Source organism: Gopherus flavomarginatus, chromosome 3 (assembly GCF_025201925.1).
Source record: "Gopherus flavomarginatus isolate rGopFla2 chromosome 3, rGopFla2.mat.asm, whole genome shotgun sequence".
NCBI lineage: Eukaryota > Metazoa > Chordata > Testudines > Testudinidae > Gopherus > Gopherus flavomarginatus.
Window position 1 is genome coordinate 259,190,785 of NC_066619.1, and position 121,896 is coordinate 259,312,680.

General features: G+C 44.7%; 3 protein-coding genes across 5 annotated transcripts in view; 1 reads left to right on the forward strand and 2 right to left on the reverse strand.

The window, feature by feature from the left end:
* TMEM128 (transmembrane protein 128) overlaps positions 1-577 on the reverse strand; it is a 16,658-nt gene extending 16,081 nt beyond the window's left edge. Inside the window, exon 1 of the mRNA XM_050948107.1 lies at positions 438-577. Within this exon, the coding sequence (XP_050804064.1) occupies positions 438-549 (112 nt within the window). The 5' untranslated portion in view covers positions 550-577. The remainder of the gene's footprint in view (positions 1-437) is intronic.
* Positions 578-59,696: 59,119 nt separating this feature from the next.
* Positions 59,697-82,821, reverse strand: LYAR (Ly1 antibody reactive). Its single transcript, XM_050947865.1, has 9 exons — positions 82,720-82,821; positions 80,569-80,758; positions 77,764-77,878; positions 73,241-73,348; positions 71,974-72,057; positions 64,997-65,414; positions 64,563-64,679; positions 60,770-60,855; positions 59,697-60,150 (listed from the first exon to the last, which is right to left on the reverse strand). Exons 2-9 carry the CDS (start codon positions 80,688-80,690, stop codon positions 60,016-60,018), a joined length of 1,185 nt encoding a protein of 394 aa, XP_050803822.1. The 5' UTR covers positions 80,691-80,758; positions 82,720-82,821; the 3' UTR covers positions 59,697-60,015.
* Positions 82,822-82,928: 107 nt separating this feature from the next.
* Positions 82,929-121,534, forward strand: ZBTB49 (zinc finger and BTB domain containing 49). 3 transcript variants are annotated; one of them, XM_050947585.1, is made up of 9 exons: positions 82,929-83,067; positions 85,745-85,917; positions 88,413-89,518; positions 97,675-97,721; positions 110,137-110,210; positions 111,240-111,322; positions 111,413-111,574; positions 119,886-120,729; positions 121,187-121,534. In XM_050947585.1, exons 2-8 carry the CDS (start codon positions 85,766-85,768, stop codon positions 120,557-120,559), a joined length of 2,298 nt encoding a protein of 765 aa, XP_050803542.1. In that variant the 5' UTR covers positions 82,929-83,067; positions 85,745-85,765; the 3' UTR covers positions 120,560-120,729; positions 121,187-121,534. The 3 variants fall into 3 exon arrangements, with proteins under 3 accessions (XP_050803542.1, XP_050803543.1, XP_050803541.1); XM_050947584.1 differs by lacking the exons at positions 82,929-83,067; positions 121,187-121,534 and adding an exon at positions 83,271-83,282 and having other exon boundaries at positions 119,886-121,088; XM_050947586.1 differs by lacking the exons at positions 111,413-111,574; positions 121,187-121,534 and having other exon boundaries at positions 119,886-121,088.
* The last annotated feature ends 362 nt before the right edge of the window (positions 121,535-121,896 follow it).

The window sequence follows — 121,896 nt, forward strand, 5'->3', positions numbered from 1 at the left end:
GCAGGCTTAGAAAGTGCTGCCTCCAATGTAATACTCCTAGAACTAGTTCAATGTCTCCCCTAGACCATACCTCTACCTCAGCCACCGCCAGCCCGGGCGTGACCGTCTCCCCTCCCCACATCGGCCCTGAGGCTCCTTCTCCCTGCCTGTCTCCTTTGGCTCTGCCTGCGCCGCAGGCACAACACGCTCGAAGAAAATCACTGGCCGCCTCCCCGCACGCACCGGATTCCAGGGAGGGGCCTCCCTCCGCCCCCCGCCTGCCCGCAGCAGACACCGCTGTTCCCGCGCGAAGCTACTCGGCACAGGGGGGTGCGGGGCCTGACCCGCCCTCCTCTCCCAAGGTCGTGGGAAGAGGGGGAGGCGCCGTCCTGCACCCGGGCAGCGGTCACGCCCCGCGCTAAAGGCGGAGTCCCCCACAGGCTCCAGGAATCACCTACCAGCCGCTCCCCCGGGAGGAGGCTGTAGCAGCAGAGCCTGGGGCTCTACCTCCTCCCTCAGGTGGCGTCTCAGCCGTAGCAGCGGGTCCCTGTCACCCAGCCCAGCCGCCATCTTGGGCTGCTCCGGAAGTGACGCAGGAAGGAAGTACAGGTAGGACGGGCTGAGAGGGAGCTATAAATAGAAGCGTGGTAGTTGTAAGCAGTTGTAGCCGTTGTCCTGGGCGACGCGCGCTTTACCGTGTGTTACGTTGCTGTCCATTTTTGTGACTTATTTTCTTGTTTTTTCTAATTAAAAATAACGGTGACCTTGTGTAGTAGTTCTAGAAACATGAACCCCACAGGTGGCGTCTTTCACTTTTGGGGACCAAACGTGGTGCTGGCTTGGGTAGAGTTGACAGGTGGCTGGTTAAAAAGGGACGCTGCCAGCTCTGGTCAGCACCCTGACTGGGCTGCTAAAAGTCCAGTTGGTGGCACAGCAGGGCTAAGGCAGGCTGCTTGGCTAGGTGCAGCTTCTGCAAGGCATTTCCCTCTGGCCCCTAGGCGCAGGGACTGGGACAATCAGGGAGGCTCTCTGTACTGCCCCCAGTGCCGGCTCCACAGCTCTCATTGGCTAGGAACCATGCAGAGCTGCCTGGCCCCACTGCCAGGGACCGGACGTGCTGGTCACTTCCAAGCGTAGTGGAGCCAGGGCAGGCAGGGAACCTGCCTTAGCCCTGCTGTACTGGTGACTGGGAGGCACCTGGGGTAAGCGCAGCCCAGCTGGAGTCTGCACCCCCAACTCCCTGCCCCAGGTTGGAACCCCAACCTGCACCTCAACACCCTGCCCCAGCCCTGAGCATCCCCATCTGCACCCCTACCCCATGTCAGAACCCTCATCTGCACCCAAACTCCCTCCCAGACCCTGCACCGCAACCACCTGCCCCAGCCCTGAGCCCCCTCCCAGAGCCCACACCCCTGCCCCCAGGTCAGAACCTCCACCTGCACCCAAACTCCCTTCCTGAGCCTGCGCCCCAATCCCCTACCCCAGCCCTGAGCCTCTTCCCAGAGCCTCCACATCCTCCTGCACCCCAACTCCCTACCCCAGCCCTGAGCCCCCTTCTGCACCCAAACTCCCTCCTTGAACCTGCATCCCAATGTCCTTCCCTAGCTCTGAGCCCCCTCCCACACCAAAACTCTATCCTGGAGCCTGCACCCCAAACCACCTCCCCAAGCCTGGAGCCCCCTCCTGCACGCCTAAGGCCCAGCCCAACCCCACAGCCCACACCCCAACCTCTTTCCCCAGCCTGGAGTCCCCTTTTGCACTCTGAATCCCTCATTTCTGCCACCACCCTGGAGCCCTCACCCCTCCCTCACTCCAACCCCCTGCCTCAGCCTAGTGAAAATGAATGAAGGTGGGGAAGAGCGAGTGACTGAGGCAGGGGCTGGAGTGAGTGAGGGGGGGCTTAGAGAAGGGGTGGGGCAAGGGTGTTTGGTTTTGTGTAATTATAAAGTTGGCATCCTAGGCTTGGGGATGACCAAGCCTGTAGCTCTGGTGTCCACAATGTCTTTGCCCCAATCACTGGGGCAGAATGGTGCCTGCGCCCTGCCTGATGTGACAACCGGTACACCTATTTCAACCTCAGAAGGGTCCCTTGGCTGGGTTTGTGGCGTTGACCTGTGGCATAGGTGCAGGACACAGGGAGACCAGTAATTTGGTGGCAATGTATCTTGTCTTACTTTGAGCCCATGGGAAGGATAGATGGTGTGCACTGGTACATTCAAATCCAATGCAAATTTCTTGGGAAGTATTTTTGAGTGTCACCAAGGAGTCATCTCCAGTACCCAGAGAGTGGGTAATCTGCTTCTGAGGTATGCTAGTCATCTCTCTTCGGTTTGGTGGTGGAATTGAGAGCTTCCTCCAACCCTTCACTGTGTCAAGACTTGCTCAAAGCATGTGTGTGTGGGATAAGTCAGTCACTTCTTATATCTACACATAAATGGAGGACATCTTTTATCAGTTTAGCCGTAAATATGTTTAATTACATGAAAAGATAAGGTGAATGTGTTAACCAGCTAAGCTGGTCACTATTACAACACAAACCCTCTAGCAGGTCAATAACATAGGGAGCTAGTGTTTGCCCTTAAACTCCCTTCCAGTACACCCTCCCGCCCCCCGCCCACCACCCCCACCATCTCTCACCAAAAGTAATAGCTCAAAAATAATAATGACTCTTTTTAAAGTACCAGGAGACAAATATAAAGGTACAAACAGAACAAGGTTTATTAAACAAAGGACCCCACAACCAATAACAGCGAACAAGCAATAAAGCACTCAGATGTTAACAGACAGATAGGATTGAAGCCAAGGACTCCAAACAATACAGGTGGTTAGTAGGTATACAATAAATCAAGAAAATTAATACATCACCATGTCACTGACGAACAAGGGACGAGACAGGATCACACAAGGACTCAGGAACACAATGCAGGAGACAGAAACTCGGGAATGCACAGGAACAGCTCAGAAAATCAGGATCGATCAGGAACACAGGTAAGTAGGTCTTCTAGTCTTCTCTTCTGGTCAATGTTCTCTCCAATTTTTTCCATCTATGTGCAGACTAAATTTTGTTATGTGCACCAATATTGAGGTAATGTGTGGATGTGCACCACCAGTAGAAACAAAAATGCTAGATATAACATATATTTTTAAAAAGTTACCATAGGTATGGAGGAAGAAGAGAGAATATTAAAACAAGGGATAATTAACAAGATGCACTGCTTAAGATGTTTATTTAATATGAAATCAAATAAAAATAAAATTAACATTGCAAAAATTTCAGTAGCCTTTTAGAATCTTACATGTATCTATTCCTTTTGAAGCATAAAACAAAATTATCAATTTTCTTGATATAGGAAACAAATATTTTATCATTAGTATTGATGCATGAAATAAAATAAAGTTTACACTTTATGCTTGAAATTAAAGATATCTCTTGGCTTGACATGAAAACAGCTTTTTATCTAGTGTCTTTATGTATGATATATATTCCCTTTTTTTGTGACACCTGAACGAAATTATTTTGTTTATTTTCTTGATTTAGGAGATCACTAATCACTGTCACTGGAATGAGACCCCAGGCCAGTAGCTGGCAGATTAAATGATGGGGCAGACACTTGCCACTGGCTATGAACATTTTCTCTTCCAGTGTTTATACACAGTGTCAAGGTTTACTTCTTCACTACTTGAAGTATGAAATTTGATCCTCATTGGCATATCCAGGTGATTTTATTTCAAGCTGTTTCATGATTTAGTTCTGATATTATTCATATGGCTAAAGCCACGCTCACAGTCAGCACTGAAAACTTGAAAAAATCCACCAGTTGTGAAAGTACACTGTATTGTTCTGCATTTTGTAGACTGAAAGTCACTATTTCCTGGAAATTTATCATCAGCTTTGCTTCATGTTTCTCTGCAATTATGTATTTGTAAACATTGTACTCGTTCACAATTGACTCCTTTTTTTCCATGGTGTTTTGGGCAGATGACTTCACTCAACTAAGGTCCAAAATTTTTCTGTATTTGTCAACTAGCTTACTAATGTTTTCAATGCCAAATTCATAACTGATTTGCTGTGATGAAAGTGAGGCAAAATCAAAAGCTGCTATTCATTTTAATTCCTTTTCTAGAAACCTTTTATTCAGATGATCACACAGTAGAGAGATGAAACTTAGAATAGATTAACTGCTGAATTGTTCATCTCTTGTGCTTGATGCAATTAGATTTTTCACACTGTTGCTCCAAGAGACTGTTTCTCCTAGATAGTGTCCTCTCATCTTGCGGATCTGGGCCCTTGCTAACTGTACAGCTTCAAGTGTTGTTAAAGAGCTCTTCTGAAAGCATTTGGTCAGTTCTGCAAATTCATATAAAACATCATTTAATGCAGTTAGAGTGATACGGTAATTAGTGTCAAAAAGCTTCTTTAGGCAGTACTTTGCATTGGGTCATTATTTGAGATTTCATGTTCAAAGTATCTAAGAAGGGTCTCTTAATTGCTCATCAAAGCACTTACAGCAAAATGTCTAGATAGCCACCTCACTTAATTTCGGGCTTTAAATGATACAGTCTCATTTTCTGTGACATTTGCCATTTCCTCAAATTGTCCTCTTTGGACTGAGGATGTGCAGAAGACTGTATAGATGGTCTTCAAAAGTGTCTCTATTTTCTTCATCATTGGTACTTTTTTCCACGCATCAACTAACCCCAGATTTTCTCAATGTGCCATACATTGTTGTTCTATTAAATGTGGAATGCACTCCTTGAGTTGTGTGGCAACACCATAGTTTTTTCCTAGCATGACAGAGGCACCATCAGAAGTGAACATCACCTTTTTCATTATGTCCAGCTTATTGAGAGTGTAGAAATCCACCAAACACTGTCTTAAGCACTGGAGATGCTGCATCTCTGAACTTAACAGAAATATCTGTGCTTTCTTCAGTAATAAGTGTGTGATAGGAAGACAGGCAAATCTCTGACATGATTTCTGTGTGGACAACACTACTGATTGATTCCAAAAACTCTAAAGCATAGTTTTTGCTATGCCATCTCATTGGTTCATGCAGATACTTTGCCATGTGATCATTTATATTTTGCACAGAGTGCCTGGAGCTGTTTATTTGTATTGCAAGCAGAACATTGTCTATGAGAAATTTTATTTCTTCTGGCTTTGAACACTGTCTTTCCATCAGTGCCAGTCTCTTTTATCTGTAACTAGTGGTTTCTAATACAGTACTTCACAAGTCAAATCCCAGTGGGTGAGAATTTATGCTTCTAAGAATATGTGCAGCAGATTCATGACCTTTGCTTGATAAATGCATCTTCACCTCTTTATGTAGTCCAACTTCCATCCATCTTCACATTTCTTGCCTGTAGAGAAATCACTGGATATTCTAGCTCCAGCACAGATTTTTCAAATCAAGCCCACATCAGCACTGTATTGGAATTTTTCCCTCAGTTGTACACGAATCTTGCCTCTAGGTTGTTGAGATTCTGTTTCTACTATTTCATCCAGCCACTCTCCTTTGAAAATGAGGCAGCATTTCTTCTTAGGATTTGCCCCTTTGTTGGGTAATGCTGTTTGCCTTCTTTTAAACATGTCTGTTAAAAGGATATGCTTTTGTTAATAAACAGAATCTCCACAAAAATAATTAAAATCAGTAATACTTTTTAAAATTCTACATTAAACTCTGACATTTTACTCAATTACGGTAGGCAAGACTTTACCAATATTATTTGTTTATATGTTTGATGTGAGAGAAACAACTTGGAACAGTTAATCATTAAACTGAACCGCAACATCGTTAAATTGAACCAAAAACTTTATAAGGTTATTGCATATATGTATTTTTATCAGCAAAACACACATATATTATAAGTATAAATTCTATCAATCATACCGAAAAGTGGGTGAAAATCAAGAGAGTAGCGACTGCCTGCCACATTGCAATTTTCCCATGACTATGTCTCCTTCTCTGTCCCAGTTTCTCAGCATGAAGAGGGGTGTTAGCAGCAGTCCAGTGTACATGGAGCAAAATTCAAATTATTTTTGTATTTATTCCTATCAAAAACATAATGAGGCCCTGACATTCTGACAAAAGTTTATTTGACTGAATCTACCAAGATAAACACTTAGAGGGAACACTGCTTCTGGTCTTGACTTGACGTTTCAGCTTGGTTCACTTACTAGGTACTGGGCCGCCATGGGGGTGGACAGTCTGGAGTGCTGTGCGCGTAGTCCTTATATAACTTCCTGTCTCTGGGCAGATTACACTTATTACATGATCAGTTCCCTCCTTAGTTTGAAAAAGGGCACCATCTTCACAAACAAGAAGGGGTACCAACATGGAGGCCAAACAACAACTCTGGTAAAACAAAATGGTGATTTAGGAATTGGCTCGACAAATATATACACCTCTACCCTGATATAACACAACCTGATATAACATGTATTCAGATATAACACGGTAAAGCAGTGCTTGGGGCGGGCTGCACACTCCGGCGGATCAAAGCAAGTTCGATATAACATAGTTTCACCTATAACACGGTAAGATTTTTTTGGCTCCTGAGGACAGTGTTATATCGGGGTAGAGGTGTATTTATTTTAATGAGTTATGATAATAGGTGAATTTAAGCCATGTTATTGGACTCTAATTCTTAAGGTTTATTATATTTTCAAAGAAACTTAAAGGATTTAGGGGATGGAATTCCATTGATTTTTTTTTCAATGGGATTTGGGCCCCTAATTCCCATAGACTCCTTTGAAAATCCCACTTTGAGATTTAGAGAGAGAGAGTGTGTGTTGTGAAATCCCAACTCTGTTGAAGTCGGTGAGAGTTTTGCCATTGACATCAGTGGGCTCAGGACTTCACCAATTGCATGCTTAGATTGTTATGTCTTCACGGCAGGGGCTGTGCACTTTGTTTGCATAATGAAGTTGGGCCCATATTTATTTGTAATATAAATAAATAAGAAGAATTGTGCTATTTTTATACATTATGGTTCTTTGGCAAGACTTCAAAGGAATACTTTGCAAACTGTACTTTCCCAGGATCATTTTACAAAGCAGATATTGCCCCTCAGAAGGATGACTAGACAAATGTTATAGAGATACAAAAAGGAGAAAAGAAACCATTATCGCAGAATGTGGTGATTCACTGTGGGCTGGATCCTGTAGATTTTAGGGCCTGATGCTTTAGGATCTAAAGCCCTAGCTACATATTTTTTCCCAATTATACTGTAGTCCCAACTTCAAAAGTATAGAAGTTTAATACATGCATTTATGATGAAATTATTTATGTAAAACAGTCTAAATTCAGCCCTGTTCTTGACACAGACAAAGGCTTTTGCAAACCTTGTTGTGAAGTTGCATCCACTTAGAACAAAGATAGAACAAAGGTATAGACAAGACAGAAGTCAAATATAAGGGCTTGGGAGTTATGAGAACTCTGGGTATCCTGTAATATTGTGGGAGAAGCCTATAATTGAATTTAACAACCAGGTTCTTAGTACTAAAACAGAAGATAAAAAGAAAAGTTAAAAAAAAAACTAATAAAACAGTACAATAGATTGGCTTTGTTTCAACTCTCAGTAGATGAACTATCTGTCATATAACTACTTCTGATAAATTCACATAAGCATGTTTCAATAAGCACAGCCCACAGGGTTCCTAATAGGCTTACTGTATAGTTGCTTTCCTTGTTACTCAAGCATGTGGACAAGGTAAATATTAGGGCTCAAAATTTATGTATCTAGTCCATCTATCTTTGGTATTTATAAGATGTCTCTGTTACATTTTTATCTAATAGTATCTTTAATGATATGTTAATTGAATACATACAATTAATGAAGTAATCATATTTTTGTAGGTTTTTATATGGCAACAAACATACATCTTACTAATGGTAATTATTAATTGATAATTAATTAGAAAGGATAATTCTGTTTCATGATATCTTTGATTACTGATGTGATACTGACATTTGAATCAGTAAAGTCAATGGAAGTTTTGCTGAAGTAAAGGCTGCAGGAAAGCCCAATATCTGTAACTGTCAAGTGTGGCATCTATTAAGGTTAAATGTTCATAAAACTTTAGTGGTGAATGATCACCCAGGAGAAAATGAAGAATTAATCTTTAGTAGCTGGTCAGCTATTGATAGCCTCTCATTGGAAAAAGAAAAATAGCTCAGCCATAGTGGAATGGTTAAAAAAAAATGGGAAGTTGTGGTTATGGAAAAAAATTAACATACAATGATGTATCCAGCAAAATAAACATAGGACAAATAGATATTTGGTTACCTTTTATTCAATACTCAGAAAAAGTACATTCACCTTCAAAAAAATCAGTACACCTATCCAGTTGTTTTGAATATTAATATTTGATAGACATGCCTAGTCTGTTAAATATGTATATATGGAGATTTCACTCAATTTAATAAAATCTCTAGTAATGATATACTATAGGTGTTGTAATGATGCTCATTCTGTAATAACACCCTATGAAACAGAAAGATCTGCTTATTATATTCCTGTCTCTTTAAACAAAAGCTAACATGTAATAAGTGTTATGTTTCTGATATTTACATGACAAAATTTTGTAACTTGTTAAAACTTCCTAAATAAATAAATAAATAAACATTAACGGTGATTGAATTTGTGCAGAAATACTTTAATTAAACTGTATGAGTTAGGATCTCAGCAAGAAACTGTTGTTGGATTGAAGAAAATAAGTAATTTCTGTATTGCGTTGCTTTACTATACCTATGGACTATGGACCATAATCTGAAATCCAGGCACAATAAGATGGATAGTAAATGTTTGTTTAAATGTATTATATTTTAAATTATTGCATAGAGGGTAGAGAGTACTCTATTTACATGGGCAATAAGACAAATGTGATGAGAGAAAATTCTTAATCAAAGAGATCTAGTTTCATAGAATATCAGGGTTGGAAGGGACCTCAAGAAAATAAAGAAAGAAGAAGTGGGACCGCTAAACACTAAGGATGGAAAGGAGGTTAATGATAACCTAAGCATGGCCCAATATCTAAATAAGTACTTTGCCTCAGTCTTTAATAAGGCCAATGAGGAGCTTAGGGATAATGGAAGGATGACAAATGGGAATGAGGATATGGAGGTGGATATTACCACATCTGAGGTAGAAGCCAAACTTGAACAGCTTAATGGGACAAAATCGGAGGGCCCAGACAATCTTCATCCAAGAATATTAAAGGAACTGGCGCATGAAATTGCAAGCCCATTAGCAAGTATTTTTAATGAATCGGTAAACTCAGGGGTTGTACCGTACTTCTGGAGAATTGCTAACATAGTTCCTATCTTTAAGAAAGGGAAAAAAAGTGATCCGAGTAACTATAGGTCTGTTAGTTTGACATCTGTAATATGTAAGGTCTTGGAAAAATTTTTAAAGGAGAAAGTATTTAAGGACATTGAGGTCAATGGTAATTGGGACAAATTACAACATGGTTTTACTAAAGGTAGATCGTGCCAAACCAACCTGATCTCCTTTGAGAAGGTGACAGATTATTTAGACAAAGAAAATGCAGTAGACCTAATTTACCTCGATTTCAGTAAGGCATTTGACACAGTTCCACATGGGGTATTATTAGTTAAATTGGAAAAGATGGGGATCAATATGAAAATTGAAAGGTGGATAAGGAACTGGTTAAAGGGGAGACTACAACGGGTCGTAGTGAAGGGTGAACTGTCAGGCTGGAAGGAGGTTACTAGTGGAGTTCCTCAAGGATCAGTTTTGGGACCAATCTTATTTAATCTTTTTATTACTGACCTTGGCACAAAAAGCGGGAATGTGCTAATAAAGTTTGCGGATGACACAAAGCTGGGGGGTATTGCTAACACAGAGAAGGACCGGGATATCATACAGGAAGATCTGGATGACCTTGTAAACTGGAGTAATAGTAATAGGATGAAATTGAATAGTGATAAGTGCAAGGTCATGCACTTAGGGATTAATAATAAGAATTTTAGATATAGATTGGGGACACATCAGTTGGAAGCAACAGAGGAGGAGAAGGATCTTGGAGTATTGGTCGATCACAGAATGACTATGAGCCGCCAATGTGATATGGCCGTTAAAAAAGCTAATGTGGTTTTAGGAAGCATCAGGCGAGGTATTTCCAGCAAAGATAAGGAGGTGTTAGTATCGTTATATAAGGCACTGGTGAGACCTCACCTGGAATACTGTGTGCAGTTCTGGTCTCCCATGTTTAAGAAGGATGAATTCAAACTGGAACAGGTTCAGAGACGGGCTACTAGGATGATCTGAGGAATGGAAAACCTGTCATATGAAAGGAGACTCAAAGAGCTTGGCTTGTTTAGTCTAGCCAAAAGAAGGCTGAGGGGGGATATGCTTGCTCTTTATAAATATATCAGAGGGATTAATATTAGGGAGGGAGAGGAATTATTTATGCTTCGTACCAATGTAGACACAAGAACAAATGGGTATAAACTGGACACTAGGAAGTTTAGACTTGAAATTAGATGAAGGTTTCTAACCATTAGAGGAGTGAAGTTCTGGAACAGCCTTCCAAGGGGAGTAGTGGGGGCAAAAGACATATCTGGCTTTAAGACTAAGCTTGATAAGTTTATGGAAGGGATGGTATGATGGGATAGCTTAATTTTGGCAATTGATCTTTGATTATCAGCAGATAAGTATGCCCAGTGGTCGGTGATGGGATGTTGGATGGGATGGGATCTGAGTTACTGCAGAGAATTCTTTCCTGAGTGCTGGCTGGTGAGTCTTGCCCACATGCTCAGGGTTTAGCTGATCGCCATATTTGAGGTCGGGAAGGAATTTTCCTCCGGGGCAGATTGGCAGAGGTCCTGGAGGTTTTTCGCCTTCCTCTGCAGCGTGGGGTATGGGTCACTTGCTGATGGATTCTCTGCAGCTTGAGGTCTTCAAACCACAATTTGAAGACTTCACTAACTCGGACATAGGTTAGGGGTTTGTTATAGAAGTGGATGGGTAGGGTTCTGTGGCCTGCTTTGTGTAGGAGGTCAGACTAGATGATCACATTGGTCCCTTCTGACCCTAAAGTCTATGAGTCTATGAGTCATCCAGTCCAACCCCCTGCTCGAAGTAGGACTAATCCCCAGACAGATTTTTGCCCCAGATCCCTAAATGCCCCCCTCAAGGACTGAAATCACAACCCTGGGTTTAGCAGGCCAATGCTCAAACCACTACAAAACTACAGTGGTATAAATGTATGTAGAATATTGCATATGTGGACAATGAAGAACCACTCCTGCAGACTTTATGTATGTAAAACTCCCACTGACTTCTCCATAAAGGTTGTGAGAATGGGTCTACTTTGCTGTCCCAGCACCCCTCAGATGTGGAATGAGACATTCTGCCAGCTAGTTGTCACCTGATGACTCAGGTAAAGAGAGGAGCCAATCAGCCACAGCTGAAGTTGAGAGAAGAGAGGGGTTGAGAAGGCTCCTGGCCCAGCCTTCTTAACTAAAAGACAGCTAAAGGTAAGGCAGAACTGAAGTTAGGCATCTCATCTTGACTAACTTCTCTTTTCCTACTCTCTCAGAGGATCAAGGGTCCCAGCTCTGGCAGGGATCTTCATTTCCTCCCAGATACCTAGTGATGTGAAATCTGTAGGGCTACTGCTCTTCCCTTCCCCTAGAGGCCAGGAGGAGGGCAGTGCCTGGCAAGTAAATGTGTTTTACAAAGAAAATAAACACACTGAATGTGTAGGTGAAGATACTTTCCCTCCCTCACTCGAGGAAAATATTTGTTAGGAAACCATGCTCTTAAACTTACAGCACTGTCTATGCAAGTGGTTCTCAAACTTTTGTATTAGTGACCCCTTTCACACAGTAAGCCTATGAGTGTGACCCCCCCCCTTGTATATGAAAAACACTTTTTAAATATTTAACACTATTATAAATGCTGGAGGTGATGCGGGATTTGGGGGTGGAGGCTGACAGCTCATGACTTCCCATGTAATAACCTTGTGACCTCCAGTTTGAGAACCCTGGTCTATACCTAACTAACAAGTCATAATAGTAAAAATGTAGACAATAAAACAAAACATTTGTCAACAGCTCCCAAATTTAAGAGCTGAACTATATAAGGAATGAAAATTGAATAGTTTACTTAATGCTGCTTTGAAGATTTATGATTCAACACACTATGTTTGTTATGGAAGCTGATCATACTAGTCTCTGTCAGCTCAATAAAATCGTTTGTTTTTAATTAAATCATTATATAATCCCCTGTTTTCTGAACTGCTTACAGCACTGTGCAATTATTCTAACACTAAATTCCTAGTCATTCTTCAGAATATCATAACTGCTGATTTTCTTCAACATCTTTAAGACATTCTATGATAATTAAAAGGCCTGTTTTAATTAAATAAGTGTATACATTCTTTCATCAAGGTAGCTGATTCACCAAAAATTTAATAAAAATGAAATTTCATATCCAGGAATATTTCTAAATTCTGAATGGCATTACTGTATATATGTGTTGCTTTTCATAATTACAAGTTTATTAATTTTAGATATTGGCACACTTCTGTCATGTTTTGCAACTTTTTAGTTTTGGTAAGTATCGGATTTCATCATAAATTCATTTTATTGTTGACTGTGGACAGATTTCTGTAAAATGATGCAAAAATACCGTCTTCAAATATTACTACTTGTTCCCAAGTTTTTCATGATTTTGATTAACTTGAAACAGGCCTAAACCTCTTATAACACTGTAGTTTTGCAGCACAACCAATTAGTCTGGTAATAGGAAATCTAGGTGCTGGAAAAAATGTGGGATCAGGCCTAAAATATGCATTGTACAAACAGGAGATAACTATTGCTTGATGTATTGAAAAAGCAGAATATGTGAAACCTCCAATAATGTGGCTTTGAACATAGTCAATTGGATAGGATATTTTCAACTTAAGGGACAAAAATAATTTCCATGATGAGCCCAAGCCTATATTCTCTATACACCTAAAGCTCCCATTGACTGTAATGGGAATTTTGAGTGCACAAGAAATGCAGCATGGACCCTGTAAAAGGAAAACTCCAGTTACTGTGTGGTAAATTTTCAGAAAAAATGGGTTAATAGAATCACAAATGTTCATTATTAATATGTGTAACTCAGGTTTATTATTATTATTATTATAGTCAGGACAGGTAGCCATGTCTATAGAAAAGGTTAGAGAGACAAGGTGGGTGAGGTAATATCTTTTATTGGAGAACCTTCCATTGGTGAGAGAGACAAGCTTTCAAGCCACACAGAGCTCTTCTTCAGGACTGGGAAAGGTACTCCCAGAGTAACTGTAAAATGCAAGATGGAACAGATTGTTTAGCATCAGGGATGGTTTTATGCCGATTTCCCCAATTCCCTGGAATCGGGTCTCGCGCCAAAGAGGGCCCCACTCTGGGGGTCTTCAGCAGCATTTTGGTGGGGGGGGGTCTTCTCCAGGGGTCTTTGGTGGCATTTCGGTGGCAGGGGGCTCCGCTCCAGCGGTCTTTGACAGCGGGGGGTCCTTTGGTGCCACAGAAGACCTGGAGCAGACCCCTGCCGCCAAAAGTGCCACCGAAGACCCGGAGTGCCACCGACTATTCCAATCAGGCCCCGCGAATCATAAAGCCAGCCCTGTTTAACATAAGTAGTTAGCACATATTGTTAGGGACTATTCAATGTAGAGAAGCCTGTTAACACCTCTGCAGTCACAGGACAAAAGGGAGGTTGTGGGTTACAAATTTTTGTAATAAGGCATAAATCCAGTGTCTCTGTCCAGTTAATAATTTTTGGTGTCTATCTGAGTAATGAATTTAAACATTCAGGTTCATCTTTTGAAAGTGTTCCTTTGAGGATGAGGACTGATAGATCAGATGTAGAGTGATCGCTTTGTGAAAAGTGTTTACCTACAGGTGATAGGGTGGTTTATTTTATTTTATTTTATTTTATTTTCCTATGTGAGCTCATTTGAGAGCATAGTGATTGTCTGGTTTCACTCACATAGTTGTTATAGGGCCATTTGGTGCCCTGGATGAGGTATACCACTTATTGTGATAGGCATGTGTAGGATCAATGGATCTTGAAACGTGTGTTGTGAGGAGAGTTGATCATTGCTGAAGTAGAAACATGTCTGCTGGCTTTGCATCTGTTGTTCTTGCAAGACCTGGTGCCAGTTTGAGTTGGTATGCTCTGGTCTGTGGGGAGCTTTCTTCTGATGATGAGCTTGGAGAGGTTGGGGGATTGTTTGAAGGCCAGAAGTAGGGGTTCAGGAAAGATTTCTTTCAGAATGGGGTCCCCATTGAGTATGAGTTGTAGTTCGATGATATCCCATATGGGTTCCAATATGGGGTGATAGGTAACAAGTAGGGATTGTCCAATAGTTTTGTTTAAAAATGTCTGGTTTTTTTTTCAATTAAATACCAAAAGCTGAACATTTTTCAGTTTTCAAAATCCAGGAGTCAAAATCTTAGGTTTTCAAAAAACAAAAACATTTTGTTTTATTAAAAACCAAGGGGTTTTTTTTTGTTTTTGTTTTTGTTTTGTTTTTTTTTTTTTGTTGTTGAAGAACTGGAAAATTTCCACCAAATGTATTTTTTTTATCAAATTTAGAAAAATGAAAAATTTGTTTACATTTTGCCATTTTCTGACCAGTTCTAGTGTCTAGATTGTTTGCTTATTGGGCAAATTTAGCACAAATTCTTGAGTGGACACACAGTCTGCATGGTATGATTCAGTTCCCTGATTGAAGAAGTGTAATATCAGGTTTTTGTATCAAAATCAGATTTCATTTTCCACAAGTATTCTCCATGGTTCCATGAAATATATCATTATGGCAAATATTCCTGCCAGTATACTTGTTCACTAGAATATCTGCAGAAAGAAAACACAAGGACTGTAAACTGTCTCAGCAAGTTTGTTTAAAAATTTCAACTCATATTCATGCAAAAAATCTTGTAGTATTCATCCAGCTCTTGATTTGAGGACCATTTGAGATAAGAACTCAATGTGTAGACTTGTATCAGAAGAATATCTAACCCTCTTGAGGTTTTCAGTATATACTGTAGATATTGGAATATCTAACTATCCAGTCTGATATTCTGTCTCCATCAATGGTCAAAACTCAGTTCTTCAGAGCGAGACTTAGGGAAAAAAAAATACATTCTCCACCTCATAATGCACCTAGCCAATTATACAGTTCTTTACATTGAGTTGGGAGAATGATCTATTTCAGAGTGTGAAGTGGGATTTCCCTGCATCAAAAAGTACTTCCAAATTTATTGCATGGCAGGTAAAATCAGCCTGCGGAAGACATGCACCCTTCTGGCTGGGCATGCATAGCAGCTCTTTCCTCATCTACAGCCCCCTGCTGACAGCTGCTCTAGCCCTCTGGTGGTCTCTCTTCTTGTGACTCGTCCCTCTGGCCAGGTCAGTTTAAAGTCTCTCCCCATCTGGGGTAACAAAAGCCAAAAAAAGTCCCAACACAAAAAAATCCTTCTGTCCCCTTTTGGGCTATTCTTTGCTCCCTCTTGGAGGATGAGCTTCAGGTCCATCCTAGACTCAGTAGTCCTTATATTGAGCTTGTATGCCCCTTCCTTGGGGCTGATGGAAGAACCCAATCCCACTCTCTGGTCTGGATTCTAATCCTGGGATCCTGTATTATGCAGGCAGGTCTGCTCCTTCAGATGCACTGCTCTTTCCTTGGACCACTTCCTACCTCTGAGCCCCTCATGTTGCTTCCCTGCAACCTGTGGTTATCTCAGCCTTTCCAGTCCCCAGGCCTCTGGCTTCTCCCTCAGTCCTCCCAGCTCCTTTCTCTGCTGGAAGGCCAACCCTCCATGACTGCCTCTCTGTGTCTTCTCCTCCCCTTACAAAACTCACCACAGGGATTCATTCTGTCCCTGTGGCCTTCTTTAGCTTGCCTTCTTCAGAGTCTTTCCAGAGAGCAGGAACTCCCTTTTGCCTCTCCCCGGGCTTCTCTGTCCTGGGCCCCTCTCCTGGATCTCCTCTTCCGCTTTTACTTCCTTATTTATGAAGAAACTCTTCCCAAGCTGGGTGTAATAATAAATCAAGCCTGATGCCTTCTCCAGGTACAGCAGGGTAGGCTAAATGGGGTCTCAAACTCCTGTTAACCTTTTGTTCACCTATCACACAGACAAACCTGCTGAGGCTCCACAGCAGCAACTGTAGGTTACCAAAAGTGGAAAGATCTGTTCAGAAACAGAGACTTTTGGCCAGAGAGGGAAGGCACATATCCAAAACTATAGAAATGTTTGTAGTCAGTTTTATGTTTGTATTATTGGTGATCAGATGTTTAGTTTAAATAATAATATGAGCAATCACTCATCCTTAAGACCTAACACTGGCACGGTGATATCCCTACTGTCCTTCCCTTAGTGTCAGAAAGTGGTATTCAATACACTGTTGTTCTCCTGTAAGGACATAGAGGGTAGGACATCAGAGGTGGGAGAGAAGGTAAGGGAAGAGATATGAAACATTGGGGAGTGAAAGGAACAACAGGGGAGAGTTGTAGAGATGTAGAACATCAAAGGGGAAGATCAGAAATAACACATGGGAGGAGGGTTGAGGGGACAGGGTGCATTTCACAGTCAGGGCATGGGAGACTCACACTACCACTCTCCAACTACAATCACAGCCAATGGGCATAGCCTGTGGGGCAGAGGCTTCCCATGCCAGTAGTGGGTTCCAGAATTCCACCCTTTGCCTTGGGGTGGAGACCTCTCCTACAGCCTCTGACGAGCCAAGAATTCATCCTCAAGTGATGGCAGCACCATTATCAGGCCTGGTCTACGCTACGATTTTAGGTCAAATTTAGCAGTATTACCTCGATTTAACGCTGCACCCGCGATGCGACGAAGCCCTATTTTTCGACTTAAAGGGCTCTTAAAATTGATTTCTTTACTCCACCCCCGACAAGGGGATTAGTGCTGAAATCGGCCTTGCCAGGTTGAATTTGGGGTAGTGTGGACGCAATTTGATGGTATTGGCCTCTGGGAGCTATCCCAGAGTGCTCCATTGTGACCGCTCTGGACAGCGCTCTCAACTCAGATGCACTGGCCAGGTAGACAGGAAAAGGCCTGCAAACTTTTGAATCTCATTTCCTGTTTGGCCAGCATGGCAAGGTGCAGGTGAGTGCAGATCTCATCAGCAGAGGTGACCATGATGGAGTCCCAGAATTGTAAAAGAGCTCCAGCATGGACCAAATGGGAGGTATGGGATCTGATTGCTGTATGGGGAGATGAATCCATGCTATTAGAACTCCATTCCAGTAAACGGAATGCCAAAACATTTGAAAAAATCTCCAAGGGCATGAAGGACAGGGGCTATAACAGGGACTTGCAGCAGTGCCTCATGAAACTTAAGGAGCTCAGGCAAGCCTATTAAAAAACAAGAGAGGCAAATGGCTGCTCTGGGTCACAGATGATGAGCTGCTTCTATGATGAGCTGCATGCCATTCTAGGGGGTGCAGCCACCAGTACCCTACCCCTGTGCTTTGACTCCGTCAGTGGAATAGGATGCAACATAGAAGCAAGTTTTGGGGACGAGGAAGATAATAGCTCACAGCAAGGAAGTGGAGAAACCGGTTTCCCCAACAGCCAGGATTTGTTTCTCATCCTGGACCTGGAGCCAGTAACTCCTGAACCCACCCAAGGCAGGCTCCCAGACCCTGAAGATGGAGAAGGGACCTCTGGTGAGTGTACCTTTGTAAATATTAGACATGGTTTAAAAGCAAGCATGTTTAATGATTAATTTGCCCTGGCATTTGCAGCCAGTACAGCTATTGGAAAAGTCTATTAATGTGTCTGGGGATGGAGCAGAAATCCTCCAGGGATGTCTCCATAAAGGTCTCTTGGATGTACTCCCAAAGCTTTTGCAAAAGGTTTCTGGGGAGGGCAGCCTTATTCTGGCCTCCATAGTAGAGTTAGTTAGGTTTGTACTGCACGTTAACCCGGAGACCGCAGCCCCTCCTTTTAAATTGCCAACCCATTTTAAATGGCCAAACCAATGGGTGCTTGGTATGGGACATGAAGGTGCTGCTGTTTGAAACCATTCCAACTTGTTATGAAAGTTAAAGAAGCCAAAAGACTGGCTTACCATGGCTGCCTGCAAGCCTAATTCTGTTGCCCGGCTCTGTGTGAGTGATTTCTCACACCAAACCGGCAGGCCCTCAATAAGAGGCAAAATGTGACCTTGTAACGAAAGCACATGTTCTATGTAATGTTAACAGCAAGGTTTATCATAAACGAGTGTACCCATTTTTCTATAAAATGTATCTTTTTAACTGCCACTCTCCCTTTTTTTTCTTCCACCTGCTCCATATGTTTCTCCTTCCCAGAGGCTAGCGCAGATTAGAAGGCAAAAAAAAAAAACACACTTGGGATGAAATATTCTCTGAGCTCATGCTGTCCTCCCACACTGACAGAGCACAGCAGAATGTGTGGAGGCAGACAATGTCAGAGTGCAGGAAAGCACAATATGAATGCGAAGAGAGATGGTGGGCTGAAGAGAGTAAGTGGCGGGCTGAAGATGATAGGTGGCATCAGCTTGCTGACAGAAGGCAGGAGTCAATGCTCAGGCTGCTGGAAGATCAAACTCATGTGCCCCAGCATATGGTTGAGCTGCAGGAAAGGCAGCAGGAGCACAGACCGCCACTACAGCTCCTGTGTAAGCAACTGACCTCCTCCCCAAGTTCCATAGCCTCCTCACCCAGACGCCAAGAACACGGTGGGGGGGCCTCTGGCCACCCTACCCCAGAGGATTGCCCAAGCAACAGAAGGCTGGCATTCAATAAGTTTTAAAGTTTTTAAGTTTTAAAATTTTTAAGTGCAGTGTGGCCTTGTCCTTCCCTCCTCCCCCACCCCACCCGGTGCTTCCCTCCTCCCCTACTGCTCCCAGGCTATCTTGGCAGTTATCCCTCTATTTGTGTAATGAATTAATAAAGAATGCATGAATGTGAAGCAACAATGACTTTATTGCCTCCGCAAGTGGTGATCGAAGGGGGGAGGGGTGAGTGGTTAGCTTACAGGGAAGTAGAGTGAACCAAGGCGGGGGTTCATCAAGGAGAAACAAACAGAACTTTCACACTGTAGCCTGGCCAGTCATGAAACTGGTTTTCAAAGCTTCTCTTATGCGCGCTGCACCCTCCTGTACTCTTCAAACCGCCCTGGCGTCTGGCTGCACGTAATCAGCGGCCAGGTAATTTGCCTCAACCTCCCACCCCATCATAAACATCTTCCCCCTTACTCTCACAGATACTGTGGAGTGCACAGCAAGCAGTAATAACAATGGGAATATTGGTTTCGCTGAGGTCTGTCCGAGTCAGCAAACTGTGCCAGTGCACTTTTAAACATCCAAATGCACATTCTACCACCAGTCTGCACTCGCTCAGCCTATAGTTGAACAGCTCCTGACTATTGTCCAGGCTGCCTGTGTGTGGCTTCATGAGCCATGGCATTAAGGGGTAGGCTGGGTCCCCAAGGATAACTATAGGCATTTCAACATGCCCAATGGTTATTTTCTGCTCTGAGAAGAAAGTCCCTTCCTGCAGCTTTTGAAACAAACCAGAGTTCCTGAAGATGCGAGCATCGTGTACCTTTCCCGGCCATTCCACGTTGATGTTGGTGAAATGTCCCTTTTGATCTACCAGTGCTTGCAGCACCATTGAAAAATACCCCTTTCAGTTTATGTACTCGCTGGCTTGGTGCTCCGGTGCCAAGATAGGGATATGGGTTCCATCTGTCGCTCCACCACAGTCAGGGAATCCCATGCAGCAAAGCCATCCACTATGGCCTGCACATTTCCCAGAGTCACTACCCTTGATATCAGCAGCTCTTTGATTGTGTTGGCTACTTGGATCACAGCAGCCGCCACAGGAGATTTGCCCACTCCAAATTGATCCCCGACTGACCAGTAGCTGTCTGGTGTGGCAAGCTTCCACAGGGCTATGGCCATTCGCTTCTCAACTGTGAGGGCTGCTCTCATCTTGGTATTCTGGCGCTTCAGGTCAGGGGAAAGCAAGTCACAAAATTCCATGAAAGTGCCCTTATGCATGCAAAAGTTTTGCAGCCACTGGGAATCATCCCAGACCTGCAACACTATGCAGTCCCACCAGTCTGTGCTTGTTTCCTGGGCCCAGAATTGGCATTCCATGGCATGAACCTGCCCAATTAACACACTGATGTACACATTGCTGGGGCCTGTACTTTGTGATAAGTCTATGTTCATGTCCTCATCACTCTTGTCACCAAGCCGCTGTTGCCTCCTTGCCTGGTTTTGCTTTTGCAGGTTCTGGTTCTGCATATACTGCAGGATAATGCACGTGTTGTTTACAGCGCTCATAATTGCCACGGTGATCTGAGCGGGCTCCATGTTCCCAGTGTTATGGCGTCTGCGCTGAAAAAAGGCGGGAAACGATTGTCATTGCTCTGACAGAGGGAGGGGCAGTGGTTTCCCCAGGAATTAAAATTAGGGGGGATGTCAGGACCAATGAGATATATAAAAGAGATATGAATAAAGTAAATGTTTTGTTAGGATTATGCAAATTTAACATAAGGAAAATGCAAGTTACACCAAAACACATAACAGATCTAGATTTCTAAAAAAAAAAAATTGACTTTTGAAAAGTAATCCATCATGGGATAAGAGGGCAGTCCTCTCATGGATCAGTAACTGGTTAAAAGATGGGAAACAAAGGGTAGGAATAAATTATCAGTTTTCAGAATGGAGAAAGAGAAATAGTGGTATCCTTGAGGGCTCAGTACTGGGACCAGTACTGTTCAACATGTTCATCTGGAAAAATGGGTAAACAGTGAGGTGGCAAAATTTGCAGATGATACAAAACTATTCAAGATAGTTAAGTCCCAGGCAAACTGCTAAAAGCTACAAAGGGATCTCACAAAACTGGGTGACTGGGCAACAAAATTGCAAATTAAATTCAATGTTGATAAATGCAAAGTGATGCACATTGGAAAGCAATCTCAACTATACATACAAAATGATGGCATCTGAATTAGTTGTTAAAACTCATAGACTCATAGACTCATAGACTCTAGGACTGGAAGGGACCTCGAGAGGTCATCGAGTCCAGTCCCCTGCCCTCATGGCTGGACCAAATACTGTCTAGACCATCCCTGATAGACATTTATCTAACCTACTCTTAAATATCTCCAGAGATGGAGATTCCACAACTTCCCTAGGCAATCTATTCCAGTGTTTAACTACCCTGACAGTTAGGATCTTTTTCCTAATGTCCAACCTAAAACTCATGAAAGAGATCTTGGAGTCATTGTGGATAGTTCTCTGAAAACATCCACTCAATGTGCAACAGCAGTCACAAAAGCAAACAATGTTGGGAATCACTAAGAAAGGGATAGATAATAAGACAGAAAATATCATATTGCCTCTATATAAATCCATGGTACGTGCACACCTTGAATAGTGTGTGCAGATCTGGTCACCCATCCTAAAAATATATATATTGGAATTGGAAAAGGTACAGAGATGGGCAACTAAAATGATCAGGGGTATGAAACAGGAGGAGAAATTAAAATGACTGGGAATTTTCATCTTAGAAAAGAGATGACTAATGGGGATATGATAGAGGTCTACAAAATCTTGACTGGTGCGAAGAAAGTGAATAAGGAAATTTTATTTAATCCTTCACATAACACAAGAACTAGCAGTCACTCAATGAAATTAATAGGCAGCAGGTTTTAAAAAAAGAAAAGGAAGTACTTCTTCACACAATATAAAGTCAACCCAGGGAACTCTTTGCAAGGGGATGCTATGAAGACCAAAACTATAACAGGATTATAAAAAGCACTAGATAAATTCCTGGAGAGCAGGTCCATCTGTGGCTATTAGCCAGGATGGGGAGGGATGCAACACCATACTCTGAGTGTCCCTAGCTTGTTTGCCAGAAGCTGGGAATGGGCAACAGGGGGTGGTCACTTGATGATTACCTGTTCTGTTCATTCCCTCTGAAGCACCTGGCCTTGACCACTGTTGTAAAACAGGGTACTGGGCTATATGGATCATTGGTCTGACCCAGTATGACCATTCTTATGTAAAAATTAATTATAATAATAAAAATGTTTAGTACAGAAACTCCCCAACATAATGACCTCCCAAGATCGCAACAATGCGAGATAACAACCTTGGCAAATAATGCATTTTAAAAATATTGGCCTGCTAGGAAACGTATTTATATACGTTTCCATTCCCAGTCACAAATCTAGCATTGTGGAGCAAAGTGACTAAAATATAGTCCAACAAACAAATGTTTACTTAACATGCCCCTCACTTTTCCCTCCACTGCACGCCACTCACTGGTGTTATCCTTTGTCAGTGGAGACTCAGAGTTCAGAGGTGCTTTCACTTGAGTACACCTTCCAGGTGGGGGACAAGAAGGCACTTGCTTGTTCCTCCAGCTGCTCATTGTTCGCTGTGGCCACGTCTGTTCGTTGTGCCACCGTTCACTCCACCACTCTGTTGCCAATGGCCCTGCACAGTCACCTTCTGCTGCCACCTGCCACTGTGACCTCTGCGAGTTGGTCTCTTGAGGTTCCACCAGCTCTCAGTGATTTCAGCTGAGCTTTCAGTGCGGGAACCTCGCTCGCTGCTAGTGCAGTCTGGGCTGTCTCTTACACAAAAACACTGTCCCCACAAGAGGACTAAGCACTTAGACCTGATTGTCAGTGATTTCAGCTGCAGTGGTCACTTAACAGAACAAAAGACTATCTATGGTGCCTAATCACCTCTGTCTTTAAACAGTGGAAAGGGACAGGTCCCCACCCTCTCTCTTGATGCCTTCAAATCATCACAGGCTACAGTTCTACTGCCCTTTACTCATACAAGAACAACAACATTTCATTCTCCATTCCCCCCACATTCAAGTGGTTTGTAACCCAACCCCAGCCAAAATCTATCACTTAGACAACACAGCTCTGTTTGCTGGATACCTAGGTAGATTAGGTGTGAATGTAAATATAATCTGGCCCTGAAGCCTTTCCGCGCAGCCCCAGCTCATCACTAGCTGTCAGGGAGAGCTCATTTAGACTTTGCTTACAAATCATCATTTGAAATTATTAGGTTGGCCAACTTCACCGAAATGAATGCACTAACATCATAAAAAACAGCTGTATAAGGAAGCAAGGAAGCTAATCTATGGCCATGGCTACACTTACAGTTCTGCAGCGCTGGTAGTTACAGCTGTGTTCGTACAGCTGTGTAGGGCCAGCGCTGCAGTGTGGCCACACTGACAGCTACCAGCACTGCACTGTGGCCACATTTGCAGCATTTGCAGCGCTGTTGGGAGTGGTGCATTGTGGGCAGCTATCCCAGCATTCAACTGGTTGCAACGTGCTTTTCAAAAGAGGGGGGTGGGGTGCAATGTGACAGGGAGCGTTGGGGAGACAGAGAGAGTGGATTTTTGGAGCTGACACTGTTCTCAGCTCCCTGCCTTGCAAGTTCTAAGGACTGGAAGACACACAGTGCCTACCTTCAATCATTTTAAAAGTTCTGACCCCTTCCCCCACCCCTCTCTCATTCACTAAATGCAAATTATGCACTCCTAAATAGCTGTCAGACCAGATAAGCATCTGCTCAACATGGACTTCCCCCTCCCCCTCTGCCGTGTGAGCGTGCTGTTTCTCTCTTCAAGCAAACAGCTGTGAACATTCCAAAGTAATTCCCCTGCCTGCCTCCACTCGCTCAGCAAACAGGAGCTGTGTTTGTTTTTTAAATAAGCAGTTTGGCTGAACTCCGAGCTCCCCCTTTCTTCCGGTTTGTTGTGGACAGGAATTCTGGGATACCTCCTTATACCCCGGAGGTCAATAAAAGCGCTGGTGGAGTTGCAGCGCTGGCCATGCTTTGCAAGTGTGGCCACATCCTAAGTTGCAGCTCTGTAACTCTCTCATCAGCGCTGCAACTCTCTAGTGTAGCCATGGCCTCAGTTCCTACTTTTCAAATCTATTATACTTTTTCAGATACACATATTTTATCATACACTGTATAAGCTTTTAAAGTGTGTATTAATGTTTCAGTTTAAATTCAGATTTCCAAAGTCACTGAATTGGTATGTAACTAGCTCACAAAACTGGAGGGGCGGGGGTGTTGGGGAAATTCAAGGGGGGTGCACAACCCCCCTGGGGAGGGTGTAGGGAAATCACTGGGGAGGGGCGACTGACGACATGGCTTACAGGAAATTAAAATCAACAAAGCAAGTGGCTTTGCATCAAGGAGAAACACAAACAACTGTCACACAGAATGGCCCCCTCGAGGATTGAACTCAAACCCCTGGGTTTAGCAGGCCTTTGATTTCACGGAAGGAGGAAGGGAGGGGGAGGAAATGAATGCAAATGAATACAAAACAAATCTGGTCTATTTCTTGTTTTGATCCACTCCATCTATCGTATACATCTTAGGCTGGCAGCAGATGGTGCAGTACAATGGCTAACCATCGTCATCTCCTGGCTGCTCACCAGAAGACGGTGCGGTATGACTGCCGGCAGGACTGAGTCTCCAGGAGATGAAACTTAAAAAGGGAATGACCTGGCTGAGTCACTCCCATGTCTGCCCAAGTGCCCCCTACCAACCTCACCGAGGTCAGCTAGAAGAGCACCCAGGAGTATGATGACGATGGCTACCAGTCGTAATGCATCATCTGTTGCTGTGTAGTAATGCAATCCCACGTCTGCCAGCACCCAGGAGACGTACGGTGATGGTGAGCTCAGCAAGCTCCATGCTTGCCCGAGTATGGCATCTGCACAGGTAACCCAGGAAAAAAGGTGTGAAATGATTGTCTGCCGTTGCTTTCATGGAGGGGGGGGGGCCTGACGACATGTACCCAGAACCACCCGCGACACTGTTTTTGCCCCATCAAGCATTGGGATCTCAACCTAGAATTCCAGTGGGCAGCGGAGACTGCGGGAACTGTGGGATAGCTACCCACAGTGCAATGCTCCAAAAGTCGATGCTAGCCTCAGTACTGTGGACGCAGTCCGCTGAGTTAATGCACTTTGAGCATTTTGTGTGGGGACACACACAATTGGCTATAACGACTATTTTTTAAAAAATGACATATAAATTTGACCTAATTTCGTAGTGTAGACATACCCTGAGTCACACTCAGCTTTAGCAGCAAACAAACAGCCTCAATGTCCCTCAGCATCCGCTCCTCAGTCACCAATCAGAGGCATCCTTCCCTCCGGGCTCTTGGTCAGTCTTCACATGCAGCATAGTGCTGGCTCACCAAGGCCACCTGCTGAGGCTGCTCCCTGAGGTTGTGCCCTGGAGTTGGGCTTAGACAGTCTGCAGTGTCTCAGCAGCCGCCATTGCTGCCACAACCACACAGCCTCTCTGGTTGCCTGTGAATTCTTCACCCAAGTCCCAGAGAGCTTTTAACAGGAAGTTAGGGACAGGATTTCCTGCCATCTCTCTATCCAATTAGAGCTCTTGCCAATCAGGGCTACAGATTTCTGCTCTGGTGTTACATTCCTCCCTTCCAGTGAAAGGAAGGAAGACCAGCAGCAGGAACTCAGGGGTGGGATTTTCTCCCAGTCTCTTACCCAACTGGGGGTTTGGGGCTGGCTCCCCTCTCTGCCTACCTCCTAATTAATCAGAGAGTATGGAGGCTGGGCTTTCCCTTTCATGCTGGTGCTATTCTGGGGAGTGACTGTTCCACACTTGCTATGCCCTCCTACACAGGGAGTGTGGTCAACGGATCTGCGCACCGACTACACTATAGGGTAGGGTCCTGTAGTAGATTATAACCCCCCAGAAGCAAGGGGGTAGCATGCAAAAAAGAGATGCAGAATTGCTTCCCTGGGCTGCTGCTGGGGTGGTACAGCTATGTGCCATGCCTTACAGAAGGCAAATTAAAAACACAACTTAACTCTCAGAGATTAGGAAGAAGCCGTTTAATAGTACTAAATCTTCATTGGCTTTGTCTAGCCTGTTTTGTTTTTAAATTATTTTAGATGCATTATTCAATATAAAACATCACCAAAGAGTTGAAAACACTTGGAGTCAGCAGCTTAATGCAAATCTGCTGAAGTATAACCAGATTTGCAAGTAAAACCTGATCTAACTTGAACATTATACATATACAAACTGTTGAATTCAAGTGAGAATTCTCATGCGTGTATTAAATTACAGTGCAACCCTGCGCTGACCCTTTAGGAGGAAGATAATACATATAATAGTGTACTTGATACAAAGAATGTGCTATAAGCATGCACGCATTTGAACTGCATGAGGAGAGAGATGGGAAGAGAGGTAGTGTAAAGGCAGTTAAAAGGTGAACAGGGCACCTTTGGAAGTCTAAGACAGAAAATTTAAAAGAGAGGCATTGTATAAAAATGTCATCTGATCTACATAGCTACCACATCCTCTGCTCCAAAAGTTGTCAGTGCAAATTATGGAGCATGTAGTTTATGCAGCAACATTGCTTTAGTCTGAAATTCCTGACTCTCTCCTTGATGAAAGATAGTTTCAACACTTTACATTGCTCTGCAGAAGAATCCCTGGCTACCTTAAAGGGATGATTTTTGCCGTCATTTTTGCCATCACCAACAGTAAGAATATAATGTGAGGAGACATTATGATCTCTCTCTAAATCCACATGCTATTTCTCTCCTAAATACTTTCTGCAATATTTCTCTTTGCAGTTTCAACAAACTATTCTTGCTTTCAGAGGGATTATAACTACACTGCGAATGTTTTCCTCTGTGGGACTATTATGCTTGAATTTCTCCCCCCCCCACCTCCATATACATTGTAATACATCTAGGGGCAACTTTCAGGGTAATGTTAAGACTGTTTTTGACTATGTTTGTTTATTTTATGTATGAAAGAGGGAGGAATCTGGTGGTTGTGCATCTACTCTTGAAAATGAGCATGTGGGTAGTTTTTAGTAAATTAGTAATCTGTTACATTTATATGTGCCCTTTGTCCTGAAGCACTTTAAAAACTTTAATATAAAGTATATTCTCACTACATCCACCACTGAAATATAAAGGGACACTTTATCCCTTAATGAGATGCATTGTCCTCTACAGCAGAATACAGCAACTCCTTAACACTGCACAGCAATACAACACAATGGCTGAAGGGAACATATTTTTAGAAAGCTGAATTGTACTTCTCTGAAGTAGCTAAACCTCTTGAGACTCTTGGGCACTCAACTTCAGTAGAGGGCAAGGCATCCATGATTTCCACAGTGTGGGGCGGTTTAATGTCCACTGAGGATCCACTTCAGTTCAGGGATTCTCCATTTTTTTAGTAGTGTGAGCCACATCTGAACAGACATTGTCTCACTGACCAATTCCCATTCCACCACCCAAACACAGTCCCATTCACTATCAGCATGCCTGTGACAACTGCAGCAATTGCCTACAAGGAAAAATCAGATTAGGACATTAGTCAAGAATTTTAAGATGACTAATAGGATAAATGCTTTGTTCATTTGAAAGAAATTGTTTATGCTCTTCTTTTAAATCTCATTCCCATCTGTTCTGTTTTTCTCCCCACATTTCCATGCACATGCTCCCCTATTGGCTGGTCCTCATCCCTCCACTCTTCTGCATATTCTTTTCCCACAGATAGCACCTAGTGTTTACTGATAGTCCCTCTAGGGGCTGGAGTATCTAAAGTCCCACTCCAAAAAATACTTACACACTTGCTTAACTTTACAGACTGTGAGTAGTCCTACTGAAGTCAATGTGCACAGTGTGTAAAATTAAGCAGGTGCATTAATCTTTGAAGGATTGGGATTTAATGGTGGTTCCTGTTTCCTATCCTTCTCCTCCGCTTATGGAGGCAGTTGGGCTGGCTCCTCTCCCTTGTTTTCGTATAACTCTGCCCCTGTGAAGAGGCAGCCATGAGCCCTCAAAGATTTTGCACATAAACACTTTTGAACAGTTATGGTTCCATTGGTTCCAGTCTACTTCTCTGTTCTTGGTGCTCTGCAATCAGGGCTGGACCCTCCAGGGGTTGACCTCCCACCCCAGACTGCCACTGCACTATGGGCTTGTCTTTACTGCAAAGTTAATTTGAATTATAACTAGAGTGTTGCTCCTTCCTTGAATCCTGTCCACACACAAGAACTCTAACTTCCGTGTGATAGTGCTTTAAACTTGAGTTGGCTGGCCTGTCAGAAAGCGTAGGCTAAAGTTTGAGTTACCACAACTTATCAGCTCCATTCTCTAGTGTGGACATACGCTGGCTCCATTCAAGTGTTTCTAGTCCTCCAGTGCCTTCCCACAATTCTCCTGTATGCCCAGAAAGGACAAACAAGCTTTTCCACAATTCACTGGGAAAGAAATCAAGTGGTTCAGCTTACTTCAGCACAATAAACCATGGAATATGTCCCTGGAAACTTTAGTGATTGCAGCACTAGTCTGGATACAGAAGTTGAGTGTTATTTCACAGTGTGGCCGCCCCTTCCTTGAAAGAGGCTAACTGGAGAGAAGTAACTTGAATGTAGTCAACTCCAGTTAACTCTGCAGTGAAGACACCCCAAGTCTGCAAGGGCTAGTGGGATGTGCAGGGAAAGATCTGTCCACCCAATAGGGCAGGAATAAATGGGCTAGGGATACATTTGTTTTGTGTTGCATCTGACCTGGATTGCCTGGTTTTCTGTTGCTCCAAAGGGTCCTTAAGAGTGCAAATGAAGGATGACAGTAGAATTTAGAGGGCATTTTTTAGGTCCAGTTTGTCATCTCTGTATGAGATCTTCTCTCCTCTGCAGATCACTGCACATCCTCTGCCTCATTATTCCTTATAACATTCATTTCCTTAATGTTTGAAAGGCAGAACTACTTACATAGACTTTTTGAAGAATACTGTATATTGTAATTGGTTTTGCAAGTGGGATGTGCTGGCGGGGAGAGGGCTGAGGGGGAGTCCCCTCTGGCCCCTAAACTCCTCAGTCCTGGTCCAGCCCCATGCCCAGCACCTTCTCCTGCACCCCAAGCCTCTGTCCAAGCCCAGAGCCTGCACCCCTACTGCACCCAAACTCACTCCCAGAGCCTGCACCCCAACCCCCTGCCCCAGCCCAGAGCCTACATCCAGCACCCAAACTCCGTCCCAGAGTCTGCACCCCTCCTGCACCCAAACTTCCTCCCAGAGGCTGTGCACCAAACTGCCTCCTGTACTCAAACTCCCTCCCAGAGCCTTAGGCAAGTGTGGGGGGCGGGTGGGACTTGGACCTGTTCTGGGCACCACCAAAAATTATACAAACCTGCCGCCCCTGGCAACTGGCAAGACTTATTAACACTTAACTGTCACAGTTACTAATTGGAGAGACAAGGTGGGACCAACTTCTGTTAGTGAGAGAGACAAGCTTTTGAGCTTACACAGAGCTCTTCTTCAGGTTTCAGAAATATACTCAGAGTGGCCAATAAAACATACCACCTTACCCACCTTGTCTCTCTGATATCCTGGGACCAACATAGCTACAACACTGCATGTAGTTTCTAATTGTGAGTTAATCCTGTTGTGTGGATGTAAGCCATTTTGTTAACTGGTTACAAATTTGGTTAAACAATACAATGTAGACAGAACAGAAATGGAATTTTTCTTCTGAGGTGAATGAGGTTGAGGAAGGACTAAAATTCACACTTTTGCTGCTTCTGTTTGGCTGGAGACATTTTTCTGTGGACCAGGATAACAAGAAAGCAAGCTCGGGTGCAATAACCTCAACATTGCAAATAACTCTTTTCCTATCATCCCACAGTTCATCAGTCACTGCTTTGACATCCTGTTTGGTCATGCTTTTATAGGCTATTGACATGATGGACAAAAGCAGTCAAGGGTGCAAGAAGGAGAAAGGAACTGAATGTTTTTTGTGCTAAACATAAAAAAGACAGAGATCAAAAGAGAGAAGAGGAGCTGTTCCTTGGCAACAGAGCTGAATTCACTGGTATTTTAGCTGAGGTTCCTACAAGTGAATTAGGAACAAAGGATGCAGGGCTGCCAAGGTCTTTCTGGGCCATCAAGTCCAGTCCCCTGCTGTTGCAGGTGATCCCATCATATAGTTCTGTTAATAAATTTATCTATATCTACACACAGTTATTGAGACACTCTTTTTTTGTCCATTGTATTGTTTTCTTATTTGCACAGTACTATTACCAGCCCTATACGTTCAAAAATCACACAGACTCAAATATCTCTACTTTAGCTTAATCATGAGATTTGATTTCAAACATTTCTTCTTGGTCTGTTTTCTGATTTTTGAATGCTCAGGGGTAATTGACCCTGTTTGTGTGTGCCCATTTCAGGAAACAACCTGATATGTACAAAAAAAAATGTACAAAAGAAAGACACACAGGGTTAGGTGTGGGCTGGTTAGACACCATGATTACAGTGTGACTGAAAAGTATACTGTCAAGGCACTTTTTATCTGTGTGCAGTTTCTGCAGTTGTTACCTTCTGTTCATAGTAAGTAGAACTTGGGTTTATTTTGTAAATAAACAATGAACACTAGAAAATACCCAGACTCTGTCACTCATTTCTCTTCCTAGAGGAAATTTACCCCACTGCAAACTCCCAAAATCTGTTGTCTCTCAAATGGTCAATGTTGATTACAGATTGCTCTCACCCCTCGCTCCACCGATATGGCCACCAGGTGCCCGTTATCTACCGGGTAATGAGCGTTGGGGTAGGGAGGAGGTTCGATCACTGGATGCCCTGGGGGGGGGGTGACAAGTGCCCAAGGGTAGTGACGGGGATAACGCAAACAATCAGTCGTAGTGTTAAAGATTGAGGATTTATTAAATGAGTCACAGATAAGGATAAGGGACCACACGATTAGTTACAACTTGGGCTTACAATATAATACTAGAACAAATAACACAAACACTACAATTACAAATAGAAGCTGGCCCTGGTATTTTTCTAAGTCCCAGTAATTATTCAGGTCGTCCCAGGGGTTAGTAAAAGTGATATTGGTGCTATTAGTAATCATAAATGCAGCAACTAATCTTATTAAACACAAATTGCGAGGCTCAACTGGTCCCCCTTGCGTTCAAGGTTTCCTGGTCAACGGGTTTCCCCTAGCAGGAGCCTTGGGGCGGCTGGAACCAGTCTTTGCCTCTTATCTAGCAGCACAGATATACAGATATCCTTAACAGCTAATTCTACTTACACATACAAACCACAAAAGTTTCATTACGGCCGGCAAGCTGTCAGGCTTCAGGAAACGCGTGAGCCTGGGAGAGACTGCAGGGTGATCAGGCCTGGATACGGTTCGACGGGGATTCGTGTTCTCTCCACCCGTCCCCGGGAGGGGGCCGACAATATATAACGAATTTTTCGTCATAATTTATGATAAGCCAATTGCGGGGTCGCGAGTGGCTCATGCCCATACAAGGGAGGCAATCGGGCCCCAGCATCTCTACCCAGGAAGCGACTGTCGTGGGGGAACTTCCCCTCCTCAGGTCGGCCGACCGCAAGGTGCTGTTTCCTGTTACAAGTTCTGCTTTCTGAGCAGCTATGTGATCAGTGGCAGTTCTGGGGGCTGGGGGAAAATTCCGTTGGGGGGTGGAGGCTGGAGCACCTGTTGTCTGGCCCTGGGGCCCAACTTGGGGGTCTAACATGCCCCCATGCTCCGGCCGACAACGCCCAACGTACCTAAACCTCAGTGTCCGAGTCAGCATCCGCTCCTACGAGCGGACGCGTCTCAGTGGCCGAGGCGATAAGGGCACTTCCCACCATCCGCCGAACACAGGCCTTAACAAAAGCACACCCGAGGCAGAGGAGGCAGAGGCCCACCACGAGCGACACAAAAAGGGACTGAAAATAAGACTTATAGGCTCCAAGGCCCAGCCACTCCAGCCATGACCAGAAGCGGAAGGTCTCCCTGGACTCACGCACAGCGGTTCCCAAGGCCTGAAGGTCATTAATCACTTCAGTTAAGTTTCCAGAAATAGAAGACAGAGAGATACAGCACTTATCTTTAAACTGTGGATACATAGATACGAGGGTTTCACAAAAATCCCGTGATTGCAACAAAAATTGTATCATTAAGCGATTCTGAAAAGAATAATCTGCTAATTCACCTAACCGCTGATTAACTAAGCTAAAGCCCTTTGCAGTGGTGTTGGCTAGCGTTTCTATAGCCAACGATTGAAATAATACTTGCTCACGCAATAACATATATCCCACGGGGTTAAATGAGACCACTGAAGATACTACAGAGGACAAGGCACCCCTTGCCCTCTCCCACCATCCCCAAGAACGTCGAACCCGCCCGGCCGAACTGGGCTGCTGGGTCTTGACATAAAGACCACCCCCTTTTATTAGGACAGACCCAATGGTACATATACCTTTGGGATTGGGGGGGAGTGCCGCAAAGGCTGTCTCGCCACATAGCCAAAAGTGACCGGGTCTTAATTTGTTTAAAACCCAACTAAAATAAAAATAGGTGTGCCTAAGAGGGTTAAAGAAGTCGCTAAAGGGTGGGACCATGACATCCATTTCCACGACAGTTTTATTGATTATTGGCAGGGGGGTGTCCCGATCCATAACAACGTTGCCGTGGGACACGCTGTCATAGACAAGGGTTTGGGAACAGTTTGGATACGTGCCTACCCAGTAGGGTGAGTTTGACCGGCCTCGTCATCCCTTATTGCCATAAAACACCCAACAGTGGGACGCCATGGGTCTTTGTCCGGGTGACAAGGGGAGTGGGCCTAGATAACGTGCCGTAGTTTTATTAAAAATAGGAAAGACACGGGGGGAGATGGGGTTAAAATAATCATTTGTACAACCTGTCCACTGCACGATAGGGAGCCACTGAGCAAAGGAAGAAGAACAATTAAGGGGACTATTAATACTACTAAAGTTAAACACTAACGGCAATAAATCAAACAAAGGCCTATTTACAGACAGCCTATTGGAACATGCAAGGCAGTTGTCAGATGTCAGTGAGGATAAGTCGATGTTTCCTCCCAGGACTTCTTGGATCCAATAGGCCGCGAACATAAGCTTATGGGCGTTCTCATCTACAGGATACGGCTGTCCTAAGTTCCGCGGATCGGGGCCCTTCTGGTTGTCGTCCCGTTTTCCTGCTGCCATTGCGAGCTGCAAGACAAACAGAAGGCGGCCTTATTGGCCCCCGTTAGTTCGTTCCTGACTCGGAACGCTTGCTTATCCAGTTATGATGGACCAAGGTGTGGGTGCCCCGGGCATCCACAATCGTGTAGGTATTAGGATATTTACCTGCACTTACAATTTGGGCAGCGTAGGGTTCTCGGTGACCTGAGGCCTGTGGCTCAGCCACCCAGACTAGTTGGTCAGGCTGATATACGGGAGTCCAGGGGCCTCTAGGTCTGGGGCTGATTTCAGGCCAACGAGAATAGTTTGCATTGAGAGAGATTAGAACCTGCGGTAATAGTGCACTCCAACCCTTATAGTCAGCGTTGGGATTAACTGAACGTATCATGGTTTTCAGAACCCCGATTTTCCGCTCTACAACACCATTACTTTCGGGGTGATACTTCAAGTGAATATGGAGGGAAGCCCCCCATCCCAGCACTAATGCTTCAAAACGTTTGCTGGTAAATGGGGGTCCTCCATCTGCTTGAACTTCGGAGGGCACACCCCATGCTGCGGCTACCTGTTGCAGTGCCCCAGCCACAGCCGCAGCCGTGGTGGTATTTAGAGGGATACAGTGAGTTTGACGGGAGCCCAAATCTACCACTACCAGAGCCTTGGTTCGTTCAGGGTGTTTAGGCTGACCCTTGTTAACAGGGCTCTCAGCTGGAAGGCCTGAAATGGGGTTCTTCGGGGCTGGTGGCATTCGGAGCCGGGACACGGCCTCATATAAGGTAATAAGGGGTTGCCCAACCCAACCATGCAACAGCAGGAGTCCCCCTGTGTCAATCGGTGGGGCGCCATCTACGGCCAAGTCCACCGCGTCCCGTTGGACCGGAATTTGAGTGGGGTCTGTGACATAAATAAAGGGGACACCTGACTGAACCTGTTGCTGGTCTAAATTTAACGGTACTGCTTGTGGGTTCCACACTACGATGGACGCTCCGGCAATAGCCCAGATGATCTCATGGGGTGTATTTACGCTGCCGGGAGGTACATACAGTCCCTTAAAACTGCCTTTCATGGCCAAGACGGCCGCGGCCGGGGTGGTGAGCGGCCATACCTCATTTCCCAAGAGATGATGACCCGGGAACCCCGACGCCCAATTGGACGTTTTGGCCAGAACAGCGGCTTCCTCCCTATCTACCATCTCTGCCCCGTGATCCAGGGCCAGACGACCCAGCCACACTAGGGGTGCCTCGCCCTCCCTGCGCCTTGTGTCTGCTAAGAATTCCTTCATCTCCGCCTTGGTGCGAGTTCGGTACTCGGTAGTCGTAACTGTCTGACCTGTATAATAATCTACCTTACTTTTGGTGATAGCAACGGGCATTGCCTCTATCTGCCTCTTCTTCTCAGGCGCAGGTGGGGCTGAGGGGAGTGCGGGATAAATTAAAGGGCAAGGGAGGGCTTCATAAGGGGGTGGTCTCCCATCCTCCTGCTCTTTGCCACTCATCTCACACTCTGCGCTGTCGGTGTCGTTAGCAGCGGCTTGTTTAGCAGCAAACATAGTGCTTCCATGAAGGACCGCACAGAGGTCCAGCGCTTTGTTTAATGCACTGAACAAGACTGTGGACACGTCTTCCAACTTATACTCGTCTGGTCTAAGTTTCCTTGTCCGCCTGGTCTGTTCCAATTCCTTCACTAAGTGGACTAACAACCCGTGGGCTGGATCACCCGGCTGTACCCGGGGCGGGGGTATGAGTTTGGGAACGGTGGCCCCGGATCTTTTTATGATACGGCTACACTCCTTCCAAATGCCAGACGGTGTCTCGGTCCGACTAGTCTCCGCAACCCCCGTGCACTGGGGTTGCAGGGAACCATCGGCCGGCTGACATTTAAAGGTGGGATGGCAATGGAGGAGACATCCTACGGCAGGCAGGGTTAATGAGGTCGTATAGCTTTTTGACCCTGACCCTGATTCTATAATACAAATCCAATTTAGGGTGGGCTTCGCAGACTGTCTGCTGGCCACTTGGTGAAATTGTAGGTGTAGAAATTGCTCGAGCTCAGATTGTTCACGGTCCCCACTACACCACGGGCACTGACCCTCCCGAAGGCATCCTGTTCGTGACGCCATGTTGATTACAGATTGCTCTCACCCCTCGCTCCACCGATATGGCCACCAGGTGCCCGTTATCTACCGGGTAATGAGCGTTGGGGTAGGGAGGAGGTTCGATCACTGGATGCCCTGGGGGGGGGGGTGACAAGTGCCAAAGGGTAGTGACGGGGATAACGCAAACAATCAGTCGTAGTGTTAAAGATTGAGGATTTATTAAATGAGTCACAGATAAGGATAAGGGACCACACGATTAGTTACAACTTGGGCTTACAATATAATACTAGAACAAATAACACAAACACTACAATTACAAATAGAAGCTGGCCCTGGTATTTTTCTAAGTCCCAGTAATTATTCAGGTCGTCCCAGGGGTTAGTAAAAGTGATATTGGTGCTATTAGTAATCATAAATGCAGCAACTAATCTTATTAAACACAAATTGCGAGGCTCAACTGGTCCCCCTTGCATTCAAGGTTTCCTGGTCAACGGGTTTCCCCTAGCAGGAGCCTTGGGGCGGCTGGAACCAGTCTTTGCCTCTTATCTAGCAGCACAGATATACAGATATCCTTAACAGCTAATTCTACTTACACATACAAACCACAAAAGTTTCATTACGGCCGGCAAGCTGTCAGGCTTCAGGAAACGCGTGAGCCTGGGAGAGACTGCAGGGTGATCAGGCCTGGATACGGTTCGACGGGGATTCGTGTTCTCTCCACCCGTCCCCGGGAGGGGGCCGACAATATATAACGAATTTTTCGTCATAATTTATGATAAGCCAATTGCGGGGTCGCGAGTGGCTCATGCCCATACAAGGGAGGCAATCGGGCCCCGGCATCTCTACCCAGGAAGCGACTGTCGTGGGGGAACTTCCCCTCCTCAGGTCGGCCGACCGCAAGGTGCTGTTTCCTGTTACAAGTTCTGCTTTCTGAGCAGCTATGTGATCAGTGGCAGTTCTGGGGGCTGGGGGAAAATTCCGTTGGGGGGTGGAGGCCGGAGCACCTGTTGTCTGGCCCTGGGGCCCAACTTGGGGGTCTAACAGTCAATAATGTAAACAAAGCAAGGCTAGAAACTATGAGCTTGGAACTGCAATAGCAAGAAAAAAGCAGGTGTGTACTTTATGGTGTAAGAGAAGGAAACTGAAAGAAGCAACAGTTTTTTTAATGAAATAAAGTGACAAGATGGAGTGTTTCTGTAAATCAGTAAAAGCCTGAAGTTCAATGGACTGCCTATGAAAATTTAGTAGTAGTTTAGTAGTAGTTTAGGAATCTGAGGCAGGATAATTTTGAAGTAGATATTGGCTGCAGAGCACTTACTTCGCCTGCTAAGAAAGAGGAGTCAGGAGAATTTTCTCCCATCAAAAACCAAACCATTAATCCCCTTACATAGAATGATAGGACTGGAAAGGACCTCAAGAGGTCATCTAGTTCAGTCCCTCGCACTCATGACAGAACTAAGTATTATCTGATCATCCCTGACAGGTGTTTGTCTAACCTGCTCTTTAAATGTGTGAGTATGGTGCACACCCATGAGCCTTATGCTCCCTCCCTGAAAGACTGTGTCTTTTATTCATCACCAAGAATCAAAGGGTAACAGAGGGGCAGAAATCAAACCTATAAGTACCCTTCATTCTTCATCAATAATATATTAATTTTCTTCTTTTTGACCTGAGGGGTTAGCCAGTTTTTGGAGTCCTGAGGATGGTTTCTGTTATGAGGATAAATGGATGTAGAGTCAGCTATTTCTTTGATACAATCCTGTTTATTTACAAAGAATATACAATGTCCTGCCTCCCAGAACACAGCTGGAATCAAACAACAGGAAACAGTTTGTTCGCTCATAGTTCCAAGCCCCTTTCCAGCCAGCACTTAGCCCAAAAATTCTCTCAACTTTTTCTCAATTCTGTCGTTGTGTCTGGTGCTACCTTCTTTCTCCTGTAGTGGTGTTTATGCATGTGTCTACACTCTCACCCTCTCTCCCATGCCCAGCTCCAACAAACAATAACCAGTAAACCCTCTCCCCACATAGCTCGGTGTATGACCAGCTCTGCATGGCCTTCGTGTTTTGGGGGCTCCTATTGTTTCAGCTATCTTTTCCATAATGGAGCTTAATTGTTTCTTATGTTGATCCCGAATGAAGGGCATTTTAATGCAGCCCTTAGCATAACATTAATATCCACATTTTAAGAGCTAGCATTAGAATATGTCACTGGGAAGAATAGAAAGAAAATCTACTGTGAAGCTCTGAATACCATGTGCAGTAAATTGGAATTGCAGCACTATTTTTCACTCATGTTGTTACTCATTTCACAGTGATTTAAATGTTTTAAAACAGATTTCTCCTGCATGCTGTCAGGATCAGAAGAAAAGGCTTTAGAGGAAAGATGAGAGTTTAATTTATTGACATGCATAGGCCATGTGTATACTGCAAAGCCTATACTGTACTGGCTTAGCTACAAAACGATAGCTATGCCAGCATAGCCCCACAGTGTAGACAGACTACATCAAGAGATGCATTCTTCCAGCAGCCTACTTGCACCTACATCAGGAGTTAGGTCAGTTTAGATACGTCACTCAGAGATATGGATTTTTCACACCTCTGAGTAACATAGTTATGTTGACCTAAATTTTAATTGTAAACCAGGCCTTAGCTTCATAAAATGAGGGGACACCCTGATGTCAAAGAGAAAGGGAAAGTTAGAAATGTAAAACTGCAAGTAGGGGTAGATACTGGAGTATAGATTCGGCTTGTTCTTTGGATATTTTCTTTTCCAAAAATATTGAAGGCCAAAAGAGGAAGAGCTGATAGTGAAAGATTGTCCAATGAATTGTTTTTCCAACAGGACAGTTTATGAACCTCTGTTCCCTTCTCACTCTCAATTATGATAGCTTTCCATTACCTTTTTAAAAACATGTAGAGAGGAATAAGGCTTTCTACCATCTCAGCTTGGCTAGGAAACTCTATCCCATCTTGGCTTATTCAGATGACCTGGCCTCAGTTATTCATGCATTCATCACTTCTTGGTTGGATGACAGTGATACAATATAGCTGGACATGAAGCCTTCTGCACTCAGGGAAGTGGGTATTCACCCACGAAAGCTCATGCTGCAATACGTCTGTTAGTCTATAAGGTGCCACAGGACTCTTTGTCACTTTTGACACATCCAGACTAACACGGCTACCCCTCTGATACTAGTACAGTATGTTGAAGTGTGTCTCCTTAGCAACACAGACTACCATGAACATACCAACACCTGTCCTTTCCTCTTTACACTAGCTTGCCATAGAATCTCAAATCAAGTTCAGGGTCTCAGTACTTATCTTCAAAGTGCTCCATTGCATGGGGCCCAGACCATCTAACAGATTGTCTAAAATTTAAGGACAAAGACTGGGGTCAACAAACTGTGCTTCTCTGGCACAGTGGAACTCTCAACAATAAGAGTAAATTTTGTCTGTGCAGGACAAAAAACTTTCTCTGCGGACAGTCCAAGACTGTGGAATAAACTCCCATGGAAACGAATGACCTTCACAAATCTCATCACTTTATGCACCAAGTGCAGGTCACATTTTTTTGACCTTGCCTGCTCTCATATAAATAGGTACATATTTGTATAAAAATAACATACTGCCAAGACAAGACACTCCACTGTATATGCTTCTCCTTCTAGGGAGAGGATGAGAGAACAAACAACATGTGGCAGATGTGTAGTCACATCACTTAATGCGCTACTGGAAGGCACTCAGATACCACAATGATAAGTGCGGTATAAAAACCTATATAGAATAGAGATATCACTTTCCCTTTTCTTCTTGCCAATAGTGCTATTCTTTACATCCTAAGAAAGTGGGAAAAGAACAATCCCAAGTGTATTTCTGCCTATCTCTTCACTATCCAGGAAGAAGATGAAGACCCCAAGGTACTTTTCAAAAACATTAGGGTTCAGGAGAAAACGATGGTATCCTGGCCAACCTTCCCTTATCTCAATAAAACAGGCTATGTGTGAGAGCTGAGGCAAGTGCCTATTGATTGCTCCATTGCCCACCAAGTCACACTACTATCAGTAAGTATTTTACTAAGATCCTGAGTATAAAATGTGCTATATGAAACCAAGGCCTTGTCTACCAAATTTTGTTGCCAAAGCTGCCGTTTGTCGACCCAAACAGTGAGTGCGTACATACTATGAGGCAAATTTTGTCAGGGAGAATGCTGAATAGCAACAAAATACATCTCACAAGAGATTTATGTCTTTTTCCTCTACATTTTTTATCAAAAGTGCAAATGTAGATACCACGCTTCATTTCTTTGCTTCAATTGGCCTCCAGGAGGTGTCCCACAATGCCCATCCTGACCGCTCTTGACAGCAATTTGAACTCCACTGCCCTGCAACCAGGTAAACAACCATCCTCCCCTCCCCCTTAGAAGCTTCAGGAATATTTGAAATTCCATTTCCTGCTGGCTTGGCATGGAGAGGTCTCATTGTATCTTCCCAGGTGACCACGGCGGGTTATAGCAGCAAATGCTCTCCTGCTTGGACCACTGCAGAGCTGTTGGATCTGCTCAGTCTATGGGGAGAGGAGGCTGTGCAGTCCCAGCTGTGCTTGAGCTGCAGGAATTGGGATACCTATGGGCAGATTTCTCAAGTCTTGGCGAAAAGGGCTATGATCGGCACATGCTGCAGTGCAGAATGAAGATAAATGAGCTGAGGCAGGCGTACCGTAAGGTGAGGGAGGCAAACTGTCGCTCCGGTGCTTTGCCTAAGATCTGCTGGTTCTCTAAGGAGCTGGATGTTATCCTCGGTGGCGACCCCATCTCCATCGCCAAGAGCCCTGTGGATACTTTGGAGGACACAGAGACTGCGGAAAGAAGACCTAACTCATAGGACAAAGTTTTTGATGAAGAGGTGGAGTTGGATGAGGATGTGCAGCTCCTCGTGGGGTCACCCGGTAGCAGCCTGGCAGCCAGGAACTGTTCTCTACTCCAGAGGTGTCTAGCCAGTCTCAGCAGTTGCTGTCCGGCAAGCAAGGAGTAGGAGATGAGACTCCTGGTAAATGGCTATGGCTTGTGTAGTGCGGTGGTGGGTTCTGGGCATAGAAATGTTGGAGGCTAGCTGTGTTTCTGTCAGCTGGACATTTCCCTCTGTAGGTAATCAGTATGGTGGAACAGGGTGTTGATGCATGCCGAGATCTCATGGGAATCCTCCAGAGACACCGCCAGGAAAGTTTCCTGGAGGTACTTGGTAATTCTCTACAATAGGATCCGTGAAAGTTTTGTTCCTTCTCCCATTGCAGGAAACTTTCCCATGCCATTTAGCAATCACTTATGCAGGGACCAAAGTGGCACATAGGTGAGCAGCATAGGGAGCAGGGTGGAAGCCACAATAATGTAGTAGAGGTGCCCTAATTTCCCTACTTATCCTTAGCAGTGAGATGTCTGCTAAAATTACCCCCATCTATGGAAAAGTGTGGGAGAGTTTTAGAATTTGTTCCCTAGAATGCTGCACCATGAAGAGTGTGTGCTCTTTTCCCCATGTAGTGTGCCTCCCCTCCCAACACTCACCGTGCTTTGGGTGTTTGCAGAGACTTGTGCCTGGCTAGGGTGAGTGAGAAAGTGATGGCAATGTTGCAAAAGGTGTGTTTAAAATAAATGTTTTAATGCTGTGTGTGAATTTAACAATCCTGCTTCTGTGCATTGTTTCCTGTGCTTCACCAGATGTGGCCTTCAGGAACACCCCACGCACTCCGGCCAAGCGTCTCCACCAGATAAGAAAGCACCCAAGACGCAGCAAAGAAGACATGTTCAGTGAGGTATTGCAGTGCTCCAATGCAGAGAAAAGGGAATGAAAGGAGTGTTGGGAAGTCAAACGACAGGACAGAAAAGAGAATCACGCATTTATTAAGGATGCTACTGAGCGGATGACTGAAGTAATGGAGGAGCAAACACAAATGCTGAAGTCCTTAATAATTCTGCAGACCTAGCAGATCAGTGCCTGACCTTCACTACAGCACATTCAGAACTCTTCCGTGCTCTCCCCCCAAACTCCGCCCGCACATTTCTTTCCACCTTCTTGGACTTCTCAGTTTCCCCTTCACTCCATCCCCTTGGACAACTTTCTCAATGATAGCTGGACCTACACACAGCTGTGAAAGTCTGCCCTTCCCTGGTTCTTCCTTTCCCACCACGTACATACGTGTGTGTGTGTGTGTGTGTGTGTGTGTGTGTGTGTGTGTGTTAAAAAAAAGGCAAATTTTTATAATGGTAAATATCTTTTTTTTTTTCTTCTACAGGCTAGATTGCAGGCACTGCAAATGCATGCACAGGCATTTTAATCACTTTATTACAGGAATATAAGGCCCCAAATGTCACCATTGCCCCGTAGGAAAACTACATGTAATGTAACATTGAAACAATTCAGACAGAGATATATTACTAGTGGTCATTGTCGAAGTGCTGCCTCAAAGCCTCCTTGATTCAAATAGCCCCCCTCTGGGCTCCTTTGACCGCCCTGGTATCTGGCTGCTCAAAATCAGCAGCCAACTGGTCTGCCTCAGCACTCCACCCCTGAGCACACCTTTCACCCTCAGCTTCACAGAGATTATGCAACGTACAGCATGCAGCTATGACCAGGAGAATATTATCCTCAGTAAAGTCCAACCTGCCATAAAGGCATTGCAAGCATGCCTTTAAACTGCCAAAGGCACATTCAACCGTCATCCGGCACCTACTGAGCCTGTTGTTGAACCACTCCTTACAGCTGTCCAGGTGTCCTGTGTAAGTTTTCATGAGCCACGGCTACAAGTGGTATGCAGGGCCCTCCGGGATCACTATGGGCATTTCAACACCCCTCACTCTAATCTTCTGGTTAGGAAAGAAAGTCCCCGCTTTCAGCTTTCTGTACAGGTCAGTGTTCTTGAAGATGCATGTGTTATGCATCTTCCCAGACCACCCCACGTTGATGTGAGTGAAATGCCCATGGTGATCCACAAGCACTTGCAACACCATGGAGAAGTACTCCTTCCTATTGATGTACTCCGTCAGAAGATGGTCTGTGCCAAAATTGGAATATTTGTGCCATCTATCGCTCCTCCAGTTAGGGGAACCCATTTCTGCAAAGCTCTCCACTATTTCACACACGTCCCAGAATGACGGTCCTTCATAGCAGGATATGATTTATTGCCCTGCACACTTGCATTAACGCAGCCCCAACGGTCGACTTCCCCACTCCAAATTGATTTGCGACCAAATGGTAGCAGTCTGGAGTTGCCAGCTTCCACACAGCAATTGCCACATTCTTCTCTACCAAGAGAGTAGCTCTCATTCTGGTGTCCTTGTGCCACAGTGCTGGGGCAAGCTTCACACACAGTGCCAGGAAGATGGCCTTCTGCATCCGAAAGTTCTGTAGCCACTGCTCATCATCCCACACCTGCACGACGATACGATCTCACCATTCAGTACTTGTTTCACGAGCCCAAAAGCGACGGTCTACCCTATGCACCTGCTTTGTGAATGCCAAAAGCAATCTAAAGTTGCTCCTATCCATATCACACAGAACATTGGGTGCCTACAAGTCTTCAGTTAGGAACTTCACAATTAACTGCGATGTCTTCATGACAGTTAACAGAGCATAGGAAAGCAGTGTAGGATCCATCCTTTCTCACAAAGATGCCGGGGTGCACAACAAAGAAGAGCCATTGAAAAAATGCCATGAAAGAAAGCCGGAAACCAATGGAGTGCTGGGACACAAAGTAATGCATCATGGGACATTTAGCACTGTCCCAAGATATGCCACTATCTGCTCCATTGTCCCACAACACCTAGTGACAGGACTGCTGGATAGATACCCACAGTGCACTGCTCACACTACTTGATGATGGTGCCACGCTGTGGATAAGATCTGCCAACAGAGGGAGCAAGTGCGAACATGAAATAGAGATTTTTATTATGTCAACTTTTGGGTGTCGACATCACTTTTGTTGACACAAATTGGTAGTGTAGACATGGCCCAAATGTGATTCTGTTTTTAGCAGAAATAAGGCAGGCATTTTTGAAGCCATCAATAAATTTGTCTGCTTAGTTCACAGTTCATCTCTGACATAGTATATAATCACAACCTAGACTTTTTTTCCCCCCCAGCATCCTAAATAGATTGTCTGCACTCACGGACACAGCATTAAATCACCAGTGAGGATGAAGGTGATAGTAAATAAATGGCTAGGAACCTGCCACCTTACATTTGCAATATATATGATGGATTATGCTAGCATAGCTGTATACCATAGCAACTCTTCTATATCAAATGACACATGATATTTTATATTCCCAGTTTCACAAAAGACTAAGTTAAAGCTACTTCCTCCCTAACCAGTGTTTCCATCCATCTCACATTCTTATATGACCCTTATTATAGTATCTTTTAATGAATTTATCCTCACAGCATCCCTCTGTGGTAGGAAGTTCTATTTCTCCCCTATTTTTTACAGATGGGGAACTGAGGCACAGAGAGACTAAGGGCTAGATTCACAACGGGTTTTAGGTGGTGTGAAGCTGAGCGTTGCAATACTTAACTTTTAGGCTTCTAGAAAATCACAGGAACAATCCTAGTTCATGAATTGCTCTGAGTCTTAGGTTGAAAATAGGAATCTGGACACCAGAGTGATGTATGTGCAGAGGAAGAAAAACAGGTGCCTAGGGAACTTTTACCCTAAAATTAGGTGCACAGTGAGTGTAGGCGCCTAAGAGTTTGGGAGAAGTTTTGTGGCTTGCACTGGAGCCCAAAACTGGGATTAGGTGCCTACATCCCAGATTTAACTACCTTTGTGAATCTAGCTCTAAGTGACTTTCCCATCACAGAATGAGTCTATGGTAGAGCAGGGAACTGAACTTGTGTCTCTTGAGTCCCAGGCTGGCATGTTAACCACTGGACAAAGATTTCAGTTGTTTTTGCCTCTAGTCAAAGGTAAGAAAAATTGGTTGCTATGGAAATGAAGCCGGAAGTATGCTTAGGAGTGTGTGTAATGAAAGTATTGGTTTACCAAATATAAAAGCATACTAATCTCTGAAGTAGTAGGATTTCTGTTTTTAAACTCACATCAATTCTTTCCAGGAAACGTGTGAGAAAATGGATCAAGGGAAGTGTTCTACCTCAACATGATATATTTGAGATGAAAGAGAGACAAAGCACATAAAATCAAGTCAGATAGTTTTATAAACCTCAGAAAATTCAAGATAGGAGTGAGCCGTGTTTAGAAAGTTCAGGCAGACTGTTCATCAAGTTTGTAGAGTGCTAGGAGCACCCTCAGGACTACTGCAAGGTGCCAGAAGCAACTATCAGGACTAGACCCTTAATAGCACTATGGAGAGGATGTTCTCTATTTTTAAGGGTTATGGTCCCATGTTCATTTATCTCCAGCACTTTGAAGAGGCCTGTAGTAGAATTATCTTATAGACTAGTTGACAAATCTACTTGCCAATGGCAAGGAGCAAACTTTCCCTAGCAAATAGGAGAGTGTCTCTCTCTTTTTCTGCTGAAGAAACTTGCAAGGCCTGATTCTCCAGTGCTTTGGTTTACATCTCTGCAAAGGAAACACAAAGTGAGTGTTAAATGCAGCTTTCAAATTAAAATAGTTTGCACAGGTATAAATGATAAGGTGCAAAATAGCTGACCCTGCAAATTCAAATTTGGCAGAAACACAGATCCTTTTAAAAAAAGGTTACATTACTTGTCCTCCAGGTTGCATTAAAAAACCCCTCCAAACGTAAAATAAATGTCTTCTTCCCCTTAGGTACGCTAGAGAAAATTCATGTTCTGGTTCCCATAGCACTCTTGCAGGGCTGTCCCTGTGGGGGATGGGGGCCTGGTACATAGGCACCGAGTTTCTAATCTGTCAGGGGGTGCTCTTCCTGGCTCCGCCCAGGCCTCACCCTCACTCTCACTACACCCCTGCCCCGCCTCTTCCCATCTCTGCCCCACCTCTTCCCCCAAGGCCCCACCCCCACTCTGCTTCTTCACACCCCTGCTCCGCCTCTGCCCTGCCTCTTCCTGCCCCCACCTCACCCCTTCCACACAAAATTGCTTCCACTGGTTCATGAGTATTCAAATCTCTGTTTGGAATAGACTTGCTGTAAACAAAGCTCACCACCACTGGTCTTTCACCATACTCAATTCCAGTGATGCAGTATCTATGCAAAGAGAGATTGCTGGTGTAATAACCCTAGTGATGCAAGTAGTTTTGCCACTACCATCCCACAGTGCATCAGTCACTGCTTAGGTTGACAGTCTAGTCTAATTTCGGCAGTCTCCAGTTCACTCAGCTGCAAAATGGGTACCTGATCCTTTGTTAGGGCAGTCAAAGGCAGTTGGATCTAAAGCTGGCCGCACCATTCTCTTTTATATTTTTGGCTATGAAACTGATATACCTTAACTGTGTCAGTTCAATGGGCCACTGGCTATGGGGAACTTTGGCTACATAGATTTAAATTTACTAGAACCCACTTAAGTTTACCAGAAACGAATGGGCTGCATAGCCTGTGCTGAGGCTTCCTTCTAAGCATCTCCTGAATGCCTAGCCTAGCTATTTAGGTCCAGCACTGGGAGCTAGATACATGTATCAGTTACAACCAAGGTCTTGTCTACCTACGAAAAATGAGTGGTACAGTATTTTTAAAAACATGGTAAAAATGTGTTTGCTATAAAAGGCTTAGAACTTATTAGCTGGTCACAGTTGGCCATAGCATGACAGTCCTTATCTACACTATGTACTAAGTAATGTTTTTAAAAGTGCATTAATTACAATATGTACATTAACATGTTTTAACACACCATTCATTTTTCCAGTGTAGGCAAACCACATCAGAGATGAATTTCTATGATTTTAGCAATTTAGTAACTCTTGAGAAAACATGCACATTTCATAGTCTCTTCATAGTTAAGGCAGTATGTATTTTAAAGTATTATTTTTATCCCTTTTGTCTTTGTCAGATTTAAATCAATTCATCTACTTGAATTCCTTTCATTTTATTTGCTTTGCAGGAAGATTCAGCTTTTTTTTTTTTTAAACATTTGAAGTTATCAGAGGCATTTAACAGATATGAAAGTTTAAGACTTCACTTTTTCAAGTTGCCTAACTTTTTCTTGCCACCTGATATTTCAAAATTGAGTTGGGTTTAAATTGAAATTTCTAATTTATTTAGGTCTCACATGGGACTTGTGGTGGTGTACTTTCAATGATAATATATTTTCCCAAATGTATGAGAAGACTAATGTATTTGAAATGGTTGGTATATAGGTATGTGATTTTTCATGATGATAGTCTATATTTTCTGAAGTCTACATTGAAGCAGGACTGGCATATGGGCTTAAATATATCCATATCTAAAGCCTCCAAGATAGTTTAAGAACTACCACAAGGACTCCTACAGGAAATCAGTGATGTTTCATATGCTCAAATGAGCAGAATTTAACTCATAGTGATTCAATGGTATGGCTATATACCAGCTCTAATTTAGGGGGAGAACCTTCTGCCTTTAGAAATCAGCTGATCAGCAATAGAGGGGTTTAGTACCAAGACATTCAATAAGACAAAGAGGGATGAAAGCACAAATATATATTTGAGGACAAAACAGTTAAAAGTCTACTTAAATAAAGGAAGAAACCACAAGATAAATAATTTTGTTCATAATCTAACAGCAGGTTTATAGCACAAATGCAGCAGGGTTTTTTGTTTTAATTTATAATATCGTTACACAAAAAGTAAAATAAAGCAAGAGAATGTATGTTTGCTGGAAATGCTATTAAGCTCTATGATCTACAGTCTTGAAAAAAATGTTTTAAAATGACCTAATTTAAGTAAACACTTGAGATGTTTCAATTCAACTCTATCACCATATCAAAGCAGTAAGATACTTTCTCAACTGCACAGAAAGAAGCTACTACTAAGACTTCTTCTAGCCCAAGTGAAATTTAGAATTCAATATAAAGTAACGCTTCCAGTAAAAGTACTAATGAGAAACATAATACGCTTTCCTTGGCTGACAGAGCAGAAAAGAAAGAGGACTTATTCTTGTTTTTCTTGAAAGCTTAATTGGGAGAAGAAAGGGATAAATGAGATCTGGTAACCTGTGAGTAAAACTCAATATATAGAACAATATGCCTTTTTTTGCTTATCTTACACTAAGTTTAATATTTGCTCTCTGATTTCCTTCATAAGGGAGAGTGTTGCAGTTTAACAAGTATCTGAATGAAATGATGCATTGAGACTCTGTATTCAGTGGTCATCAGGTATAATCACTAGTCATGTTAGAATCTGAATATATTATACTGAAGCAATCAGATTATAGCACCGAGTGGGAGGATCATTTTTCAGTGGAGGAAGTAAAAAATGAACTACACTAATATTGCAGTATAGCTCAGTGCTGAGAAGAAATATATGTGCATCCTTTGAAGCTTTTTCCTTTCAGTAATTAAACTGCCTGCCTACATGCCTGTATATTTTATTTACAAACTCCCTCCCCCTGCTAGATTTAAAGGGGAAAAAACCACAACAATTTGCAAAGAAATACCTGCTAGGGTTTGAGATTAGAATTTCAATAGTATTCTTTTCCTTTCCAGAAATTGTAACAGTAATAATTAAAATATCTTTAATAATGAAGAGATTGTGCTGTTCAATACATGATATATAAGGCTGCAAGTTTATAATGGAAGTCAGATTCCGTGACTTTCCGGGATCTCCGTGACTTCTGCAGTGGCCAGTGTGGCTGGTCTGGGGGCCACCTGAGCAGCTCAGGCAGCCCCTGAGCAAGCTGCACCGGCCACTGCTGGGGCAGTCTCAGGCACTGTGGCCCCCTCTCTCAGCAGCAGCAGGAGATTGGGTGTGGGAGAGGGCTCAGGGCTGGGGGTGAAGGAGGGGGTGAGGGCTTGGGGTGGCGCTTACCTCCGGGTGAGGGGGGGCCTCTCAGGAAGCAGCAACACCACCCTTCTCTTCAGCTCCTAGGCAGAGGTGTGGCCAGGAAGCTCTGCACTCTGCCTCTGCCTGCAGGCGCCGCCCCTGCATCTCCCATTGGCTGTGGTTCCCAGCCAATGGGACCTCGGGCAGAGATAGAGTGCAGAACTGCCTGACTGCGCCTCCTCCTAGGAGCTGTGGGGGGGGGCGGGGGATGTTGCCGTTTCTGGGGACACATGGAACCAGGAAGGGAGCCTGCCAGCCCTGCCATCTCCCCCTACGCCCAGCACCAGCAGGGATTCCAGGCCACGCATCACTGCCCATATCTCCCAGCATCACTGGGGGTCCCAGGCTGCACATCTGTCATAAACAGATAGCTAAGGGTTAATGTTCTTTTACCTGTAAAGGGTTAACAAAGGGAACCAAACACCTGACCAGAGGACCAATCAGAAAACAAGATTTTTCAAATGTCAAGGGAGGGAAGTTTTTGGGTGGGTGTTTTTTGTCTTGGTTTGGTGGCCCTTTTGGCTCTGAGAGTGATCTCTCTATCTCCAGGCTTTCTAATCTTCTGTTTCCAAGTTGTAAGTACAAGGATAGTAAGACAATAGGTTTATATTATTTTTTTGTATTTACATGTGTGTAGTTGCTGGAATGTTTTAAATTGTATTCTTTTTGGATAAGGCTGTTTATTCATTTTTTCTTTTAAGCAATTGACCCTGTATATTGTCACCTCAATACAGAGACCATTTTTATGTCTTTTTCTTTCTTTTTATATAAAGCTTTCTTTTTAAGACCTGTTTGAGTTTTTTCACTGGTTAAGGCTAAGGAACGAAGGGAGGGGGAAAATCTCTTTGTGTTAGATTTACTAAGCCTGACTTTGCATTCCCTCTGGGTGAGAGGAGAGAGAGATTTGATGTCTCGGTACTTGTGTTTCAAGGACTTGAAGCAGGGAATATCCTAGAGTACCCAGGGCGGGGAAATCTGGGAGGAGGTAAAGAGGGGGAAGGGAAGTGGGTTATTTCCCTTTGTGGTGAGACTCAGGGCATCGGAGTCTTGGAGTCCCCCAGGGAAGGTTTTGGGGAGACCAGAGTGAGCCAGACTGGAATTTTCTGGCTGGTGGCAGCAATATCAGATCCAAGCTTGTAATTAAGTTTGGAGGTTTCATGCTAGCTTCTCATGTTCTGAACTCTAAGGTTCAGATCTGAGTAGGAAAGTTATGACATAGTGGCAGCGGTGGGATAGATAAGAATCCAGAAGCCAGTAGGAATATTAGTTTCTTTTTCTCTGCTAGGGCTTTTAAGCAGAGAGAAAGGGTTTGGTTTTAAAAGGAGCCAGAGATAATTTTTTTTTCTGTTCTCTCGTTGCAGTTTGGCTTGCATATTAAGCAAGGAACTATTAAGGTTGACAAAGGGTCTTTTGTTAAACTATAGCACTCCGATTGAGAGTCAAGTACCCAGCACAACACACATGCAAATAAAGTGGTTTTTCTGGTTTACTTTACATTTAAAAGATTAGCTAGAGGAAGAAAAAAAAGGCACTGTTGCTAGGCAAACCCCAGGAGACAACAGAGAGCCAGCAGTTCAAACAGTAAACACCAGAGGGCACCGCAACACAAGAAAACAGGAATCATGACTGCCAAGGATGCCCTGAAACAAGAAAAAGCAAAACTGGATGCAGAGGGACACATCAAAGAAGCAGACCACAGGCGACAAATGAAAAAAAGAGAAAAAGAGGTAGAACTGAAAGAAAAGGAAGAAAATATCAAACAGGCAGCCCATAAAAGAGAACAGGAAGCCAAAAATGCAGCCCACCACAGAAAACTAAAAGAAGAAGAGGTGGCCCACCGCCGAAAAATGGAAAAACAACCAAAAGAAAGTGAAGAGAGGGAAAAACAGAGAAAGCATGAACTGGAGTTAGCGCAGGCTGGGCAGCATGCTCCAGCCAATCCTAACAACCCTTCACCAATTATGGTTCCACAGCACAAGAAATTTCCCACCTACAAGGCAGGTGATGACCCTGAGGCCTTCTTAGAAAATTTTGAACGAGCCTGTCTTGGGTACAGCATCCCTGAAGACCAGTACATGGTAGAGCTGAGGTCACAGCTCAGTGGACCCTTAGCAGAGGTGGCGGCTGAAATGCCAAAGGACAGAATGAACGATTATAAACTGTTTCAAACCAAGGCCAGATTCAGAATGGGGATAACCCTGGATCATGCCCGTCGGTGTTTCAGAACCCAGAAGTGGAAACCAGATGTGTCATTTCCCAGACACGCCTACTACGTTGGGAAAAATTATGAGGCCTGAATACCAGGAACCAATGTTAAATCCTTGGACGAACTGCACCTCCTCATACAAATGGAGCAGTTCTTGGATGGTGTTCCTGAGGACATAACACGGTACATACAAAATGGAAAACCCAAAAATCTCACCGAGGCGGGGGAGATTGAAGCCAAATGGATGGAAGTGGCAGAAAGCAAGAAAGCTACTGTCAAGGGGAATGAATACCCCAGGGGGCACACAGACAATAAACCCTACAACTGAAGGCAACCCAAGACCCCTCCTACAACTCAAGGAAAGCCACAGACACCCTATTCTTCCACATCACCAGTCTCCAGTAACTCACCTCGACCCAGTGACCAGTCAGCTGGAAGATGCTTTAAATGTAATGAACTGGGACATATAAAGGCCAACTGCCCAAAGAACCCCAACCGGGTGCAAGTCATTACACCACCATCACCCAAAAGATCCCCAGGCCCAGATGCCTCTCAAATACCCTTGGAGCAAAGGGAAAATTTGAGAGTGGGCGGAAAGAAGGTTACTGCATGGAAAGTTATGACAACATCCCTGCCCCCCCAGTACCTGCGGTGCTCCCCGGACCACCCCCCCAAGCACGCGTGGTAACCCCAGACTGCACCCCCTCCCCAGATTTGGTCAGGGGTATATAGTACAAGTCATGGACAGGTCATAGGTCATGAATTGTTGTTTACTGCCCGTGACCTGTCCATGACTTTTACTGAAAATACCTGTGACTAAAACGTAGCTTTACTGATGTAGCATAAGGAGACATTTGAGCATCTCACTACAGTGGTTTCCTGTTACCTTAGTGCTCCATGTTAGCTTGTTATAAAGAGAAGCTGGCAGCCCAATATTTAGATTTTTTGAAAAAGAAAATCAAAGGTTACAAGAAACCTCGTGACTGTGTTGATTTAAAAGACAAGGGAACAAAATGTTTTTATAAACACTCCCCTGCAGTGATTCTCAAACTTTTCCCTGTTGTGGCCTCATCTCACAATAGAAACAAGTTTCAAGAATTCTTTCTGATAAGTTTCAACATTGAGCAAATGCCAGAGAACAACAAAGGGAAATTGAATGAAGACAAACTAGTATATTTTAACTGTTTCAAGCCATATATGAATAATAAACATAGCATATATGTCAAAAATACATTTAAAAAGCAACATTTAGTAATCTAAGATGTAATATCACTTTGTAAAAATGCCCAGGACTATGCCAAGGACCCCGCATTTCAAACTCTGTGCATCCTGCCTGCGAGCCTTCTCAGTCAGTGATGACCATCAATGCTGTCTCTACTGCCTGGGAGAAGCTCACACTTCAGCTAGGTGCTGCATTCCCAGACTAAGCCAAGAAGGCAGAGTTCTTCATCTCTGCAAGTATCTCGTGGAGATGGCCAAGAGACCACTCAGACCCACGCTAGGGAACCCCCTCCTGTACCACGGTCTGATTCAGCAAGGAACACACCTCCCACTACTATGGCTGATTCCGGTGCAACCACCCCACTGACCTCATAGTGGGGCCTAGTTGGGAAGTTTGGAAGCACTCCCATAAGCATGGGGCTAATTCTTCCTCTAAATCCAAGAAAATGGACACTTTCTCCATTAGCTCAGCCTAAGGGGACAGAGCACATTCCAAGTACAACAGACATGAGAAGAAGACCCAGAAACTATGGGATCCAACCGTCCCAGGCACTGAACCACTGGTACTGCCTTCACTGGCACCCCACGAGGCACAAGAACTGCCCATACCAGGGAAGTTCTCAGCGCGGTGCCGGTGGAGGAAAGAGTGCCCCTCACAGCAGGAAGATCCAGATCCATGGCTGAATCTCAAGAGGTCTTTGCCAGACCCAGCGTCCCTTCCCTCTATCTGGCCCCTCCACTTCCGGGGAGATCATTTCCCCTCTATGGAATTTGCCTATGATACGGGGTCTCTTGCCCTCTTTGTAGGTACTATACTCTGTTCCATCGGCTCTGATGGTACCACCTCTAGAACTGGCAGATCTAGCTTACTGGCCATATTGGAGTCCCTAGATACAGCATCCACCCGATCCACAAGAGAATCACTACCTGCTTCCCCTCCAAGGGATCCATCGAGCAGGTTCATGGATCCAATAGCAGATGAAGACTCTTACACCCCAGTCCCAACCTTCCCATCTTCCTCACCAGAGAGAGTGGAAACTACATCATCTCCCTCCTCACCAGGTGACTTCAGACTGTTCCAGGAGCTGCTAGGAAGAGTTGTGTGAGAATGCCAGATCCCAATGAAATAGATTCAAGATTCGCAGGATAACCTCCTGTATTTCCTATACACCTTGGCACTGGCAAGAGTAGCACACTCAATTAACAATGTCATACTGGAGCCAGCCAGAGCTGTATGATATATCCCTGCCACATGTTCTGCCACTCCCAAAGAAGCAGAGAAACAATACTATGTCCCGACCAAGGGATTGGAATTCCTGTTCTCTCATCCTGTTCTGAACTTGCTGGTGGTTCAGGCTGCTGCAGAGTGGACCAAGCAGCAACATCCTCCATCCACTCCTGAGGACAGGGATGGGAAACGCTTCAATCTCCTAGGGAAGAAAATCTTCTTTTCCTCCACTTACAATTCAGGATAGCAAGCTATCAAGCCCTATTGGCTAAATATGACGACTTGAATTACACTAAGTTCAAGGAATTCACTGATGCCGTACCACAAGATTGTGCCCACTTCCAGGCCCTCATTGAAGAAGGGAAACCTATAACCAGAACTGTCCTACAGTCTGTGGTAGATACAGCTGATACTTCCTCCAGGGTCATGGCCTTAGCTATCATGATGCATAGGGAGTCCTGACTTCATGCTTCTGGTTTTCCTAGGTGGTCCAGATTCAGAACACCATCAAGGACCTCCCCTTTGATGAATCCCATCTTTTCAAGCAAAAGTCAGATGAGTCTTCACATACACTGAAAGACTCTAGAGCTCCCCTCCACTCATTGGGCATAGACACTCCTGCCCTGAAACAGAAATTCCACTACCCATCATTCATCCACAGATACAGAACTCCTCAATTCTATCACTTTATGAAAACACCAAAAACCTCAAAGATCTCGATTCCCTGGTCTCCTCTCACTGTCTTCCTCATGTCAAGCCCAGTCTCAGACCAAGAGGTATTTTTGGCACAAACTTGAGAACCACCAACCACCGAGCCTAAGACCTCGCGACCCCTCCACTCCCTTTGGTCTCTTAGCACCAAGTACAATGACAGACAAATGGATGCTGAATATCATCCATCACAGCTATACAATCAAGTTTGTCATGCTACCTCCTCCAAACTTCTCTCCCCACTCCCTGTCTGCCTTCAGACTCTCACTCTCACAACAGTATCCTCACCTACCAGGTGAACTTCTTGGTACATCAGGGAGAAATAGAACACATTCCTCTAGAAAGAACAGGGTTCTACTCAATTTATGTCCTGATCTCCAAGAAAAAAGGCAACTGGAGACCAATTCTTGACCTCCGCCACATCAATCACTTCATTCGCAAACTAAAGATTTGCATGGTTACATTAGCAGCAATAACTCCATCCCTAGAAAAAGGCATGATGTTCATGGCTCTCGATATGAAGGATGTTACTTCCATGTCAATATTCATCCTGCCAACCGACTTCTCTCAGATTTACGGTGAACGCAGACCATTTCCAATACCAAGTACTTCCTTCAGAATAGCTACCACTTCCAGAGTCTTCAAATTATTTTCTGTAGTAGTAGCTCACATCAGGCATTATGGTCTACTCGTTTTTCTATACATCGATGACTGACTCCTGGCAGCCAAGCCTGCCAAAAGGCCCTCGTATCGACCTCCATGTTTCTCAAGTCCTTGCTCCAGTGGGAGTCAGCATCAACATCAAGAAATCAATACTCAACCCCACATAGTTGCTAGACTTCATTGGGGCTATCAAACTCTATCACATCACAGACAGACTTTAGGCAACGAACGCCATCATAGCTCACATCATGAACCATCCACATGTACCAGTCATGACTTGCCTGTCTCTTCTGGACCACCCAGCTTTGTGCACCTCTGTGACCACTTTTGTGAGACTTCTCCTTCACTGCCTTCAGACATGGCTCTGAGCTGTCACTCTATGGACCTCAGGCTGACAGTTCCAACCAAGGAACTGTTTTCTCTTCTAAGGTGGGCAGACCCACATCATATATGCGTAGGAGAGCCCTTTCTTCCCTCCTCTCCAAGCAAAATTATCATCACTGATGTGTCCCTGGTAGGCTGGGAAGCCCATATGGATGACTGCATGGCACAAAGTAGGTGGACATTTTGAGAATTCAAGATGTATATCAATATCCTGGAACTTTGAGCAGATTGAAAGATGTGTGAATCCTTTCCCCCACTCATTTGATCTGATCATGTCAGACAACACCACTAGAGTTTTCTATATCAACAAACAAGGGGGAAGCTAGATCTGCACAGAAGTGGTCAATCTCTGAACTGGTGCATCAAACATCAAATCACGTTATCCACAACCTATCTTCCAGGGATGTAGAATGTACTTGCAGACTCAGCAGACACTTTGTGACTGACCACGAGTGAGAGCTTCATGATACAGTGCTATGCAACATCTTTGAACAATGGGAGACCACAACCAGAGACCTAGTCACTTCTCAAACTAACAGCAAATTGTACTTCTCCAAGGGAGCACTTGATTATCATTCCCAGGGCGATGTTCTCTCGTTTTCATGGTCAGACCAACTCAACTACGCATTTCATCCTGCGCCTACATCAAGTACTCCATAAAATGTGACACGACAGGGTGACGGTCATCGTCATCCTCATCACCCCCTTCTGGCTCAGACAATTCTGGTTCTCCTCCAAATCTCCTCCACATGGTCAGACCAACTCAACTACGCATTTCCTCCTGCGCCTTCATCAAGTACTCCATAAAATCTGACACGACAGGGTGACGGTCATCCTCATCACCCCCTTCTGGCTCAGACAATTCTGGTTCTCTAATCTCCTCCACATGTTCTGTCCTCTGATTCCTATCCTGAACTTCCCTTATCTCCTGACCCAGCATAGTAGCAGAATTAAGCACCCCATTCCACATCTGCTCCTTCTCAGGGTGTGGTATTTGGATGGGCATCTACTCTAGAAAAGGCATGCTCCTCGACTGGACAAGACATTCTCTCTAATAGCAGGAAAGGCTCCACTAGACAATGTTACTGGGCTAAACGGAGGTGCCTTTCTTCTTGGGCCCATACCCTTGGGTGAAGGATCTTCCTGCTTTCCTGGGTGAGGAGATGAGGAGTGTCCTGGAAAGTGACTGGTGAGCAAATGGCTAGCTGTATCAGGTAAAGAAACCCATATTTGTCTGGGCCAGGTTGGAACTATTTGGATGATTCTGGCTTTGTCCCTTTTTATTTTGAGTAAACTGTGACTAATACAGGAGTCAGTGAAAACACATACAATAGATCTGACAACCAATGAAGGTGAAAGGCATCCGCCAGAGATCAGTGACACACCCTGCCTCTGGAGCAAGAATGGGCACATTTTTTGTTTATTGCTATGGTGAACAAGTCTATCTTGTACTCGTGAGGGAATTCTGCACCAAAATATTTAAAATTCTGCACCAAAGAATTAAAAATTATGTGCACAATATTTTAAAATTTTGCTAATTTTGTCAATAAATAAATGTGGCTCCTGCATGACAGTGGGGAGCACAGGCCACTGGCTGCATTGATGTGGGAGATCACTCTGAAGCCCCCACCTCCCCTGGTACAGTGACTTGGCAGTGAGGCTGCACCTGACCCAGACACAGTGTAAGGGCTGGGCCTGCCCCAGAAACACCCCTGTTCCCTGCCCTCTGTATGGAGTGGGTGGATAGGCTCAGCCCAGCAGGATCCAAGTGTGGAGGGTATTCAGGTGTGGGGTGAGAGGTTTCGGTGTGGAGCAATCTGGGTGTGGGTGGATCAGTGGGAGATCTGGATGCACAGGGGCTCACAGGGGGTTCTGGGTGCAGGGGAAATGGGACTCTGCAGGGGCTTTGGGTGAAGGTGGTTGGGGTACAGTGTGTGTGTGGGAGGTCTGGGTGCGGGGAGATGGGGCTTCATGTGGGAGTCTGGGGGATTCAGTGTGGGGGTCTGATTGCTGGAGGAGTGGGAGTTGATGGGGTGGTGGTCCAGGTGCAGCTGGTTGGGGATCAGTGGGATGGAGTCTGGGTGTGGGAAGCTCAGAGGGGTCCAGATATAGGGGGGTAGGGCTTGTCGGGATGAGGGTTCGATAGGCCTGCTTAATGGGGGAGCCCCAGCTGCTGCAGAGGGGATACCACAGGCCAAGCTCCTGCTTCCCCTTTTCTTCTCCATCCCATCATCACTCCCATATTCCACTTCCCCTATTCCACTTCCCCTTCATTCCACTACCTCTTCCTCCCCCGCCCTTGCCCCCTTTCCCTCATTTCTCCCGCTGTGATCAGATATTTTGCCTCAGTTGCCTGAAATGCCTCACAACACTTTAAATTGGAAATTTGCAGAAAAACCTCGAGAAAGGGTTTAAAATTAGGAAAAATTATAGTTGGCTTAATCAGACATAAAATGGGTGATGATAGTATTAGGACCCTTTAGAATGCTCAGAACAGTAATTGGTTTTAGGAATAAACCCGTGGATTAAATAAAAATTAAGAATAGTTAAAATTAGAAAATCTAGTAATGGGGGCTGTAGGGTGATGTAATATAGTGGGAGATCCAATTTCTAGGGCACATAGGGATCTATTGCATATGATGTAATAAATTCACTTCCTATGATGCAATGATAAATTCCACTTCCTGTAGGGAATGACTCAGCAAAATCCCATAGCAATACATTGTAGCCCATAGGAATATATGGGACTTTCAAACAGGAAGTAGCTAGGGTTCAGCCAAAGGTCAGTTGAAAAGCTCCATAGGAATACCCTGAGCCCATAGAAGTCTATGGGAGGAGGCCAAGCCACTAGTACGTGACTAATTAGTATACAATTAGCATATGCAAATACTTGACAGCTGATTGGCTGAGCATCAGTGCGCCTACCCACCCACTCCATACAGAGGGCAGGGAACTGGGGTGTTTCTGGGGCAGGCCCAGCCCTTACACTGTGTGTGGGTCAGGTGCAGCCTCACATATATCAGTATATGTGAAATAAATTAGCATATGCAAATACTTGGCAGCTGATTACCTAGAATTTATAATCATAATTCAGCCAATCAGCTGCAAATCATATAAAGGCAACAGACAGCAGGCTAAAACCTTGCAGGGGACAGAGACCTGAAGGAGAGTGGAAAGCTGCAGGAAACGTGCAAGAAAGATGTTCACAGAGCGGTTGCAATCACCTGTAAAAGCCTGCTGGGTAAGAAAGCTAACTAGTGCCTGACAGCAGCAGAGCAGCTAGCTCAGAAGTGGGCAAACTATGGCCCGCAGGCCACATGCAGCCCATGGGCCCCTCCCGCCTGGCTCCTAAGCACCTGCCCTGAGAGGCTACCCCTGGCCCCTCCCCTGCTGTTCCCCTCCCCTGCAGCCTCAGCTTGCTCTGCTGCCAGCACAATGCTCTGGGCAGCAAGGCTACAAGCTCCTGGGGGCAGCGCAGCTGCAGAGCCTGGCCTGACCTGGTGCTCAGTGCTGTGGTGTGGTGTGGCTGCCTCAAGCTGGGCAGCATGGCTGCCTGTCCTACTGCTGTGGGTGGGGTGGCTGTAATGCTGTCAGCCACTGGTACTCCAGGCAGCACGGTAAGGGGGCAGGGACCAAGGGGGGGTTGGACAGAGGGCAGGGGAGTTTGCAGTGGTTGTGGTAAGGGGGCAGGGGTAGGTAGTCAGTGGGATGAAAGTCAGAAGGGATTTATAGGTTAGATTTAGTAAACTTCCTTCTTGAGACATGAGGTGTAATCTGAAATACAGTTGTAGGAGCCTGTCAGGTACTTAAGGTTGAAAACTTTCCTCAACAGACAGGGCATGATGTTGAGCACTTGCAACTCACTGAACTCACACTGAATTTGTTTAATCCTATCTAAAGCAACTGGGGATATTCTAATTAAAATTATACCTTGATAGGGATATTTTAAATCAAATTATTGCACTGATGATTTTTGTAAATCTATTACTTTCAATTTCATTGACTGTCTTATTCTGCTTGTAGGAAGAGTAAATAAAATCATGCTTTTATCTTTCTATTCTAATTCACTATTTTGTATGCCTCTCTTGACCTCTTTCATTTGTCACTCTCTCTGAACTAAACTATCCCGATCTTTTAAATGGCTTCTTGCATGGAAGTTACTGCAGACCTCTAGATCCTTTTAATCACCTATCTCTGAAGTACATCTGTCTTCATTGACAACAGATGACTAGGGTACAGATCTGAAATTTGTGTATCTGAATTGCAAGTCTATTGTATCAAAACCAACTAAAGGTATTTGAACAAATGGAACCTAGTATTCAGAGTTAAATTTCACAGCCACAGCTTTAAATAAATTAATTGAAATATTTCTGTATGTTTATGTATTTTAACTGTGGGCACAAATAAGATTGTTCATTTACAGCTTCTCAGAGATCCTAAAGCCCTATCAGAATCCTGTCAGCTGCTAATCCTATATATTCCAGACCAGTTTTTCACCACTTTCCTGGATATTCCATGCTATTAGATATTTCCAGATAATGGGGGTATCTTGTGACAGCCTGAAACTTTAAAATCTGTTACTTCAAGTAATACTCTCTATACAAATTTAATTTTATCACTCTACACATTTATAGGTTCCTTACTACTTTGAAGTCACAGAAATATTTATAACACCTTCCAGTTTAATACTACCTGCATTTTAATTAGTGCATTATTCTAAAAGCACAAACAAGAATAGGTAAAATTGGGAACCATTTCCTCAATTTGATAATCAGTATTTATTGTCAAATTTCCAATTGAGGCAATGGCCCTCACAAACCAACCAATCAACCCACCCGCAGGCTTTACTTGGCTTCTAACCAAATATTCATGGTAATAAAATATGAACAGATTTAACTGTGTGTATCAAGGTATCTATTTTCATTTAGTATGCAGTGGGAAATTAAACGTTAAATGGATAGTGACTTGACACAGACAAATCTCAATTATTCCTTATGACAAAACAGGATACTGAAATATTAGTATGTATGATCTGCAGCAAATACCATTAGCTTTGGACCAAAACATTTTTGCTTCTCATAACAAATTATTTTCATGAGGTGTTGTATTAATACATCAAGTTTGCAGCTGTACTGTTTCCTGCAAAGGCGCAATACAAGTTGGGTCTTAAGAAGCAAATGCACACCTGTATAAATTCAGTAACATGAAAAGGATTTTAATAGAATGGACAACAATTTTCCAATGTCTGTTAAACGTTCTACCAAAAATATATTTTCTATAAAAACCAACATTTCTGAAAACATATGCAACCATTCCCAAATTTCAGTTGTACATATAAGTATAGGGAAGAAAAGGAGTGAGGAATCCAGGAATAGAATTACAGCTAAATTATGCTGTGATTCATACTCAGCATCTATTGAAGTCAGTGAAAGCTGTGTTTGCATACGTGATAGGACAATTTGGGCAGTCTGCAATTGTAGAACTTGATCATTATGAAGCCACTCATTTTCTATTTCATGAGTTTAACTTTGTCCTTTAAAACCTTGAATTTGGGATTATTGTTCACTTTCTTATTAAACATGACTAAAAGATCCTCTTGTGATTTATGATGTTCACCAGCTACTGCATGATATTGGGCTAAAACCTACACAAAAAAACAAAAAGAAATAGTTTAAGTTAACAGGAATGATTTCCACTTTTTCACTTAAACATTCCACATGAAAATGCACACACATTATGTCTCAATTCAATAACATTGCTTAATTAAAATCCAGCAAGAAATCTATTAATACTTACAACTCAAAGCTGAAATTGCAAACTTAAGTACACAGCTACCTCGATATACCACCATCCGATATAACACGAATTCAGATATAATACGGTAAAGCAGTGCTCCGGGGGGTGGGGTTGCGCACACTGGTGGATCAAAGCAAGTTCAATATAACACGGTTTTCACCTATAATACGGTAAGATTTTTTGGCTCCCAAGGACAGCATTATATCGAGGTGAAGTGTATCTCCTTAGGTGGTGTTTTGCTGGATTGGGGGAATATCCAATTTAAAAAAAATCACAGAATAAACTCCTTAATCACACATTTTTGAATCTTTTATATGATTTACTAATTAACCAGGTCACATTTAACGGCATATGACTATATACTTAAAGACTTTGTCTATGTAGGATAGTTGTATGTTTTCACAGTTTTCTTTTAAATTACCTATTTTACAAACTAAAAGGGGTTTTAAAAGTGAAGACTACTGTACCTTTTTTCTTAGTTTTTTAACTGAAATTTCATTGTTTGGAGCTTGCTTCAGAACAGCTCTGATAGTTCCCTTCCAGTTGAATTTACCTATAATATTGTTAAACACATAATGGTATTACATTTATTTTATATTTCTAAGTCATCTTTTCATCACACATTCTAGCTAAAGCTAATCACAGAACCATCCTTGCCTTATTATTGCACCCACAGCAGCATGACCACCCTGGCACAAGGATCAAGCAAGTTGTTCCTCAGGTTAGCTACTGTAATGGGGTGTACAGACCCCATGCTGGCCTGGCAATCAACTGGAAGAATAAAAGAGCTGGGAAGCAGAGGGGCAAGCAAGCTGGAGAAGGAAAGTCCTGCTGGAAAGCTGGTGTGAAGCCACCCAGAGAAGGGATGACTGGATATACAGGCTGTAGAAGCCTACAGAACCTAGGGAGGTAGGAAGCGCAGCACAGCAGGAGGAGTTGCTGAGGCCTGATTCCACCTGCCTGGTTTAAGGATCCTGAGCTGGAACCCAGTGGAGTGGGTGGGCCTGGGTTCCCTTACTAGTCCCTGAGCCAAAAAAAGAGTTTCCAGATCTGCTGAGGACAGGGACCAGCAAACTGACAGGGTAAAGGAGGAAACCCATAAACCTCAGCAGGACTGAAGCTAACACCCTTCATTGCCCAGAATGGGCCTACCACACAGACTCAAGCCTTGTCTACACTTGAAATGCTACAATGGCACAGCTGCAGCACTTCAGTATAGCCATTACCTATGCCAATGGGAGGGGTTCTCCCATCAGCATAGGTAATCCACCTCTGCAAGAGGCAACAGCTAGATCAATGGAAGAATTTTCATTGATCTAGTGCTGTCTACACTGGGGTTTCGGTTGGCTTAACTGTCTCTCCCGGGGTATGTGGGGATTTTTCACATCCCTGAGCAACACAATTAAACCCTCTTAATTTTCTAGAGCCAACTAGGCCTTAAGCAAGAGATGCTGACTGACTGCCCTGCCAGACAGAGCAGATTCTGTGCAATGCTCTGTCTGACCAAAGTGGGTGCTGTTGCATTAGCACACCAGCTCATCATGAAGGAAGAACAAATGACAAGACACCATCCTGTGAAAGGGAGAAGCTGAGCCCTTAAAATAAATATATCGTGCTTTTCACCAGTGGATCTCAAAGCACTTTCATCTAATTTATCTCAGCTCCTATGTGACGCACAAATAGGAAATTGAGGGTTTTCTCCCTTTTTTTTTAAATAAGGGTGGCAAATTTAACACATAATGCATACTTAGGAAGCCATTAATTAGTATTACTTCTAAATGTGACAACTATATCCCCAAATTACACAGGCTCAATAAAAAAAGATGCATTATATATATATTCTGGATGTCAAATACAACTAGCTAAAAATAGAAATAAGGCCAATTTGTGACCCAGCTATCATGTCATGCGAAGGACTCTGGGGGGAGGGCTAGCTCCGTGGTTTGAGCATTGGCCTACTAAACCCAGGGTTGTGAGTTCAGTCCTTGAGGGGGCCATTTGGGGATTGCTCCTGCTTTGAGCAGGGGGTTGGACTAGATGATCTCTTGAGGTCCCTTCCAACCCTAATAACACTGGTCTACAATTTTTGAGAAGTCGTCTGCTTCAGAGATAAAATGTGATATTTATATGTATTTTGATGTGCTGAATTCAAATATGACAATTAAAACAACTGATTGGCTACTGTTTCTAAGATTTAAGCTTTTACATTTTATGGTCATGTATATTGTGTAGATAGTAGAGTTTTAATCATAAATTGTAAACCTAGGTCTTTTCATGTGTTTATGGTTGCTTTATATGATATTTCACCTGTCCTGTTTATGTAACACTTTAAAAGTCAGCAAAAGGGTTATATAAATAAAATTTATTATGAAACAAAAGGCAAAAAACTATTATGTACGTAGTTTAGTCCTGTTCAGTGTCTACTCAGCGCTTCTTGGCTTGTCTCTTGTATTCATTAAATGGAGCATCTCTTGTCACTGTCCAGCAATAGTCTGCAAGCATTGATGGGCTCTATTTGCCCTGATAGCCTGCCAGGAGATTCCACTGCTGTAGTCTGGAGCCCAACAGCTCTGCCTTACTCTTGGGGAGTTCCAAATCGCTGACAAGGTCATTCAGTTCACTTTGTGTTATGAGGTGTGGTTCAGAGGAGGAGGGATGGGAGAAAATGTGGGTCCTGTGACATTGATGGTTCAGGACCAGAAGTTTCATCCTCTTCCTCGTCTGACTCAAGTGAGAATGATTCTGGTGCATCAGGAACCAGCAGTCCTTCTCCCTGGGGTACTGGGCGTATAGCTGATGGAATGTTTGGATAATGCACAGTCCACTTTCTTCTTTGACACACCTTTCCCCACTGGAGGCACCATGCAGAAGTAACAATTGCTGGTATGATCTGTTGGCTCTCTCCAAATCATTGGCACTGCAAAAGGCATAGATTTCCTTTTCCTGTTCAACCACTGGCGAAGATTTGTTGCACAAGTGTTGCAGCATGTGTGTGGGGCCCACCTCTTGTCCTGATCTCCAATTTTGCAGCCAAAATAAAGGTGATAGGCTCTCTTAACCATAGTGGTTATACCGCGCTTTTGTGATGCAAAAGTCACTTCACCACAAACATAGCAGAAGTTATCTGCACTGTTCACACAAGTACAAGGCATCTCTGCTCACTTTGGCTAAACAGAAGTGTGTCCCTTTGCAAAAATCAAACACTGACAAATAAGAGCACAACACTGTATGATTTCTAGAGCTGATATAAGGCAATTTGTTCAGCAGAGTGATGTAAGCTTCGTTATGATTGCATCATCCATGACTTCTAGGAATAACATGATGCAATTCATATCATGTATGACGCAGTACCAGCTTCAGATTGCATCATTCATTGTTTTGCCTAAAAAGCAAGTACTGTCCACACCCAGTCATAGATTTATTCATAGATCCAGTCAAAGATGTATTTTAGTCATTTCTGGTTTAAACTGAGATCCCTTCCCTTTATAACTCACTTATCCTCCGCCATTCCCAAGTCAAGGGTCATATATACTGACCCAATAGCATATCTTGAAAACCAGAGCCAATCAACAATTTTAAGCATCATTTTCGTTCTCAGTGACCCAGAATTAGTGAAGTTGGACTACATTTATTTCAGAAGCATTTTGGCTGTAGAGCAGTGTAATATTCTATGATCTAGGTGCAAGACATGCCACCTCCTCTTACAATACAGGTAGCCAGCGCAGGGGATTATGTAGGAACACAAGAGGGAGCAGCCTCTGTGGGGCAGTTGTTGCCCATTCCTAGAAGGTGGGTGGAAGTGGGTGCTGTGGATAGTGGCGAGCATACCTGAACAAACAAATCAGGAGAAAGAGTCTGCACCAGGTATCAGGTTTGCAGAGATGACTTCCCCTGGAACAAGGTATGAAACAGATTGAGGGCTTGTCTTCAACAAAACAGGGAGATTGAGGCTGTTGCAATGCAGCGGATGTCGATTTAGCGGGTCTAGTGAAGACCTGCTAAATTGACGGCAGAGTACTATCTGGTTGAGTTTGGTGCTCCCCCAGAAAGGTAAGATAAGTTGAGCAGAGAGCATCTCTCAGCAATGCAACACTGTGAAGACAAGCCATTAGTCACAATCTGGTTCATGGTCTTCTTCTGGGGCAGCCCTTTGCTCAGAGTTTTGCCCCAAATGAATAGCAGCACTTAATGACTGATTTCACAAGCACATAACTATTTTACTAAGATATGTCTAAACTTCCATTTTAAGTTTGAAGATACCTTTATCTGCATCCCCAATTTCTTCAGTTTCCATGGCTGCATCCTCACTTCTTTCAGTTTCTGTTGTTGCAGATGTTTTTATATATTTCATTCTTTTTGTTGTGGTGCAAGGTTCTTTTAGACAAGGGAGAGGGGAGAGGGATGAGAGAAATATGATGAGAAAATATTAAAACATTTAAGTTACTAAAAAAACCTAAAAAGTTTCTATTCTTGGCATTGGAGTTTGCTGTAAGATTTTTCTTGATTTTGAAATAAAAAAATTAAAAAAAACATTGTAATGTGATGCAAGTTAAGTTGCTTTGTATACTTTTTTTTTTTAACTTATAATTTATAGTTGTTAAAGATTTTACCAGAGCAGGTTACTGAGTTTTCAAGATGCCAAAAAGAACAAACTCTTCACTAAAATCTGCATGGAATGTGAGCTAGATATATACCTTCTGCATGTTTACGTTTTTGTTTCTTTGTATTTGTTTGTTCTTCTTCATTATGATTACCATTTCCATTTATATCCACCTGAGCTGTATTATTCCTCTCATGCTTTTTCTTCTTCTTTCTTTCTGCATTATTGCTTTTGGAAGTTCCCTCATTTTCATCCTCAGTACCTTCCTTTTCTTTCTTAGATTTTTTTCCTTTTTTATTTTCAAAGCTCTCTCGTTGGCTTTCTAATTTCATGTCTTTTTTCTCTGTCTTTTTGTTCTTCTGTCTCTCTTCTTTTCGCTCTCTTTTACTCTTTTTCTTCTCAAGTTTATCAGCCATCATTTCGTTTTCTGTAGACAATGGGTTTACTTCACTTTTTACAGGCTGGTTTCCTACTTTTTGCAATGGTTTCTCTAGTTCTTTTTTGCTTGGCCCCTTTTTTAAAAAAAGAAAATATAATATTGTAATAAAAATGTCTTTCACATACTTCATTTGGTAATGCCACCCAGATCTACTGCATTATTCATGGGGGTAGAGAAAGAAATATTATGCTCTGAATAAAATAAAACAAACAAACAAAACAATTAGAGGATAGTATTACTTGCATTATCTCCACCATCTCAGTTGAAAACTGAAGGACATGCCTTACTCTAACTGCCCCATCTGAAATGTTAAAATTAACACATGCATGCTTGTCATTTGTTATTACACTTAATTTTGGTTTTAGAAGAATGAAGTGGGCATTTGCAAAATATATTAGATAATTCATTATTTTAGATGTTCCAGAATGATAAACTTAATTTCTTCTTTGAGTGCTTGCTCATACCGATTCCAATTAGGTGTGCGCGTGTGCTGCACACACGATCGTCTGAAGATTTTTATCCTAGCAACACTCGGTGGGTTGGCTGAGGCGCCCCCTGGAGTGGTGCTGTTATGGTAGAGTTTTCCACTCTGAACCTTAGCGTCCAAAAGATGGGGTACCAGCATGAATTTCTTTAAGCTCAATCACCAGCTTAGTACTTGTAGCGCTGCCACCAACCAGGAATTCCAGTGCCTGGTACACTCTGGTCCCCCCAAAACCGTGCCTGGGGACCCTCCAAGACCCAGTTCCTCTGGATCTTAACACAAGGAAAGTAAAACCTTTCCCTCACCGTTGCCTCTCCCAGGCTTCCCCTCCCTGGGTTATCCTGGAAGATTACTGTGATTCAAACTCCTTGAAGCTTAAAACGAGAGGAAAATTCACCTTCCCCCCTCCTTCTCTCTCCCCCTCCCAGACTCTCCGTTAGAGAGAAAGTAATCCTAACAGAGAAAATTAACCTCTCTCCCCCCCTTCCCTCCTTTCTCCCCACCAGTTCCCTGGTGGATCTAGACCCAGTCCCCTAGGGTCTTACCAGAATAAAAAACCCATCAACTTCTTAAACAAGAAAAGCGTTTAATTAAAGAAAAAAAACCAGTAAAAATTATCTTTGTAAGTTTAAGAGGGAATATGTTACAGGATCTTTCAGCTATAGACACTGGGAATACCCTCCCAGCCTAAGTATACAAGTAGAAATTAAAATCCTTTCAGCAAAATACAAATTTGAACTCCTTCCAGCCAAATACACATTTGCAAATAAAGAAAAACAAACATAAGCCTAACTCGCCTTATCTACCGAGTACTTACTATTCTGGACAGCTAAGAGACTGTATCAGAGAGATTGGAGAGAAACCTGGTTGCACTTCTGGTCCCTCTGAGCCCCCAGAGCGAACCACCACCAAAATCTAAACAGCACACACAAAAACTTCCCTCCCTCAAGATTTGAAAGTACCCTGTCCCCTGATTGGTCCTCTGGTCAGGTGACAGCCAGGCTCACTGATCTTGTTAACCCTTTACAGGCAAAGAGATATGAAGTACTTCTGTTCTATTAACTCTTACTTATCTGTTTATGACAGGTGCTCTTATGGTGCTGGATATATGCCCCTGCCAACCCAACGCCACCTCAGTGCCTTCTTACCGCCCGTGACGGTTGTTGGAACTGTGGAGTGCGGCTTTGCTGATCTCCACTTCCCTAGCTCTTAGCTCATTTATACTGTAGATAGTTGTTATAGTGTAGTTGTTAGTAGTTTCTAGTTGTAGTTAATAGTAGTTTTTGTAATTAGTGTACATAGTGATCGGAGGCAAGGGGCTTCTCCCTCTCCCAGTACCGGGGCCATGCCTAGGTCTTGGCTTCAAACCCTGCTCAGCCTGCCTCAAGCTGATGCCTACAGGAGACCCCCATGACTCCTGTCTGAAGTGCCTGGGGGAATCCCAACCACTAGATAAGAGCCTCATTCAGAAGGCATTCAAGCCTCGGACAAAAAATGAGCAGGGCTTTTGTTTGAAACAGCTCCTCTTGAAGGCAGCACTTAGCCCGGCCCCATGCCGAGACGCAGCGCTCTTGGTCCAAAGCGCGCCTCCAGCACCAGACGTCTCCGGCACCGTTACCAGTGCAGCACTGCTCACTGTCTCCAGGATCCAGGAATCAGCGCAAGCAACCTGCTGCTCCTGTATAGTTGCTGACACCTCCTGTGCCCCTTTTGGAGCAGTGTCCCGTGCAGGCTCCAACTCTGGCACTATCGATTCCGGTGCTGCAAGCGCCGTTGAGGCTGGTGCACATAAGCTCCACAGTGAGCACCATGGTTGAGCTCGGCCTGCCTTCCACCCCAGAGACTTTCTCCATTGCTCAAGACCCGATTGCAATTACTGAGCTGGGACCGTCACAAACTTTGGTACTGCTGGTGCGGGCTGCTCCATCGATAGGGAAGCCCTCTATGATGCACCCTCCATTGCAGGGCGAGAAGGGTCGGCACCGATCTTGGTTCCTGGTCACAGTCCTGATCCAGAAGCTGGTCTCCTCCATGGCACCGATCACCATCTCGGTGCCGGTCGTACTCGTAGTGCTGCTCCACCTCAAGAAGATCTCCTTCCCGATAGGATCGGTACTGGTCCAGCTCCTGGCACCAATCCCAGCACCAGTCTCCTTGATGTCGTTCCCAGCACTGCTTCACCCATAGATCTTCATCCAGGTCCAGATCTACCTCCTGGCCCCGATACAACCATTGGTCCCGGTCCAGATTACAGAACCGCTCGAGACCGCGGCGCTGATCTCCATCCCCGCTGCGCGGGCTAACAATGCATGACGATCGCTCATGCTGGGTTGCACTGGCTCCACCTTGGCCTTCCTACCCCAACTTGAGGTTGTCCCAAGTGGAGAATGGCTACCGCATCCATTACCAAGATGCGGACGATGCTAGCCAATGGCACGATGAGGGGCAGGATCTTGCTCAGGGACCCCCACAATGGTCCTTTTGGACACCTTGGGCATACCATCAGGCCCAAGGCATCCCATTGGGAGCTTCTCAGTCTGCCCACTCGGAACATTGGATCCCAGAAGCCACTGTCAGTCGCCCCCCTCTGGGCTCAGAGCAACGGCCCTAGCATAGAGGGCTTAGGCAGCTGGACCATTTTCCACCTATGCAGAATCTATCACTTTCCACCGTGGGCTATGATCGATTCTGCACTTGATCGACCTAGTGGCGTTGCTTCTCCCAGGAGTCCAAAATACCTTGGCAGATCGCCTCAGCAGATCCTTTCTGGCTCATGAGTGGTCAATTCGCCCAGACATTATCCATTCTGTTTTCCGGAAGTGGGGATTTCCCTACATAGACCTTTTCACCTCTTGCGAGAATTGGAGGTGCCAGGTATTCTGCTCTTTCCAGGGGCGCTCCCCGGGCTCCCTATTGGACGCCTTCCTGATGCTGTGGAAAGACCATCTGCTCTACGCCTTTCCTCCATTCCTGTTGGTCCACAAAGTCCTTCTCAAATTGCGATGAGACAAGGCCCGCTTAATCTTGGTTGCCCCAGCGTGGCTCAGGCAACATTGGCACATCACTCTCCTCGATCTGTCGGTGACCACACCAGTTCCACTCCCATTGTGGCCGGACCTGATGACTCAGGAGCACGGCTGACTGCGTCATCTGGACCGGCAATCCCTCCATCTCACAGCATGGATACTGCATGGCTAACACTCTGAGCTATGTTGCTCCTGCTCAGTGCAGCACGTTCTCCTGGATAGCAGAAAGCCCTCTACTAGGTCAACGTATCTGGCCAAGTGGAAGCCCTTCTCCTGCTGGTGTGCCCTAAGCAATACTGCCCCTCTGGAGGTGCCAGTACCTACCATCCTAGATTATCTCTTGTCCTTGAAATAGCAAGGCCTAGCAGTTTCATCCATCAGAGTACAGCTAGCAGCAATTTCTGCCTTCCACCTGGGCAAAAACAGGCACTTGGTTTTCTCCAATCTCATGGTCAGCAAGTTCCTTGAGGGATTGGAATGTCTGTACCTGCAAATTCGGCATCCGGCCCCTACATGGGACCTCAACCTGGTCCTAGCCAGGCTCATGGGTGCCCTGTTCAAGCCGATGGCCACTTGGCTTGCTTCTGTACCTTTCCTGGAAAACAGCTTTCCTCGTCGAGATGCATGTTGGAACTTTGAGCCCTCACGTCGGACCCACCGTATAAGGTACAGCTGCAACCATACTCTTCCTTTCTTCCTACGGTGGTGTCTGCTATCCATGTCAACCAAGACATCTTCCTTCTGGTCTTCTACCCAAAGTCGCATGCTTCGACAAGAGCAACAACATCTTCATTCCCTAGACGTTCACAGAGCCCTTATCTTTTACATCGAATGAACTAAACCCTTTAGGAGGACGACCCAGCTGTTCATAGCAGTGGCAGACTGGATGAAGGGCCTCCTGGTCTCTTCACAGCACATCTGGTCCTGAATTACATCATGCATCCATGCGTGCTATGACTTGGCTGGTGTCCCAACTACGCACCTTACTGTCCACTCTACAAGGGCTCAAGCTTCGTCCTCCGCCTTCCTGGCTCATGTGCCCATACAGGAGATCTGTAGGGTAGCAACTTGGTCATCAGTACATACCTATGCTTCCTACTATGCGATAGTGCAGCAGTCCAGGGGTGATGCTTCATTTGATTCAGCGGTCCTTCACTCCACGACATCTCACTCTGACCCCACTGCCTAGGTAAGGCTTGAGAGTCACCTAATTGGAATCGATATGAGCAAGCACTTGAAGAAAAATGGTTACTCACCTTTGTAACTGTTCTTTCTGATGTGTTGCTCATATCCATTCCAAACCCGTCCTCCTTCCCCTCTGTAGAGTAGCTGGCAAGAAGGAACTAAGGGGGCGATGGGTCAGCAGGGGCATATATCCAGCAACATAAGGGTGCCAACTCCAGGGGGTGCCTCAGCTGACCCATCAAGTGTTGCTAGGGTAAAAATCTTTCAATGATTGTGCACACAGGGCATGCACATCTAATTGGAATGGATATGAGCAACACATCTCAAAGAACAAACAGTTACAAAGGTGATTAACAGTCTTTCACTGCAACAGCAAAATTTCCAGGCAGATGGAGTGCTGTGAAGCTCAGGCAAGCAGCAACAGGGAACATCAGAGAAGAACAAGGCAAGTCCAGGCAGAGGGTAGTTCCTAAATTACAATGTAATAGTGAATAGGTAAAGATATTTCTCTACGAGAGACAGAAGGTGTTGGCAACAGCTAAGCAAATCAGAATATTAAACAGAAATTGGGAGCATCCAGCTCACATAGATAAAAAGTTTAAAAAAAAAAAGTTGAGTTGCTGGTTACAACTCTACAAGCAAGACTGAGTTCCATTTTGTACTTAAAGTAGAGGTAGGCAACCTATGGCACACATGCCAAAGGTGGCATGCGAGCTGATTTTCAGTGGCACTCACATTGCCCAGGACCTGGCCACTGGTCCAGGGGGCTCTGCATTTTAATTTCATTTTAAATGAAGCTTTTTAGACATTTTAAAAACCTTATTTACTTTACATACAATAGTTTAGTTATATATTATAGACTTATAGAAAGAGACCTTCTAAAAAAAAGGTTAAAATGTATTACTGGCACATGAAACCTTAAATTAGAGGGAATAAATGAAAACTCGGCACACCACATCTGAAAGGTTGCTGACCCCTGATTTAAAGCATGGATTCACTGTTGCGTATTGTATGAGGACACGAGCACATACTCTTCAAACTTACAGCATTTGCACTTTAAGTCAAAGTTCTTACTGTCTTGCAGTGAGGCCAAAAGGCAGGGAAAAAAAAAAGAATACCTGGGACCACAAACAGTAAAAATGCCTTAATCATACTGACAGTTATTGCATGACATCACTACAGGGCAGAGTTAGAGTTGCTTGGTTGTCTTAACAGTGCATTTCTTAATATGTTTGGATTTTTTTAAGTGTAACCTTAATTCTGAATTTCCTAGATTTAGAACACTTGACTGGGTGACAGTCGAGACATACCTATGATGTTTTACCCTTAAATTATTGATATTCTTAACCTTAAATTCATCTTAATGAAGCTGTGCCTCTAGGAAAAGAATTGTTAATCTTAAAATGCATTAGATAACATTTATATTTATAGAACTATTCTTTTTCAATAGAAAAATCCAAATTTTAAAGTTGCACTTATAAAATGAGTTAATAGAACACTCCAATGGGTGGGTAAATGAAACAATATATGTACATTCAGATCATTACTACTTCAATCTGACATCTGTGTCTGATAATATTTTTGCACATCTTTTGTCCATTGTAACTGAAAGTGGATTTTCTGTTCCTTATTAGAAAAATTAATCTGGGATAAGAAGTTTACACATACCTTCCTACTACCATGATGCAATCACTGCCTATAGCTTACCTTCAGAGGTTGTTGTGCATACAGCATAGCTGGGGTATCAGCAATACATTGCACCATAGATTAGCAAAAATTTAGTCTCATGTACTCTCCATATTTTCTTTGGACACCAGGAATGATTCTTCCCTAACATACAGTACTTAGTGTTTCCAATAGGAGTCTTGAAGGTTCTCCACCCTGTTTCCCTATTGTTCTATTCTTACTGAAAGATTTGTGGCTTTGATTTGACTTACGTTGCTGGTTGCTTCAGAAAAGATATCCCACACCTGGTCTTGCAGAGCACTATTGTCAACATTAAAGCTGTTCAACATCCAATTCTGTGCAGAAAAAGAATAGTAGAAATGAGAAGCGACAGGCATTCAATTTTAACTTTTTAACCCTATGTAGGATAAAGTAAAATTAAATTTATTCAGGCTCACTGAAGTCATTTAAAATATTGGACAAGTGAGCACACTCCAAGGTCATTTCCTTAGTTTGTCACAGATTATTAAAATGCAAATAAGTTTCACGTGTATCTGTTTAGAAAATTGTTGCTGCTGTCTCAGGAGTTCCTGCTGCAGAGGAAAGTGCAGCAGCAAATTTCTTTTGATATTCTGAGAAATCAGCAGAAGCAGATTTTTTTTTTAAAAAAGGGCTTTAATGCTGTGGCCATAAAGGTTTCCTCATTGCAACGTACTATTTCATTTGTTTCAGGAAAGGACTACTGAAGTGACATTGCACTGTTCAAGGTTTTTCTCTCTATAGCTTTGGTATATTATGTTGCAATGTTCCCATGCAATACCATTCACTTCACCTGAAATCACTGGTTCCTCAGAAAGCTACTTGAATGTTCACCTCTGCTGTGGTAGCTCAAGTAGTTTCACCACAGCTTCTGTTTCCTGAACCTGAATATACATATCGTCCATTATCAGCCACACAAACTGAGGCATGGAGTAGGAGAAACATGCTCACTTATCCCAGACATGTCTGTTATTCTTTATGGATGCTATATAAAATATGTGGAACCTGGCATAGTTGTGTATTGGCAGCTCAGTAAGGTGTCATTTGGAGGAATACAAGTTAGAGCCCTGAACGGCAATGAAGGTTTCTGGAAGGAGCAATGTCTAGCAGAAAGATCACTACAACGTTCTGAGGTGTGTTTGGGAACGTGTAAGTTGGCAGAAACAGCAAATGGAGAAATACTAAAGTGTGTGGTTTGAGGGGAGAGACTTAAAGGGAGAATTTGCACTTACAGGGCTCCAAACCCAAGAAATTCTCCAACATGTCTGACTAATAATAATTTAGATAAAAATTATGTAAACAGAAGGCCTTTCACCCGAAGATCAAGGCTCTATAAATATTAGTAAGTCTCAGACAGTTATTCTCCCCTACTCGCCAATTATACAGATGTACAGACAGATTAAGCAACTTGTCTCAGGTAACACAAGTTAGTGGCACACATATAAGCGTATAATCCATTAGTCCTAATTTCAAATCCACTGCTTGTCTCTAAAATCATACCTGAAATTTGACCCTTTTTCTTGGAATATTGTCATAGGTGTGCATTTGCTCCAAGATGTTTCTCACTTTCGAGCTAATGTTTGGCTTCTTTATTACTTCATGAATCTTCTGCAAGAAAGAAACCGAATAACTTGTCAAAGGAGCACTGAACTAACTAGCCAAGTCAGATGCAAGATGAGATCAGAAATACAGAGTACCTTGAATAACATCTGCAAACCATTTATCGGATAGTCTAGTATTTGCCATGTTTATATTTAGACAGATTATACAGCCAATTCTGGAAGTGTTATAGTATTACAAAAAGTGCACAAGAAACACCATTTCTTGAGTTTGTTCTAAAATTCACTGGGGGGGGGAATCATAGAAAGTGATTATATGAATCATTTACACACTTTACAGCTAAGCTGAAACACAACTGATGCACTAAGTTTGAAAAATTAAATTCAGAAATAGTCTGGCCAAGGTAAGCTATTCCACTCGTTGTATACTAAATGTACACACTATATAGCTCATCTTCGCTTTCAGATCATGCGCTGGTAAAAAGGAGGGGAAAAACCAGCTCAGCTGTGATCTCAAATTTAAAATATCTAAAAGTAGGACAAGCAGCATAAACACTGGAGAACTTTAGTGTAACAAAGTTTGGTTATACCCTGTGAGTTGTACTAGAAGAGAATGCCAGCTGGATGTCTCTTCATAAAGCACTCCAGAATGTCACAGCCTTTTAAAAGAAGGGGAGCAGTTGGCTTTGACAAATCTGCACAGTGAGTTTCCAAATTAAAAGCATAACCAATAGACACTGGACAGTTTACAGGTTCCCCCCCACCCCCAAAGGTTTTGGGCATCTCTCAGGACCACCAGATAAATGAAGAGGCACTGTAAAACTATGCTACTTTTTTGGTAACTTAAATAGTAAGTACTTTTTACAAATCTAGTGCTCATCTTCACGCCACCATCCACTACAAATTCAGGCCCTGTTCTAGCTATTCACTCAAATACATGAATAACTTCAAGGATCTCTGTAATCCAATTCAAAGCAATGAGATTATTTAAATACTTAAGTTACATACTGGTTTCAGTGCTCTGCAGGATAGCAGCTTTAAGGCTTTGTGTAGACAAACACTTAGTTTGCAACAAGCTGGGGTGTGAGTGTACCCTGCACTAGCTTGCCACATGCTAAGTGCCTGTGTGGAGCCTGCTCAGTTTCTTAGTGTGCTTTGATCTACTCCTATTGCAAAGCAGGGGAGATCAGAGCATACTAAAGAACTGTTAGTACACGTCAGCAAGGTCCACACAAATACTTACGTTATGTAATGTCTACATCGTAGAGGGCTGTGTGATTTCTCACAGTTCAAAAACAGCAGTATAGCCACTCTGGGAAGGGCAGCAGCTCAGGCTAGCTGAGCGAGTATATACCTAGTACAGGGGTTGGCAACCTACGGCACGCATGCCAAAGCACGCAAGCTGATTTTTAATAGCATGCGGCTGCCTGCTGGGACTCCACCGTGCTATTAAAAATCCTGCCCAGTGCAGCAAGCCGCGGGGTCTGTGGTCCCAGGCCGGAGCACCGGGCCAAGTGCAGAAAGCCACTGCCCCCACCTTCTCCCCTCCTCTGGAGCCCTGCCGCCATGCATGCAGAGCTCTGGGGGCCGGAGCTGCACACTCCCGCGGGCCAGTGTTGGGCTCCGTGGGGAGGGAAAGACGCTCCCCACTCACCCGGAGCCCTGCTGCCACACGTGCAGCACTCTGAGGAGCGGGGCTGCGTGCTCCCGTGGGGCAGCATATCTAGCTCTGCTTGCAGCCTCAAGGTAAGGGTCCAAGACTGGAGGCAGTCAGGGGACAGGATGGGCTGGATAGGGGGTGGGATCCTGGGGTGGTGGCGGCTAGGGGCAGGGGTCTCTGGAGGCGGCACTCAGGGAGCAGAGGGGTGGATGGGGCATGGGAGTTCTGGGGTCTGTTAGGGGGCGGGGGTGGACAGGGGTCAGGGAGCAAGGAGGATCCGGGGGGGGGCAAATGTCTGGAGGCAGGGGTATGGAGAGGGGTTGCAGCAGGCAGAGAGGCTTGTACAGGTCAGGAGTTCTGGAGGTCCTGTCAAGGGGCAGGGAGCGGTTGGATGGGGCATGGGAATCCCAGGGGTCTGTCTGGGAGTGGGGGTGTGGATAAGGGTTGGAGCAGTCAGGGGACAGGTAGGGTCCTAGGGGGGCAGTCGGGACAAGGAGCAGGGAAGCTTAGACAGGGGATGGGATCCTGGGGGGCAGGGGTTCCAGGAGGGGGTAGTCAGGGGACAAGGAGTGAGGGGGTTGGGGATTCTGAAGGGGGCAGTCACCCAGCCCTCTGCCCTGAGCCCTGACCCCCACCCCCAACCACAGACCTCTGCCCTGAGGCCCCCCCCCACCACCACCCTGAGCACCAAACAGGAGCTCTTGCAACCCCCCCTCCCCCACACATTCCCACCTGCACCCCTCGCATCATGTGGGAGCTGCCCAGATAAGTGCCCCACCCAAACCTCCTGCCCCAACCCTGAGCCCCCTCTCCCATTCTAGCTCCTGGCCAGACCCTTCACCCCCAGCCCTGTGTTCAGTGCACTCCCACCCTCAGCTCTGTGCAGAGAGAGAAAGAATGGGCCAGAACCAGGGAGAAGGTAGGTACCTACTGTATGTGGGCAGGGCCGGGACCCCAGACTGGCAGTGAGCTGAGTGGATCCAGCAGTCAGAATCCTGGCTGGCAGGAGCCGGTGGATGGAACCCCTGAGCGGCTGTGGGCTGAGCTGCTAGTTCACTGCTGGTCTGGGGTCCCAGCAGCCGGCCCCACACAGCCTGCTGCCGGTGTGGGGTTCTGGCTGTCGGACCCTTGCCAGCCAGGATCCTGGCCACAGGCCCCGCTCAGTCCACTGCAAGCCTAAGTGAACAGAACCCCAGACCAGCAGTGGGCTGAGCAGGCTAGCGGCGTAAGATCAACATTTTAATTTCATTTTAAATGAAGCTTCTTAAACATTTTGAAAACCCGTTTATTTTACAATACTAGTTTAGTTATATAATATATAGACTTGTAGAGAGAGACCTTCTAAAAAAACATTAGAATGTATTACCAGCCCGCCAAACCTTAAATTAGAGTGAATAAATGAAGACTCGGCACACCACTTGTGAAAGGTTGCTGACCCCTAACCTAGTAGGTCAGGTATGACTGTACTTGGGTAGCTAGCCTGAGCTGCTGCAGCCATGCTGCTATTTTTAGCACTCTAGCTCAAGTAGAGTTAGTGCACATGTTCATCTGCCCCTGCTGGGAAGTATACTCCCAGGTGCAATGTAGAAATACCCTTAGTGCACAGCAGGTTACTGCTGAGTAGATTCAGACTTCACATTGCTGCGAATTAAATGTTTGCATAGATAAGCCTTTAGTTTACTGTTGATAAATTTGAAGCAATTCAAGTGACCATTGTCAATGATGTTGCCATAGAGGTGGAAGAAACAAGGTTACAAATCCAGTTCAAGACCTGTATTACTGATTACAATATTGTCACTTTTTTTAAATAAGGAAGTTGATGGGATTATTTACAAAAAATCCTTACAATTCTCAAGGCTGAGACAAAGATCTCTAAAACCCTCTTAGAAACCTCAAGAATCCTCTCAGCAATTTTTTGTTGTCACTTTTTGCTCCTTTTCCACAACTTACAGCAACCACCCCACGAGAGAAATAATCAAATTCAGCCCCCTAAAAAGCAAGCAGGGTCACAATAGATGGACATACTCCCCACAGGGGAAGAGCATGTTAATGTTTACAATATCCTGCACAGGAGCAAGGACCAAACCTGAATTTCTGATGCCTCAGCTGGTGAGGTGCATTACATAAGAACGGCCGTACTGGGTCAGACTAAAGGTCCATCTAGCCCAGTATCCTGTCTACCGACAGTGGCCAATGCCAGGTGCCCCAGATGGAGTGAAGCTAACAGGTAATGATCAAGTAATCTCTCTCCTGCCATCCATCTCCACGCTCTGACAAACAGAGGCTAGAGACACCATTCCTTATTCATCCTGGCTAATAGCCATTAATGGACTTAACCTCCATGCATTTATCCAGTTCTCTTTTAAACATTGTTATAGTCCTAGCCTTCACAACCTCCTCAGGCAAGGAGTTCCACAAGTTGACTGTGTGAAGAAGAACTTCCTTTTATTTGTTTTAAACCTGCTGCCCATTAATTTCATTTGGTGGCCCCTAGTTCTTGTATTATGGAATAAGTAAATAAAACTTTTCCTTATCTACTTTCTCCACATCACTCATGATTTTATATACCTCTATCATAATCCCCCCCTTAGTCTCCTCTTTTCCAAGATGTTAAGAGTGTCAGGCTTGTCTGCTCTTCTCTTCAGGCCATTTTTCAGAACATGCATTGCTATTTAAAATAAAACATCTGTACGTTTATTTTCCCCAATATGAATTAGTATTTATGTTTTTAGTATACATGGTTTTCTGAAATAAAGTTATCAGAAAGAAAACAACATTTATATATTTTTAAAAAAAAGTGTTACCTGGATCCACTCCTGTTGTTTAACATCTCCTTTGTTAGCTTTGGCTTCATAACCCTTGCCACCATATTTCTGATCTTCACTTATACATTTCACATGGCTCTTATAATCATCACCCCTTAAATATTAATAAGCCACACTTAAAAATCTGTAAACTGTGTTCCATTTCAATTAACAAAACTTAACAGGTCACAGTCAGTCTCTCAAACAAGGCAAGCTTCATAAGCAGGGAAACTTGAGTTGCCGTTGTACAATACAAATGTATCTGCCAATCCTATGAATGCTTACAAATGTGTACACTTCTGCTTGTGTTAGTGGCCCCACTGAAGTCGGAACTATTCACATGAGTAAAGTATGTGCATATTTGAGGACTGCTTGAATTCCTGCCAGTCTAGGGCCTGATAAATATCACTTGACTTCAATGGATGTTAAGATTTGCAAAGAACACAGAATTAGATCTTTAATAAATATAAACATATAAAGTAGTATACATCTAAAATTACATAAATAAATTATTATATGTAACATTTACCTGTGCTCATATTGTGGAAAAGCTCTTGGGCAGAGTTTAAAAACCATTTATAGAGCACCACTCACCGCTCAAATCTAAGGTAGCTATATGGCTCCTATTACCATATGTATCTGAATGCCTCACAATCTTTAATGTATTAATCTTCACAACACTCTTGTGAGGTTGTGATGTACTATTTTTTCTTGTTTTACAGATTGGGAACAGAAATAGGCTAAGTGACTTGGCCAAATTTACATAGCAAGTCTGGAGCAGCACGGGAGACCTGGCTTCAGTTCAAGTCCTAGATTAATGCCCTAACCACTGGACCATTCTTCCCCTTCAGCAAAGTGGAATGGGGCCTGAATTCTGTAACAAATACTAGTGCTAAAATGGAAAAAAAAACAGATACACTTCTAAAACAAACTTGTTCCTGGATTTACAGATTGTTTACCAAGTTCTGTCTAGGGACATGTTTCTGATCAAGTTATTTATACACTTCTACCTTGATAGAATGCTGTCCTCGGGAGCCAAAAAAATCTTATCGTATTATAGGGGAAACTGAGTTATATTGAACTTGCTGTGATCCACAGGAGCACTGCTGTACCATGTTATATCCGAATTCATGTTATATCAGGTTGCGTTATATCGAGGTAGAGATGTAACTGAAAAATAGGACCGATAATGGAAAAGCTAATCCTACCCACTAGAGAGCCTACTGGTCTGTACCTACAATTATTTCCTTTTAATTTCTATTTTTACAGTTGGGAAGGTAGACTGCAGTGGGGCTTTTTTGAAGGATCTGGGTAGTTATAGACAGAGCTGCTGCAATTTTGGCAAAAAGTATTCCACAGTCACACTGATTCTGCAACAATCAGCAACATTTTTGCCATAATCAAAAGCTCAAAGTACTATAATTCATAGCTGCAAAGAGTAACAATGGTAACTGATGTTTACACCATGTAACAGGGATTGAAAAGTTCTAGTGGGCACCTTCATGCCGTAACACTTAAGTTACTAACAAAAGAAAAGCAAACATCAATGTTGCTCCCTCATCTTTGGTATTGTTTAAGTAACCCACTTCAACCTGCAGAGAAGTGCAGAATGCTATTCTCTCCCTTCCAAACCCCTTTCCCCACAATTAGAACCTGTTGCAGCTTATATGTTTTTAGTATAATTTCTTGTCAGTTTCATGGCTGCACCCAAGGCTCTGAAGAGCAACTGTGAAATTAATCTTCTCACTCTGCTACTACTTTGGAGAAGCTATGCAGTAGAACCAATGGAATGGCCTACCACAGTGGTTTTCCAACTGTTTTCTGGCGACCCAGTTGAAGAAAATTCCTGCTTCTCACAACCCAACAGGGCTGGGGATGAGGGGTTTGGAGTGTGGGATGGGCTCAAGGCTAGGGCAGAGGACTGGGGTGCACCGTGGGGCCAGGGATGACTGGTTTGGTGTGCAGCAGGGGGCTCCAGGTTGGGGGAAGCGGGCAGTTCAGGGGTGGGGCAGTGGTTTGGGGTGTAGGGGGGGTGTCAGGGCTCTGGGTACTGACTCTGGGGTGGGGCCAGGGATGAGGGATTTGGGGTGCAGGATGGGAATCTTGGTGGGGGGGGCTCAGGGCTTGGGTGCAGGCTTACCTTGGGCAGCTACTGGTCAGCGGTGCAGCAGCGTGCTAAGGCAGGCTTCCTGCCTGTCCTGGCACCATGGACTGCGCTGTGCCCCAGAAGCGGCCTGCAGCAGGTCTAGCTCCTAGGTGGAGGTATGCAAGTGGCTCTGCATGACTCTCGCCCACAGGCACTGCCCCCTCCCAGTGCAGAGCCAGTGCTCAGGGCAGGGGCAGCGCTTGGAGCCCCATGGCCCCCCTGCCTAGGAGCTGGACCTGCTGCTGGCTGCTTCCAGGGCGCAGTGCGGTGTCAGAACAGGTAGGGACTAGCCTGCCTTAGCCGGTCAGCACTGCCAATGGGACTTTTAACGGCCAGGTCGGCGATGCTGACCACAGCTGCTGCAACCCAGTGCTTTACATTCTGTGACCCAGTACTGGGTCGCAACCTGCCATTTGAAAACCACTGGTCTACCAACTGCCAACTCAGGACAGCACGTGTTTTGATTCACACTTGAAAGGGTGTTTGCACAAGCTTACAGCTAGAGTTGTCAGTTTCAGGGTTTTATTTAAAACCAAAAAACCCCCAATACCTCACAAAATAAGTTTAACTCCAAGATTTCCTAGGAAGCTTTTCTATGGTCAATGCCGAGTGTGCAAGTTTATCTGTCAAGCTCTACTACACAAACATCGTTGACATACCAGAAATCTTTGCCACAATCCATGCAAGAAAGGCACTGGCAGTTTCTGCAAATATTTACATGTTTTTCAACTTGCCCTTTCTTCACAGATTCTCCACATGCACTGCAGGTAAAAACTACCATTTTGGTGAAGTGATCGAAATAGTTTCTTCTCAAAGGTGCTTACAACTGCTTCTTTTTCAAACTGAAATCTACAAAAAAATATGCAATTCATGTTATAACTCTGAAAAAGCATGTGAATTATATTTAAGAAAAATGTAAGCAACCCACACAAATTAAGTGCACATGGATCAATCTACCAAACCGATTTAAACGTGAACAAGATTCACAAGTTAATTGTGCTTCGATGTAACGTTCATTTTTAATTGCAAACTTATCTCAGTATATACAACTCAAACAATTATTCTGATGTTTTTAACTAGAAAACTTCCTGTCACAAACTCAGATTACCTCTGATTCCTGCCTTTCCTTCCCTTCTCACATTAAAGAGCTTGCCAAATCTTGCTGTTCTCTCTTTGTAACATTTCTGAAATATGATCTTTCTCTGTGTCTCTGCTGCCACAATCCTGTTTCAGACACCATGGTATTGTCTCACACCTGATTAATTTAACCTCCTCCATTCTGAACAGCGGAGAGTCACAGACCCTATTCTATGCAACTTTGTAGTGATAAAAGCAATCTTTTCCTGGCACTTTGACTACATCATGGCTTTCTGGTGTTATCAGGGATTCCAGTCACATTTTGCATAAAGATCAAACTCTTTTCACTCAAAAAAGTAAGGCTTTATTCTTCTGCCTATAGAACCATCCCTTGCTCGCCACCTCGCTTTTCTCATTTTAGTTCTCCTTTTGTTTCTCCTCCCAGTTTTGCCTTCATGCCTTTTTTAAAACCCACTTCCATATTTGGCTCTTACTAAGGGGTATCTCATGCCAGGCATCCTTGGTCTTCTTCAGATACCCCTGTAGAACCCATTTTTTGGATTTAGGGCAGGTCTATGCCACAGCAGCACAGCTACAGTGCTGCACAGCATTGATGCCTCCTACATCAACACAAAGGGTTTTTCAATGTAGTTAACTCATCTCTCTTAAGAGGTGGTAGCTATATCAAGGGAAGAAGCCTGCTGACCTAGCTGCATCTACACTGGGGGTCAGGTTGACCTACTGCAGCATTCAGGGCACAAAATTTTTCATACCTTGAGGACAGGTGCGCACTACAGCCTGAATCGATACAATTTACATCATTCAGTAGTGTGAAGAGCTCCACCTCACCCCTCCAGCGGTGCAGCTTTCACACTGTCCACACCGGTGCTACGTTGGCAAGAGACTCTCCCATCTACGTACCTCCCGCTTCTTGCAAAGGCAGCTAATGATGGTGACGGAAGAATCTCTCCCATTGCTGCTGCTGCGCCTACATAGCACCGTAGTGTAGCTTTGCCCTGAGGTACCTAGGCCAGCCTGTTTCAAGCCTACCCCAGGCCTTGCTCTTGAACAGGGTGACCAGGCAGCAAGTGAGACAACTCGGGACAGAGGGGGGGGGGGGTAATAGGAGCCTATATAAGAAAAGCACCAAACATCGAGACTGTCCCGATTTATTGGGACATCTGGTCACCCTACTCTTGAGCGTTACTGCCGGCTACCTGCTCCTCGCCCCATGCTGTGGGGCGCAGCTCCAGCCGCCACCACGGCTGGCTATCGTAAACTAGTCACTGTGACTCTCCCCCCTTCCCCTGCCGGCCGCGTTAGGCTCGCGTTCCCGCCTTCGGGCTGGGGCAGGACCGGTCGCTGAGGGCCCTGCACAAACCTCCCGCCCAGGATCTATCGTTTGGCGCAGGCGGGTAAAGAGTGACCGGGTCACAGCAGACGTAGCCCGGCGGCGGGACCGCAGAGCGCGCCGCGAGCTGACAACAGGCGCGTCGCCCAGGCCCTGCCATTATCCCCCACCCCTCGACGGGCTCCCCCGGAGCGCCACAGACCCCGCCACACCCCCGCAGGCGGGGCTCGGCCTGCTCCACCCGCCTTCCATACGCAGAGGCCCCGGCCTGACGCGGTGCCCGCAACTGCTTCCCATGCCCGGAGAGCGCCCCTCAGACCGCGGCCTGGGAGCCTGCGGCGCTCCGAACCGTGCAGGCCCGACCGCGTCCCCCTCCACTCACTTTAAATGCTGCGCCACCGCCTCCAACGGCCAATCCCGCACCCGGCACGTGCTGCCACCCGGCCGCCGCGGAGCAAGAGGTACCGCTCGGCCCCAACTGCGCCTGCGCTCCGGATGGTGTCACCATGTTCCCCTTCCCCTGCTGCACGTGGGCCTCGGTGTCCCCACTACCGTCTTCCCTCCCGGCTCGCGTGCCACCGCGAGTCCGCCCCCCCGTCCCTCTGCAGGGAAGCGGAAGTGCCTCCACCGGAAGTGCCGGGACGGGACGGGACGAGGGGGTAGCTGCCCGATCGGGATCCAGCCGGCATGGAGCGGCCGCGCTGATGGAGGAGAGAAGGCGCCGGAGCCGGTAGGGAGGTTGGGAGGGAGGAGACCTTAGAGCGCCCCCTAGGGAAAGGAGCAGATCCCCGCCCTCCAGTGCTGGGAGCCCCGCTCCGGTACCGGGGCCAGGCCCCGCCCGGCCTTACTCTTCAGGGCCAGTGATTCGGTAGTTAGCACCTGGAGTCTGCCTCTGCCCGTACCCGTCAACGCTGCGTTATACCTGTAGCTGGGGGCAATATTGGGGTCAGTATAACTCCCTCCCGCACCCTCCGGTGTGGCACCAGCCCCCCATGTTATATCTGTAACTAGGACTGACGGGGGGGGGGTATTATGACCCCTATGTATTCATTTTTTCACTCCCCAATATTAAACCAGCCCCCCCCCATCTGTAAATAGGGCTGACTTGGGGAATAGTATAACCTCTGTATGTTCCCTCCTCCGTCCCTAACATTACACCAGTCCCTCACGTTATATCTGTAACTAGGGCTGACTTGGGGGTATATAGCATGTGTATATTTTGTTCTCGGTCTAATGGTGGTGGGTAAACTCCCTCCACGTTATACCTATGGTGAGGGCTAATGTGATCCCTGTGTGTCTCCCCTCCTCCACCCTTCAACATTAGACGACACCCCCCACACTCATGTTAGCCCAGTAAATAGGGTTAACCTGGGAATCAGCACAACCAGCAGTGCATATCTCTCTACCCCACTCATTAACATTAGACAAGTGACATCTTTCCCCTTATAGTATACTTGTAGCTGGGGGTAATGTTGGGATTAGCATAAACCTTGTATGTCCTCCTCCCCACACCCACTAGCATTAGACCAGACCTGCCCTCACTTCTACACACTCATTTTGACTCTGTTGCTAGTGCTAAAGTGGGAATTCACATAATAATAGTGACCCTCTTACATTCCTTATCTTACACTGGAGCAAACCCTTTCCCTGTCTGCCTTCCCCTGTGTTACACCTGAGGTTGTTTCCTTCCACATTCAGACTTCATGGGGACTTTTACTGAACATTTAAAAGAAAAACAAAGAGCCAAATGTGCTGCTGAAATTATTCCTAATAAGGCAGTGGCTTGCAGCACCTTTAGGTTCCCTTTCCCCAGGGGAGTGAGGCGCTTGCACTTACTGTCCTTAAAACACACCAAGGTCACAGATTGCTTTAATAAACTATAAGATCCTTTGGAGCAGGGAGAGGTTTTAGGAACTATTATAGGCTTAAGGGGTTTTCAGTGAACCATTTGTAAGTTTTAGTGATTTGGTGAATCTCTGATAGGAATTTTAACAAAAGGTGCAATGAAATAATACCTCTTAATATCACAGGCGTGGCCAAACCGCATCTCTTTTACAGTTAAAGTGCTGCTTGTGTAGTCCCTCATGCCATCCCCCTTTCTCTGCCTAGCAGACTGGGAGAGAGGGGGCACTGGGGGTTTCTGCCCTTTGGTGGGGCTAGGGGCTTTTGCCCAACGCAGAGAGGGGTCTAGGGTCTTCAGCCTTGCGGGAGGTGCCTGCCAGGGCTGAAGGCTTCATCCCCCTAGGACACACCTGGTGGGGCTGGAGGCTTCAGAAGGAGCGGAACTAAAGCTCCGAACCCTGGGAGGTGCTTCCCATGGGGCTGAAACTCCAACACCCACCCCACCCCCCAGGGCAAAAGACCCTAGCCCCACCACTCCGCTGCAGGGTTTTAGCCAGCAGACATGTCCGTCTCTCAAACTTCTGGAGATTATTATATGTGGTTCGGAGGGTCAGTAATTTTGGCCATCCCTGTAATAGCAGATGAGAAGCTGCATATAATTAGGATGCATTAAAAGGAGACATGTCAAAAAGGTACTCCCGAGAATGTGATGGATAACTAATTTAATTGTAGTGCATATGCAAATTTCTTTTGGTGGGTGACCCAATTAATTTTCACTGCTAGATCCAGTAGTGAAGAGAAGCCCCTAAAAGATTGGATTCTTTCTCCTTTCCTACTTTTAAAGCATGTGAAAGGGGGAGATACCATCTCCTTTCCCGTGGGCAAAAATTAAGTTAAAGCACAGATTATATACAGTTATTCATTTGGGAACAAATGTTAGATGTTTTCTGTTCCAGGTCACTCTTGTGAACAGCTTGAATATGATGTAAACTTTTTTCCCAGTACAAATGAGAGTCCTGAATTTCTCTAATACTGTTATATTGTACTTATCTGAGAACTATAAGTGAAATGTGCTCAATGCTCTAGCAATGACCATGTTATAAATATAAATATGTTTGGTCTTTCCAGGATTTTCTATTCTGTGTTTAGAGAATTAAAAAAAACTGAGTTTTTCCAATACAAAATGCCTACTTCCTGTTAAGTTTGTGGATGTTCTGTGTTCTGCTTGCTAAAGCCTAATACATATTTAAGTTAATAAGGAAAATGTATGGTTACAAAGTTCAGTTCAGTTGTGGCATCTCCATTACTAGATGTTTGTTCAAAATCTCATTGTAATAGAAAATATTGACTTTAATAAAACTTTCTGTGACTGCTAAAGCCATTAATCACCAAAGATTTTTTCATTTATCTTTAAATGGCCAAATATTGTTAGACATCTACATTAGCTCTGTTTCCCTAGCGAGACAGGGAAAATAGTAGTAATACATTAATTTTTAATCGTTTTAAATTTGTTCCGCAAATACAATATTTAATTTAAAACTAAATTCCATCTTATTGTATTGTAGGTAACCAACTGGTATTCTAGCATGGACACTGTTGCTAGCCACAGTTGTCATCTTCTCCAGCAGCTACATGAACAGCGCATTCAAGGCCTTCTCTGTGACTGCATGTTGGTAGTAAAAGGCGTCTGCTTCAAAGCACATAAAAATGTATTAGCTGCTTTCAGTCAGTATTTCAGGTATGTGGTTGGGAAAATATATTTATTGAATAAACAGGATACTATATAACTGATGTCTTAATCTCTGAGGAGAGAATTTTTATGCTAGTTACAGAATAGTAATGCTTAATCACAGGCTGGAATTAAAAATGATGGGGACCTTGGATCACTTGTCCAGAGATGATCTGTATCTCACATTTGGTCTAATTAGAAAATATGGTCTGCCTAATTTATTTTGTAATTGTACATATTTAGCCAGTAAGCTCTTTGAGATCTTCTCTTCATTACATACTTACAGTGGCTAGCACAGTGGGGCCCCAGTCTCTCATTAGAGGTTGTTGCCAATACTGCAGTACGAATAAATAGTAATAATAATGCACACTCCTTCATGAGAATGGCCATACTGGGTCAGACCAAAGGTCCTTCTAGCCCAGTATCCTGTCTTTCGACAGTAGCCAATGCCAGGTGCCCCAGAGGGAATGAACAGGTAATCATCAAGTGATCCATTCCCTGATGCTCATTCCCAGCTTCTGGCAAACAGAGGCTAGGGACACATCCCTGCCCATCCTGGCAAATAGCCACTCATGAACCTATCCATCATGAATTTATCTAGTTCTTTTTGAACCAAGCTATAGTTTCACAATATCCTCTGGCAAAGATTTCCACAGGTTGATTGTATGTTGTGTGAAGAAATACTTTCTTTTGTTTGTTTTAAACCTGCTGCATATTAATTTCATTTGGTGACCCCCAGTTCTTGTGTTATGAGAAGGAGTAAATAATGTTTCCTTATTTACTTTCTCCACACCAGTCATGATTTTATAGACCTCAATCATATCCTCCCTTAGTCATCTCTTTACCAAGCTGAAAAGTCCCAGTCTTATTAATCTCTCCTCATACAGAAGCCATTCCAGATCCCTAATCATTTTTGTTGCCCTTTTCCAATTCCAATGTATCTTTTTTTGAGATGGGGCGATCACATCTGCCTGCAGTATTCAAGATGTGGGCGTACCGTGGATTTATATAGAGGCAATATATTTTCTGTCTTATTATCGGTCCCTTTCTTATTGATTCCCAACATTCTGTTCACTTTTTTGACTACCACTGCACACTGAGTGGATGTTTTCAGAGAGCTATCCACAGTGACTCCAAGATCTCTTTCTTAAGTGGTAACAGCTAATTTACACCTTCCAAAGTGCAGTATGGGTTTGCAATATGGTGAGCAGAGCCAGGTGAGAGATTTAAAAAGTCAGACAACCAGATCATCCCCTTTTGCTGCTTGGTGCTTAAAAGGAAACTGAGCAGGAGGACAGTTTTCTTCTTTTAGTTTTTTTCTGAATCTGTATCTGGAACAGAGAGTCACACACTGAAATCTCTTGATGTGCTAGTCAGTGCATCTGAAACTTTTTAAAGTGTGTCAGTAGCCCTTGCAGCAAGCAGCATCTACTATTCACTTGTCTTGGGATGCTGGGCAACAAAATTGTCCTTGCCTGTCATTGAATAGTCTGTTTTGTTTTGTTTTTTAAAACCCTGTTGCTTCTTGCACCATATCTAAAGCTTGTGCTACCAATAATATATATATAAAAACAATACCTGGGAGAAGGTAGTTTATAATGACTTTATGAGGGGAAGGAAAATTGACATTCAAATGCTTCTCCACCTGTTATAGTGTTGTAAGCACTGGCAATAATAAATTGTTATTTGGACTCATGCCCAAAGATTTTTGGCCATCAAGTTTGAATTTAAGGGAGTTAGGTGCCCAACTCCCATTGAATTTCAATGGGCATTGGGTGCCCAATTGCTTTAGGATCGTTTCAACATCCTAGCCCAAATAAAATAAAAACAGAATTACAGTAGGCTTCGGTTTTATGCATATAAAGTGATATTATTCTATGGATATGGCCACAGCTTGAAAATTTTACTAACCACTTAAACCTGCTTGTTAGGCAGAGCTGTAAGAAAGATGAGCCCCAGTGAGATTCACTGGCAGAGCTTTAAGGAAAGGCTTAGTTGCTGGAAGGTGGAGCACCTTGACTTTCTGAACTGTGGGGTCCCATCTTTATTTTCATTTTGATTAGCTAAACGTAGAGCTTCCTTTCTCAGTCCCCATTCTATTTGCCAGAAGGAAAGGGGAAGCCCTCTTCTCAATCTATCTGCTTCTGCACAAACAGTCCACTAACACAGCATTAAGATTGATATTTACAGTACGTAAGATAGGAAATTAGAGTGTAGGGTGAGATTTTCAAAAGCACTCAGCGGTGGCATAGCTGCTCCTGTTGACGTCAACAGTAAAACTCCCATTTGCTTCAAAGGAAGCAGAGTTAGGTTAATTATGAGCAGTTTCAAAAGTCTTAGCAGTAAGTACCAAAGCAACTGTCTCTCAGCCGCATGCTGCATATCGAGTTACTGATTCACATTGGGTTAGGATATTGTGTTTGATAGATATTTTATAAAAAAGCTCTTCAGACCAGCAGTGTATGTGCTTGTATATTATAAAAGGTTATGCTTTATTTCATCAGGACCCTATTTCAGAATTCTCCAGGCCAGAAGAATGATGTCTTTCACTTGGACATTAAAAATGTAGGTGGCATAGGCCAGATCTTGGACTTCATGTACACTTCACACCTTGATCTTAGCCAGGACAATGTACAAGCTATGCTGGATATTGCACAATGTCTGCAAGTGCAAAATGTGCTGAATATTTGCCACACTTTTTTAAAATCCTCCACAGCTGTAGAGCCTCCTGCCAGCATGCCTTGCAACAATGTGTTCTCCTTGCAAAGTACTTTGGCTACAGAGACTAACTGTGTGAATGAAAATTATGGTACTAACTTACTGCATGAATGCTCATCAGATGCACAAGCGAGTAAAGTGTTGGATGACAACCATTCCCACGGATCACAATCTATTAATCTTCATACTTCCTCAGGTGATGTACAGAAACAGACACAGGACTCCTTAGGTGGTAATTGCACTGAACTCCCATTTAAACAGCCAAATTACTATTATAAACTGCGCAACTTTTATAGCAAGCAGTTCTACAAGCAGAATGCATGTTCCAACCATGAGAGAATAACAGAACAGTCCTTTGCTTTCAATACATCTACTGAACTAAGTACGGTAGAGAGCAATTCTTGTACTGTCAGTCAATCTGAATGTATTTTGGAATCCTCTGATCACTTACCATCCAACTTTCTGGTTCAGTCCTTGAATGATTCTGCTCCAGACCAAGATTTGGAAAGCACATCCTTGCAGCCTACCAAACAGATGCGGTTGAAAAAGGCAATACACCTTAAAAAACTGAATTTTCTAAGATCACAGAAGTCTGCAGAACAATTGTCTGAACCTAAGAGAGATGACAACAGTATAAGAAGGGTAATTGAATCTGTAAATGAAAGTACCATGGAGATGACAAATACTAATGCTGTTGAAGAAAAAGAAACTGAAGATCTTGTGAGTTCGGAGAGTTTTGAACAAACTGTTGAAATGGAAAGAACTCAAGGTCCTTCAGAACAAGATGAGCAATCACAGATTCTTCAGTCACAGAGGCAATATACTTGTGAATTATGTGGAAAGGCTTTTAAACATCCAAGCAATTTGGAGCTCCATAAAAGGTCTCATACAGGTACAATTATTTACTGCTTACAGACCAAATATTTAATAACGAGATAAAAAGGAAAATGACATCCAGGCCTCCTCCCAGTTCAAAGACAGTTGTTACATAGGGATTCACTTTCAAAAATGTATTTTCTCAGGCAAGCGATGTAGGGAAAAGGACAGTTACAGGAATATATTAAGTGAATAGAGAAAAGCTTTTAGGTTCAATTTATTTTCCTTTCTCTTAACTCAGTTTTCTAAGGTTTTCTTCAAAAAAACACTTTTTGTAATATTTTAAATGTAAATGTCATATTTTTTCTCACTTTTAAAGGAGACAACTTTTGCGCTCAATACCAGAGTGTATAACCCTCACCAAAGCATAGATATATGGAGAAAAGTCAGTACAAATGGATGTGGATGAGGGAAAACTTGTAGTTAAAGAATCTATAAATTCCAACAGACTTACCTTTTTCTGTAGTATTTCACACTGAATTGAGACCATTGTAAATCATATGGGGTAGGAAATTTTCCTCTGCTTTGCACAGTGCCAAACACACTGTGGTAGATAATCTCGATAAACACTATAACTTCTAGTGGCTACTGTGGTCCTAGTGGACATACGTACTTTGTAAAGAAAATGAGAGAGTTTGAATAATTTGACTGTACACTTCTAAAATTCATTCAGATAATTTCATTTTAAAATCAAGCACAGAGTGATTTCCAAAAACAGAAAACACAGCTTAGTATTTGTCACAGTGAAAAATAAGCCCACTCTAACTTTTTAACTCGTCACTCTAAATGTTTAGTGTCCCTAACAAATATAGTTGTAGAACTACAGTCAATTCATTTAAAAAATACCTTTTATAAAACTATAGCTTAGCTCAGCGGTTCCAACCTTTTTATGCCCAAGATCACTTTTTGAATTTAAGAGCAGCCCAGGATCTGCTCCTCCCCTTCCCTGAAGCCCTGCCCCACTCACTCCATTCCCCTCTCTCCTGTTGCTTGCTCACCCCCATCCTCACTCACTTTCACCAGGCTAGGGTAGGAGGATGGGGTCTGGGAGAGGGTATGGGCTCTGAGTTGGAACCGAGGGGCTTGCAGTGTGGGAGGGGGCTCCTGGCTGAGCCTCAGGCAGGAGGTTGGGGTGCAGGAAGGAGTCAGGGGGTGCAAGCTGTGGGAGGGAGTTTGGATGCAGGAGTGAGCTCCAAGCTGGGGCAGGAGAGGGTGCGGGGTGTGTGCTTGAGGGGGGAGTATGGGTGCAGGAGGGGACTCTGGGCTGAGGCCGAGTGTTGGGGTGCAAGGGAGGGTGTGGGGTCCTGGCTCTGGGAGGGAGTCAGGCCTGGGGCAGGGGGTTGGGGTGCAGGCGGAGGTATAGGGATTTATAGGATTTATAGGATTTGGCAGGGGGCTCAGGGCTGGGGTGCTGGCTCCGGGAGAGGGGGCACTTATCTCGGGCAGCTCCCAGTCAGTGGCACAGCAGGGCTAAGGCAGGCTCCCTGCCTGCCCCACCCCTACTCAGGCACATTATCACCTCCTCTTCATCACGAGCCAAGACACACACACACACACACACCATCCCCCCCCAAAGGGGCCAGCACGCCTGTGCGGCCCATGGGGAAGGCACGTGACTCTGTGTGCTGCCCTGCTCTACCTGCATTGCTCCCGCAGCTCCCCATTCCCAGCAAATTGGAGCTGTGCTTGCAGGCAGGAGCAGTGTGTGGAGACCCCTGCTCCCTCCACCACCCCCCGCTGCAGGGGCGTGGATCAACCAGTCAATCGCTATCAACGGGTTGGTGACCACTGGCTTAACTATTCAAGCAATAACATTAATTTCCATCATTTACCATGATGTCTTTCATGAGGACTAAGCTAATGGATGTTTTCTGCCTCTCCTTTTCCTTTATATTCCAATAGCCAGTGACATAATATACAAATGCATAAGGGTTCATCTCACCAGAAAAATATCATCATATCATGACAAGTGAATATGCATTTTCTGCGCAAAAGTCAAAGAGAATGTGGCCTTTGTTTTAACATGAATTCATTTTTTTTATGAATCGTGGTCTTTAGTAATGGGAATTTAGTGAGCAGCCTTTCCAGAAGCAAGTGTAACCCTTCTGCCCCTCTGAATTGGCAGCAACAAGGGCCGGGTTCAGTATCCAGGGGTTCCGTTTCAGTAACACAATGCATAACCGGCTCGAGCCCCCACCCAGTGACCTGGGACACTCACATACCACACCCCCCCTGGGCGCCTCTAGGAGGCAATACTTCCCCTCTCGCAAGCACGGAGTCTGAGTGTAGCAAAATCTGTTTAATAAAGGAAGGGATCAATGCGGCATCCCATTGGAGAACACCACAAACAGGGTTATAACACAAACCATAAACAAAAACCCACCTCCAAGTACATTTGGCACTGTCCTTTTTCCCCTTAGGGTTTTAAGTCCAATCATCCCAAAGTCCAACAACCCAAAAGTCTCTGATCAGTGCCACCCCAGAGTTCGAGAGTTTATCTGTAGAGGTCCCTCCCCCCCCAGCCTGGGTAGAAAGGGGCACCTTACGTGGTCCGGGGCCAACTGCCCTGCCTCTCCGTGGGTTCTGCTTCCACCTTCTCCACGAACTGCTCCGCTTTACCAGCCGCTCCACTCTGCTCCTCCAGCTGTCCTCAGAAACTGCTCCGCTCCACCAGCTGCTCTGCTCCATGAGCTGCTCCAGTTCTCCCTGCAAACCTCTCGGCTCCGCTCGCTCTGTGTGCCACTCCACCCGTCCCACAGCTACTCCGCTCTGCCAGCCGCTCCGCTGCCACCAGCTGTCCCGTGGTCCGCTCCAGCCATCCCCACAACTGCTCTGCTCCGCCAGCTGCTCTGTTCCACAGTATATCTTCAGGCTCCCCCACTAGTTGGCACAGTACTCTGTGCTCTCAGCTCAGTAATTTCAGCTCTTTAGTGATTTCAACTCTTAGTAGGGGAGCCCCAGTGCTAGTGCACCATTAGCCCAAAGTGAGTTCAGCTCAGTAACCTGTATTTAGATTCTTGAGGGAATAAAAAAATCAACTCTGACATTCCACAGTGGAGAGAGGACGGGGGTGGAACTGGTGCTTCTGGCTCCACAAGGACACTGCACCACCAGGCACAGATACCTGTCCCCAGCCTCTCTCTCTCAATTCATTGGGTTTTGGAACCCATGTCCCTTGTCTAGCAAGTACCACCCAACTGAGGGTGAGTCATTTGTCACCAAGCAGTCCCACAGCTCGGCAGTCTGGGACAGGGTAGGCGTGCCTATGCAAACACACACTCTGAAATTCTTTCCACCAGATGTCAGGGTAGAGCTTATCCTGACTCTGCTTACACAAGAAATTTGAACTTTCTCCATCATAGGGTCTCCTCCAAAAGGTCTCATTCAGTATTTGTGAGGTTTTCTGAAACTCACACATCAGTTTTTTTTTTTAAATGATGTTACCCAAGCACTAAATTTTAATTCTTTATAGGTTTCTCTGGGCAGAAAAAATAGATTACATACCAATCTACTAAACCACTTTAAATTGTTTGTGGAAAAATGTAAATTCAGCACTCCGTGGCTTATATACTATTATTTATTCAGTGAGACCTGTGCTCTTTATAGAGCAAACAAAACATGATCTCTGGTTAACATCTTACAATTTAATTTTAGACACAATACAGTGAGGAACACTGAACAGGGGGAGGTCCAAGGAGGACAGGATTGCAATAAGTTTACATGGTTATTTAGATTCATTATGTGCAATCTTTATGGTGCTACTGGCCCACTCCTGTTTGAAATCCATGTATTCACACACAATCCAACTCCAGTCAAGCTAGTCTATACTGTTTTTAACTACACAGTTTGAGCTGCACACATATTCAGCTTTACTATATAAAATGTAACAAGACCGATCCCCTTAGGCTTTCTGTTCTTGTGTTGCTGTCCTGCACACTGTTAATTCGTGAGTGGGAGTTGAAGTTGTGCCCAGGAATTCCATGTTGTTTTCAGAAACCTTGCTCCTCCAATTCTTGTTTTTAAAAATAACCCAAGAAACTAATAGAACAGCAGATAGCAGTATTGTTCTTGTGTTTCAATGTAATATTCTTCCGGAGACTGTTGTATTTTTGTAGTCAATTCAAATAACTGCTGCAGGCTACTGGGTGGGATGGCGTCATCTGGCTTCTGCAGCATTCTCCTGTTATGTAATTTTAAAAAGAGGGAGAGGAGGTGGGAAGTACATCATAATTCTTCAATGCTTTGTCCCATTTAACTGTTAATGGAGTGGAATGGGATGCTGGGAATGGGATATAGGAGCACAGGAGACAGACAAAGCAAGGGCATGTGGGTAGCCAAAGCAGTAGGAGATATACTAAACAGAAGGCAAGGGAAGAGGGCACTCACCAGGGTGTGAAGAGAAGAGAATTTGATACTTTGTTTGCTTGCACTATTAAGTACATTCCTATGTTGTGTGTGTTCTATGACTCAATCTACTTAGTGGTGTGAATTCTGTTGAACATACTACACCTGTGCTCCCTATTTGTTTGTGTGTACAACTCAGGGCATTAGGTGTTGGTACATTAATCTACAAATCCCTCTATAGTCTGGGTAGCTAAGGAGAGAAGTAGTTTCTTAGTGCCCTTCTAACAACCAAGATCAGATACAGCACCTCTGCTAACAATCAGTGTAGCTTTTTGAGTGTTAGAAACAGGGTATTCAAAGTGATAGGAAGATTTGCTTGTATTTAGCTGGACATCAATTCACTTGAAATTTGAAATCTGTGAGCAGCCCAAACAATCTCTTCAGGACTCCCCCAGCCCTTACTTTGCCTTGTAGGTTTACGGTAGGTGCACCCCAGTCCGCAAATCCACTTGAAGCATTCCCCTGCAGTGTCTAGCACTTAACCATTTGACACTCAGGGAAATTATCAGCTTGTTTGATTCAACTGCAGATCAGTTCTAATATAACATCACAACGCTGAAATATAGTTATAGTGAAAATAATAAGTTTATTATCAAAGGGTAAGATTTAAAAGTAGTGAGTAAGGATAACAAATGGAAACAGAATGGTTACATAATAAACAAAAAGTATAACTTTTTTGCTTCCTAGAGTCTAAACTTTTAGCAGGCTAAAACTCTTGTCTAATATAGTTAATCTCACCCTAGGCAAGCTCACAACATCTCCAACCAACATGGTTAGGATATCCCTTTAATAAATGCAAAACATGCGGTCCTTTTAACTTCCTCTGTTGAAGGACTAAAAAGGTCATTTTGCCCTCTATATCCCCAGTATTCTCCAGAGTCAGGATGACCCTGGTGGTTTATTCCCTGATGCAGTGCTCCATGTTGCAGTCACATCCTCATGTTGATGTGGTATGCAAATAAACTTCCATTGTGTTGGCATACAATACTTATTTTACATGTGAATCAAGGCAGATGAGTGAATGTACATTCTTTGATCAAAATCTGCTTATCAACCATACTTTGACTCAGACTTGAAAATATATTTTCTTGTATGTATATATATATATATATATACAACTCCTTAAATGTCATCCATACATATGACTTGTAACCGTCATGAAGATCAGTATGACATAAGCTTTTATTAGATACCTCACTTGACCCTCTTTGGATAAACACTATGAAATCAATTTGTTTGGTGTAGTGAGTTTGTCAGGCCTGTCCTGGGCTATTGCTACAGATCAGTGAACCATTTGCCATTGAGGGGTTCTCAGGGTCACAGACAATATGATTGATGTTCTGCAAAATTAGGGAAGTGATAGACAAATAACAGACTATTTTTCCACTTTAGTGATGGTTCAGAAACCAGGTATAGGATAAAAGTTTCAAAAGTGCCTTAGTACTTTGACTTACAATGAGTCTTCAGTTCCCTGGTACCTAAGGGCTGGACCTTTAAAGATGTTTAAGTGCTTAGCGGGATTTTCAAAAGTGCCAAGATGACTAACTCCCATTGAAATCAGTGGAAGTTAGGTTCCTGGGCACTCCTGAAAATCCCTGAAAGGGCGAGGTTCACAAAAGGACATGGGTGACTAACTGCCACTTTAGTTGCTTGAATCCCAGAATCAGGCCTCACTGGGACTCTCAACCCCTGCCCAGTTGCCATCTAAACCTGTGGCGCCGAAACTTGCTCAGTGCCTAATTTTTTCTATTACAAGTTTCATAGGCACCTGTGTTTATGCCTCACTCCAGGCATTTGGGTGCTAATCTCAGACCAATAGAAGATAGGTGAGCTTACACAAAACAGCCGTGGGTGGAGGGAGGACCTCCCTCCTAATTTTTAGCCCGATGACTGGTTCAAGTCCCCCCGCCCCCCTCCACCTGAGGGGGAGAAGGAATTTGAATGGGTATCTATTACTTTTCAGGTCTATGGGATATTCTGATGTGTGGCTCCCTGAATCTCTCCTGCTGAAACTGTTCCACTGTGTAAAAATAATTTTAAAAAGTCATTGGCACGGGAGGACTGGATCCTGGGTCTCACAGGTGAATGCTGTAACCACTAAGAGACACTGTAATATTCATTCTCTCTCTCCCCTGTTTCCCCCCTTTCCCTCAATGATACTTTCATTATTTATTCACAATGGAACAGGTTCAACAGTTGAGACTGAGGTGGCCGTATATCAGAATATCCTATAGCCCAGTGGTTACGGCACTGACCTGAAAGGTGGCAGAACTCTGTTCAAATCCCTTCTCTTCCTCAGGTGGAGGAGGGGACTTGAAGTAGGCTCTCCTACATCCCAGGTGAGTACTCTATCCACTGAGCTAAAAATAATGAGGGATGTAGTCCTCCCCTCTCTGGGCTTCTTGCTAAAATATTATAGGCACCTAATCCCAAGAGATGGTTTGCAGCTGAAAATCCCAAGCAAAGGGAAGAGCTTCCCAGTGGCCCAGTCTTGGGTGCCTATTTCTGTGAGACTGGCAGGGTTTATCACACACATCTATTGGCTAGCTTGGGGGAGGAGCTGCCTAGTGTGCTGCCTAATGTGAATCCCATTCCGAGGCACCCATCTCCATTCATTGTATAGAGAGCCTTGTCACCTAACCCAGGCTTTGTGAATCACAGTGATTTTTCTAGGCATCTAAAAGTCTAGCCCTAAATGCTTATGTGTCTCTTTAGGCAGCTAAATATCTTTAATAATCTGGCCCTAGTCACTTTGAAAATGGGGTTTAGGCTCCTAAATCATGGATGCAGTCTTGAAAATTACCCATAATCTAAAATTAGGAAACCCATGAAAAGGGACAACTGTGGCAGAACTATTTGGTGGCTAAATGTCCTTAGGGAATAGGTGAAAAAGAGTATACATTGATTCAAACTGATAACTAGGTTTCTGGACTAGAAAACAGAAGAATGTGGCTAAATATCAGTATAATGAGATTATGATACATTTCAAAAAGTATAGTGTCTTGGTCTGATTTCTCTATTTGTCAAGTTTCTTACACACAAAAATATCGAGAAAGACTGAAATACCAGTTTATACTTGGTTGAGAAAGATCAAAACTCTTTATTGACCAAAATGCTCAATTCAGTTGTCAGATCCTCTTATAAAGGATAACTAAGTGTGAAAGGTTAGAGGGCAAAAGTAAAGGCAGTTAAATAGAGTTTATTTTTAGTGAGAAGTCACTGGCTGTGGATTGCTTCCAGGGTCTCTAACCAATCAGAGCTGATATGTCAAGTGAACAGAATCTTGCAAAGGGAGAGTACAAGACCTCACACACACTCAATTTCTATGTGAATTATTAGCTTCAGTCTATAGGCCAGAGTGTGTGTGTGTGTGTGTGTGTGTGTGTGTAAAAGTGTAAAACTGATGTGCTCTTTTAAATTTTATATTAATTTGACAGTTACCACATTTCCTTCAAGCATTTTAAATTCTTATTCTCACCCCTATCCTGCAAGGAAGAAAGTGTAGCTGTTAAGACGTTTCTATTCCTGTCCATTTTTTGCTAGTTACTGTTTGTGAAATATAAATTATATTTCAAAGAGATTCTCCTTTAAGAGGTAAATGACAGAAACACAATACCTATTTAATTTTCCCTTTAAATTACTTTGGTAAGTAATTGTGGCTTTTAAGTTGTATCTAAATTATATCTTTGAGGGAAGTATACGAATTTAAAACAGTTGTATTCTGTTGAAACTATTAGATATGCTATGTTCTGTCTTTTCTCCTTTTAGGTGAGAAACCTTTTGAATGTAACATTTGTGGGAAACACTTCTCACAGGTGGGAATATTTTATTTTATGATACTTACAGTTAAACTAAATGCATTCGTGTTTTGAGTCTAAAAGTAAACTTAGTACTGTTTGCAGTGGTATAAATGACATGGCCTTGTCCAATGTTATAATCCTAAATTTAGGATTTAGCCATCTATGGTGGCTTTTGAAAATACAAATTACAGTTTTCTAGATTACTTTAAGATGTTTTCTGCCTTTTTTTCTTTTACTTTTATGTAGCAGTTTTATCACCTCTCCCTCAATCTGTCTTTAATTTTCATGCTTTTTTTCTCAGCAATTGGATGCTTAGTTATGTAGATTTTAAAAAAAAATCCTCCGCATATTTAAAATCTAGAGTACATTCACTGCCAAATTATAACAACGTGTGACCTAAAATATATACACCTCTATCCCGATATAACGCTGTCCTTGGGAGCCAAAAAATCTCACCGCCTTTTAGGTGAGACCGCACTATATTGAGTTTGGCCCGGTATGGCATACCAACAAGAGCAGCGGACTGGACTGTGCCGGACTGGACCGGCTTCCCTGGTGGTGATTTAAAGGGCCCGGTATACCAGCTGCTGTGGGGAGCGCCGTTCCCTTTAAATCACCACCGGAGCTCTGGCAGCAGGGCTCAGGCGGGGATTTAAGGGGCCCAGTGCTCCCTGCAGCTGCTGGAGCCTCTGGCCCTTTAAATCACCGCCTGAGCTCTGCTGCCAGAGCCCTGGCCGGGATTTAAAGGGCCTGGTGATCCAGCTGCCGCGGAGAGCCCTGACTCCTTTAAATCACTGCCAGAGCTCTGGCAGCGGGGCTCGGGTGAGGATTTAAAGGGCCTGGGGCTCCACACGAATTCGGATATAATGTGATAAAGCAGCGGGGCTCAAGTGTTGCTTTAAAGGGCCTGGAGCTCCCCGCTGCTTTACTGCGTTATATCCAAATTCGTGTTATATCGGGTCGTGTTCTTTTGGGGTAGAGGTGTATGTACGTCATCTAGAAATACAATTTGAGTGGCGTTTAGAGGAACAGTGGAGTCAGTCTTGCATACTATTATTTTTACATACTCTAAAGCAGTGATTCACAACCTATTTACCATCGTGGGCCGCATACGTGGCCAACAATGTGTTATGTGGTCTGCATCCAATACTACCTGTTTGGCCCTGAGGGAGGAAGGGATAGCTCAGTGGTTTGAGCATTGGCCTGCTAAACCCAGGGTTGTGAGTTCAGTTCTTGAGGGGGAGCTGGGGCAAAAATCTGTCAGGGATGGTACTTGGTCCTACTGTGAAAGCAGGGGACTGGACTGGATTCAACTCAGTGACCTTTGGAAGGTCCCTTCCAATTCTATGAGATAGGTATATCTCTATGTTAAAAAAAAAAATAAAAATTGGCTGCAGTTCTGTGTTGATTGGGCCACAGGTTGAGAACCACTGTTCTAAAGCAAATACCTTAGTCACATAAATAATTTGTTGTATACCCTGTAGTCTTCCTATACATTACTTCCAAAATGTAGCAATGCCAACCTCTCCAGAGGTCCAAATATGAAACATTGATTAGCTGATAATTGCGTAAATACAATGAGACTAATTTCTTTTTAACTGAAATTCAAATGGTTCCAAAGCCTGACACAATAGGAAATAAAAGTCAGATTTTTTTCCTGATACTCTGGCCCTGAATTTTAGCTGCGCCTCAACTTGACCTCAAATATTTAAATTGCAAAGTTGCAGGTACTGTTAAATTCACTTGCATTTGCACACATCAGGCACCAACTACTTGACTTACAGGTACAATCAGGTAGGCCGTTAAAAGGATGCAGTTTTTGTCCCTAAAACTGCATCAGCGGTATTGGAGACCACATCTGAAAATTTAGGACTCCACCTTTTCATTGTAATTTATTATCTGTATTCACAGTCTTACTGTATTCCATCTTTTGTCATAAGATACCCTGTATTTATATCAGAATACTTATACTTTACAAGAGAGGGGTGAGCGGGAGGGGGGAAAGAGAGAGAAACAGTCAAGTGCATGTTTTATACTGGGATAGATTTAATAATTGAAGTGTGAGGTCTGGCCCTACGTTGAGTGCTCAATTGTGCTTGTCCAGTCATTTTGGACAGCTTTGAGTTCATATTAGCCAATTTGTTGAAGACCGAAACTCTTAAGTATCAGAAGGGGGTATAACCATTAAAAGCAGCTTCTCAAAATTGTTGTGAAGATATACCAGCCTAGATACAAGAACGTATTGTTGCCCTTCATGTTCATGAGAATAAGAAAAAGTTGGTTTATTTGACCACAAAACATTTCTTACTTCAAGCAAGTGGAGTAGCATTTTGCAAGTCTGATTTTAAGTTATTGAAGGGGGATTCATGGGAGGGGAGAGGAAACAGTAAAGTGTGTATCACAGCTATGACAAACTTAAGACTTTTTTCATGTAACAGACTTTGTTTTTCATAAATTCTTTTAATTTTCCATCTGTTGATAGAGATTACAGTTTGTAGTACCTTTCCATTGTAATTGCTCTTAAACAGTTTTTCTCCTCTATCTTAATCTCCTGAAGGTGCTGATAGATGAATTATAATACAGCGTATGCATGTTTGCAAAATATAAGGTCCACAATGCAATCCAAGTGCTACAACTAGTTTCCTATTCATAAAGTAGAATTTACCTCCCTCCCTATTCTTTCCTTACGTTAGTGTTGTGACTTACAAAAGCAGTGTTTAAAATTCTGTTGTTCTTGGCTTAATGTACTGATGAATATTGGCAAATGAAGGGTGAAATAGTTAAATTCCAAGTATCAGTCCTCTTATCATCTTTCTCTCCTCTCTCCATTCTGCAAATACAATACCATAACCACATGTTGTAAGACTCCACCTACCAAGAAGTAAGGTGTGAAGAAAATTGATTTCTTCCATTATAATGACTAGTTCCTCCCACTTTCCTCTGTTTTCTTTGCTGTCACAGCCTATAAGCATGGGAGACTACAGCACTATTCTCTCTAGCCTTCATCTGCTGTGCTTTTGGGCCTAGTCTTGCATCTGTCCAGTGCATGGACTCCCACTGATGTCGATGGCAGTTCCAAGTGCATAGCAGATGCTGGATCTGTAATGTTTTTTGTACTTAGAAATAAATGGAAGATTAAAGTAGTAAAAATTGAGATTGGATATAGGAAGAAGATGAGCAAAAGGAAAAGACGGTTACTCACCTTTGTAACTGTTGTTCTTCGAGATGTGTTGCTCATATCCATTCCAGTTAGGTGTGCGTGCGCCGCGTGCACATTCGTCGGAGAAACTTTTACCCTAGCAACCCAGGCGGGTCGGCTGGGCGCCCCCTGGAGTGGCGCCGCTATGGCGCCCAATATATATCCCAGCCGACCCGGCCACCCTTCAGTTCCTTCTTGCCGGCTACTCCGACAGTGGGGAAGGAGGGTGCGTTTGGAATGGATATGAGCAACACATCTCGAAGAACAACAGTTACAAAGGTGAGTAACCGTCTTTTCTTCTTCGAGTGATTGCTCATATCCATTCCAGTTAGGTGATTCCCAAGCCTTACCTAGGCGGTGGGGTCGGAGTGAGATGTGGCGGTATTTAGAACTGCTATGTCAAAGGCCGCATCATCTCTTGATTGTCTGACTAGCGCATAGTGTGCAGTGAATGTGTGGACCGACGACCAGGTCGCTGCACGGCATATCTCCTGGATAGGCACGTGCGCCAGGAAGGCTGCCGACGCCGCCTGAGCTCTCGTGGAATGTGCCGTGAGGTGGCTAGAGGGGACACGAGCTAGGTCGTAGCATGCGCGAATGCATGCAGTCACCCAGGAGGAAATCCTCTGAGAGGAGATTGGTTGACCCCTCATCCGTTCTGCGACCGCCACAAACAGCTGAGGGGACTTCCGGAATGGCTTTGTTCGCTCAATGTAGAAAGCGAGCGCTCTGCGTACATCTAAGGAGTGTAGCTGCTGCTCTCTCCGAGAAGAGTGTGGCTTCGGGAAGAAGACCGGGAGGAAGATGTCCTGGTTGGTATGGAAGGCAGAAACAACCTTAGGGAGGAACGCCGGGTGGGGTCGCAGGTGCACTTTGTCCTTATGGAAGACGGTGTAGGGCGGGTCCACTGTGAGAGCTCTCAGCTCGGAGACCCGTCTGGCCGATGTAATGGCCACCAAGAAGGCCGTCTTCCATGACAGGTACGTGAGCGAGCAAGTCGCCAGTGGCTCAAATGGCGGGAGCGTGAGCCTGTTCAGGACCAAGTTAAGGTCCCAGCTAGGAGCAGGGCGGCGTACGGGGGGGTAGAGACGCTCCAGGCCTTTAACAAATCTGGCGACTAAGGGGTGGGAGAATACGGAGCGGCCACCCTCTCCTGGTCGAAAGGCGGATATGGCCGCTAAGTGTACCTTTAAGGAGGATGTCGCCAGGCCCTGCTGCATAAGGTACCAGAGGTAGTCTAGGACCGTGGGAATCGGGGCCTGCGTAGGGTTCGCCCCCTGAGTAGCGCACCAGCAAGAGAAGCGCTTCCACTTGGCCCTGTACGTTGAGCAAGTGGAAGGCTTCCTGCTGTTAAGGAGGATATGCTGGACCGGTGCGGAGCAGCTGAGCTCCGCCACGTTCAGCCATGCAGGAGCCACGCCGTGAGGTGCAGGGCTCGTAGGTCCGGATGACAGAGCCTGCCGTGATCCTGCGTAATCAGGTCTGGGTGGAGAGGAAGGGGGATTGGAAGGTCCACAGACAGGTCCAGCAAGGCGGTGAACCAGTGCTGTCTGGGCCACACAGGTGCGATCAGGATTAGATGCGCTTTGTCCCTGCGTAGTTTCAACAGGACTTTGTGCACCAGAGGGAACGGAGGGAAGGCATACAGTAGGTGGCAGGTCCATGGCAGGAGAAATGCGTCCGTGATCGACCCGGGAGAGAGACCCTGAAAGGAGCAAAACTCCTGGCACTTCCTTTTGGACTTGGTCGCGAAGAGGTCTATGCAGGGAAATCCCCACCTCTGGAAGATGGAATGGATGACATCCGGTCTGATCGACCATTCGTGGCATAGGAAGGATCGGCTGAGTCTGTGCGCCAGTGTGTTCTTGACCCCTGGGAGGAAGGATGCCACCAGATCTATCGACTGGGCTATGCAGAAGTCCCAGAGTCGAATGGCTTCCTGACATAGGGGAGACGAACGGGTTCCCCCCTGTTTGTTGATATAGTACATGGCCGTTGTGTTGTCCGTGAGTACGGAAACACAACGCCCGTGTAGGCGTCGTTGAAACGCCTGGCAGGCGAGGCGGACTGCCCTCAACTCCCGGACATTTATGTGGAGTGACAGCTCTTGGGACGACCAGAGGCCCTGGGTATGCAGGTGCCCTAGGTGGGCCCCCCACCCCAGGGATGATGCATCGGTTGTTAGAGTCATCAACGGTTGCTGTGGATGGAACGGCATCCCCGCGCATACTAGGGATGGGGTCAGCCACCAGTCGAGGGAGCGGAGAGAGTCGGGGGGGGACCGTCACCAATACATCTAGGTGGTCCCTGCCCGGGCGGAATACGGAATGAAGCCACGTTTGGAAGGGCCTCATTCGGAGCCTGGCATACTTCGTCACGTAAGTGCATGCGGCCATATGCCCTAGTAGTGTGAGGCAGGTGTGAGCCGAGGTGATTGGGGAGGCCTGCAAGCTCCGTATGATCACGACGATCGTCTGGAAGCGGGGTTGAGGTAAGTAAGCCCTGGCTTGAGTAGAGTCCAGGGTCACGCCTATGAAGTCCAACCTCTGTGTGGGGACCAGGCTGGATTTCTCGGCATTGAGAAGCAGGCCTAGCTGGGAGAAGAGATCCGTAACGGCCTCGACATGTCGCCGCACCTGCGACTGGGAGGACCCCTTTAGAAGCCAGTCATCGAGGTACGGAAAGACGTGGATTTTCCACCGACGGAGGTGGGCGGCCACAACGGCCATGCACTTGGTAAACACCCTCGGGGCCGTGGAGAGGCCGAAGGGTAGGACTGCGAACTGGAAGTGCTGATGTCTGACCGTGAAGCGAAGGTACTTCCTGTGCGGTGGAAAGATGGCGATATGGAAGTACGCGTCCTTCATGTCGAGGGCGGCGTACCAGTCTCCAGGATCCAGGGATGGGATAATGGTTCCCAGGGAGATCATGCGGAACTTCAACTTGAGCATCCATTTGTTGAGGCCCCGCAGGTCTAGGATGGGTCTGAGACCTCCCTTGGACTTGGGGATCAGAAAATATCGGGAGTAGAACCCCTTGCCTCTCTCGCCTAGAGGTACCTCCTCTATAGCTCCCGCCGCGAGGAGAGAACGAACTTCCTGCAGAAGAGTTTGCTCGTGAGAGGGGTCCCTGAAGAGGGACCGGGAAGTGGGGCGGGAAGGGGGTGAGGAAGCAAATTGCAGGTGGTATCCGTGCTTCACTGTGCGTAGCACCCAACGGTCTGAAGTTAACCGGGACCACGCCGGGAGGAAGTGGGAGAGGCGGTTGGAGAAGGTAGGGGAAGGATTCTGTCTTGCGTCTGGTACGCCGTCCCCGGGCGCACCTTCAAAAGCCGGACTTGGAGCCCGGTGGTGCCTTGGAGGGCCCTTGGCTTTGGCCTCCCTGGGAGCCAGATTGGCGTCTGCGGCCCCTCTGGCCACGCCGTCTACTGAGGTCCTGCCTCTGACGGGGTGGGAAGTATAGGCTTCGTGCTTGGGGCCTGAAGGGTCTACGCTGGGTGGAAGGTGTATGCATCCCCAGCGAGCGTATGATGACTCGATTGTCCTTCAGGTTTTGTAATTTGGAGTCCGTCTTGTCTGAGAACAACCCTTTCCCGTCAAAGGGTAAGTCCTGGACTGTATATTGGAGTTCCAGAGGTAGTGTGGAGGCTTGAAGCCATGAAATGCGCCTCATGGTTATTCCCAAGGCCAGGGTTCTGGCTGCTGAGTCAGCCGCGTCGAGGGAGGCCTGGAGGGAGGTCCTGGCCACCTTCTTACCCTCCTCCAGGAACGCATTAAATTCCGGGCGTGAGTCCTGGGCTAGAAGTTCGGAGAACTTACCCACCTCCGCCCATATATTATAGTTATAACAGCCCAGTAGGGCCTGCTGGTTGGCCACACGGAGTTGCAAGGCCCCAGCCGAATACACCTTGTGCCCTATGAGGTCCATTCGCCTAGCTTCCTTGGCCTTAGGGGCCGGAGCCTGTTGGCCGTGCCGTTCCCTGTCGTTGACAGACTGGACAACTAGGGAGGAAGGAGGAGGGTGGACATATAGGTACTCGTACCCCCGAGAGGGTACCATGTACTTCCTTTCCACTCCCTTAGCTGCCGGCGGGATGGAGGCTGGTGACTGCCACAGGTTATTGGCGGTAGACTGGATAGTCTTTATGAATGGGAGGGCAACCCGGGTAGGTGCATCGGCCGAGAGGATGCTCACTACCGGGTCCTCAACCTCTGGGACCTCCTCCACAGGTAGGTTGATATTAAGGGCCACTCTACGGAGGAGGTCCTGGTGGGCCCTGAGGTCTATCGGTGGGGGTCCTGACGCTGAAGACCCAGCCACTGCCTCATCTGGCAAGGAGGAGGAGGAGGATACTCCTGGGATGAGGGCATCCTGTGCGGTCTCCTGCTCCTGGACTGGTTCCTGCTCGAGTTGACCCGGGGAGTCTTGTGGCAGCTGTTTATCCGACTCAACCATGGGGGGGCGGGAAACAGTGGCCTCTGGCACCCGATGTTCTGAGGCGGTAGAACGTGTCTGGGGCACGGGGACACCCTGGGTCTGATGATATGCCCAGGGTGTCCAAAAACCCCACTGTTGGGCCCCCGCGTCCTGCGGGTGGGGGTCCTGCAACACTCCCAGCGGTACTTCGGGATCCTGGTCCCGTTCGTAGTAGCTACCCGCCTGGGAGGATGACGACGTGCCTCTAGATGGCCAAAGTGGAGCGGCGAAAGTCGGTGCCGAGGTACCGATAGACCTTACACCTCTGGGTAGTGGTGACCGGTGTCAGTATTGGTGACGGTGTTGAGAGCGAGACCAGGACCTGCGACCGGCTCGGTGCCGAGAGGTCGACCGGGATCCCGAGTGCCTCTGTCTCGATCTGCTCCTGGAGTCGCGGCGCCCACTGCGGTGCCGTGAGCTGGAGCGGTACCGGGAGTACCGGGTTGACGCTCGGGACGTCGACCGGTGCAGGGAGCCTGACCGGTGCCGGGAGCGTGAGGAGTACCGAGGTGACCGGTGCCGGGAGCCTGACCGGTGCCGAGGTGAACGGTGCCGGGAGTCTGACCGGTGCTGAGGTGAACGGTGCTGGGAGTCTGACCGGTGCCGGGACCGAGATCGACGTCAAGAGCATGAGCGACGCCTCAATGCAGAGCATCCGTGGGACCGCGATCTGGAGCGGTGCCGGTCTGCTACGCTGACCGAAGCTGGTCTGGTCAGAGTCGGTTTGACCATGGAGTGTAGTACCCGCACCGGCGGTGCCGGGGGTAAGGGCAACGGTGCCTCGGTGATTGCGATCAGATCCCTCGCTGCGGCAAACCTCTCCGGGGTAGAAGGCAAAGCAGGCTCTACCACGGTGTGCACCGGGGAGTCGCCAGGTGCCGGACTCGACGGCCCTCGTGGGGTCGGAGTCAACGGTACCGGCTTAGATGGTGCCGCGGCAGGTATCGGTGCCGGGCGATCCGTCTTTGGCGCAGGCTCTGACTGCGAGGCAGCTGGTGGCGGGATGATCTGCGCCTTCGCCGCCTTTGGCCTCGGGGAGAGGGAGTGGTTCAGAGTCGGTTTCGGTGCCGGCTTCTTAGTGGCAGCGCTCGGTGCCGTGGCGGTGCCCTTGCTTACTGGCTGACTTGTGCTCGGTGCCGAGGGCGGAGGTGTCAGGGCCGCTTCCATAAGGAGCTGTCTTAATCTAATGTCACGCTCCTTCTTGGTTCTCGGCTTAAAAGACTTGCAGATTGAGCACTTGGCCGATAAGTGCGACTCCCCGAGGCACTTCAAGCAGGAGTCATGGGGGTCTCCAACTGGCATGGGCTTGTGACAAGCCGAGCACTGCTTGAAGCCCGATGAGTCGGGCATGAGCTCCGGCTCCCGGTGCGGGGAAGGGGGAGGGTCCCCGATCCCCTCAAACAACAACTAATAACTACACTAATAACACTAGATAACTGACTAACTAATAACTATATATATATATATGTACAACAATAAACTATAACTACTATATACAACGATAGCGAAATGAGCTGCTAGGGAGTGTGGAGGTCAGCGAAGCCGCGCTCCACAGTTCCAACGACCGACACGGGCGGTAAGAAGGAACTGAAGGGTGGCCGGGTCGGTATATATTGGGTGCCATAGCGGCGTCACTCCAGGGGGCGCCCAGCCGACCCGCCTGGGTTGCTAGGGTAAAAGTTTCTCCGACGAACGTGCACGCGGCGCGCGCACACCTAACTGGAATGGATATGAGCAATCACTCGAAGAAGAACCTACTTTACACTAATCTTGACTTTTGGAGAGAAGAAAAGGCCCTTTTGCCTCCCAGCATGGTCTTCCCCTCACTACCAGTATACCACCTGCTTTCCTGCGTGATTTTTTGCCACACTTCTTCTCTGCAATCAAGGATAACACTGCAGGTCTCTTATGTATCTTTTTTGGCAAAGTCTCTTTCAGGACGTTTTGTGTGAGTGCCTGCTCCTTAAGACATGCTACTTGAGCCTGATATTGTTTTGGTCACAAAGATTTGTAAAAGGATCAAATCAACTGTCCTTTTCTTCTTCTGAGTGAATATGTGAAATCCAGCCAGGATCAGTCAGGCTCAGAAATCCAATCCTACTGTCTTTAATATCTCTCCCTTTCACTGAAATGCCCAGCCTCAGCCTATCCATCATCTTCCTAGCCAGTCAGTATTATTCCTTTGCAGAGTTAAAACCCATGGATCAGGCCAAAGGTGATAGGACAATGATATACAATAGAACCTCAGAGTTATGGACACCTTGGAAATGGAGGTTGTTCGTAACTCTGAAATGTTCGTAACTCTGAACAAAACATTATGGTTCTTTCAAACGTTTACAACTGAACATTTATTTAATATAGCTCTGAAACTTTGCTATGCAGAAGGAAAATGCTGCTTTAAACCATCTTAATTTAAATGAAACACAGAAAGTTTCCTTACCTTGTCAAAACTTTTTTTAAATGTTCCCTTTTTTTTTTTTTTTTTTTTTTAGTAGTTTACATTTAACACAGTACTGTGCTGTATTTGCTTTTCTTTTCTTTTGGTCTCCGCTGCTGCCTGATTGTGTACTTCTGGTTCCGAATGAAGTGTGTGGTTGACCGGTTGTTCATAACTCTGGTGTTCTACTGTACTTCTATCCTCCTTCTCCAGGCTTCAAGTTAACACTGTAAGAAAGGTATCAGAACTGCTAATAATAAGCTCATTGTCCTGGCATCCTTAAGGGATGGGATCAAGGATTATGGATTTATTTGCATAGGGAAATTAACCAGAATAGCTATTCTGCAGTAGCTCCCCGTGGATACTGGTATTCTAGAATAAGAATGTCTAAATGGGAAACTATTCCAGAATAGCTATTGCGCTTTAAATTCACACTCTACCTTAATCTGAAATGACTTTCAAGTGCAGACAATCCCTATATTCCTGTTTGTTCTGTGGTACAACAGAGACAGAGCTTCTACCCTTTCTATGACGTATGTACTTCAGGCTTCCCAGGTTGTGCCTCTGCATGGAGAATCTCCCTCCTCCCAAACCCCAGTTCTACATGGTCAGGTTATACAAAGGAGAAGTTATCTTAGTTGAGACCTCCAGAGATCTGCTCATAGACTCTGTGAGTCTCCAGAACACCTGTCCTAGTTTCCTTTTCTGTTATAGATTTTAGCCTTCTGACTCTTTGTCTGAGAGTATAAGGGTCAATCTGATTTCGTTCTGAAAGACTTCGAAATGGTTAAAAGCAAGCTGTTTCAGGATGCAATCCAGGGTCATTTTTCATCTGTATGGGTTCTTTGCAATCAGTTTAATCTCTCACTCCTTTCTTTGTTGGTTCATCCCGATAGTTCCTTTCGCCACCTTTCATTATATCCATAAACTTTGGTTGTCAAGAGTTGCTATCGTTGCCTATGAGGATTTCAAGGAAAGAGAATCAGAAGTGTGTCTCTTGTGGTTAGTTTCTCTGGTCTTTCCTTATCTTGAGAGGTCACTGAATAAAGATCATTATCCAGAATCTCTGTACACTTAATAAGAGAGGTATATCTTACATTTCCTACTCAAGCTGTATTTAAATAAAGCCAAAGCAGTTGCTTTCCTCAACAGTTCTAGAATTGCAAAAAAGCTGCCAAGTGTTAACAAGTGAGCTTGGGATCAAGTAAAACATTCCTGGGCAATGTTTGGGGCTCCTCCCTCCAACATGTCTATGTCTTTCATATACTGTTGGAGTCTCAGTTGATTACCTATTCAGAGCCATCACTGATCTTTGCTACTAAGGCTGTGTCTACACAACAGCTACAGCAGCACAGCTATGGCCCTGCAGGTTTGCTTCTGCAGCATTGCAATGTAGACACTCACTCCAGCATATAAGGGGGTTTTTCCATTGCTGTGGTTAATCCATTCCTCCAAAAAGTCTTCCTTCGACCTAATGATTCTATGCCAGGAGTTAGGTCAGCTTAACTATGTTGCTCAGGGTGTGAATTTTTTCCATCCCCGGCTCATGTAGTTAGGTCGACCTAAATTTTAGGTTAAGCCTAGGCCAAAGAGTTATTAGGAAGAAGTGTGCTTCATGCTTCTGGGCTTCTTATCTGCCTTGCTTGATATGCCAGCATGACTTTTGCAGGAGAGGGGGAGGGAAGATGTTCAAGGAAAAATTACTTACCAGTAATTCGTTTTGTTCATAGTCTTCTCCTCTTCCTTATCCTACTTTCTCCTTTTGTTGGGGTTAAATATTTGTGGCTTTTGAAGTACTCAGACTTGAGTACATTATATGTAGATGATGACTGACCATTTTTCTTTGCCTCCTGGTAGGTGAAGTCATACATCATGATGTAGTGGTGTTTTATTTTTAGGATAGGGAAGAGAAGGAAACTAAGACAAATCTAATTACTGGTAAGTAATCATCTCCCATGACTGTAATCCTGGATGTTGTTCTAGGTTTTCACATTTAACAAGATCAGTCTTTCAGATGTGATTGTTTGAATCTGGGCTTCTGTTTTCTTTTTTTTTTTTAATTTGCTCATTTTTCTGTTTCACAGTTTGCTGTTGTCAATTTATAGCTGCATAGATGGATAGGTGGCTATTAGTGTAGAAAACAATATATTTTGATCAAACAGCATAATACTTCATTCTCCAAATGGTGCATAACCTTGACCATTTTAAAATTAAGAACTGAAAGCCAGCTTCTGGATTCTGTTCTTTACACCTCTTCATCTACAGACACCAACTAGCTAATGCTGGCCTCTTTAAACCTTTTATTCCCATCTTTTCAGGCAGGTAACCTACAGACTCATTTACGTCGGCACTCTGGTGAAAAACCATATATTTGTGAAATCTGTGGGAAAAGGTTAGTACAATTGTTAATCTCCTGTACAGTTAGCATGTCAGTGCTTTAAGATCGTATTAATAAAACATTTTCTTAACCCTAATAACAACACACAGGCCAAGGTTTAGGTAACACGAGTAGACTGGGTTGATTTACACCACCATAGGCTTTTATTGTCTATTTGCCCATCGCTCTCTGTGCACGTCTGCCTTTATTGGATACTGGTAAATGGCAAGACATTAACATTAGGAATTGCTTATTAAAAGCAAGTACAGAATGATGGGTTAAATTACTTTATGCAAATATATTTTTAGTGCCATATATATATATATGTGTGTGTGTGTGTATGTTGCCAATTAATAGAAATCCAAATAAGCCCATAAATCAGTAGCATGTCTAGTGAGTCTTTATGGTTTTATTTCGATTTCTGTTCATTGGCAACTTTTTAATTAACTAAGAAGATCCAATGTCTAATTAAACTATTTAACTGAACACAACTTTTGGAAACTTTGACCTATAAAGTACTCACAGTTCTATTTTTTTTCCTTTAAAGCTATACATTGTCATGATTTAGACCCAGAATGGTTAGGGTTTTGTTAAATTTTACAAAAACTATGATCAATAGATAGGTCTTCATTATTTTTATTTGAGTTTTTTTAAATATTTCCTTGAAGTCTTTACAATACAAATATTGCTGCATTCAGCACATGACAGAAAATACACAAACTTGTAACTGTCTTGTCTATTTTTGTTCAAGGTGGGCAAAAATACAAAAATTAAAGAAATAGTATTAAAGGCAAAAAATAAATTTGATTGTTAAAAATAGATGTTTGAAATTTAAGGCATTACGTTTGTTTAAAAATATTTTGAACCTGACAATGTCCCCTTAATAGCATCTAGTGTTAGGAGTTTTTAATATTTCAGACTACAGTCCTCTAACCATTCTAGAACTTGCTAGGTTAATGAAACATTCATAACAGCTGCTCCCTATATGATATACAGCTGTGGAGAGTAGAAGCACTTTAACTGAGTTTCCAAATTCGGTTCCAGGTTTGCTGCTTCTGGTGATGTACAGCGTCACATTATTATTCATTCTGGAGAAAAACCTCATTTGTGTGATATTTGTGGCAGAGGTATGCTAGAATTAATTTTTTTTGTCTTTAGGGTTTATGATTGAAATGTGAGTAGTCTTCTTAATCTTAGTGTCTGTTACATTCTTCCAGGGTTTAGTAACTTTAGTAACTTAAAGGAACACAAAAAGACCCATACAGCAGATAAAGTATTCACCTGCGATGAGTGTGGAAAGTCATTTAACATGCAACGGAAGTTAGTAAAGCACAGAATTAGGCACACAGGAGAAAGACCATACAGCTGTTCAGCATGTGGTAAGTAAGGTTTACAATACATACATATTTATTTTTAAAAACTAGTGGAAGTTCACCTTATTCACTGAATGGCTTGGAAATAAACAAAGTAAAACTGGATTGAAATATCGTTTCCTGGATCTCTTCTTTCTTCTTCGAGTGCTGTCCCTGTGGGTGCTCCACTCTAGGGGACGGTGTGTCCCGGCGCTGTTGATTGGAGATTTTCGGTAGCAGTGCCTGGTTGGGGCGCACGCACTCAGTTGGTATCTCCCGCCTCGTTGGAATCTTCCTCAGTGCGTGCGCCCCACACCCTCCTCAGTTCCTTCTCAACGGTCCTCGGCTGAAGATGGGACTTGGGGCAGTGCTGCCTTCTCTTCCCTGGTCTCTATAGGAAACAGTAACAAAGAACATAGATATAATTATTAATTACTTCCCAGTTGTTTCCCTTCCTTTAGTATAGTTACATAGTTAGTTACTTAGTTTAAAAAAAAAAATTCCCCTCAGGCTTGTCTCCCGTTGAGACACACTCCTCGGCCATCTCTAATTCATAATGCCAGGAGCTTCAGGATTCAAAAGACGCATCTCCTGTCAGGACTCCATGCCATGGTCAGATGGGCACTCACATTGTGTGAAGTGCCTCGGGGACACCCACATCCCCATGAAGTGCCTCCATTGCACGAGCCTCAAGTCAAGAGCTCGTCGTGACAGGGATCTGCGGCTCAAAATCCTGATGATGGAAAAATCCTTACAGCCGCTGTCGGAGACGGGAAAGGCTAAACCCGCTCCCTCACGCTCCCCAGCCAGATCGGAACCGGTGAGGAGCGTTGCTTCACTCTCCCTGGAGCGGAGGCAAGAAGCACTACAGTCTCTCAGAAGAGACTCTAACAAGGGTCTCCGAGGCAGGGACCCGACCTCTCGCGCCGGGAAGGTCCTTGTGGATCCGGTCCCCTCAGCGCTGCAAACGGCCGCGGCACAGACACCTTGCTCCTCCTCGGCACCGCAGACGGCCACAGCACCAGCACTGCGCTCCTCCTCGGCACCGACAACAGCCGCGGTGCCGACAGCACGCTCAGCTGCAACAGCGAAAACGGCCGCGGTGCTGAAAGCATGCTTAGTCTCGGCACCAAAAACAGCTGCGGTGCCGACAGCACACTCCTCCTTGGCACCGAGAAGAACGTCGGCACCAAGCCTGTCTTCTACCCGCACACCAGCAGCAGACCCCCTGCAGGGCACCTCTAAGCAGTCTGCAGCAACATTCTCATTCTCACTTTCTCCTACTAATGAGCTAGAGCAGAGAGCAGGCTCAGCTCAGCCCAGGGAGCAGGAGCAACAGTTTCTCACCCAAAGTGACCTTTCAGTGCCACCTGAGCCTCACTCTCCGCTCCTAGACACATAGGACTCATTTCTTGAACCGCCACTCTCTCCACCTGAGCTGGCTTTCACTGACGGGGAACTTGATTTACAGCAGCAAGTGGAGTTCTCCCCTCCTGCTTCTCCTCCACAGGCACCTCTACCACCTCAGGTCATGGCTCAAGGTCACCAGCCTCAGTTTCCCTACTTTGCCCCCCCATGGGCGGCACCTGGGTTCTCCTACCCTATGCCTTGGCCTCAGTGGTACCTTTGGCAATATCCTCCTACCAATCATCCTCCTTCTGTGCCTCAATCTCCTGCTCCGTCCACTTCTAGGGTGCCTGAACCCCCTCCTGAGACTGGGAGCTATGCACCATATCCTCACTCACTGACCCCTAACTCTCCACTAGCCTCGGATGAAGCCCTCCTCCCTTCATCTCCACAGGCCTGCAAACAATTTCAAGAACTTTTTAGGAGGGTGGCACTCAGTCAAGATATCCCCTTAGAAGAGGTTCAGGAGACACAACACAGACTCCTCAGAATCCTTCAACCGTCTGCACCCTCAAAAATCACACTCCCTATAAACGTAGCACTCATGGAGCCAGCTGACACTCTCTGGCAAACCCCAGCCTCCTTAGTACCAACTTGCAAGAAGGCTGAATGTAAATACTATGTCCGTGCAAGGGACGCAGACTTCCTATTTTCTCATCCACCACCGAACTCTCATGTCATGGATGCAGTTGCACAGAGGACGAAACAGTCACAATATCGACCCACCCCGCAAGATGAAGACCGTAGACGCCTTGACGTCCTGGGCCGCGAGGTTTATACATCCTCTACACTACAATTCAGAATTGCAAACTATTCTGCTCTCCTCGCCAGTTATGATTTTGATAATTACAATAAACTTTTTGAATTTGCCTCCTACATTCCAGAGGATAGAAGAGCAGACTTCAAATCAAGCCTGACTGAGGGCCAATTGATTTCCAGAACGGCCCTACAGGCATCTTTAGACACGGCGGACACAGCTGCCCGTACCACTGCAACTGCTGTGGCTATGCGTAGATCCTCATGACTCTCCGCATCCGGAATGCCTAAAGAACTCCAGACCAAAGTGGAGGATCTACCCTTTGATAAGGACAAACTTTTCTCCAAAAAAACTGAACTCCTCCATACCATGAAAGAGTCTAGACCGACACTGTGCACCCTGGGCATTCACCCATCCCTTTCCAGGAGACAACGATACCAACCCTACCAAAGACCACGCACACATCAGTACTATCGTCCTCAACCCAGACCATATGACACAACTGGGAATCATACTAGACCCCCCAAGCGCAGACAAAATCAAAATCAAGCCACTACCTTCCATCCATTGGGCAATAAACAACAGTTTTGAAACACTGGTCGAGGGCCTGCATGACCACCCCTTGATTCCACTGCTTACTTGCCCATTTGGCCACCGCCTCCAGAATTTCCAACATGCCTGGCAGCGGATTACACAGGACTGCTGGGTCCTCGAATAGTTCAGGCTGGTTACTCCATCCCTTTTCTATCCTACCCTCCTACCCTTCCCCGTCCCTCTTCAGGGACCTTTCTCATGAGCAATATCTTCGCACAGAAGTGGCACATCTTCTGCAACTAGGCGCAGTGGAAGCTGTGCCGACGCAACATCAAGGGACAGGTTTCTACTCCCATTACTTTCTAACGCAGAAAAAGACCGGAGGATGGAGGCCTATACTAGAGCTACGCCGACTGAACAAATTTGTGACGATACAAAGATTCAAGATGGTCACACTGGGCACAATAATACCTGCATTGGATCAAGGGGACTGGTTCACAGCCCTCGACCTACAGGCTGCTTACGTCCATATATCAGTTCATCCAGCTCACAGATGCTTCCCACGGTTTACAATCGGTCACGACAATTTTCAATACACAGTTCTTCCTTTCGGACTCTCCACAGCACCCAGAGTTTTTTTCCAAGACTCTATCCGTGGTTGTGGCTCACCTCAGCAAACACGGGGTCACACTGTTCCCCTACCTGGACGATTGCCTCATCAAGGGCGACTCCTATGGCGAGACACTTCAAGCTACGTGTTTCGCCATTTCCCTCTTTCACAGCCTAGGCCTCCAAATAAGCTTCCAAAAATCCACCCTGACACCTACACAACAGAACGAGTTCATCGGAGCTCATCTCGACTCAACCCAGAGCAGGGACTCGCTCCCACACAACAGATTCCTCACTGTCACGCAGCTTATACGCACGCTCTCTATTCATCCCAGGACACAAGCAAGAATCTGCCTACAGCTCCTTGGCCACATGGCAGCCAACACCTTCTTGGTTCAACATGCCAGGCTACACATGAGATGTCTCCAGGGCTAGCTCAACTCCAGTTTCAAACCCAGCAGACACCCCTTAGGGATGCTGCTAACTCTTCCTCCCAATGTTATAGCTTCCCTACAGTGGTGGACAAGTCCAGAAAACCTCTGCACAGGGTTTTCCTTCCAGCAACGATCCCCAACGCTCATGCTCACCATGGACGCTTCCCTAATTGGTTGGGGAGCACATCCAGGGGGACACAGGGCACAAGGCCGGTGGTCCGCATCAGAGATGCATCTACACACAATCTCTTAGAGCTCAGAGCAGTGAGGAAAGCATGCCTCCACTTTCTTCCCCTCATAAGAACAAATATCTGCGAGTCTTAACAGATAACATAGCATGTATGTACGGCATAAACAGACAAGGGGGAGCCCGATCACATTCCGTTTGCATGGAAGCCATTCAACTATGGAATTGGTGCATATGACATCGAATACAAATCATCGCTTCCTACCTACCAGGCTGCTACAACACTAGTGCCGACGCACTCAGCAGGCACTTCTCGACAGAACACGAATGGGAACTGCATCTTGCAATACTCCAACAGCTCTTCTCCCTCTGGGGCACCCCATCAATAGATCTCTTTGCTACGACCCAAAACCGAAAATGCCCCCGGTTTTGCTCCAGAGCGGGACTCGGGACTGCATTCCTAGGAGATGCATTCCTCATCCCATGGAATAACTACCTCCTGTACGCCTTCCTACCAATCCTTTTGTTACACAGGTTTCTTCAGAAGATCGCGGACGACAAGGCCCAGGTCATCCTTATTGCCCTGGCTTGGCCAAGACAGATGTGGTATCCCTACCTACTCCACATGTCCTCCCGTCACCCATGGGCTCTCCCCAACAGGTCAGACCTCCTTTACCAGGACAACGGATTAGTTCTTCATCCCCAGCTCCAAAAGCTCCACCTCACAGCCTGGTTCCTTCATGGTTCCAAACCCATGAACTAGCCTGTTCCGAGCAAGTCCAATATGTCCTCCTGCACAGTAGGAAAGACTCCACTTGTAAAACCTATCTGCAGAAGTGGAAGCGTTTCGCTTACTGGTGCTCACATAATCACTTAGCACCCAATAACGTGACCCTCCCTAACATTCTAAACTACCTCCTGAAACTAAAACAGGACAGACTTTCGCTCAGCTCCATCAAAGTGCACCTGGCGGCGCTTACCACCTTCCATGACCTATTGGATGGGACTCACTCTTTACTCACCCCACCATAAAACGCTTTCTCATGGGCCTGCAAAATCCCTATTCTGAAATTCACCCAACAGTGGCTACATGGAATCTTAACCTCGTTCTTCATGCTCTCATGAAACCTCCATTTGAGCCCTTGGCTACCTCCTCTCATCTCCATATGGCCATGAAGGTGGCTTTCTTAGTTGCCATAACATCGGCAAGGAGAGTTAGTGAAATGAGTGCCCTGATGGCCCATCCTCCCTGTACAATCTTCTCTAAAGACAAAGTCACTTTGAGACCACATCCTAAATTTCTTCCTAAGGTGATATCAACCTTCTACCTCAACCAGCCTATATATTTACCTACTTTCTATCCCAAACCTCACAAGACTCCGCAAGAGGCAACCCTGCATACTCTCGACGTCAGGCGAGCAATCGCCTTTTATTTAGACAGGACTAAACCATTTCGCAAGTCTCCACAACTCTTTGTTTCCATTGCCAAAAGATCAAAGGCACAGCTATCTCTAAACAATGCCTATCCAAGTGGATCTCTGACTGTATCAGATCCTGTTACCATGCGAAAAACCTTCAACCGCCCAAAGGCATTAGAACTCATTCCACTCAAGCCATGTTGACATCCGTTGCCTTCCTACACAACTTCCCATTCCTGACATCTGCAAAGCGGCTACATGGTCATCTGAACACACGTTTGCAAAACGCTATGCTCTCACGCAAGACACCATGGCTGACACCATAGTAGGCCATACAGTACTATCTACAGTACTCACTGCTGCATCTCCAAAGTCCCATCAACCATAGTGGGTACTGCTACACATTCACCTAGAGTGGAGCACCCACAGGGACAGCACTCGAAGAAGAAGAGAAAGTTACTCACCTTGCAATAACTGAGGTTCTTCGAGATGTGTGTCCCTGTGGGTGCTCCACTCCCCGCCCTCCTCCCCTCTACTTTGGAGTACTAGTAGGATTCTCCACGGTAGAGAAGGAACTGAGGAGGGTGTGGGGTGCACACACTCAGGAAGATTCCAATGAGGCGGGAGATACCAACTGAGTGCGTGCGCCCCAACCAGGCACTGCTACCGAAAATCTCCGATCAACAGCGCCGGGACGCACCGTCACCTAGAGTGGAGCACCCACAGGGACACACATCTCAAAGAACCTCAGTTACTGCAAGGTGAGTAACTTTCTCATTTGGCATAGCTGATAGTTAAAATAAGTTTCAGCTTGGTTTATTACTCGTTTACACCATCTCAGACATAAGACTGTAACTTTATTGATGGCACAATTGTTACTTTTTCAACAAAGTGCCCTGTTATCATCACCTATACAGTAGTTATTATTTTTTTAAGCCTAACACAGTGCTAGACTGAGCACAAATGAGATCACAAGTGAATTTTGAATGGAGACTACAGAAAGAAATCTGGAAGAGTTAATGTTTAAAGTGGTGAATCTGTTTCTAGACCCTATAGTCTGGTTTTCAACAGCAATGCTGATCATAGCTGTTTCAGAAGGTTGGTTGACTTTCTGCTTATCACCAGGACATGCTCCCTCCAAAAGAAGTATGTTGAAATAGCAGCCTTAGTGCTTTTGTCGTAAACATTTGGTTGCAACATTCAAATGAGATCTCACTGAATCCTAGCGAAAGCTGGAAGCAATGTTTTGTCCTTCACTTTCATTTGTAAAGGGAAGGCTCTTTTGAGTTATAAAGCATAACTGGGTCAACATCTCATAGCTAAGAATATTAGTTCTCAAATTTTATCAGATGGATCCCACTTCCTGGTGGTCTGCAAAGCTACTTTCTTTGATAGTGATTCATCTTTGCTTGTGAGTTTACAGAGGTTTTATTGATCATCTAATCTTTCACACCTCAAGCACCTTTCAGCATCCTGCAATGGTATTTAATTATCTGCCTGTGACTATTGTTGCTTTTGGTGTAAGTTCAGTCATGTTCAAATGTTCAAAGAACACCCACATTACAGAAGGATAGCAAACATAGGATAAAAACACCTAAATGCAGTATGTCTTGGCATGGGGGTCTTGAGGCAACAAGGTGAGCCTTAACTAATGTAAAGGCTTTCACCAAGTCAGAGGAAGTAAACAGAAGATACAAATTAGAGAAAGTGTAAACAAGTGATTTCTCCCATCACATTAAAATAGGCTTACTTTAAACTTGTCCCTTTAATATTGTTCTGATTAGTTTTTCTTATAGCCAGCTCATCTGGTTTCCACAGAAAAGGTGTGAAATCTAGACTGAGAGCAAAAATGGCCCACAAGAGGATCCATCTCTTAAGAAATAGTCCACCATATACAAAAATTCAACACCTCTTGACCCAATGATAGTGTAGCATTATTGGCTATGCAGAAAAGCCTGGGCTTTGTAAAATTAGAGATTAATATAAACAGTTGAATGCAAAAGCATAATGCCAAAAAATAAGAATATAGTCAACAGAATGTCTAGTAGATTAATTGCAATTTTCTAAGCTTTCAAATAACACATTTTATTTTCATGGTACCTGTCCACATAAAATACAGCATTAAAACAATCAATAATATAGACGAAACAGTGTCAAATCAAATTATACTATTTTGAAGAATGGACAATCTCAGAATCACTATGTACAATTAAAATAGCAATTTTAGAAATTAGAAACATCCTTTTTTCCTGGTGCACTATGACATTGGTATCTTTGCCCTATTTTAGTCACTTACTACATTGCTGTCTATAGTTTTATAAGAGTCATTTTACCCCTGGTTTCTGTTTATTCTGAAAATATATAAATACTGCATCTTAAGAAGTTGAGTTTTTCATGGTACCTGAATGTTTCTAGCAATAATAAAATTGCAACGCTGAAAATTATTCTATAGCCAAAATGTATTTTATGTTTAAATTATCCATGCAGCTAAGTTTTTATAACAGTACCCATCCCTGTAGTATCTGAGAACAGTACCTCTGTACTGAGGGAATTATTGTAAGGTGTATTTGAGGTGGTGCAGTTCTTTTATGAAAAATGTATTTTGAAATGTCATCAACATGCTATGTTCCTCAGACTGTTACTGTAGGGATCAAAGGGATTCAGTTCAGCAAAGACAGAGACAAATTGAGAAAAGTGGTTGCTACTAATGCCTGTCACAGCATTCCAGTGCTCGTGGGTATTTCTGATACTATAGACTGTAAACAGAAGGGTATGGAAATACAGGAGAGCAAGTCAGGGCAAGAAGAAGAAAAGTACAAATAATTGAGTTTTAAAAATAGCAGGAACAAGTCTAAGACTGTTCTAGACAGAGAATGTGACACATTAGAAGTTGATCTGTAGTTTTAGCTGTTGATATTCCCTCTAATCAAACATGTTCATGGCACTCATATTGAGAGGAACAAAATCTAAAAGTATTACTTCTGTCTCTCAGGAAAATGTTTTGCAGGGTCTGGTGATCTACGTAGACATGTGCGGACTCATACAGGAGAAAAGCCGTATACATGCGAGACCTGTAACAAATGCTTCACTCGTTCTGCTGTTCTGCGGCGGCACAAGAAAATGCACTGCAAATCCAGTGATGAGGGACCAAATACACTAGAGGAATTTACTCAGGCAGTTGAAACTTCTGATCTTGAGAAATCTCAGGGTTCCGACGCGTTTGCCCAAGAAATGTCTGTTACTTTGTTACCAGTATCTGTTAAATTTCCTGTTCGTCCAGCTGGAAATTCAGCTAATGAATTTGATAGTTCTGCAGGATCTTATTGCAAGTTGCGGTCAATGATTCAACATCATGAGTCTACAATACAACAGAAATTGAGTCTGGATCCTGCTGAACTCCCAAAACCTCAGACGCAACAAACTCCTCAGCCACCTTTCACTTACACAGAGGTAGATGTATCACCTGCAGAAGAACCCCTACAGTCGGATAATATTTCTATGATTCGTTCATCAATGACAACCCTGGATGGTCATTGTGGTGACCCCCTGGGCAATCGTGCATCTTCTGCTGCATTTAGGAGTAATGAAGGACCATTCTTTTCCAGTATGACCCTGTGGGGCTTAGCTATGAAGACCTTGCAGAATGAAAGCGAGTTGGATCAATGAGGGTTCATTTTACCGATTCACAACCTTTTAGGGGAATTGTTTTAATTTACCAGACTAAGACCACATATTCCAGCTAGTGCTCACTACCTCCCATTTAACTCTGCATGCTGTATCCTGCAATGGAACTTCAGTTGTTCCAAGGCCCAGTTTCATTATTAAAGTGCACAAAGGTGAATAGTGTGTGTAAGCAAAACCAGTACTGAGGTTTGGTAGGGTAAGGTGTGGGAAAAGAATAGTGTTCCAATCACAAGAGGCTGAAGTACCAATAATGGAATGCTTATCAGTAAGATCATTGGTTTACATGACTTCATATATTTAAGTAATGTGACATATTAAAACTGATTGTCAAATACTGTACAATATTTGTCAGTAGTGCAAAGTAACTGTATATCTAGAAACTTTATTTTTACAATAAAAGCCTTTTCTAGTATTTTATAAACTATTTTGCACAGAAGTTTTATCTGTAGAATGTAGATCAAAGTAAAGAAATGCTAATTTAATTTGAATAAAGGGAAGTTATTTTACATAACATCTTAATTGTTCAGTGTGTTGCATCTTTACTAATTCAGAAAAGTGCAATGAAAATTGTTGGTAGCTATTTCAACAGTATAATTCCATTTATTCCAGATGGCTCTCGCACTGTTGCTAAAGGTACTACTAAGACAAGCAGAGCTGCACTACAGTACGTGGTCAGTCCATCAACAGACTGTCATGTTTGTTGGTAAATTAATGGAAAATGTTGGCAAATTATTGGGATTAATGGACTCGAAGAAGGCTGTCCAGAGGCCTTAGTGTTTGGCTGGTGGTTTTCATTTTCAGTATCTCTTTGGTCCTGCCTCACAGACTGGGTTGCAGCTGTCAAACAAGTGTTACAGGCCAAGCAAGTTTACAAACCATTTAAGTGTGTTTTCAGGCTTTGTGCCAAAACGTCTTTGCAGATATTAAAGTCTTTGAAATTTAAATGACTTCCACTAATCTTGTTTCTTTTGAAGTTTTTTCAGTGGCTGGAGAATCTTATAAACTAGAGGGCATACTGTAGATTTCTTTATAAGGAGCTTCTGGATTTGTGCATGGGAAGATAGCTCTCAGCACTGATGTCCTCTGGCCAATGTGATAACCTTGCTTCTTGTTAGGCTTTGGTACCACACTTGTGTGGAAAATATTTAGATATTTTCATTTAAGACTGCATCATTTTGACACAGCGCCACATGTCAAACCAGAAGAAAATTCCTAAAACAACTGATTGCATGAAAGTTAAGACCAAAAGGCCTCGTTAGTAGTCCGAGGAGTTGCTGCCAGTGTTCTATGGCAGTGAAGGAGATCTGTATCTTCTCATC

Coding starts and splice junctions, on each gene's coding strand:
- ZBTB49 (XM_050947585.1), top strand. CDS start 85,766: ATGGACACTGTTGCTAGCCACAGTTGTCATCTTCTCCAGCAGCTACAT. Junction 85,918..88,412: donor GCTTTCAGTCAGTATTTCAG/GTATGTGGTTGG, acceptor TTATTTCATCAG/GACCCTATTTCAGAATTCTC. Junction 89,519..97,674: donor CCATAAAAGGTCTCATACAG/GTACAATTATTT, acceptor TTCTCCTTTTAG/GTGAGAAACCTTTTGAATGT.
- LYAR (XM_050947865.1), bottom strand. CDS start 80,690: ATGGTAGTTTTTACCTGCAGTGCATGTGGAGAATCTGTGAAGAAAGGG. Junction 73,349..77,763: donor AACAACAGGAGTGGATCCAG/GTAACACTTTTT, acceptor TCTTTCTTGCAG/AAGATTCATGAAGTAATAAA. Junction 60,151..60,769: donor TTAAAAAACTAAGAAAAAAG/GTACAGTAGTCT, acceptor TTTTTTGTGTAG/GTTTTAGCCCAATATCATGC.